This window comes from Orbicella faveolata, unplaced genomic scaffold, assembly GCF_042242905.1.
Source record: "Orbicella faveolata isolate gen_17 unplaced genomic scaffold, um_ofav_v1 contig_24, whole genome shotgun sequence".
Classification (NCBI taxonomy): Eukaryota; Metazoa; Cnidaria; class Anthozoa; order Scleractinia; family Merulinidae; genus Orbicella; species Orbicella faveolata.
This window is the reverse complement of record NW_028301552.1, coordinates 17,840,813-17,983,808: the sequence shown is the minus strand read 5'-3', so window position 1 is coordinate 17,983,808 and position 142,996 is coordinate 17,840,813. Positions and strand designations below refer to the sequence as shown.

The 142,996-nt window shown below is 39.2% G+C and overlaps 4 protein-coding genes and 1 long non-coding RNA gene across 7 annotated transcripts; 1 reads left to right on the top strand and 4 right to left on the bottom strand.

Annotated features, from left to right (window-relative positions):
* Positions 1-26,500: 26,500 nt before the first annotated feature.
* Positions 26,501-35,442, bottom strand: LOC149110698 (uncharacterized). 2 transcript variants are annotated; one of them, XR_016207897.1, is made up of 6 exons: positions 34,927-35,442; positions 32,591-32,675; positions 32,066-32,189; positions 29,316-29,448; positions 28,178-28,299; positions 26,501-27,850 (listed from the first exon to the last, which is right to left on the bottom strand). It is a non-coding gene; the product is annotated as an uncharacterized LOC149110698 (long non-coding RNA). The 2 variants fall into 2 exon arrangements; XR_016207896.1 differs by lacking the exon at positions 34,927-35,442 and having other exon boundaries at positions 32,591-33,510.
* Positions 35,443-47,752: 12,310 nt separating this feature from the next.
* Positions 47,753-110,340, bottom strand: LOC110043128 (uncharacterized). The gene is made up of 38 exons (XM_089291474.1): positions 110,334-110,340; positions 109,780-110,036; positions 108,724-108,943; positions 107,557-107,704; positions 89,759-89,940; positions 89,148-89,465; positions 88,151-88,435; positions 84,012-84,159; positions 82,653-82,819; positions 81,298-81,615; positions 77,619-77,909; positions 77,300-77,465; positions 75,802-75,983; positions 74,161-74,475; positions 73,149-73,439; positions 72,263-72,440; positions 71,771-71,955; positions 70,877-71,146; positions 67,195-67,239; positions 66,202-66,347; positions 65,052-65,393; positions 64,517-64,617; positions 62,589-62,681; positions 61,841-62,358; positions 61,203-61,421; positions 59,955-60,281; positions 59,223-59,477; positions 58,580-58,779; positions 57,725-58,061; positions 57,065-57,190; positions 56,605-56,727; positions 56,168-56,293; positions 54,694-54,816; positions 54,341-54,466; positions 53,832-53,950; positions 53,244-53,347; positions 52,211-52,591; positions 47,753-50,206 (listed from the first exon to the last, which is right to left on the bottom strand). The coding sequence occupies exons 1-36, from the start codon at positions 110,338-110,340 to the stop codon at positions 53,339-53,341; spliced, it is 7,263 nt and encodes a 2,420-aa protein (XP_089147600.1). The 3' UTR covers positions 47,753-50,206; positions 52,211-52,591; positions 53,244-53,338.
* LOC149110697 (uncharacterized) lies at positions 99,347-102,184 on the top strand. The gene has a single exon (XM_089292119.1). The coding sequence runs from the start codon at positions 99,463-99,465 to the stop codon at positions 100,537-100,539; it is 1,077 nt and encodes a 358-aa protein (XP_089148245.1). The 5' UTR covers positions 99,347-99,462; the 3' UTR covers positions 100,540-102,184.
* LOC149110696 (uncharacterized) lies at positions 101,828-104,463 on the bottom strand. 2 transcript variants are annotated; one of them, XM_089292120.1, is made up of 2 exons: positions 104,300-104,463; positions 101,828-102,921 (listed from the first exon to the last, which is right to left on the bottom strand). In XM_089292120.1, exon 2 carries the CDS (start codon positions 102,910-102,912, stop codon positions 102,211-102,213), a length of 702 nt encoding a protein of 233 aa, XP_089148246.1. In that variant the 5' UTR covers positions 102,913-102,921; positions 104,300-104,463; the 3' UTR covers positions 101,828-102,210. The 2 variants fall into 2 exon arrangements, with proteins under 2 accessions (XP_089148246.1, XP_089148247.1); XM_089292121.1 differs by having other exon boundaries at positions 101,828-102,916.
* On the bottom strand, positions 109,935-137,169 carry LOC149110695 (uncharacterized). Its single transcript, XM_089291647.1, has 6 exons — positions 136,938-137,169; positions 128,806-128,898; positions 119,836-119,961; positions 114,960-115,244; positions 110,334-110,515; positions 109,935-110,036 (listed from the first exon to the last, which is right to left on the bottom strand). Exons 1-5 carry the CDS (start codon positions 136,987-136,989, stop codon positions 110,373-110,375), a joined length of 699 nt encoding a protein of 232 aa, XP_089147773.1. The 5' UTR covers positions 136,990-137,169; the 3' UTR covers positions 109,935-110,036; positions 110,334-110,372.
* Between the last annotated feature and the right edge of the window lie 5,827 nt (positions 137,170-142,996).

Below are 142,996 nucleotides of genomic sequence, written 5' to 3'. Positions count from 1 at the left end.
AAGAATTATAAGCAAGCTAAGAGTAAGTTATATTATGTACATGTATTTTGTCTGCACTACACAACCAAATGCACTCAAAGGTTATGAGGCATAGGTACATTTGTCAGAAGAGCCCAGCATATCCAAGATATGTTTTGATTGACACATCAATTAAGATAACTTACAGCAAAATGGATAAACAATACATCAATATCCTACATGCACCAAACTGGACATAGGGGTTATGAGGCAATCATTTAAACAACAGATTGAAATAATTTATAAACAAGAGAACACTATTTGTACAACAGTAGGGAACAAATTAGCCTTATTGGACGTTGCAAATGGCAAGGCTGTCTGTCTCCATTTCGTGTTGGCAAAATATTAATTTATGCCATGTCCAATGCAGATTATCACAAAATTGATTTACAAACATGATAAATGTCATTTTAAAGCCTAAAAAGCAATTATTTAAATAAACCATGAGTAAATTATCTCTAAGAAAAACTGATTAATTTAACAGGCACCTTAAATAATTAGTTAATATATGTGTTTCTTAATAATGTAATACAGTGTATCTGTCACAGTGTTGCAGCCATGATATTACAACACACAGGATGGGTTGCAGAACTCAACTTCTAAGCCAGTTTATTCAATGACCAGAAATTATAATCCCATCAAGTTGTCTGTAAATACAGAGAAACCAAACAAATCATTGCAATCTTAAGTAATAAATTATTGAACTCTTTTGCATGTATGTACGGTGTATGTTCCATTAACATTGGGGATCTCTCAGAAGCTGCATCCATCATAAATTAATTTGTTCCTGCATGCATTTGTTTATAGAACTTTTCCCACTTTAATATCTCTGTCATACTTCTAGTGATCTCTGTGTTCTACAACAATTAGTACACAAGAAAAATACACTCAGTAAGATATTGTTTACAATAAAAATCAATGCCTATAAGCAATCATAAGGACTTTAAATTTATATTTCTTCAGAAATATCTCACCAGGCCATGGTTGCTTTGAAAATCTTTGATGTCTTAATACAGGCTGCCCATGTGTAAACTGTTCATATATTGAATGACAGGAACAGACATGTAATCATACTGTAGCTGCTACTTGAACACCACTGTTATTCAGATAAAAACACATCGATTATAATTTATTATAATCTTTACACACTAACAGATGACATTCCTTTCTTTGATATACAGTGTACTTCATTGTTAGTTGTTTACTGAGTGTTAGTGAATCAAATGCTAGGGGCTGGTACCCCCGGGGGGGCACTGCCATATATGGGCTATATAGGTATGTACCGCTGTGAAGGATATGGTTTTCAAGCAGTTTACTCTAGGATAAGGTATATAAATCAGAGTGTTTGAGAATAGGATATCATTTTTCACAAAATTGACTAGTTGGTTGAAGATTTTATTTAAACTAAGGAAATCAGGAATTGCCACTCAAAAATATAAAAAAATCAAATCAGCAAGTTTAAATTTAGGCAAATCAGCCTCAACAGTGTCGATAGATGGGGGGATTTGGGGAGTTTACTCTAGTATAGGGTAGCAAAATTCAGCTGAACTAGCTCTGGTATAGGCTAAGGGTTCCAGGGTCCAAGCGGCACATCCCCACCCAGAAATTCCCAAAGTACCTCCCCCGGGCTGGTACCCCAACTTTCACAGTGGCAGGCTCTGCCCTTAGATGCAGAGAAAACTTAATAACTGAAATGAACTTGGCGACTTGCTTTTGAGATCAAATACAATTTGCTTTAAACAAGAAACTGGAACATTGCAAGTTACAACAATGTGCCCAGTCCCAATCAAAGGGCCATTCAGGCTGTTTGGTTGTACATATAACTGTACAACTGCATATGAGTTCAGCTTCCAAAAGAAAATCAGAGTTTGTCAGGATAAATACTGATGTTCTTGCTTACTACATGTAAATCTGAATGTGCAGTACCAGAAGATATTCACACCCAACACCCATTCATGGCCAGTCTTCAAAAATTCCAAATTAAAGTATCAGGAAGATAGAGCTCTAATAGAGAAAAAAACCTCCATGTGGGGTATGAATCTTTTCTTGAAGAAAACAATGTCTGAGAAATCATTAATTACAAAATAATGTTTAAGAAATATCTTACCTGGTAATTCCAACTTTCAGAATATTTTGTAATCTAGACTGTCTGGCCACTTCATATATTTGACAAGTTGACACTGGGCATGTTTGTCAATTTGTGGGCTTCAACATCACATTACAATAGTAGCATTGGTCAACTAAAAACAGCATAATTTGGTTAATTAATATACACTGTACATTATTACGTTGAAATATTGGTGTAGATTGTTGCACACCAACAGATACAGAACCATCACAGATATGATATGATATTCTTAACCTCTCTGAAATTTCAGATTATTCAAGATTAACATGCACATACATCATTAAGGACAACCCTAAAAAACTGAATCCGGAAACCAGAATCCGGAACTGGAAACTAGAATCCTGAATCCAGATATTATGAATGATGATAGAAATAATTCACTTCAGCAATGTCTAATAAATAAATATGGGGAAAAACTATTTTGCTGTTATTTACTTTCTTGGCTTTACTTCAGCTACAAACTGTAATTGCTAAAACATTTTCGACTAGTTCTGAACAACCCTTAGCTATACATCTGGCCCAATTGTTCAAAAGCTGGATAAAGCTATCCATTGGGTAATCACTTTCCAGTCAGGGTTAGTGATTTTTCAGGTGGATAGTTACTCATAGCCTGCGAGCAGGCTCTACTATCTGTCTCTAGTGCCTGAGCAGGCTAAATAAGTGTCTAGTGTTTTTCTGCATGGGCATGTCAGCGAGTGCCTTCATGCAGCTTTACCGCTCATGTCCCTGGCCCAAACACAAGAGCCTGCTCAAAGGCTTAGTTACACATCTTTTGTTCAACCTGGCTCTGGTGAGAGTGCAGTTCTTGTCTAGATCAAATTGCTATGAGAAGACTGGTGAGTGGCACAATAACAACAAGCTATTGTGGTGAGTTTCTGGCAGTCTTTAAGCATCTTTTAACAACATGTGGTCCGATCTGTTAGCAAGTGAGAAGCAGACGGAGGTAATTAAAGTGTGCAACATTTCTATGAATTGTTTTAATATGATGGCTGCCAAGAATATGAAATGCTGATTTGTCACAGTATCGGTGTGGAAATAGTGTTGATCCGGAACTAGTTTGGTATCTGTTGGACAAATCAAATATTATATTAAGATGAGCCAGGTTAGCCTTTGAACTTCGAAAGTGGGGGGCGTGACCGTCAATGTACAGGGGGCTGCCACTGACAGACATCCTGTTCTCTATGACATTTTCTATCTTGTTCAGTATCTACTAGACATAAAGGGTAAATTTATACCTCTGGTAAATTGCAGATCACTTATTAAACAAAATGGCAAGAAGATCTTTTAAATCTGATAACCGCGCTTTTAAAATTTAACTGTTTTGTTAATACTACAGTCACAATGCAGTGCACATTCCAAAGCAGTCCTTGATGATTCACTGATTACTGTAAACACATCACTCGATCAACACAAACTGTGTCATATCTTATTGCACCATCAGTCTTAGCCTTTGCGAAATCTATGATGATGTAATGGTCTTAATCTGGAAGTTCCCTCGGGACATGCCCATGAATGATACAAAATGCTTTTGATAATGCTTTTAATAAACAGCTTTCTTCCTGAAATGTCAAAATTTAATTTGCTTGCGCTTTGAAGTGGTCATGCAAGTCACACAATCAGGGGGGTTTACGTTATCCACAGCTAATTTTGGAACGGTTGTGTTTTTTCTCCTAGCACTGACTTAAACATTGCAAGTTCTGGCAAGCTCTTGTTTACCTCGGCGAATACTTAATTTTTCTTCAAATCTCTTAACTCACTGCGATGAAACAGCCAAAGAATTCACTTCATTTGCCGAAACCCACAAGAAATACTCACAAAATTGCACATAAATTAATGACCATCGCTTCTGGCAAAATAAACTTGCAAAGTAAACATGATCTTACAGTGCATTTGTCATGTACCGAAAATGACAGATGCAACGTCAGCGCATTCCATGGCTGATGTAATACCCTTTTTTAGCGTTGTTAGCGTATTTATTATTTCCCTTTGAATCCAACGCTTCGATAAAACCAGAAGAAATATATATTATACACAAATAAAGAAAACAATATCCGTAACATTGTCCTTGTATTAACGTTTCAACAGCTTATGGCGAATAAACATCACAGGTTGCGTGATTCAAAATTTGGCTGAGAGGAAGTTTGGGTCTGGTCACCAACCACAAAAAAAAAAAAAAAAAAAAAAACACTGGTAGAACATGAACTGCGCTCGGCCCATGGCCATGCAGTTAATTGCCAGCAAGCTTATTTTAGACGCTCTCAGGGTGCTTGGAATTAAATTATGACGCACTTTACTAAGATTCTCATAATTATGGCCCTCACTAGAAATAACGGTTGCACGAGTTTCAACAGATGGGGAATTTTTGTGTCAGTCTGAGGCCCTTTTTACTTGGCCGCTTACTTTTTACAGGCAAAAACCTAAGCAAAACAATTTTCGAGTATTTGAAGAACTTGTTTTCTTCGATTTGTGGATTCTGGTTTGCGGTTACTGGATTCCAGTTTTTCGTTCTGGATTCTGGCTTCCAGTTTCTGGGTTTTAGGGTTGCCCCACCTTTAACAGAGTGTTTGCTTTACATTCAGTTTACACATGGCTGTTATCCAGCATAGGCAGACTTATAAGTTTGCCTTCAAAAATAAACTGCAACAACTATTGCATCTTTCAACACCTATTCTTGTGATGAAATGGCACAAAATCCAAGTACAAGAAGTCAAAAGCATAAAACAAACTTACCCGGTATTATGCTTACAGTTCCTCTTACTGTCTGCATTTGCCTTCCATAAACTGGTACTGCCTGGACATTGTACTCACTATTTTTGTGATCACACCTTAAAACATCACTGTTATATAATTTGTCCTGAAAAAGAAATGCATGAAATGTTATGCCTTTGGCACTCACCAAATACCTTTACATGATGTACAAAGTACACCACATCAACATTCACAATTCTCTTTACTTTCAATGTAACTTTTTTTGTGTCATTTTCCCTAACTTGAAGACAGGACTTCCATATAATTTGCCTCTGAAATCTCTATGAATTCACAGGGAGTGATAACAATTAAATCGTGACTAATTTTAGCAAAGGAGGCATTCAAATGTCAGATTTTAATGTTAAGTTTATAACTTTACATTACTCTTCGTATATATATATATATATATATATATATAACCTCCCAATAATTGCACCTGTAGACAGAAGGTGTGCTGGGGGAAGAGATGTTCTAAACTTTCTGAACTTTTCCCCCTTACCTGTAATAGGATGACTATTATGAACTACGATTCGCAACCAACACCAACATCAGGTTATGTATACACATGTATATTTTGTTGTCTCCTGTAATCATAAAAAAATAAAAATTTAAACCCTCCATAAAGTTCATACCCAATAACACTGCCACATGTAGCGCTGTTACTGGGAATTAATTTAAGTGAAACTGTTGAAACAGCTCTGTCAAAATTGTTTCTAGCAGTTAAGGCAGGATAAAAGAATATACACGTAGTACACAGCAAAGGCCAGAGATACACAAATGTTGGTTATTAGTTAGGATTTTGTGAGCTTCTGTGCTAGGTATGATGGAAAATAATGGACTATCAAAAATGAAGGTTCCTAAGACATTTTGACAGCAATGAGAGGAATGAATTTATAAATTTACAAAAGAAAGAGAAGTTCTTGCCCTGTTCAGTTCTCTGTCATAAAAATATCACTTACATACATTTATTACATATGGTTTGTGTTTAAAGCTGATACAATGCACCTTCTGATTGGCTAATTCTAGTGCATTATTTACATTTACATGGTATACGTCGGTAAAATCATAAAACATCACATGTGACTAAAATAAAAAATAAAAACTAAAAAGAAATGCCTACATGTAATTCATAATAATTTAAAAATACTTAACACTAAAACAGATCTAATTCTTTACTTTATTCAAAATTTTGCCCATGGGTCAATTATGAGCATGCTAAAAGGTCCTAACACAAAGTAAAAGGAAATTAAGAAAACTATTGCTTTTTTCCTGAAAATTGTAGCGACTGAAAACAATGATTGAACACTCTGAGAGTGCATTCTATCACCCTGACAAGATAAAATTTAAGGAGAATAGAGAATTCACAAAGTTATATTACAAAGGAATAGGTACTGGACAGGACAAAGGAAACAGCCAGGAAGAAACTGAAACTTTCTTTGACGAGCAAAAAAAGTATGCATGCACAACAAAGAAAACAGTGAGTGACATTCAGTTAATGAGTTACAATGTAGTTAACAACAAAATTAGTGTGAAGAAAAGAGCAGAGAGAGAGTGTGTGTGTGTATGGAGAGAGGAGAGCGCTCTCACCAACTAAATTGTGTATGTGTGTGTATGTAGGTGTGTGTGTGTGTGTGTGTGTGTGTGTGTGTGTGTGTGTGTGTGTGTGTGTGTGTGTGTGTGTGTGTGTGTATGTATGTAAAACTTATTTCTATTACCGAGAAATGGTCAGGGCAAGAACTTCTACTCCCTAAATTTTTTCTAAGTATGTAAATGTCATTTACACTGTTCAGTTTACCGAGTAAAGCTCTTCGCATTTTTTTTTTCCATTAGTACAATCTCACTCTTGAGGAACATTTCCATATTAAGTGTAAATACTGCATATTTGGGGAATAACCCATCTATCCCCAACCAAAAGCAGTGGCACTAATAAAATGAAATAGTAAATCAAAATGAAAGTAGAGCTTTATTTGCACACAGGATTTACATGCACAATCGTCTACTCGACATTTGGACTATATAAGCATTTCACCAAACCGAACTAATTGGACAGATAACAAAATAAAACGAGGAAATCTACATTATAAACACAATAATTATGCATATCACTTCATCTGAGTATCAAAAGCAAATCCTTCTCATTGAAAGGTAACCGAATGAAAGAGAGGATAAAGAAAATTCGTTTAACCTTGCAGTGTTAAAAGTTTAATAGTTATTCACGCTTAAATCTGAATATTACAGTGTGCATTTTTCCCGACGGCTTAATTTAGCTTTGCAGTCATTTTATCGGCGGTAGCTTTGCCAGTCTTCAGCCAAATTAACCTGGGAATTCACCCGAGCATTTCGCCAAACCGAATAAACTGAACTAACAAAACGAGGAAATCTCCATACTTTGTAATCACAATATGCAAATCTTCACGTAGGAACGTTGAAAGTAAATTTAGCAAATCCTGTTTGTACACCTTTCTTGGTTTTCAACAACAGAAGAAGAAATTTTAGCAGCCTACGAGGCGGCTGTGCCAACTAACACAGAGAAAACTTCAAAACTCGCCCGGCCGTGTTTACAAATACGGTTTTGGTTAAGCTTATTTTTAGACGTGAGGTTATAAGCTTAGGTTGACGACGAAAATCGACAGAAAGCTTAATTTGTTTACAACTTACAACAACCTCCACAAAGCGATTCACTTGCTATTGTTTAGAGATGAGACAAATTAAAACGATGCAATTTATAAATTGTCTCACAGCATGGCTTCAAATAAGGAAGACTTTCAAAGGATTCCAATTGAAAATAAGCTTATATCGCTGAGGCAACTTGTTAATTTTCATAGCAAACGCAACAACAAAAGTCACTTACCGCAAGTTGGCAACATCAGTTCGGCCAGTGTAAATCTTCCAGGCAGAAACTTGCAGCAAAAGTTGTGAAGACTGAACTGAACTAATCTTTTCGACAGATCAACGAATCAACCACTTTTTCCCGCAGTGTTTACTGTTTTGTAACACTCGGACATGTTTGATTTCTCTTGTTCATCACCTGACCAAATCATGTGACTTTTCTTGCACGGCTGCACAGCGTCACAACGCGCGAATTTTAAAAAACTTGGCACTGCAGTCTTCTGAGTACTTTCACATCCTATCTATGGCCCTCGTTAGCTTTGGTTAACGGCATTGTTCGGTATTATTTCACTTCCTTTCTCTAGCCCTTGACTCGCTATAATTCACGCCATTGTTCAGTACTGTTTCGCCTCCTTCCCCAGCGCTGGCTCGCTCTTTTTCGCGATCTTCTTCGCTACTTCTTTGCCCGTTAATTCTTGCTTTCTTTTTAATTCCTTCAGTGCAACCCTATCTTAAAAACATTAGATCAACCTCCGCTATCGTTTGTCGACATAACAAATAGAAATGCGTTTTCTTTTCTCTAAAAATCCCGCCAAGAAAAATGGCATTCTTCTGCTAGAGACCGAGGGTGCATGTCTCTGTCGACCTATTAATTGGAGTATGGCCGCCATGTTGGGCAACTCCGCCGTCGCCGTCGTCGTCGTCGTCGTGCGTACGCGCCCACGAGCAATACCGCTAGCCATGAAAACCATGAGAAAATTCATTCATGGATTTCTTTTCTTTCCCATATGAGTATGGGGCTCTGCTTGGCGGCCCTTCGGGCCGCCGGAGCTCCGCTATAAAAATTCAAAACTGCAATTCTTCACACAACTAATTTTTATTTACATCAATGATCTCCAATTGTTTACCAATATCCTGATTTCTATACCCTATTCCACAGTATACTTTTCCCTCCCATGGTTTTCCAGGGCTGCAGAGTTGTGTATTTTTCGGGGTATGGCTTAACTTTTGTCTCATTTATTAACATGGGCCTACTCTGGGACCTTAAGTCGCCGTAGCTTAATGCGACTTTGGGCGATTTAAGGCGACTTAAGGCGGCTTAAGCAAAACTGGCAGAAAAAACATCGCCATCATAGGCGATTTTAGGCGACTTGAGGCGACATTATTTCACTCGAGTGATATAAACCTAAACTTAGCAACAGTCTCTCCATGTACTTGAAAATTATCTACAGACAAATATTGTACTAATCATTTGTTTACTTTTATATTCACATAAGTCACCATAGTCTCAAAAATTCAAATTTCAAACCACTTTAGACTAAAAGACTGAAACAGAATTACCAAATCACTGAACAGTTATCGTCATGACAAAAGTAATAACAATAAATACCAGCAAGGTAGCATGAATATTAGTGAAGATATCACGATAAAAACCAAGATCAAGCAAAACTATAAACAAATATAAGACAGCGACAAGAATTTTGAATTTAAGAAAAGAGATATGATTTAGCTTGATTTATATAAAAATGTTTACCTATTTTTCATAATTCAAACCACCAATAATTCATTTATTAATTAAAATTGATCAAGCTTATTTACATGAATCTAATTTATAGTGCTTCCCACAGTATAGAAATGGTTTTCTTGGTAGACTTATCTGTCATATTTTTGGCGTCTCCACTATCAATTTTGGCACGGCAGTAAAGCAACTGGTATGCCTTCCTAAAGTGAGCTGTTGCTCAGTCCTTTTCAAGGAGCCAGTCGATTTGTTTCCCTCCTGCCTCAGTCAGACAAAGCATCCCAATACCATGATGAGTACCGCATGCTAAGGTCCTTCGTAAGAAAGTTTCTTTCAAATTTCACGAACTACATGTCTGGCTCCAGAAAAGTTTTATGTCCCAGTTGGGAGTTACAGTGAACCAAATCTTTTTAGACGGTTTTTTACCACCGGTGATTAGATTACCAGGAAATATGCCTTCCAAGCTTTCACTGGTTTGCACCTGGCACATTACAAAGACAAATGTCCAGAAATAATGAGTTACAACGAAATGCTAAAAATTGGTATATCGATACCAGCCACACCGGCCTCAACCATTTTGATTCTACTTCATCATCAGCCTGAGTCGTGAGGGACTTGTGCTAAAGAGCGTAGCGCAATGCATTAATGAAATCAACAGCAACTCAGGGCTCAGCCCCATTCCAATGACTTAGAGGTTTTAAAACTCAGGTGAGTAATTTTCTCAGTTATGTCAATGATAATCTGATACCTTATCTACGATTGAAAGTTCACTCCTTTAGAGCTGGCCAGGTATCTTTATTTTACGAGAATTGGATGCAATTGACCCTCATATCTTGCATACAATTGCAGGCGAAACAATTGAATTTTCTTCCCATCCTATTTAGCTATCATATCCTCCCAACTCTATCTGTAACGACCAAGTTGCCCTTGTGGTGGCAGAAATTTGCTAACTGAAAGAAAAGGAAGTTATTATCCAGTGTTATCACGCGTTAGGAGAATTTATAACTGCTATATTCTCAGTTCCTAAGAAAGATGGTATTGTGAGACTCATTCGTCTATTCATACAATTTTAAAATTTGTCACACCAACATATGGTATTGTGAGACTCATTCGTCTATTCATACAGTTTTAAAATTTGTCACACCAACATGACGGGACGCACGGAGCTTCTACTGTAAGGACCGCAGAGAAATGGTAGGAAATTTTTCTAGTATTCCTTACATACTCTCACTAGGGTTCTTCGTCTTGCGGCCAGGGAAGGCGTCATAATCTGTTGCAGTGACATGTCGATGATATTAAACACACGTGAAGAAAGACTTGGGCAGGAAAAAAACGTGAGCGGACAAAACTGGGGAATGCCGATAAATCAAGTAATCCCGCAGTAGTGAACGAATTACACAACATGAACCTTCCTCTGCTTGTCCCCCTGAACCAAGTTCAGATCTATGAACTGAACTTAAAGAATACAAAGTGCCTACAAATGGATTTCGAGTGCGGCGAGCAGACATAAATGTCTTGTTTATGCATCAGTCAATTCCAGCAGTGCCCATCCCCGCCCGGGCTAACCCCCGGGCATTAGCATTTTTTAAAAAGTTTGGCAAATTACCCGGGATGGGGACACCTAAGCTGTCTAAATGCCCCGGGGTGGGGACGAAGAAAGAGGGCAGATGCCTCGCCCCCGGGATCGTCGCCTTCCAACACCTCCACGGTTTTTTAATTAATCAGTGAATAAAACGGTCAACTGTTGAGTATTTTAATGCAACGGTAAGACTTCAAGGACAACAGTACGTGTTAGTTGATTCTGATAATATTTATTTCTTTATAGTTGTTTTTAACACTTTGCTAGAGGATAGCTGGGATTGCGGCGGATGTGTCCCCAGCCGCGAGCGATGATAGGCGCCTGTATTCGCAGGCTACTTTTTCTGTGAAGAATCAAGACATTTTAAATGATGATGCATTGCTTTTTAAGCTCGCAGGATCTGTCTTGAAAACCGCATCATTTGAATTCGCAAACCTTGAGTATTTTACCTCCACTTTCATGAATTTACAAAATGCTAGGCTAGTTTTGAATGCGAAATGCGAAATAGTCGTGTTCATGTCAGTGATTGTTTTGTGATGAACAAAACATAGTTCACCTCGTCGCCTATATTTATACGCTTACAAGTAATGAAGAAATATGTAAAATTGAGAAAACATACCTTTAAAAGCACCTGCAAGTTTCTCTAGTCCCTGACGGACAAGCCATTGTTCGACAAACGCCTCTTCTTTCCCGATGAACTCATCCATGGCACTTTCCAAAACACGTGTGTCGACTGCTCGGGGATCGCCCCGGGGTACGCAAATGCCCAGCCCCCGGGCCGCGATAAAATTGCGGATACCCCACCCCCGGGATTTACAACGTGAGCAAATGCCCCGCGGTTGCCCGGGTGGGATGGGCACTGCTGGAATTGGCTGATGCATTACCCATTGAAAGTCATCACAATAAGCTCTGAGCTTCCATCGAGATGCTAGTCTGGGCGTAAAGGAGCGTTTGATTAATCAATCTAAAACAGATCTTAAGGAATAGACACCCAGATGATCTGGAATACTTGTCTGAGTATATCGTTGGCAGTGGGAGCCACGTGTAGTATTATCATGCTCGGCAATTGAAGTTATTGTGTAGAAAATATCGCACAATTACACAGCCCGGGGAGCTAAGATAAATTGTCATTGCTTTAGGTGACCATGCATGGCTGCCAATGGCTTGCCCAATCGCTTGGCCAATGGCTCGTACACGCAACGAATCGTTAAGGTCCGTAAGTAACGACCTCCAAAAGAAGTGAGTCCATCCCCCACCCGCTGAAAATAGAAGAACTAGGGTTTAAAAGTATAATTATTTTTCCAATTAACAACCTGAATAACGTACGACAAACCGATGACGATTCAACTTGGGAAGGTATAGCTTATTCCAGCAGGCGTCATGGAGCGCCCTGGTAAAATAAACCCCGCAAAATTTTCATCAAGTAACAAGAAGGTACTAGCAGAGCCTTTTCTTCAAATTGAAATTACTAAAGTTGACAACTTTGCATCATATTTAACAGGAACGCATAAAAAGAACGTTTAATTATATTGAAATTAAAAACTCGACCAAAGCAGTTAAATATTTATAAAGCAGACTAACGTAGCAGTACTTCATAAACAGTAAATATAGTTTAAGGTATCTTACATCACGGTCTACATATAAAGTGCCCACCCATGTTCCAGCAACATAAGTTTGAACTGGAACGAAGAATTTCTAAACGATTTATAAGAACTTAAAGTTTTCACGAATTACACACAGAGCCTTAGAGGAATACAGTCCTGTTCTCATAAAATTTTTTTAAAAAACCAATGAAGAGATACTTACAGTAGAAGTCATTTGCGTCCCCTCATGGGGTTAGGGACTCTCGCCCATATCAACTTTCTTCTCGCTCCTAAGTTCTCGCGCGTTTAGAGATACGCGACACTCGCGTTTTAGGTGAGGGAATCCCAACCAATGCTTACACACGTGTATTTCACTTCTTAAAGTCTATGGATTTGGACAGTTTTTGTGTTGGAGGTTCTTGCTCATTTATATTTTCTTCTCTCGCGTGTTTTCGCGCGTTTAGAGATGCGCCACACTCGCGATTTCGGTGTCGACATCTCAAACTATGCTTAGTGCACTTTTTAATGATGCTAGGTTTCGCCCTTTCTCAAATCTACACACGTGTATTTCACTTGTGCAAGTGTATCGATTTCGACAGTGTTTACGTTGGATATTCTCGCCAATATCAACTTTCCTTTCTCTCGTAAGTTATCGCGCGTTTCGAGATGCGCCACACTCGCGTTTTAGGTGCGGGAATCCCAGTCAATGCTTACCTAACTTTTAAAAGATGCTACTTTTAGCCTTCCCCCAAATCTACACACGTGTATTTCACTTGTGAAAGTCTATGGATTTGGAAAGTGCTTGGGTGAGAGATTCTCGCCCCTATCAACATTCTTTTCTCTCGTAAGCTCAAGCGCATTTAGAGATGCGCCACACTCGCGTTTTAGGTGCGGGAGTCCCAGCCAATGCTTACCTAACTTTTTAAAGATGCTACTTTTGGCCCTCCCCCAAATCTACGTGCGTGTGTTTTACATCTGGAAGTCTATCAATTTGGACAGTGTTTGGGTTAGAGATTCTCGCCCATATCAACTTTCTTTTCTCTCGTAAGTTGCCACGCGTTTAGAGATGCGCCACACTCGCGTTTTATGTGCGGGAATCCCAACAAATGCTTACCTAACTTTTTAAAGATGCTGCTTTAGCCCTCCACCAAATCTAAACAGGTGTATTTAGCTTGTGGAAGTCTATCGATTTAACCAGTGCTTGGGTAAGAGATTCTTGCCAATATCAACTTTCTTCTCTCTAGTAAGTTCTCACGCGTTTAGACATGCACCACACTCGCGGTTTTGGAGTCAGGATCTCGAACTATGCTTACTAAGCTCTTTAAAGATGCTAGATTTGGCCCTTTCCCAAATCTACACACATGTATTGTACTTCTAGTAGTCTGTCGCTTTGGAAAATGCTTGGGCTGAAGATTTCCGCCCATTTATAAGTTTTTTTTTCTCTTGCGTGTTTTTGCGCGTTTAGAGATGCGCCACACTCGCGATTTCGGTGTCGCCATCTTAAACTATGCTTACTGGACTTTTTTTTGGGATGCTAGGTTTGGCCCTTTCTCAAATCTAAACACTTGTATTTCACTTGTGGAAGTCTATCGATTTGGACAGTGTTTAGGTTGGGAAGTCTCGCGCATTGATGCTTTTTTTTTCTCATGCATGTTTTCGCGCGTTAAGAGATGCGCCACACTCGCGTTTTACCTAACTTTTTAAAGATGTTCCTTTTAGCCCTTCCCTCAAATCTACACTCATGTGTTTTACTTCTGGAAGTCTACTGATTTGGACAGTCTTTGGGTTAAAGATTCTCGCACATATCAACTTTCTTTTCTCTCGCAAGTTCTCGCGCGTTTAGAGATGCGCCACACTCGTGCTTTAGGTGCGGGGATCCCAACCAATGCTTATCTAAGTTTATAAAGATGCTACTTTTAGCCCTCCCTCAAATCTACACACGTGTATTGCACTTGTGGAAGTCTCTCGATTTGGACAGTACTTGGGCATGGGTGAGAGATTCTCGGCCATATCAACTTTGTTTTCTCTAGCAAGTTCTCGCGCGTTTAGAGATGCGCCACACTCGCGATTTCAATCTCGTTATCTCAAAGTATGCTTACTGGACTTTTTAAAGATGCTAGATTTGGTCCTTTCTCAAATCCTGACACACGTGTATTTTACTTGTGGAAGTCTGTCGATTTAAACCGTGTTTAGGTTGGAGATTCTCGCCCATATCAACTTTCTTTTCTCTCGTAAGTTCTCGCGCGGTTAGAGATGTGCCACACTCGTCTTTTAGGTGCGGAGTTCCCAACCAATGCTTACCTAACTTTATAAAGATGCTACTTTTAGCCCTCATCCAAATCTACACAGGTGTATTTTACTTGTGGAGGTCTAGCGATTTGGACAGTGCTTGGGTTAGAGATTCCCGCCCATATCAACTTTCGTAAGTTCTCGCGCGCTTAGAGACGTGCCACTCTCGCGGTTTTTGGTGTCGGTATCTCAAACTATGCTTACTGGACTTTTTGCAGATGCTATATTTGGCACCTTCTCAAATCTACACACGTGTATTTCACTTGTGGAAGTCTATCGATTTGGCCAGTCTTTGGGTTGGAGATTCTCACTCGTGTCAACTTTCTTTTCTCTCGTAAGTAATCGTGCGTTTAGACATACACCACACTCTCGTTTTAGATGCGGAAATCCCAGCCAATGCTTACCTAACTTTTTAAAGATGCCAGTTTTAGCCGTCCCCCAAATCTACACACGTGTATTTCGCTTTTGGAAGTCCATCGATTTGGACAGTGCATGGGTAATAGATTCTTGCCCATGTCAAATTTGTTTTCCCTAGTAAGTTCTTGCGCGTTTAGCAATGCGCCACACTCGCGAGTTTGGTGTCGGGATCTTAAACTATGCTTACTGAACTTTTTGAAGATGCTAGATTTGGCCCGTTCTCAAATGTACACACGTATATTTCACTTCTAAAAGTCTATCGATTTGGACAGTGTTTGGGTTGGAGATACTCGCTCATTTAAATTTTTTTCTCGCGTGTTTTCGCGCGTTTAGAGATGCCCCACACTCGCGATTTCGGTGTCGGCATCTCAAACTATGCTAACTGGACTTTTTGAAAATGCTAGATTTGGCCCTTTCTCAAATCTACACACGTGTATTTCACTTGTGGAAGTGTATTGATTTGGACAGTGTTTAGGTTGGAGATTCTTGCCCATATTAACTTTCTTTTTACTGGTAATTTCTCGAGCGTTTAGAGTTGCGCCAAACTCGCTTTTTAGGTGCCGGGATCCCAACAAATGCTTAACCAACTTTTTAAAGATGCTATTTTTTGCCCTGTCCCAAATTTAGACAAATTTGTTGTACTTCTGGACGTCTATCAGTCTGGACAATGATTGGATTGGAGATTCTCACCCATATTAACTTTCTTATCTCTCGTATCTTCTCGTTGTTTCGATATGCGCCACACTCCCGTTTTAGGTGCCGGGCTTCCAACAAATGCTTACCTAACTTTTTAAAGAGGCTATTTTTAGCCCTCACTTAAATCTACACACTTGTATTTTACTTGTGGAGGTCTATTGATTTGGACAGTGTTTGGATATGAGATTCTTGACCACATCAACTCTCTTTTCTCTAGCAAGTTCTCGCGCGTTTAGAGATGCGCCACACTCACGGTTTTGGTGTCGCGATCTCAAACTATGCTTAATAAACTTTTTTAAGATGCTAGATTTAGTCCTTTCTCAAATCTACACACGTGTATTTCACTTGTGGAAGTGTATCGATTTGGACAGTGTTTAGGTTGGAGATTCTCGCCCATATTAACTTTCTTTTTTCTCGTAAGTTCTCGCGCGTTTAGAGATGCGCCTCACTCGCGTTTTAAGTGCGGGGATCCCAACCAATGCTTACCTAACTTTTAAAAGATTCTAGTTTTTTGCCCTCCCTTAAATCTGCACACATGTGTTGTACTTCTTGAAGTCTATCACTTTGGACAGTGTTTGGGTTGGAGATTCTCGCCCATATCAACTTTCTTTTCTGTCGCATGTTCTCGCGCGTTTCGATATGCGCCACACCCGCGTTTTAGGTGCGGGGCTTCCAACCAATGCTTATGTTACCTAACTTTTTAAAGAGGCTACTTTTAGCCCTCACTTAAATCTACACACATGTATTTCACTTGTGGAAGTCTATCGATTTGGACAGCGCTTAGATATGAGATTTTTGGCCGCATCAACTTTCTTTTCTCTAGCAAGTTCTCGCGCGTTTAGAGATGCGCCACACTCACGGTTTTGGTGTCGCGATCTCAAACTATGCTAACTAAACTTTTTTAAGATCCTAGATTTGGCCTTTTCTCAAATCTACACACGTGTATTTCACTTGTGGAAGTCTATTAGTTTGGACAGTGTTTGGGTTGACTATTCTCTCCCATATCAACTTTCTTTTCTCTCGTAAGTTGTCGCGCGTTAAGAGATGCGCCACTCTCGCGCTTTAGGTGTGGGGATCCCAACCAATGCTTATCTAACTTTTTAAAGATGCTACATTTAGCCTTCGCCAAATCTACGCACATGTGTTTTACTTCTGGAAGTCTATCGATTTGGACAGTGTTTGGGTTAGAGATTCTCGCACATATCAACTTTCTTTTCTCTTACAAGTTGTCGCGCGTTTAGAGATGCGCCACAATCGCGTTTTAGGTGCGGGATTCCCAACCAATGCTTACCTAACTTTATAAAGATGCTACTTTTAGCCCTCCGCCAAATCTACACAGGTGTAATTTACTTGTGGAGGTCTATCGATTTGGACAGTGCTTGGGTAAGAGATTCTCGCCAACATCAACTCTCGTTTCTCTAGTAAGTTCTCGCACGTTTAGAGATGTGCCACACTCGCGTTTTAGGTGCGGGGATCCCAACAAATGCTTATCTAACTTTTTAAAGATGCTATTTTTTGCCTTCTCCCAAATCTAGACAAATATGTTGTACTGCTGGAAGTCTATCAGTTTGGACAGTGTTTGGGTTACAGATTCTCGCCCATATCAACTTTCTTTTCTTTCGTATGTTCTCGCGCGTTTCGATATGCCCACACTCGCGTTTTAGGTGCGGGGCTTCCAACCAATGCTTACCTAACTTTTTAAAGAGGCTATTTTTAGCCCTCCCTTATATCTACACACATGTATTTTACTTGTTGAAGTCTATCGATTTACACAGTGCTTGGATATGAGATTCTTGGCCACATTAACTCTCTTTTCTCTAGCATGTTCTCGCGCGTCTAGAGATGCGCCACACTCACGGTTTTGGTGTCGCGATCTCAAACTATGTTGACTAAACTTTTTTAAGATGCTAGATTTGGCCTTTTCTCAAATCTACACACGTGTATTTCACTTATCGAAGTCTACTGATTTGGACAGTGTTTGGGTTAGAGATTCTCGCCCACATCAACTTTCTTTTCTCTCGTGAGTTCTTGCGCGTTTAGAGATGCGCCACACTCCCCTTTCAGGTGCAGGAATACCAATCAATGTTTACCTAACTTTATAAAGATGCTACTTTTAGCCCTCACCCAAGTCTACACACGTGTATTTCACTTGTGGAAGTCCATCGATTTGGACAGTGCTTGGGTAAGACATTCTCGCCCATATCAAGTTTGTTTTCTCTAGTAAGTTTTCGCGCGTTTAGAAATGCGCCACACTCGCGATTTCGGTGTCGGCATCTCAGACGATGCTTACTGGACTTTTTGAAGATGCTAGATTTGGCCCTTTCTTGAATCTACAAACGTGTATTTTACTTGCGTTAGCCTGTAGCTTTCGACAATGCTTGGGTTGGAGATTCTCGCCCATTTATCTTTTTTTTCTCTCGCGTGTTTTTGCCCATTTAGAGATGTGCCACACTCGCGATTTCGGTGTCGCCATCTCAAACTATGCTTACTAAACTTTTTGAACATGCTAGATTTGGCCCTCTCTAAAATCTAAATACGGGTATTTCACTTTTGGAAGTCTATTGATTTGGACACTGTTTGGGTTGGATATTCTCGCCCATATCAACTTTCTTTTCTCTCGTAAGGTCTCGTGCGTTCAGAGATGCGCTGCACTCGCGTTATGGAGTACTTACCTCCCTCAAATCTAGACACGTGCATTTCATTTCTGAAAGTCTATCGATTTGGACAGTACCTGGGTAAGAGATTCTTGCCAATATCAACTTTGTTTTCTCTAGTAAGTTCTCGCGCGTTTAGAGATGCGCCACACTCGCGGATTTAGTGTCGGGTTCTCAAACTATGCTTACTGGACTTTTTAAAGATGCTAGATTTGGCCTTTTCCCAAATCTGCACACGTGTATTTTTCTTGTGGTAGTCTGTCGCTTTGGACAATGCTTGGGCTGGAGATTTCCGCTTATTTATATTTTTTTTTCTCTCGCGTGTTTTCGCGCCTTTAGAGTTGCACCACATTCGCTATTTCGGTGTCTGCATCTCAAACTGTGCTTACTGAACTTATTGAAGATGCTAGATTTGGCTCTTTCTCAAATCTACACACGTGTATTTTACTTTTGGAAGTGCATCCATTTGCACAGTGTTTAGTTTGGAAATTCTCGCCCATATCAACTTTCCTTTTTCTGGTAAGTTCTCGCGCGTTTATAGATTCGCCACCCTCGCGGTTATAGTGTCAGGGTCTTAAACTATGCTTACTGGACTTTTGAAGGTGCTAGATTTGGCCCTTTCTCAAATCTACACCCGTTTATTTCACTTGTGGAAGTCTATCGCTTTGGTGAATGCCTGGATTAAAGATTTTCGCCCTTTTATATCTTTTTTCGCTCACGTGTTTTCGCGTGTTTAGCAGTGCGGCAAACTCGCGTTTTTGATGTATGTTTACGGGGCCGTTTGAAAATGCTATTGTTGGCCCTCCTTTAAATCTACACAAACGTTTTTCACTTGTGAAAGTCTATAGATTTGGACAGTGCTTAGGTTGAAGATTCTCGCCCACATCAACTATCTTTTCTCTCGTAAGTTCTCCCGCGTTTAGGGATGCGCCACACTCGCGTTTTAGGTGCGGGGATCCCAACCAAGTCCTGCCTAACTGTTTAAAGATGTTACTTTTAGCCCTCTCTTAAATCTACACACGTTTATTTCACTCGTGGAAGTCTATCAATTTGGACAGTGCTTAAAGTCGCCGAGACCGGGCTACGTGCTGCGTGATTTTAACCAACTTTGGGTTGATTTCCAGGAACTTGGGCAATATTTCCGAGTCCCAGGGACTCTAATATAATTTGAAAAGACTTTGGTTTTGAGTAAAATGGACAGAAGAAAAATTTTCGAACGCTAAGTTATGAGCAGCCTGGCCGAAGTATAACCATTTAGCGACTTGAAAGTCGCCGAGGCCGGGCTACGCGTAGCGTGATTTTGACCAACTTTAGTTCAATTTCCGGGAACTTGAGCGAAGACTTTGGTTTTTAGTGAATTCGACGGAGTTTTTGAACGCTTGGTTATGAGCAGTCTTCGTGAAATATAGCCACCTAGTGACTATAGAAAGTCGCCGAGTCTGGGCTACGCACAGCGTCATTTTGACCAACTTTGGGTCAATTTCCAGGAACTAGGGCAATATTGCCGAGTCCCAGGGACTCTAAACTAAAGCGAGAAGACTTTTGTTTTCATTGAAATGGGCAGAGGAAACATTTCTGAACGCTTGGTTATGAGCAGTCTAGTCTGGCCGAAATATAGCCCCTTATTAACTCACTTAGTGACTATAAAGTCGCCAAAACCGGGCTACGCGCAGCGTGATTTTGACAAATTTTAGGTCGATTTCCAGGAACTTGGAAGATATCTCCGAGTCCCAGGGACTCTAAACTAATTCGAGAAGACTTTGGTTTTGAGGGAGGGAGGGCTAAAAGTAGCATGTTTAAAAAGTTAGAAAAGCATAGTTTGGGGTCCCCACACCAAAAACGCAATTCTGCCGCATTGCTAAAGGCGCGAAAACACAAGAGTGAAAAAAAAGATATAAATGGGCGAAAATCTTTAACCCAAGCATTGTCCAAAACGAGAGTATTCCACAAATGAAATACGCGTGTGTAGAATTAAGAAAGGGTCAAATTTAGCGTCTTTAAAAAGTCCAGTAAGCATAGTTTGAGATGCCAACACCGACATCGCGAGAGTGGCGCATCTCTAAACGCGCGAAAACACGCGAGAGAAAAAATATAAATGAGCGAGAATCTCCAACCCAAGCATTGTCCAAAACGACAGACTGCCAAAAGTGAAATAGACGTGTTTAGATTTGAAAAAGCGCCAAATCTACATCTTTAAACAGTCCAGTAAGCATAGTCTGAGATCCCAACACCAAAACCGCGAGTGTGGCGCATATCAAAACGCGCGAGAACTTACTAGAGAAAAGAAAGTCGGATATGGGCGAGAATCTCTCACCCAAGCACTGTCCAAATCAATAGACTTCCACAAGTGAAATACACGTGTGTAGATTTTGAAGGGGGCTAAAAGTAGCATCGTTAAAAAGTTAGGTAAGCATTGGTTGGGATTCCCGCACGTAAAACGCGAGTGTGGCGCATCTCCAAACGCCTAGAACTTAAGAGAGAAAAGAAAGTTGATAGGGGCGAGAATCTCTCACCCAAGCACTGTCCAAATCGATAGACTTCCACAAGAAAAATACACGTGTGTAGATTTGGGGGAGGGCTAAAAGTCGCATCTTTAAAACGTTAGGTAAGCATTGGTTGAGATTCCCGTACCTAAAACGCGAGTGTGGCGCATCTCTAAACGCGCGATAACTTACGAGAGATAAGAAAGTTGATATGGGCGAGAATCTCCAACCCAAACGCTCTCCAGATCGATAGATTTCCACAAGTAAAATACACGTGTGTAGATTTGAGAAAAGGCCAAATCTAGCATCTTTGAAAAGCCCGGTAAGCATAGTTTGAGATGCCGACACCAAAATCGCGAGCGTGGCGCATTTCTAAACGCGCGAAAACATGCGAGAGAAAAAAATATAAATGGGCGAGAATATCCAACCCAAACATTCTCCAAATCGATAGATTTCCACAACTAAAATACACGTGTGTAGATTTGAGAAATGGCCAAATCTAGTATCTTTGAAAAGCCTAGTAAGCATAGTTTGAGATTCCGACACCGAAATCGCGAGTGTGGCGCATCTCTAAACGCGTGAAAACACGCGAGAGAGAAAAAATTTAAATGGGTGAGAATATCCAACCCAAACACTCTCCCAATCGATAGACTTCCACTGGTGTATAACACGCGTGTAGATTTGAGAAAGGGCCAAATCTAGCATCTTTGAAAAGCCCAGTAAGCATAGTTTGAGATTCCGACACGAAAAGCGCGAGTGTGACGTATCTCTAAACGCGCAAGAACTTGCTACAGAAAACAAAGTTGATTTGGCGAAGATCTGTCACCCAGACACTGTCCAAATCAATAGACTTCCACAAGTGAAATACACGTAGGTAGATTTGGGGGAGGGCCAAAAGTAGCATCTTTAAAAAGCTAGGTAAGCATTGATTCGGATTCCCGCACCTAAAACGCGAGTGCGGCGCATCTCTAAACGCGCGAAAACTCACGAGAGAAAAGAAAGTTGATATGGGCGAGAATCTCCAACCGAAACACTGTCCAAATAGATAGACTTCTAAAAGTTAAATACACGTGTGTAGATTTGGGGGAGGGCCAAAACTAGCATTTTTAAAAAGCCCCGTAAGCATAGTTTGGGATTCCCACACCAAAAACGCAAGTCTGCCGCATCGCTAAACGTGTGAAAGCACGCGAGTGAAAAAAAGATATAAATGAGCGAGAATCTTTAGCCCATGCATTCTTCAAATCGACAGACTTCCACAAGTGGAATACACTTGTTTAGATCTCAGAAAGGGCCAAGTGTATCATCTTTAAAAATTCAGTAAACATAGTTTGAGATCACGACACCAAAATTGCGAGTGTGGCGCATCTCTAACGCGCGAAAACACGCGAGAGGAAAAATATAAATGAGCGGGAGTCTCCATCCCAAGCATTGTCCAAAGTGACAGACTTCCATAAATGAAATACACGTGTGTAGATTTGGGGGAGGGCCAAATCTAACAATTTTAAAAACCCCGTAGCCTACTTTGGGATCCCCAGACCAAAAATGCGAGTATGGCGCATCTCTAAACGCGCGAGAACTTACGAGAGAAAAGAAATTTTGATATGGGCGAGAATCTCTTACCCAAGCACTGTCCAAATCGAAAGATTCCCACAAATAAAAGTACACATGGGTAAATTTAAGAGAGGGCCAAAAGTAGCATATTTAAAAAGCCCAGTGAGTTTAGTTTAAGATCCCGACACCAAAAGTTCGAGTGTGCCGCATAGCTAAACGCGCGAGAAAAGACAAGGGAAAAGTAAATTGACATGGTTAAAAATATCCACCCAAGCACTGTTCAAATCAATAGACTTCCAAAAGTTAAATACACGTTGGATATTTAATTTGGAACAGGGCTAAAACTAGCATCTTTAAAAAGCGAGGTAAGCAAACTTTGGGATCCCCACATCTAAAACGCAAGTGTGCTGCCTCGCTTAACGTGCGAGAACACACGGGAGAAAAGAAAATTGATATGGGAAATAATATCTAACCCAAGCACTGTCCAAATCGATAGACTTCCACAAGTGAAATACACTTGTGTAGATTTGGGGGAGGGCCGAATCTAGCATTTTTAAAGAGCCCTGTAAGCATAGTTTGAGATCGCCACACAAAAAAACACGAGTGAAACACGTGAAAAAAAGTGAAACGCAAGTGAAAAAAAGATCTGAATGGGCGAGTATCTTTAACCCAAGCATTGTCCAAAGCGACAGACTTCCACAAGTGAAATACACGTGTGTAGATTTGGGGAAGGGCTAAAAGTAGCATCTTTATAAAATTAGGTAAGCATTGGTTGGGATCCCCGCGCCTTAAACGCGAGTGTGGTGCATCTCTAAACGCGCGAGAACTTACGAGAAAAAACAAAGTTGATAGAGGCGAGAATCTCTAACCCAAGCATTGTCCAAATCGATAGACGTTTACAAGTGAAAGACACGTATGTAGATTTGGGGGAGGGCTAATAGTAGCATCTTTAAAATGTTAGGTAAGCATTGGTTGGGATTCCCGCACCTAAAACGCGAGTGTGGCGCATCTCTAAACGCGCGAGAACTTACGCGAGAAAAGAAAGTTGACATGGGTGAGAATCTCCAACCCAAACACTTTGCAAATGGATAGTTTTCCATAAGTGAAATACACGTGTGTGGATTTGGGGGGGGGGGGGGGGGACTAAAAGTAGCAATATGAGAACAGGGCTGTATTCCTCTAACGCTGTGGGTTTAGTTCGTAAAAACAGTGAGTTCTTATACATCGTTTAGAAATTCTTCGTTCCAGTTCAAATTTATGTTGCTGGCACATGGGTGGGCACTTTAAATGTAGATCGTGATGTAAGATAACTTAAACTATTTTTACTGTTTATGATGCACTGCTACGTTAGTCTGCTTTATAAATATTTAACTGCTCTGGTCGAGTTTTTAATTTCAATATAATTAAACGCTCTTTTTATGCGTTCCTGTTAAAAATGATGCAAAGTTGTCGATTTTAGTGATTTCAATTTGAAGAAAAGGTCCTGTTAGTACCTTCTTGTTACTTGATGAAAATTTTGCGGGGTTTGTTTTACTAGGGCGCTTCATGACGCCTGCTGGAATAAGCTATACCTTCTCTAGTTGAATCGTCATCAGTTTATCGTACGTTATTCAGGTTATTGATTGGAAAAATAATTATACTTTTGAGCCTTAGTTCCTCTATTTTCAGGGGATTGGGGGTGGGCTCACTTCTTTCGGAGGTCGTTACTTACGGACGTTTACGATTTGTGGCGTGTACGAGCCATTGGCCGAGCGATTGGCCAAGCCATTGGTAGCCATGCATGGTCACCTAAAGCAATGACAATCTATCTTAGCTCCACGTACTAAGTTTCTCCTGGCGCTTTTTTTTTCCCCTCGGCTGTGTAATTGTGCGATATTTTCTACGCGATAACTTCAATTGCCGAGCATGATTATACTGCACGTGGCTCCCACTGTCGACGACATACTCAGACAAATATTCCAGATCATCTGGATGTTTATTCCTCAAGATCTGTTTTAGATTGATTAAGGTTACTTCCCACCTTCAGAGGCCAAAAAAATCGTTTTTTCTTTTATTTGACAAAATTTAAGTTCGTCATTTTATCTAGTGTTTCCAAAAGAAAAACATTAAAAATCTCAAAAAGCGGCCGAGTTATTTAGAAAAAAACGTATTTTCAAATAAAGTTAATAAACTAGGAAGGTGTCACAATCTTGTCAACGGGCGAGAACCCTGGGGAAATTTTCGCGGCAAACGTTCATCGCTCGTATTTCATGTCATTTGCATATTTTTATTTACATCACGCACTTGACAAAAATTCCCACCTGGAAGCTCTTTACGCTAACTCCTATGGAAAAATCAAAAGCAGAAAAAAGGCCTTGGGTAAAGAAAACGAAAACAACCGGCCCAAAGAACAAAGAAAAAGCTCCATATTGTCAAGGAAAGAAAAAAAAAACCTTGCTGAAAGCGACAAAGGCCCTTGGTTTGACCAAACGCCTTCGACAATCTCGGCGTCTGCTGAAGATCCGGAGCGTTCGAATATCCTTGGAGCAAGTAGCTTAAAAATCAAAGTTAACGTCAGTACAGGCTGCGAACAAGATTCTTCGTCGGAATCTGGCGGAAGTGATGAAGAAAATGAAACCTACCCAGGGGAACTCATTTCAGCGATAAGGGTATTTCTTAAGCTGTCCGTCGATTCCTTAACGTCTTGTTTTTCAGCGGCACATTTTCTCCCTTTAACCTTTTTCGCGCGGGTTTTGCCTTTGCCTTTGCCTTTGGCGTCTTTGCCCATTATATTACGTCGCCGTCCTGAATTGAACTCCACTGAGTGTGATAAAAAAAACCATGTTGCAATGCGATGCTTTTCCCGAGAAATCTTGATCTATTGTCATAGGCACTAGGAGGTCCTGTTGTTCCATTGGCTTGCGGTTTTATTAGGCGTGATAATCTCCGGGCGTGGCGTGAGTTGTTTACGAACCTTTACAAGCTAAAATCTCGCATTTGATTTTTGGACGAATACATCCACTTTGAGCGAATTTATAGGGTATGCAGATTTGACGGTTTTTCGTGAAATTTTGCCAGAACATTCCAGAGATAATGACAAACCAAAGTGTGTCGGGAAATTTTGATATTTAACATATTTTTTCCGTGGCGTCCATTTACGCAACACGTCTCGCATATTTTTAGCTACTCCAACTTTAGAAGTGGATATCTAGACAACCAATCAGAATATCGAAAAAGCCCGACACAATTTCGTTGATTGATGCCTTATGAATAAGACTGTGCAGCCATTTTGCTCGTACTGCGGAATCCGATACCCGATAAATTCAATAGAAGAAGCCTCGGTCGTTTCACGCCTTACCGCCTCCTGACACTTCCTAAAAGAAAACATTGCTGAAATTGTATTTTTTTCGTAAAGTACATTTAGTAAGCTTTCTTATGATATATAGTTTGTTGGGGTTTTATTGAAACTGGCGCGCGTACGATTTTTTCCCGAGGGGCGCCTGCGAAGGTGGGAAGTAACCTTAATCAAACGCTCCTTTACGCCCAGACAAGCATCTCGATGCAAGCTCAGAGCTTATTGTGATGGCTTTCATTGGGTAAACAAGACATTTACGTCTGCTCGCCGCACTCAACATCCATTCATAGGCAGTTTGGTATCTAAGTTCAGTTCGAAGATCTGAACTTGGCTCACGGGGAGAAGTAGAGGAAGGCTCATGTTGTGTGATTCGTTCATTATTGCGGGTTACTTGATTTATCGGCACTCCCCGGTTTTGTCCGCTCACGTTTTTTTTCCTACCCAAGTCTTTCTTCACGTGTGTTTAGACATGATCCGATATATAATGACCTTGTTTTGTTCCAGATTATTGGCGTCGGTGGAGTCCGCCATCATTTGAAAGCATCGGGAATGACTCGAATGCACTATTTACTTTTCAAGCACTAATATATAGATTTAGCCGAGCCTAAAAGCGGAACTCCTCAGTTATTTTTTCGGAATGCTGTTACTAATGAAAATAATCGAACATGTATGTGAGGTAAATTGCGAACTATTTAATAGTTTCAGCTGGAAATAGGATCACATCAGCAGATCGAGGTGTAAGATGGTGTGATTGTGAAATATAGAGCCATGACTTCAAGGATTTCTGGGAAGCCACTAAAAATCTTGATCATATAACAGAACTGTCTTCTGTGCTTTTTGGTGGCATTTCGTGTTCTTTCCTACCTTATTCAGATAGACAAGACATTGTTATTAATCATTATATTCTTTCTTAGTTAACATGGGGACTCCCTGACACAAAAGAAGTTTAAACATTTTTTTGCTGTGGGGACTGATTGAAATGCAGTGGTTAAACTACTCAGTCCCTAAATCTCTACCAAATGAAATCTCGCAAAAATACCAAAATAGTATACATATGTGAAAAGTTGTAAAGTTTTGTTTTCTAACTCGTCCCCAAAGATACATTTAGCCATCTTCACTTTTGTCTGGAGTCTCCTCCTGCTGAAAGGGTTTGTAATAAGCAAAATCACTCTTGCATGAATGGTAATTATGATATTTTTTTTTGCTGATCATGAATACTTGCATAGGCTTCTAATAATAATTTTATTATTCAATTTCAATGTAATTTGTTCTTCTTCTTGACTGAGATTGTGGACTACAGGAGCTGTTATTGGGTTCCATTAATTAATTTTGCTATGATTAAATTATAACAAGAATTATAAGCAAGCTAAGAGTAAGTTATATTATGTACATGTATTTTGTCTGCACTACACAACCAAATGCACTCAAAGGTTATGAGGCATGGGTACATTTGTCAGAAGAGCCCAGCATATCCAAGATATGTTTTGATTGACACATCAATTAAGATAACTTACAGCAAAATGGATAAACAATACATCAATATCCTACATGCACCAAACTGGACATAGGGGTTATGAGGCAATCATTTAAACAACAGATTGAAATAATTTATAAACAAGAGAACACTATTTGTACAACAGTAGGGAACAAATTAGCCTTATTGGACGTTGCAAATGGCAAGGCTGTCTGTCTCCATTTCGTGTTGGCAAAATATTAATTTATGCCATGTCCAATGCAGATTATCACAAAATTGATTTACAAACACGATAAATATCATTTTAAAGCCTAAAAAGCAATTATTTAAATAAACCATGAGTAAATTATCTCTAAGAAAAACTGATTAATTTAACAGGCACCTTAAATAATTAGTTAATATATGTGTTTCTTAATAATGTAATACAGTGTATCTGTCACAGTGTTGCAGCCATGATATTACAACACACAGGATGGGTTGCAGAACTCAACTTCTAAGCCAGTTTATTCAATGACCTTGGTACAGAAATTATAATCCCATCAAGTTGTCTGTAAATACAGAGAAACCAAACAAATCATTGCAATCTTAAGTAATAAATTATTGAACTCTTTTGCATGTATGTACGGTGTATGTTCCATTAACATTGGGGATCTCTCAGAAGCTGCATCCATCATAAATTAATTTGTTCCTGCATGCATTTGTTTATAGAACTTTTCACACTTTAATATCTGTGTCATACTTATAGTGATCTCTGTGTTCTACAACAATTAGTACACAAGAAAAATACACTCAGTAAGATATTGTTTACAATAAAAATCAATGCCTATAAGCAATCATAAGGACTTTAAATTTATATTTCTTCAGAAATATCTCACCAGGCCATGGTTGCTTTGAAAATCTTTGATGTCTTAATACAGGCTGCCCATGTGTAAACTGTTCATATATTGAATGACAGGAACAGACATGTAATCATACTGTAGCTGCTACTTGAACACCACTGTTATCCAGATAAAAACACATCGATTATAATTTATTATAATCTTTACACACTAACAGATGACATTCCTTTCTTTGATATACAGTGTACTTCATTGCTAGTTGTTTACTGAGTGTTAGTGAATCAAATGCTAGGGGCTGGTACCCCCGGGGGGGCACTGCCATATATGGGCTATATAGGTATGTACCGCTGTGAAGGATATGGTTTTCAAGCAGTTTACTCTAGGATAGGGTATATAAATCAGAGCGTTTGGGTCTAGAATAGGATATCATTTTTCACAAAATTGACTAGTTGGTTGAAGATTTTATTTAGACTAAGGAAATCAGGAATTGCCACTCAAAAATATAAAAAAATCAAATCAGCAAGTTTAAATTTAGGCAAATCAGCCTCAACAGTGTCGATAGATGGGGGGATTTGGGGAGTTTACTCTAGTATAGGGTAGCAAAATTCAGCTGAACTAGCTCTGGTATAGGCTAAGGGTTCCAGGGTCCAAGCGGCACATCCCCACCCAGAAATTCCCAAAGTACCTCCCCCGGGCTGGTACCCCAACTTTCACAGTGGCAGGCTCTGCCCTGAGATGCAGAGAAAACTTAATAACTGAAATGAACTTGGCGACTTGCTTTTGAGATCAAATACAATTTGCTTTAAACAAGAAACTGGAACATTGCAAGTTACAACAATGTGCCCAGTCCCAATCAAAGGGCCATCCAGGCTGTTTGGTTGTACATATAACTGTACAACTGCATATGAGTTCAGCTTCCAAAAGAAAATCAGAGTTTGTCAGGATAAATACTGATGTTCTTGCTTACTACACGTAAATCTGAATGTGCAGTACCAGAAGATATTCACACCCAACACCCATTCATGGCCAGTCTTCAAAAATTCCAAATTAAAGTATCAGGAAGATAGAGCTCTAATAGAGAAAAAAACCTCCATGTGGGGTATGAATCTTTTCTTGAAGAAAACAATGTCTGAGAAATCATTAATTACAAAATAATGTTTAAGAAATATCTTACCTGGTAATTCCAACTTTCAGAATATTTTGTAATCTAGACTGTCTGGCCACTTCATATATTTGACAAGTTGACACTGGGCATGTTTGTCAATTTGTGGGCTTCAACATCACATTACAATAGTAGCATTGGTCAACTAAAAACAGCATAATTTGGTTAATTAATATACACTGTACATTATTACGTTGAAATATTGGTGTAGATCGTTGCACACCAACAGATACAGAACCATCACAGATATGATATGATATTCTTAACCTCTCTGAAATTTCAGATTATTCAAGATTAACATGCACATACATCATTAAGGACAACCCTAAAAAACTGAATCTGGAAACCAGAATCCGGAACTGGAAACTAGAATCCTGAATCCAGATATTATGAATGATGATAGAAATAATTCACTTCAGCAATGTCTAATAAATAAATATGGGGAAAAACTATTTTGCTGTTATTTACTTTCTTGGCTTTACTTCAGCTACAAACTGTAATTGCTAAAACATTTTTGACTAGTTCTGAACAACCCTTAGCTATACATCTGGCCCAATTGTTCAAAAGCTGGATAAAGCTATCCATTGGGTAATCACTTTCCAGTCAGGGTTAGTGATTTTTCAGGTGGATAGTTACTCATAGCCTGCGAGCAGGCTCTACTATCTGTCTCTAGTGCCTGAGCAGGCTAAATAAGTGTCTAGTGTTTTTCTGCATGGGCATGTCAGCGAGTGCCTTCATGCAGCTTTACCGCTCATGTCCCTGGCCCAAACACAAGAGCCTGCTCAAAGGCTTAGTTACACATCTTTTGTTCAACCTGGCTCTGGTGAGAGTGCAGTTCTTGTCTAGATCAAATTGCTATGAAAAGACTGGTGAGTGGCACAATAACAACAAGCTATTGTGGTGAGTTTCTGGCAGTCTTTAAGCATCTTTTAACAACATGTGGTCCGATCTGTTAGCAAGTGAGAAGCAGACGGAGGTAATTAAAGTGTGCAACATTTCTATGAATTGTTTTAATATGATGGCTGCCAAGAATATGAAATGCTGATTTGTCACAGTATCGGTGTGGAAATAGTGTTGATCCGGAACTAGTTTGGTATCTGTTGGAAAAATCAAATATTATATTAAGATGAGCCAGGTTAGCCTTTGAACTTCGAAAGTGGGGGGCGTGACCGTCAATGTACAGGGGGCTGCCACTGACAGACATCCTGTTCTCTATGACATTTTCTATCTTGTTCAGTATCTACTAGACATAAAGGGTAAATTTATACCTCTGGTAAATTGCAGATCATTAAACAAAATGGCAAGAACATCTTTTAAATCTGATAACCGTGCTTTTAAAATTTAACTGTTTTGTTAATACTACAGTCACAATGCAGTGCACATTCCAAAGCAGCCCTTGATGATTCACTGATTACTGTAAACACATCACTTGATCAACACAAACTGTGTCATATCTTATTGCACCATCAGTCTTAGCCTTTGCGAAATCTATGATGATGTAATGGTCTTAATCTGGAAGTTCGCTCGGGACATGCCCATGAATGATACAAAATGCTTTTGATAATGCTTTTAATAAACAGCTTTCTTCCTGAAATGTCAAAATTTAATTTGCTTGCGCTTTGAAGTGGTCACGCAAGTCACACAATCAGGGGGGTTTACGTTATCCACGGCTAATTTTGGAACGGTTGTGTTTTTTCTCCTAGCACTGACTTAAACATTGCAAGTTCTGGCAAGCTCTTGTTTACCTCGGCAAATACTTAATTTTTCTTCAAATCTCTTAACTCACTGCGATGAAACAGCCAAAGAATTCACTTCATTTGCCGAAACCCACAAGAAATACTCACAAAATTGCACATAAATTAATGACCATCGCTTCTGGCAAAATAAACTTGCAAAGTAAACATGATCTTACAGTGCATTTGTCATGTACCGAAAATGACAGATGCAACGTCAGCGCATTCCATGGCTGACGTAATACCCTTTTTTAGCGTTGTTAGCGTATTTATTATTTCCCTTTGAATCCAACGCTTCGATAAAACCAGAAGAAATATATATTATACACAAATAAAGAAAACAATATCCGTAACATTGTCCTTGTATTAACGTTTCAACAGCTTATGGCGAATAAACATCACAGGTTGCGTGATTCAAAATTTGGCTGAGAGGAAGTTTGGGTCTGGTCACCGACCACAAGAAAAAAAAATAAAAAAATAAAAACACTGGTAGAACATGAACTGCGCTTGGCCCATGGCCGTGCAGTTAATTGCCAGCAAGCTTATTTTAGACGTTCTCAGGGTGCTTGGAATTAAATTATGACGCACTTTACTAAGATTCTCATAATTATAGCCCTCACTAGAAATAACGGTTGCACGAGTTTCAACAGATGGGGAATTTTTGTGTCAGTTTGAGGTCCTTTTTACTTGGCCGCTTACTTTTTACAGGCAAAAACCTAAGCAAAACAATTTTCGAGTATTTGAAGAACTTGTTTTCTTCGATTTGTGGATTCTGGTTTGCGGTTACTGGATTCCAGTTTTTCGTTCTGGATTCCGGCTTCCAGTTTCTGGGTTTTAGGGTTGCCCCACCTTTAACAGAGTGTTTGCTTTACATTCAGTTTACTCATGGCTGTTATCCAGCATAGGCAGACTTATAAGTTTGCCTTCAAAAATAAACTGCAACAACTATTGCATCTTTCAACACCTATTCTTGTGATGAAATGGCACAAAATCCAAGTACAAGAAGTCAAAAGCATAAAACAAACTTACCCAGTATTATGCTTACAGTTCCTCTTACTGTCTGCATATGCCTTCCATAAACTGGTACTGCCTGGACATTGTACTCACTATTTTTGTGATCACACCTTAAAACATCACTGTTATATAATTTGTCCTGAAAAAGAAATGCATGAAATGTTATGCCTTTGGCACTCACCAAATACCTTTACATGATGTACAAAGTACACCACATCAACATTCACAATTCTCTTTACTTTCACTGTAACTTTTTTTGTGTCATTTTCCCTAACTTGAAGACAGGACTTCCACATTAGGTGATAATTTGCCTCTGAAATCTCTATGAATTCACAGGGAGTGATAACAATTAAATCGTGACTAATTTTAGCAAAGGAGGCATTCAAATGTCAGATTTTAATGTTAAGTTTATAACTTTACATTACTCTTCATATATATATATATATATATATATATATAACCTCCCAATAATTGCACCTGTAGACAGAAGGTGTGCTGGGGGAAGAGATGTTCTAAACTTTCTGAACTTTTCCCCCTTACCTGTAATAGGATGACTATTATGAACTACGATTCGCAACCAACACCAACATCAGGTTATGTATACACATATATATTTTGTTGTCTCCTGTAATCATAAAAAAATAAAAATTTAAACCCTCCATAAAGTTCATACCCAATAACACTGCCACATGTAGCGCTGTTACTGGGAACTAATTTAAGTGAAACTGTTGAAACAGCTCTGTCAAAATTGTTTCTAGCAGTTAAGGCAGGATAACAGAATATACACGTAGTACACAGCAAAGGCCAGAGATACACAAATGTTGGTTATTAGTTAGGATTTTGTGAGCTTCTGTGCTAGGTATGATGGAAAATAATGGACTATCAAAAATGAAGGTTCCTAAGACATTTTGACAGCAATGAGAGGAATGAATATATAAATTTACAAAAGAAAGAGAAGTTCTTGCCCTGTTCAGTTCTCTGTCATAAAAATATCACTTACATACATTTATTACATATGGTTTGTGTTTAAAGCTGATACAATGCACCTTCTGATTGGCTAATTCTAGTGCATTATTTACATTTACATGGTATACGTCGGTAAAATCATAAAACACCACATGTGACTAAAATAAAAAATAAAAACTAAAAAGAAATGCCTACATGTAATTCATAATAATTTAAAAATACTTAACACTAAAACAGATCTAATTCTTTACTTTATTCAAAATTTTGCCCATGGGTCAATTATGAGCATGCTAAAAGGTCCTAACACAAAGTAAAAGGAAATTAAGAAAACTATTGCTTTTTTCCTGAAAATTGTAGCGACTGAAAACAATGATTGAACACTCTGAGAGTGCATTCTATCACCCTGACAAGATAAAATTTAAGGAGAATAGAGAATTCACAAAGTTATATTACAAAGGAATAGGTACTGGACAGGACAAAGGAAACAGCCAGGAAGAAACTGAAACTTTCTTTCACGAGCAAAAAAAGTATCCATGCACAACAAAGAAAACAGTGAGTGACATTCAGTTAATGAGTTACAATGTAGTTAATAACAAAATTAGTGTGAAGAAAAGAGCAGAGAGAGTGTGTGTGTGTGTATGGAGAGAGGAGAGCGCTCTCACCAACTAAATTGTGTATGTATGTGTGTGTGTGTGTGTCTGTCTGTCTGTCTGTCTGTCTGTGTGTGTGTATGTATGTATGTATGTATGTATGTAAAACTTATTTCTATTACCGAGAAATGGTCAGGGCAAGAACTTCTACTCCCTAAATTTTTTCTAAGTATGTAAATGTCATTTACACTGTTCAGTTTACCGAGTAACGCTCTTCGCATTTTTTTTTTCCATTAGTACAATCTCACTTTTGAGGAACATTTCCATATTAAGTGTAAATACTGCATATTTGGGGAATAACCCATCTACCCCCAACCAAAAGCAGTGGCACTAATAAAATGAAATAGTAAATCAAAATGAAAGTAGAGCTTTATTTGCACACAGGATTTACATGCACAATCGTCTACTCGACATTTGGACTATATAAGCATTTCACCAAACCGAACTAATTGGACAGATAACAAAATAAAACGAGGAAATCTACATTATAAACACAATAATTATGCATATCACTTCATCTGAGTATCAAAAGCAAATCCTTCTCATTGAAAGGTAACCGAATGAAAGAGAGGATAAAGAAAATTCGTTTAACCTTGCAGTGTTAAAAGTTTAATAATTTAATTCACGCTTAAATCTGAATATTACAGTGTGCATTTTTCCCGACGGCTTAATTTAGCTTTGCAGTCATTTTATCGGCGGTAGCTTTGCCAGTCTTCAGCCAAATTAACCTGGGAATTCACCCGAGCATTTCGCCAAACCGAATAAACTGAACTAACAAAACGAGGAAATCTCCATACTTTGTAATCACAATATGCAAATCTTCACATAGGAACGTTGAAAGTAAATTTAGCAAATCCTGTTTGTACACCTTTCTTGGTTTTCAACAACAGAAGAAGAAATTTTAGCAGTCTACGAGGCGGCTGTGCCAACTAACACAGAGAAAACTTCAAAACTCGCCCGGCCGTGTTTACAAATACGGTTTTGGTTAAGCTTATTTTTAGACGTGAGGTTATAAGCTTAGGTTGACGACGAAAATCGACAGAAAGCTTAATTTGTTTACAACTTACAACAACCTCCACAAAGCGATTCACTTGCTATTGTTTAGAGATGAGACAAATTAAAACGATGCAATTTATAAATTGTCTCACAGCATGGCTTCAAATAAGGAAGACTTTCAAAGGATTCCAATTGAAAATAAGCTTATATCGCTGAGGCAACTTGTTAATTTTCATAGCAAACGCAACAACAAAAGTCACTTACCGCAAGTTGGCAACATCAGTTCGGCCAGTGTAAATCTTCCAGATAGAAACTTGCAGCAAAAGTTGTGAAGACTGAACTGAACTAATCTTTTCGACAGATCAACGAATCAACCACTTTTTCCCGCAGTGTTTACTGTTTTGTAACACTCGGACATGTTTGATTTCTCTTGTTCATCACCTGACCAAATCATGTGACTTTTCTTGCACGGCTGCACAGCGTCACAACGCGCGAATTTTAAAAAACTTGGCACTGCAGTCTTCTGAGTACTTTCACATCCTATCTATGGCCCTCGTTAGCTTTGGTTAACGGCATTGTTCGGTATTATTTCACTTCCTTTCTCTAGCCCTTGACTCGCTATAATTCACGCCATTGTTCAGTACTGTTTCGCCTCCTTCCCCAGCGCTGGCTCGCTCTTTTTCGCGATCTTCTTCGCTACTTCTTTGCCCGTTAATTCTTGCTTTCTTTTTAATTCCTTCAGTGCAACCCTATCTTAAAAACATTAGATCAACCTCCGCTATCGTTTGCCGACATAACAAATAGAAATGCGTTTTCTTTTCTTTAAAAATCCCGCCAAGAAAAATGGCATTCTTCTGCTAGAGACCGAGGGTGCATGTCTCTGTCGACCTATTAATTGGAGTATGGCCGCCATGTTGGGCAACTCCGCCGCCGTCGCCGTCGTCGTCGTCGTCGTCGTCGTGCGTACGCGCCCACGAGCAATACCGCTAGCCATGAAAACCATGAGAAAATTCATTCATGGATTTCTTTTCTTTCCCATATGAGTATGGGTCTCTGCTTGGCGGCCCTTCGGGCCGCCGGAGCTCCGCTATTAATATCGTAATTTCATTTTAAAGCTAGTCTCATATTCCATCGGCCCTTTCTGGTTTATTTTCTATTTAATATCATCGACATGTCACTGAAACAGATTATGACGCCTTCCCTGGCCGCAAGACGGAGAACCCTAGTGAGAGTATGTAAGAAATGCTAGAAAAATTTCCTACCATTTCTCTAAGGTACTTACAGTAGAAGCCCCGTGCGTCCAGTATCGCTGTTGTATGGCCAGTTTGGACTTAAAAGATGCATATTAATTAATTAATTTATTAATTAATTAATTTATTAATTTATTTATTTATTTATTTATTTATTTATTAATTCAAGACCCATCCTTATTTCCAAAAATTTTGCAACTTCTCTTACAAAGGCGCCCAGTTGGACAACTTCCCATAGTGTAGCGTTTTACGAAAAAGATTTATGAACTTCGCCTTCGTTACGTGTTTGTGGACTTTTTGTCATGTATTCGATGAGATAGCGTAGGGAGTAATAATCCATCCAAGCAGCACGAAAGCCCTGTGATACATCAGCAATTTAGGGAATCAAAGATTCAAGTTGTGATGCTACCACCGAAGGGCCGCAAGGCAAACCAAACAAAGTTATTTCAAGATCTTGTGGCGAGAAAATGCGAGAAAATGTCAAGCCTAAGCTGTATCACCCATAAATGTAATTAAAACCATAAATGTAATGCCAACCATAAATGTAATAAGAATTGACCATAAATGTAACACTGACCATAAATGTAACAACTTTTAACCACAAATGTAATAAAATTTGACCATAAATGTAATAAACTGAACAACCATAAATGTAATACGGCTTTTCCATAAATGTAATAAACCGCTGAAAATTCATTGATTATTTTCTATGGGTGTAGTCAAAACAGACAAATTTTTTTAAAACGTACAAAAAATTCCTTTTATTCCATTCTTCATGTTGTCTTGGTGTAATAAAAAGAGACCGTTCATTTTTTTTTTTTTTTTTTTTTCTTTTTTATCAAAGCAATTTAAATTGAACACTGTAATAGTCTGTTAATTTTCCATATATGTATCGGAGCGATTTCGCAAAAACACGCCCGCTAGGTTTTCGTCTAGATTCGGGCACAGCCCGAATCCAGGCTACGCTACCGATTTTAAACCCAGGGGAGCTCAGTCACGACCAGGCAGGGCACACGGCCCAGGCACGGGCCTATCTGCTGGTGGTTTGCTGGCGGCCACCTGCCAAAAGCAGGAGGGAGGGTAGGGTGTCTTGTACTGACACCCCCAGCTAGCCAGACTTTGAGTTTTCAGTGTTAAATAACCTTGATATTGACTGTGTTTCCGGGTATTTTATTCAGTTGTTTTACCTGGCTAAGCTAGCAACCTTAAACCAAGTGGGGGCTCCGTCAAGGCCAGGCCAGACACAGGGCCCAGGCACTGACCTATCTGCTGGTGGTTTGCTGGCGTCCACCTGCCCGTTGTGGTGCACTTGACGACGCTCCAGAATTTACTGCTGCTGTAATTGGGTCAATAATATTTCGTCTTTAGACTCGCTGAGCTGGTTTGTTGTTTCCTTCTTTTACACTATTTGGCTGGTTTACAAACAGCGCTATACAACACAAACAATGCTTTCGTCAGCAGCTGCACTGAACAGAAAAGAGCGCTAAAAGATCTGAGAAACACAAAGTCACAAATCAATCAAAATCGACTGTTCCCACCGTTAAAAGGACCATCGCTCGTGCATTTCCATGACAACGTACTTTAAATTTATTTAAAAGGTGAACGTCTTGCTTCTCTCTTAAACGTCCCGCGTGTGTTTCACGCGTGACCATCTCTCGAATTACACAGGAATGTAGGTTTGAGATTCTCCGCATTCTCTTTTATCCTCTCCTGTCGCGTCCTCGCACGTTAAACGAAGTGACCCACTCGTGTTACAGCACTCAAGAGCTCTGAGACATGTAGGAACTTATTACCCCTCTCTATAGATTTTTCAATCCCAAATATAATTAGGGTGTGTTTTACGTTCGTTTAGAACACGACGTTTGTTTTCTGCCTTTGTTGCTAAATTTCGGCGGTCTTTTCTGTGCATGAGGAAGCCCATAGAGGGCATGGAGCTTATTTAAAAGTCGCAAGTTTTGCCTTCCCTCAGACATGCGCGCGTTTGTTTTGTGCGTGACCACCCCGCGCATTAGGCCGGTTAAGATTCTCGCGCATATCCTTTGTTCCTCTCCTCTTGCGTTCTCGCGCGTTCAGCAATGAGACCCAGTCGTGTTTTCAGTCCTTTGGCTTAAAGCTTACTTGAAAGGTTCAAGTTTTTACCCTCTCTGTAAACGTCCGCGCGTGTGTTTCACTCGCGACCATTCTCGCATTAGACAGAGCATGGGTATAAGATTCTCGGGCGTTGTGTTTTTCCCTCTCATCGGGCGTCCTCGCCCGTTCAGCCAAGTGACCCACTCGTGTTTTCGGTCTCGTGATCTCTTAGACATGTAGGAGCTCATTTGCCACTTTTAAGGTTTTGCATTCCCAGCTATACCTAGTTCATTTAGAACATGACGTTTGTGTTGTGCCCTTTTTTGATAAATTTTGGCTATGTTTGTATCCAGAAAGCCCATATAGACGCTAAAGCTTTTTTTAAAAGGTGCAAGTTTTGGCTTACCCTTGTGTTTCACGCGTAACTATCTTTCAAATTACACAGAATGTAGCTTTGAGATTCTCGTGCGTTCTCTTTTATCATCTCCTGTCGGGTCCTCGGGCATTCAGCGAAGTTACCCACTTGTGTTTCAGCTCCCCAGAACTCTGAGACATGTAGGAAACTATTTCCCCTCTTTTCACATTTTGTAATCCCAGCTATAATTAGCGTGTATTTTACGTTCGTTTAGAACATGACGTTTGTTTCCTGACTTTGTTGATGAATTTTGGCGGTCTTTTCTGTCTAGGAAGCCCATAGAGGGCTTAAAGCTTATTTAAAAGTCGCAAGTTTTGCCTTCCCTCAAACATGAGCGCGTGTGTTTCACGCGTGACCACCTCGCGTATTATACAGGGCGTGGGGTTAAGATTCTCGCGCGTGCCACTTTTTCCTCTCCTCTTGCGTCCTCGCGCGTTCAGCAATGTGACCCAGTCGTATTTTCAGTTCTTTAGCTTCAACTAGCTTAAGTTCAAGTTTTGACCCTCTCTGAAACGTCCGCGCGTGTGTTTCAAGCGCGACCATTCTCGCACTAGACAGAGCTTGGGTACAAGAATCTCGGGCGTTGTGTTTTTCCCCCTCGTCGGGCGTCCTTGCGCGTTCAGCTAAGTGACCCACTCGTGTTTTCCGTCTCGTGATCTCTTAGACATATAGGAACTCATTTCCCACTTTTAAGACTTTGCAGTCCCAGCTATAGCTAGTTCATTTAGAACATGACGTTTGTGTTGTGCCCTTTTTGATAAATTTTGGCCGTCTTTTGTCTCCAGAAATTCCATATTGAGGCTAAAGCTTATTTAAACAGTGCAAGTTTTGGCTTACTCGCAGACATCCACGCGTGTGTTTCTCGCGTAACCATCTCTCGAATTACACAGAATGTAGGTTTAAGATTCTCATTCGTTCTGTTTTATCCTCTCCTGTCGGGTCCTTGTGCGTTCAGCTAATTGACAATGGCATAATAAGCTCAGTAAACATCACGTCACAATATTATTTTATCCAATTTTCGCGATGTAAACATGTCATTTGTTGAACAAACATGTTGCAGCATAGCCTAAATGCCGGACAAAACGTCCATTCCTTCCATATAGGCGGTGAATTGCTCGTAACCCAGATCTGCTTGTCTTGAATAGCTGCTAAAACCACTTTAACCTCACTGTAATTTTGTACCTTTGGACAACTAGGAAATAAATTTGGCAAGGTAAACCAACGTTTGTTTTCCCTTTATTAAGTTAATATTTGCGTTCAAAGGACTTCTCAACTGCAAAAGTATGCCTAGACAGTGTGAATTTGCATAAGCAGCTGCACAAGTCAAAGCAAAATCATTATCATACAAAACCAATAATTTGGGGTCTCTATGATATGGCACGCCGTTTGTTTGAAGATTATTTATTTCGGTAACTTACAATGATAATGCCGTCGTCGAAGAAATGCAACTGTGATGTAACGTTGATATCAACGAAGTAAATTCTAATGAATCTTCCTTGTTATCAACTGGCTGACGTGATTGAATAAATTAACTGGCGTGATTAAATATATTCCACCTTCCGGTAAATCCTACCGAAAAAACGCAAGAGAGGAAGACTTGAGAAACATGGCGTAGGACAGTGAAGAAAGAACTAATGGGGATGGGTTACTGTTCTTTGTTAGAGGCAGGGCTGACGGCGGCTGGCAGTGTCTTGGAGAAGAAACATTTCTGGCCTAACTCTCATACGGAGAAATGGAATTGACGATGACACCAATTTACTACCAATAGGCCCTTTGCAAGATCCGGTCACATGGTACGGAATTAATTATGCTGGGACGCAAGTTACACAGTGGGACATTCGAAACAAAGGAAAGTCGGGCAGGACTGACTGACTGATTCGTCAAGAACTCTGTTGAGCAACCGCCATGATCGCCATGATTACACAACGAGATTGCGTTACATAAAACACGCGCACATTCCGACGAGTAGGGGTTGGGGTTCCCGACACCGCGGAAATACGTTTTTTGGGGCGCGATACAGTATTTTGCTGGTCAGCGGTACACCTTAACAAAACTACAAAATGCCTGCAACTTTTACATTGTTATCGTAGCGAGTCTTGTCGACAGTCAAAAAGATACAAAACTTAGAGCGCACACTGTAAACTTAGCTTTTAAACTCCGCTCATTTGTTGGATAGTTCTCAGTTAATATTATATATTGTGCCAAAGCCAAACTGAACTCGCACACGGTGTGAAATTGGTGTTGTTTTGTGAAAGTTCATGCTCGCAAGCGGCGAGCCAGTGGCAATTTACGTTACGATGTGCGCTAAGGCTAAAACTAAGAAGCAGCAGTGTTCTGAGGACATCAACTTCTCAAGTTTGTTGAATTGATGGGCTTGAACCGTGTGAATCGGTATGCCAACGGCATTTCGATCAAATTCGTCGGGAAGACAAGCTCGTGTTCGTCCACTTGTTCGATTGGGGGCACTCGCGTAAGTAAACACGGTCATCCTGTCTCCACTCGGTATCACCGAATTATGGACCAAGTTGGCCGAAATCGAAGCAGTGCTTCGTATAAATCTTGGACACGTTGGTGTAACAAGTGTAGGACTGAATCCCTAAAAGGGTTCAAAATCTTGCCTCAACTCGGGGAAGAATTCACCGAGGTATGTTTTATCATAAAATATCCAATTTTAATTATACTGTGCTTCAGTAAGCTTGAGGCTGGCGAAAATAAAATTTTAAATTTTCATGTTTATTATTGTTTCTTTGTTTCTTGTCATAATTTCGAATTGTTGTAGTTCTGTATTTTGCTTTTAGCGCCTCTAAAGTGTGAAAATTATTTTAAACTAGTTGCATAGCTATTAGAGTTTAGAAAAAAAGCTATTTAGCTATTAGAAAAAGCCACAAGAAGTACATGACATCTGATTATCTTAAGATGGCAGAAGACATGGAATACAAAGCTGTTAAAAGGGTAATTAAAAATACATGCATATGTTATTGCAAGACAATAAAAATACCATAAAATCTGGGTAATAACAACTTCCAATTAAAACTCAATAAATGGATTTCATTTTTAGTTATAAATAGGCTATCCCCCCTGTATTCACACAGCAATCTTCTGATTGTAAGGCCACCCAGATAATTTCTGACCACATTACCTTAGAGCCTGAGACTCTGTATAACTTTCTAAGATTAATATTTGTTTACATATTACTATTATCTGGATTTCCCAATAGAAAACTTCTTCTATTGTACATTTTTTTCTATTTTGGCTCAGCAAAAATCCTTTTAGATACTGTCCATGGATGATTTCCACAACACCAATGCTGTAAAAACACCAACAGAGAGAACACTGACCAATGCTCTCCATATGGCAACTCCTCTCCTGGACATTCAGCCATCTGTTGATGGTGGGGAGAGGCAGGGGGCAGGAGCTCGGGAGAATAGGGGGCAGGAATCCAGAGAGAAATGCAAAATGCTAATTTTTGTCATTCATTAAGGCCTCAAATACTTTCAAAAACAAGAACTGAAAATGTTACTTGACTTTCATTTAGTGTCTTTAGAGACTTCTAGGCCGACGGGCAAAGAAAAATTCACCCTTGGGCTCAAAATGACGCCCAAAATGAAACCCTTTGACAGTGGTTATGTCATAGGTCATTCACTTGAAAGACATGGGTAAGAGTAACAAGGCTGAAAACGAAAGAAAAGGAAATGCCCGAGGGGTATGCAGCTAAATGACTAAGATGTGTTTTGAGTCTCTTAATTTACAGGGGACAGGAGCAGGACGAACAAGGGTGGGAATCAAGAGATAGAGGTATGGGAAGTGGGAAAACAGGGTATGGGAAGTGGGAGGTTCTGACTCCGCTGTCTCTTCCCCCACTTGATGCAGTACCTTGTCCCTAAGTAAAAGGTAAAGTCTGCATAGAGCCAAGTGGCCCATCAGGCCAGGCTTATCTCGGGTTCTGTAGCATGAACCGACTAGGAGTATTTCTACTACCCCCTGCCAGATAGCATGCTAGTTGATCACAGGGTTACCCCCAGCATTAAATTCACCAGTACCAATATACACCTTTGTGGAGAGAGGCACCGTGAGAGTAAAAGTGTCTTGCCCAAAAACACAACACAATATCCTTGACAAGGGCTCAAACATGGACCGCTCGATCCATTGCTGAGCGCACTAACCACAAGGCCACCGCACCTTCCACCTTGTCCCTTAGGCCTAACCTTAACCCTAAACCTAAAAAAAGGAGTCTGTAGATTTCAGTCAAGTTTATATCTTTTATCACTCGTGTATTTGAGACAATTTCTAATTTCCTTGCTTTCTGCCATTCAGTTTACAGTACCAAAGCCTGATTTTAAGTGATTCGCAACTACTGACGGAACTTGTTTTTGCAACTTACAACTTCAGACTTTGCACAAAATTTCTCACTGGAGAAAAGCAATGTTGTAGAACTTAAGTGATGAACTAAATGCAATAAATATTAATTTGTAAGAAATGTATCTGTTCTTTAATACACGCTTTTGTGTCTGGTATCTGAGTTGGATGTAGCGAAGATATATTACCAATGGTCTGTAGACGACAGTAAGCCAATTCAGAGACACAGTGGCATAAACAAACCCACTTGTTAGCTAAATATCACAGGAAAAAAAATAAGTACATATAATTATATAATTTATTGCCATCAGGTGCTATAATGTCTTGTAATAAAGTGGTTACAAGTTAAGTAAGAATCTTACAGAAGGGAGGATGATACAATATTATGACTAAGGGGATCATAATAAATATTTCATACTGATTCAAAGCACGTGATATGTACATGTCTAATTCATTAAGCACATACAATGTAAAAATTATTTTGTAGTGATTGAGCAAAGCTCATCTGAATTAAATTAAATGAAAGGAAAAACAACAACAGTCAATTATTTACATCAGTTGATAGACTGCACATGTAAGATAGGGAAATAGAAATCGAAAAGCTTCAAATGACTGAGTAAACAAAATAAACTAGTGGGTTTCATTGAAGAGTTGATTTACTGCCTCTCTGAAATGTTGAATGTCTTTTCAGCATTAAAAGATGTGAAACTTGACCACATCCCATAAGTGGAAGCGGTTTCGTGTAAACAAATTCAGGTGTTTGGGCATTTTGAAATATTTAGTTACCTGTACATACATGTACAAGGAAACGGTCTTGAAAATTTCCATGTACTATCAACATGTAATCGATGTAAACAAAAAAGACCTCAAGCGAGGAAAAATTGTCTACGAACCGAACATATTGAGCGGTCTTGACTGTTTTCAGTATTTCCAGCGTTCGCTTCGGCCAACAAATCACAATATTTTCGATTTCTACTCCCTTCGCAAATGCCACCATTATATATAAATGTAGGCTTAAACAATCTTTAATGATAGAGAAATATCTTGTGAATGAAATGAGCAAATGTTTTATTGACAGCAAACGGCAGGTACAAAAAAATTATTTCATCTGTTCCAAAAGGCGCAGAAAGTCAGAAAGGTGATAGAAACGCCAAACAAGCCAGTCTTTAAAGACAAATTCTTATCAAAGTTTCTTTGACGCGTTGCGAAATATAATCTAAATGAACAAGCACCACATGTCGGCGCAAAGTGAGTGTGAATAAAACGGTCCCGACTTACATGTACCTTAACCACTTCATGCAAATTACACTTTTAATCCAACTAGTCTTCAAAATTCTTGCAAAAGCTTCATACAGAACCAATCTTCTGCTTTGCTGGATACCCATCGTTGTTTTCGACAATTCTGAGGCGAGGGCGACTGAAGCAACACGATCCAGGCTCGAGTCAGCAAACTACACATTACTCCACACAAAATGACTCCCCTGTACCCCTATTCATTACCGGAACATTGTTTGAGTATTAAAAACCCATTTAAGGACGTCAAACTCACCAATAACGAGAAGTATCAAGGATATTTTCGACCTTAAACCGAACCAAAATACTGATCTCGGAGAACTGATCGATCGAAGGACAGCACAGCCTGATGGTGATGACCACTGACCAGTTACGGTGACGTCAAAAAACGTATTTCCGCGGTGTCGGGGTTCCCTGTATTGTTCATTTATTTTTCCCGCCGTTTAGTTCCCGCGTTTAAGTCACGTGATCTTTTCGAGTGTGCATGTAATGGCGAACGTCGGCAAACGTTGTAGTGTGTACGCGATTCACTCGAAGTAACGACGGATAAGACGGATAAAGAGGCGGACGATTGATGGAATTATGTACAAGCAAGCAGGAGAGTCTTATTGGAGTGTTAGTCGAATTAAAGTCAGTGAACTAGAGTGAATCTTGCCTATTGAAACCGAGGGAATTGGAAATTGGCCCTTACAAATGTAACTAGCGGAGACTTTCCAGGAATAATTTGAATATGAGGAAATATTGCTTGGAAATTTGTGTCATTCAGTAAGTTATTTTTTTGAGGGGATGGGGGTGGGGGATCCGGTGGGTATTGTAAATAAGATATATAACGAAAAAGATGTATTTGCGTTTCATTGTGTGAAAACTATATGAAGTTAGTAAAGAGAAGACTTATTTTTTTTAATTAATTAACTTACAAGTTTAACTGCTTGGCCAGCCTAGAATAATGCACCCGTCAGTTGAAACCTCCCTCAAGCTCGTCCCTTGGTTAAGATTCCCTGCGAAGTTTAAACCTTTTCCCTTTAGAAACAACATTGTTTTTCCTCAGGAAGACCAAACGTAATTTAGTGTCCTTATATCACTGGGAGCCGCGGTGGCCTCATGGTTAGTGCGCTTGTCTCCGGATCGAGCGGTCCGGGTTCGAGCCCTGGCCGAAAACATTGTGTTGTGTTCTTGGGCAAGACACTTTACTCTCACAGTACCTCTCTCAACCCAGGTGTATAAATGGGTACCGGCGAACTTAATGCTGGGGGTAACCCTACGATGGACTAGCATCCCATCCGGGGGGGGGGGGTAGAAATACTCCTAGTCGCTTCATGCTACAGAAACCGGGACAAGCTACGGCCTGATGGGCCACTTGGCTCGCATGCAGACTTTACCTATATCGCTGAAGATTTTCATATTGTGGTCACGTGTCTAATGACGTCATAATCTTGACGATAGTAAAAATTCAAATGGGGTGAGAATGGTTAACTTAATCCAAGTATCAGATATCAGCTATTCTTTGCCATAACTCAAGAAACTATCCGTGGCATGAATAGTGAAATTTTTATTCTCTTGAAATAATGCACCAGTAGACTGCAGAATCCCCAGAACTCCCTTCCCCCGTCGGGCATGAACGGGGTATTCACTTTTATGCAAGTAGAAGCAATTGAAGACCCCGCTCCCCGGGCTCGGAAGTGACGTCCGATATGGGTGTCTCGCCACAAGTACGCAAAAGGAATAACACTCCCTACTTTCTTCCCTTCCTATTTCGAAGGAGGTATTTTTATCTCAGCCTCCTTCCCTTCCAATCTCTCCCTAAGGTTTTCCATTCCATGATGTTTTAGGTTATATTAGCCTGAGTTAAGCTTAAGTGAGGATTGGTCAAACCGCTAGCTGGTGTTTGGGTTGTTTTGCTTTTTCGCGTTCTATCATTTTAAAACGGTTATTAACGCCTTCAATCAATTTAAAATTTGAGCAACAACCAGAATATTCATAACCATCGTTTTGAACGTTTTGTCAACAAACCTTAACATATCCCCCGATGCACTAACACCCTTGCTAAACCCGTCATATGTTTATTGTCAGTTGGTATGTAACATCTAAAAGGTCTATAAACAGACAAAGGAGGAACCAGTACGCACACAATAGCTTGGCATGAAAAAGAGGATCGAGAACGGCTAGTAATGACTATTGTAGTGCAGCCAAATGTTTTAAAGAAAGTTTAATTTGACAAGCCAAGGTTAACTTACATATGTGAAACACTCAATCCTTGAACGCCTCTTCCGTTTGAAGTCCAAACGTTTCATTCTTAAACTTTGTGTTTGGACGTTTACCAGTGTACACTGTTTGTGTCATTCTTGCGACCATAGCTTCTACCTCCCACAGATAGATCCAAGATTAGCTGTTGCTTTAGATTACTCTATTTTTCTAGTTTTTAATTGGTTAATCTCTGCTTGCCTATCAAATCAGCTGCGTTCGTGTAGGATTTACATCAGCGTGCTTTGTTTTGTACCTCCTGTTTTCCCTTGGCTTGAGTCCCAGACGTAGGCAGAGTTAACATAACAGTGAGTGCATTGTAAAGATGCATAACGAGTAGAGAATATAGAAGTAGTGGACAACGTAAAAGTCCAGAATATTAAAGATTAAGTCTCAGAGTCTCGATACTCCTTGTTGGTGACCAGTTAGCCCCCTTCAATCGTCGTGGAGAGCCCAGCGTTTGAACCGAAGACTTGTGATTGAACAGTGACTTTGTTCTAGGTGGCCTCCCCTTGCAAGCTCGGCTCGAAAATGTAGTTCGTGTAGTTTATTTCATGGTTAAGTAACTAGGTCGCTATTTAAGCTGTGGTTTTCCGAAAAATTTTGTAAGAGTTCGGTACTTTTACATTACAGTGGTCACTAGTGGCATTTGGTTCTTTTAAGTAAATTTTATTTTATTTTAAGCTGGTGATTGCTACGCACTGATTACTTCGCACATTCAAGTTAAATCGAAAAGTCGTTTCGATTCTGTAAAATTTGTATATATGGCATGACCTGTAGTTTCGTGCTTTGTGAAAAACCACTTATACACCACAGACAAAAACGAAACGCTCGATCCAGTGCCACAAAGCGTGCAGGCTTTTTACATCTCGAATAGCTCAAAATGTCCTTCCCCGGGTGTGTCGTCGATCAAAGCTACAGCCTTCATTCGAAAAACGGCGGCATCTGTGAAGTGATCTAACCTAATGAAGAAAAACGCTGGGCATGGTTGCAAAAACGAACTTAGCAAGAAATTCGGGAAATAACGAGTAAGGTTCAAGAGGATAAGAAAAATCCAAAACAAAATTGACATTCGGCGTTAAAACTGCTTTTAAAAAAACACACAATGACAACCACACTGAATGGTCCATTTTCTCCGTTGCTCCACGCAGCAGAGCAGTTAAGGACTACAAATAATTTACAATCCACTTGGTCCACGACGAAACTGTTAGTTCACTTTCCAGTGTTTACAGGCTTGGAGCGTGAAGATGTACATGAGTTTATAGAAAATGATGAACGTGCCTCACTTTTTAATGAAATAAGTGGATCCAATTTAGTTTTGGGACTTCCATTGTATCTCAAAGGGCATGCTAGCGATTGGTTTAGAACTTTGGAAGGTCGAGACGAAATGCCTTTCGATGAATTGTCTTTCACGCTAATTCCTCATTCGTCATTTCCTGGTTAATAAGAACGAACTTCTCACCAGTTTATCTTTTCTTTCTTTTTTAATAAAGCATCCAAAATGTTTACAATGATATTACCTGCCTACCCGCTATGAAAACTTGAAGCATAAAATACCTGGTATTATTTATTCATAAAAACAAATAAAAGGCTATTGCAAATGCGTAAAGACTACATGGCTCCAAAATCGTTTATTAAAGCTATCTAAGAATTTGATTAAAAGCGATGGTTACAATAGCTTTTAAGTATCTGTAGGTAAAATTACGTCGTTTACGTCATTTAACGTACCTCAATTCGCAATTAGCAAATTCAGAATCCTTGTCGTTTGCTCTGATATCCCGTGATATCAAGCCACTGACCTGGTATGGCTACTTTCATGGTGGAATTTGGAGTACGGTAAATATCTAATTGTACCTAAATGGTTTGGTCGGCAAAATAGAGGCTCATTTAGTCTCTCCTTAGCTCAAATTCTTCTCGCCAAACTATAAACATGGCTGCCCCAAATTCGTCTGATATACTTTCTTACCAAAAAGATACGATAGGGTACAAAGATCGAAGTGTTATCCTACAGTCACTCCTGTCGAGAGCTACCTTAACTCATTATTTATTTAAATCTACATTTGTCCTATATAGGGTCTCTGACGAGACCGTATCAAAACTGAAAGTTAGCTGTCAAGTTTTTGAACCATAGCAACACAGAAAAAAAAACAAAAACTATCAAAATTCTAAGACCGTTCAATCAACCCATGAAAGATGAAATATATTTGAAACTGAAGAAGGCAACTTAAGCCAACTACCTGCACGCGTTAACAAGCAAGAATAAACGTAAACCTCGGTTCGCTAATATGTAAAGCAAATCGCAAACACAAATTAATATATGTGAACTATTTAGAAGTTCAATCGTAAGGCAAGGACGAACATAGGTAAATCTCTGTCTCACCCGCTGCCTTCTTGAACAAGTACTTCCGTGTCAATGACGCTGGTTTGCAGTACAATTTCTTCAAAACTCTGCGTCCTCTCTAACGCAGGTATCTTGACTAACTCAGCGGGTACAGTTTAAAATCATCACAATCATCCTATCTATCGACCGCAATCACCGACCAGCTGAACTTACTTTAATGCAAACCCGCAGAGAGATTTTCATAGCTGTGAAAAAACTTCATTTGCAAATTTTGGGCCGCCTCTCTTGAGTTTCACGAAGGTTTCTAGTTATTTATAGATATCAAAGGGAATCATATTCCAGTTACTTAGCAACAAGTTTAGTACTGTTGAAAATTTGCGACACCAAACGGTCAAGGATCGCACTTGTGAACAGGTTTTCTCATATTTCCTTCCTTTTTCAAGGAAATCATTGAATAGAGTTGTCAGCCGAGACATCATCGGCTTGAGGAGAAACAAAAAGCGACAAAAGCTGATATTTACTAGTACAATAACTTTGCGTGTGCTACTGGCGTAAACGTGCATTTCTTAGCCGTTTTGCGCAAAGCAAGAAATTCTGGGTTTTGGTATGAACAGCTGTCGATCACAATCACAAAAATCTAAAAAGTTATTCATAAGGTTCCCACAGCCTTCGTGCATTACCACAGCAGATTCACGAGAACAATCAACCATTGTAAAACAATTTATGTCTTCTCACTGCACTTTCAGGAGAAAAGTAATCCAAATCTTGTTAGCTTTAGCTTTAAAACATCCTTCCTTAGTGCTGGAGTTGCGCTAATTCCCATATAAAACAAAATGAGCAATCGCGCGAGGACGGCCCTTTTTGAAGTTTTGTTCGGCGAAATTTGTCACAATTTTTTTACTGAAGATAACACAATGCATCACAGAGTGTGATGAGGACCGATCATAGGAAATCTGCTTCTAGTTATTTATCTTTAAAAAATTGTAAGGCGCACTTGTGTTTGCACCAAGTGATGCAGTGATCAGCTGAGAAAACCCACCAAATGTACCAGACTTGTCCGCAAGTACGATCCGGCCCTAACAAAAAGTTAACTAAAACACGTTGTATTTAGTTACTATAAATGTGTACGTTATTATATCAGGAATCTGTACGTTTCGGATTACGGTCACGAGAAAGATGAATTAAAGCTTGCTGATCAGGTAGCGATTTGAGGATAGCTGATAGCTCGAAATAAACTGAAATAAAGCGATAGCTCGCCATTGACACGTCATGTTGTCTTGTTCGTCTCAAACACTCTAAGATTTAAAGCAACAACTTCTAGGGCATGAATTCTAACTTAGCCGCGCGACTCTAACTACAATACAAACAACTTAAAGAAAAAAAAACAATCCAAACTTCTTTAGAAGATGCTACTCGTTGTTAGCATCTTCATCATTGTTAAGGACTTGCTCGTTGGTATAACCTAGATCTCCTTCAACCTGGTGTTTGTACATGTAGCATTCATCCAACTCTACCGCCTCACCATCCTTATGAGCAGCCTTTCCTTCTTTCGGAAAAACTTATCTTGGAAAGCAACACCTAAAAAATGCAAATGATATGGCGAAGACAATAATTTAAGAAATAGCACTTCACTACAACATTCCAAACAGGTTAATTAATACAATATTCCAATCTAAAAATATTTTTGGCGAATCTGTTTTACTAGGAAAAATGAAAAATGAGTCATTTTTTAGTTGTGAGGGCCATCTTTTAAGGTACATTTGGGCCTCTCTGCAGTCGTTGTAGGGGGGTGGTTAGGACCGATTTTATGACTAAAAAGAACAGAAAGATAAACAACTGGTAAAAGAGTTTTAATTTTCTCGCACGCGATGCCTGGCGTCACATGAGCGCGCACTTAAATAAAGGACATGCGCTATTCAATTCCCGCACAAGGCTGTAAAAACAATTAACCAATTGAAAACCTGCCGTAAAAGCTATGGTGAAATTTTCACAGTTAAGTTTTTCGAGTGTATCGCGTTCAGAGCCATTTTTTTTAAAAAGTCTTTGTTTTCAAATAATCTGCTTTATCGATTTTTCTTTCACTTTTGACGAATGTTTAACTAGAGCCAATTGCTAACTTTAAGGTAGGATCATACCGGTTGATTTTGAGAAAAACGTCATTAAACCTACTAGTGCCCAGTCTATCCTAACCACTCGGCATTTTGGCTGTTTATTAAGTTGTAAATTTGTTCAAGTACAACATGCAATGGTAAAAGAATTAAGAAAGCAGTATTTAGAGAAAGGGAAAACACCTGGGAACTATTTTCAAAAGAGTTTTAAAAACGTTGGGCTTTTATGGTTCATCAAAACTGCACTAAAACACCTTGAGACTGCAAAAGCTCTTTTAAGGTGGCTCGTACCAGTTTTCAGGATTTTGACGGCTCATAACTTTTCAAGAATAGAACAAAAAGGCAGACCAGGGCCACTGAAATATTTTTGTAGGTTTGGATTATATAATTTATACTTGACCTAAAACAGCTGTTATTTTGTCGTCAGCAGTTACCATGGCAACATTCCAAAAGGATTTTCCAGACCTGATTTTTCACTTATGTCACTAATAACTAAAAAATTAACCTGGAGACCCCGAGTTTTTCTTAATCAATAGCTTGTGTCATCTGAAAATGAAAATGCACAACAATTTTAAAATAATTTTACAGAGCCGATTTCTTGTAAACTTGGAAAAACGACAATTTGCACAAAGTGCAAATTTCCTTCCGTAGAATTTTTTTTATTTTTTTTTTGTGACGTTTCCTCTCAATAATAATATTATATTGAAACAATAAAAAGGGCTTGTTTTCATATAAAAGCCTTAGCGGGTTCCGTTATTCCCACGCTCGTAGACACGCATTCAAAAATCCAGACTTTGTAAGATCAGCAGTTGCTCATGAGCTGTTTTGACTACCGCTGACTGCTTCGAGTGCCCGCGCGGGCGAGCGGGCTCCGAACAGGCGTTTTGTTTTGTTTGCTGCTAAAACATCATTTACAGTTGCAGTTGTCGTTAAATACAACTTCCTGTGCTTACTCTGTAGGATTTTTACACAAATTCTGGGTAGATTTGTTATGTTTTGCGAGTCCTTTATACGCTCCCGGTGGCTGTCACGATCGATCGAGCTGCCTTTGCTATTTGGGAAACATTGAATTCCCGAAACAATTTTTCTTAAATACACAGAATTGACTAAAGTTGTTCTAGCAATTATGCGAATTTCGCCTCCAACACTACAAAAGTGACCTTGCGCGAAAAAAGCCGCGCGACGCCATATTTGTTTGGTTTTTCCGGTTTTAAATCTCGCGCCCCTATCGTGCGTGTTACTCACACGTGACGCACGATGGTGATCTACTCCCCGCGCGAGAAAACTGGTACCAGCCACCTTAAGTGTAACGTAGCTCGTGTAAACCAGACGTTTTAGGCTTGGGCCTTCTTCGGTATGTTCAAAATACTGAAGAACGGTTACGCCGGAAACGTCTAATTTACGTGACCTATTTGACATGACATGACATGACGCTGTTTGTCCTTTAAGGTTATAAAACTGTGAAGGGACGTACTTGCGCAAGATTAAAACAGAGAGTACGACAACAAAAAGGAATCCAACTACTGCGCCTCCAATAATGAAATAGTCCTTCATCGTTTTCTCACGATAGACGGGTGGAGTCACTGTGGAACTGCCCTCCGTGGAAGCGTCAAAGAAAGCAGCTGTTATGTTTATTATGGTCACGTTCAGTGCCTTCTCCAGCTTTTCACGAGATTCACTGATGACAGTAAGCAATGTGTTCTTGGTCAGGGTGGTACTGGAGTCTTGAGCCACTCCTGGAGGAAACTGGACATAAATCGCGAGGCGAATCCGTAGAGGATGAACATCTTGTTCTGGAAATCCTGGAAGAAGGTGGACTTGATCAGACGTAAAAATGATGTAGTCCAACGCTCTCCTAAAAACCAAACAAAAAGATTTTTTTTAGTCAGTGGTCGGTATTGTCATTTGAGATACAACGTTAATAAGTGTCCCTAGAAAGTGGGGAGCCTCTTGGTTAGTGCACTGGACTCCAAATCGAGCTGTCAGGGTTCCGGAACATGCCAGGGTCACTGCGTTGCGCTCTTTAACAAACGCTTCTCACCACTTAAGTGTATAAATGGGTACCTGCAGAAACTTGAGTGGACTCTATGATGGACTTACGTAGAAATCCACTTTGTTGCTTTATGCTACGGACACCCGAAAAAACTCGACGGCTTGAGACTCTTTTTTCTCGAGTAGACATTATTAGCCTGCATAGTCGTCTGTGTCAGTGCATTAGCCCAGACAGCATAGGTTCGTATAGAAATTTATGATTGGCCTTACCGACTGAACATTTGCTTTTCACGGTCCAGAAAAAAGGGCCGTCAGTAATTGATGCACTGTGCAAAACCTTTACCAAACCGAATCATTTAATTTTATTACTAAAGCCCGGTAAATCTCCATATAGCTAGGTTACTTTGTAGTTTTACTTATTACGAGACTGTACTGAATAAGGATAAAATATTCAAATCAGTTCCGGCATTACGCAATGAAAACGCACATAGACTAAATCACGATTGTATAAAAACCTTTGTCGGTTCCTTTCAGTTATGCAATCCCCAACATTTGCACAGAAAGTAGTAACGGAATCTGCAACAGCTCCCTTGAAATCTTCCTCTTTAGGTCAGTTCCACTAAAAGAATTGGTAAAGGCGAGAAAATCACTGAATATCAACTGCAAACTTAATGACTCGTCTATCTCTAAGCTCCTTGCTTATTCCTTATTACCGACTTACTTCAGTCCTTGCGCTTACTAGTTGCGATATTTATATATGATTACATAAATGAGAGATAACTCCAAATACTCTGCAGAAATTTCTGGTTATTATTCAGCTCAGAAATTACAGACTTGGCTTTGCCGGAATAGAACGTGAATCATGATTCTTCTTTTAGACTTCTTTTTTAAGGCCTTGGAGGTTTTGAATCACGTTGAAGCCTGAAAAGGTCTCTAGTTAGAGCTTTCTGTGCGACCTTTACCAAATTCCTGACGATTTGATTTTTTTCAGTTATTTTAAAAATACATCGTCGTCCATTCCACACATCCCTATGAAGTAATAAATTTATCACAATTTCAAATAAACCATATTATATATGTTATTGGGGATTAAAAGAAAGCACCTGACTAGCACTAAGCCCCTCCAAAGTGATGATAACTGATTGAAGTGTTTCCTCAAGAGATGGCTTTCTTGGAGTCGGTGCTGGTGGTGGAGGCGGTGGTTCTTCACCTTTACCGAGACCTTCAGAAAGAAAGAACCGAAAACGCCTATAAGCTTTCAAAAATAGTTAATAGTATTAAGTATTTAATTACTGTATGACCCGAGAAGAGACACCGATTAGCGAGAAAAATCAATTTCGCACTAGGAATTTTAGTTCATCGTTGACTTCGGTTTAAGATTTTCTGAACTATACAGGGCATTCTAGTCATTGGCTTGGTATAGAATTTTTAACGTCCGACTTTTCCAATTCTTATGCTATATGTACTTAAGGCATAAGTCGGTCGACTATCGGCCGACGATATCGGTCAACATGCGGTCCGCGTGTCGGTCGATACATCGGCCGACATTCGATCGATGGGTCGACCGAAGTTGTCGGTCTTTAGACCAAAACTTCAGAGCCAAAGCTCTCACCTTTGCAAGTCTCGTTAATCCAGTAAAGTCCATCTTCGCATTTACATTTGTAAGAACCTTGGGTGTTCACGCAGCGCTGCGAGGCGTCCGAACACTGAAATGTCCATTCCAAGCACTCATCGATGTCTAAACCAAAACAAAAGATTTCATGAAAAGTGAACGGCATCATTCTTCCTTTAGTATTTACAGGCAATTGTGACGCTAATTGTTACTTCTTGATGTGGAAGTTAGTGTTAATTCTTACATATTGCAGCAACGTTCAGCTGGAACGTTCCGTTAATAGCAAACATGTCTATTTACCACGCTTTTATTGTCGGCAGCACCATTTTTCTTTTCTTTGCTCTAATCCCTACCTATGCATGTGACGTTGTCAGTGTCCAGTCTAAAGCCGTTTACACATGAACACAAGTAGCTTCCCTCTGTGTTGTTGCATTTTTGGTTACACCTGTTTTCATCCGTTGCGCATTCATCATTATCTAAAGGGAGCAAAAAGAACAAAGGAACAAATAAAATACTGGAAAAAAATTTGTTATTGTTTTATAATGATTATAACCAGAAGCTTATTGTAACATAGCGCGCGAGCTGGTCCTCTCTAATACCTATTGAGCCATCATGGTAAAATCCTCTATTTACGCACGGCCCTGAGTAAATAATGTGACGCGCGCAGTTTTATTTTAGCTGCAAAGTTCCTTCGAGTTAAGCTGAAGGTTCCTTTTGTTAAATCAGTAGAGCAAACATCATTCTGAACAATTCAAACCTTTGAGCCTTTGACTTTTGCCAAGTTAAGATGCTTACTAAAAACTTGAGTGTTTTGACTTTGTTCGTCTACATTGTAATTGAGTATTTTTGACTTTGTTTGCCTACATTTTCATTAATTCGAAGAAGCGAGTTTTCCATTGACAATTTTAGAAACCAGATGAAGCGCTTTCGTTCAACTGTTGCTCAAATGATTGTGAAATGTTTTTAACCGACCAATAGGATCCTTTGTCTCACATTGTGAGAACAACTAAAAATCTGTTAGCGCAAAAGTTGCTGTCGCTATGTTATAAAAGAATTGGTTCGTGCTTTTAGCTGTGCGTATATCGAGTTATGGATGCACTTGGGAACTTTGTAGAACACTCAAGAAGCTAGAGTTGTTCTCGGCTGGGCCTCGAGCAACTCTTACGCTTCTCTCATGCTCTCCAAACTTCACGCGTGCATCCATAACTCGATATACGCACGCAAAGCATGAACCGATTCTTTATTTAAATTTTCAGTGGGAGTCGTCAAAGATGTAAAGAGATATATAGGGTAAAATTCCTTAACCAGAGACTTGTTTCTGGGCCGGCAAAATAGTGGGCTTGACCGCCATTTTAAATCCAAAGTTCGTTGCTAATCCAAATGTTGAAGCTTGGTAGGTTAAACTTTGAGATCAAACTTCCTAATAAACTTTATCCTCCTGACGAGTCGATTAAATAACAATGTACATGGTTTTTTCACATACTTACTTGGGCAGAACATTCTGTGAAGGAAGTGGAGCTGAAAGGTTAGGGCGTCGGACTTGAAATCCGGAGGTCGCGGGTTCAAGTCCCTATCTGACCATGTACCACTAGCTGGTGTTGTTCTCAGTAGTTCCTAGTTCAGCCCCTGGATAACGATTGCAAATAGCCAACGGGCCTGCATCCTGCCAGTTGTGATCTTTAACCACGTTTTTTTTTAATTGCATTACTTTTTCAACATTTGTTTCCATTGGCCATAAAAAACCTCATTGGTGAAGTGGTCAATAAAAAATATTTATTTTATTCATTGAGTTATTAGCAAGGAAAACTCTTATTCGCTTATTCGCACCTTTACACGTTTTTCCATCATCGGCGAGAAGATATCCCCGTCTACAAGCGCAGTTCTGAATATTGTTTAAGCTGAGAAAGCAGATGTGCTGACAGTCATGATTCCCGTCCTGACATGGAGACTCCGCTGTAATAATAGAAATCATTGATTAGTATGATTATTTAAAGTTTGTTCCCAAACCTTTAACCCAAATGTGCATGTGTTGCTCTGGAACTGCTGCCTCGGCTTGATAGATTCCAGTTGTATCCATACAAGAGGAATACATTCCGTTGAAGAAAAACGTATAATGCAGTAAAACGTTCTGTGTAACACTCATTGTTTTTTTCCCCATAACGTTTCGTAGACGTCTACCTATTAATTTGTTGTCGTAATGCGTTAAGGAATATACCTCCCATCGAAAGTGTAGTATTTTAAAAACTAGATTAAAATATACGTACGTATGCAGTTCTTGGAATTTACAGGATCCACCTTGAAGAAATCATCACAACTACAGTTGTATCCACCATCAAAGTTTTTACACTTGTGCATACAGTCACTAGCAGGGACGCACTCGTTTATATCTAAAAGTTGGGAAACAAACGTAATTATCAATGCTGTGACAGTGCACTGTCGACAGGACAGGGTTGGGTGTGTTGTACGAGGTCGAAGCCATTGATTGCCTGTCATAGATTCTTTTGTTGTTGGCAGGGGAAAGAACTGAAAAAGAATTCTGCGTGAGGAAAAATTAACGAACAAGGAAAGAAAGTATTGAGCGTACGTTTCGTTTCTTTTCCTTTCTGCTTCTAAAATTATTTCGACAAAGCCGTTTATTACATACACAGAGACACACGATGTGAAACAGATTGCTGATCAAGTACTTCTGATGGCAAAATATCTAAGATATTGGATAACACCAACCGTCACAAGTGCGTTGGTCGATATTGAGTAGATACCCTTTGTAACAATCACATACGAACGAGCCTGGTGTGTTGATACAGATTTGTTTGCATTCACTCGGACCACTGTTTAAACACTCATCAAAATCTGCAACGAAAGGTATAGCACAATTAGAAAGCAATATCTTAAAACTAACGGCAACATTTCTAATATTGGTATCATTTTTCCCCTCTTGCATATAGTACCCACAGGGTAGAAAAGTTATACTAAGCCAATGGTGATTTCTATATGGCAAACAACGAATATCATAAATAGAACAAGTTCTTACGTTAGGATAGCATTGATCGTTAAAGTGTTGCTCAAGTGAACGCCTACAGGGAAAAGTTTCAAATAATTACAAGCTCTGAGTGGTCGCCGTTGCGTGTGAGAGGTGGTCGCCTGCAAGAGGTTCCGACTGCAAAGACTAGAGTAACTGATAAAAATAGGGAAAATGCAAACTAGCTAACCGAGCAACCAATTGCCAGGCTGCACTGAAAGGATATATTCAATGAACATTAGAAAGAGGTCGAACTCCATGAGTCTGTAAATTTACTTCCATTCTCCCGGAAAAGAACTATATTGATTTTGTCTCAAGAAACCAAACGCAAGAGGGATATTTGGATTAAATACGATGAGGCTAACCTTCACATTTGGATCCATCTCCTGTGAAACCGCTCGGACAAGGTCCACATTTATAGCCGGATATGTTTGCTGGAGGAGGAAGATCAGCACATGATACGCCAGGGTAGCACGGATTAAGATTTGCTTCACACGCGTCAAGATCACTTTCACAGGATGTTCCTGTATACCCATTTAAACATTCACATTGAAGCACGTTCATCTCATTGTTTTGTGTTGAATTTCTGTTGTCGGTAGACTGATAGCAAAGACCGTTGTTAAGGCAAGCGCAAAGGTTGATGATTGGCCTCAAAAATGCTATTGCCCCCTGGCTGTCTTTTACCACAAATTCGATGTGAATCTGCAAAAACAATATTTATCTTAGGCAAGGTTCGTATAAATCCAAATCCGTTCTCACGTGGCACATAATTAGGGAGTTTAAGAAAACCACGACGGCAACGGCAAAGGGAATGCCGCTAAACAAAAGGTTTAATGAGCAGAACTGGCAATGGCTGTGCGCGTGCGTTATAATTCTTGGTACATTTCTTTGCCATCCTCTACAAAACAACAACGTGAAATGACCAAATTCTGCGTTGTCCAGAAAACATGAACCATGACGGCTAATTATTTTTTTTTTCCATTTCAAATGCTTCGCCCTGTCCTAGATCCAATTTCGTGATGGTTTTGTCACTAAGAAACAAAGGAAAATGACTTAATAGCATCGCGAGCTTCGTAGGTAAAATACAAAATCACTTTTTAATCGACGTTGTCCTCGGCGTCGCGTCCTGGTTTCTTAAACTCCTTTACAACGATGAACATCAAACATAGAATAAATACATTTACACTTTTTGAAACAAAAGCAGTTTTTGTTAATCTTGCCTGCTCCATAGTTCCATTCCACGTTATTGTTATAGAGTTGGAACTGTTTAGCAAAACAGCGTCAGACGGCAGAACACCAATGATGGAGAAGCTCAAGGTGTCGTTATTAGGGTCTTCTGCAACCACAGTTACACTAACACTCTGATTTACGGTAACGTTGATTTGTGATAGATCTGTCATAATCCGTGGAGGATAGTTTTCTGTAAAGAGTAAAATGGATAAATTTTTCTAAACCACGAAGCATTGAATAACGTAGTTAGATAGGTAGGTAGGAAGGAAAGTAGTTAGGTAGGTAGGTAGGTAGGTAGGTAGGTAAGTAAGTAGGTAGGTAGCAAGATGGCCAGGTAGGAAGGTGAGTAGGTTGGTAGCGGAAAGGTAGGTGCAGTTGTATGTAACTACGAGCGCGAGTTGGTGGGTACGTTAGAACGAATGTGATACACAGATGAAAACTCACAGTAAAGGAATTTTACCAATGCAAGATCAAATTTCCGATACCATTAGATTTATTTGACAATTCGCAGTCATGGCGTATTTACTAAGAAGTTATGACTAAACTTTTAATAGCGCTTGAAAAGATCAATAACGAAGGATGTACAGCGTTATAGCGCAGGTTGTCACAAGAGATTCAAAAGTAAATGCTTACTAAGAGTAGACGATTTCTCTTCAAGTGTCGAAGATAGTGCCTTGGTACTTGCTCCTATGGAAACATCATTTGTTGAGGCGGAGTCGAAAAGGCAATTTATGTCTTCTTGACAGGCCTCCTCTGCCTGTTTGTGCAATGTGTCGTTTGCAAAGTACAGGTCCTCCAGAAACATGGGGACAAAAGAAGCATTTGTAAAAGTTTCCACGTTTTCCCCTGGTTTGTACGTGAAAAGTGTGCTCATGTTGTCCACTTGCCCTTAATTAAGGAGAGGAACATCGATGTAAATACTGTTCTAGTCATAACTACCTCATTTCATGCATGCATGGAATCTTACGTGTACTTCATCCTGTAACAAAATTACTTCATATTCAGACTGGAACACCTCGAACTACAAAAATTTAGTACAATTTTGATTGGGTATGTACACCGAGTAGTGCTTCTTTATTTCGAGTGGGTACCCATAGCTATGGTTGTTGTTTTTTTTTTATGGGTATTGGTAACTGTTTCTTTCGTATCGATACCATTGACTCAGTTTGTCTTCAAGGGGTACTCCCCATCCCGCCCTCCTGTTGAAACACTTTGAATAAGTACCAAAGGTTATGGTTGCTAAGACCGGCATTGAGCTGAAAGTAACTAACACATAAGAATGATAACTGAAGCATACATTGTTAAGTGGTTCAGAAACATTACTGACAACAGTGGCAACTATTAGAAGTAGTGAAATTAACTTACAGAGAAGACCAAAATCATGATGTATGTCTTTGCCGTTCGCGTTTGAAGGCAAAATCGTGCCATTAGGCGTCAAGAAGTCGTCCTCAGGATCGTCGTTCCATGTTCCCAAGAGACCTTTCGTTTGGTTTTTGAAACTTCTCGGCGCTGCGAACACAATTGAAAGTGCCCCTGATACCACCTTCACTGTAACTGATATTCCAGATGGGAAAGCCATTACAAAGGAATCGTTCTCTGGTCTGGCGATAGCAACTGAGCCATTAAGTGTGACAGATTCATTTGTGAGACTTGTGTAATTAAAGTTCTTTCCGTCAATCAAAAGGCTTAACCCTGTTAACAAAAGAACACAAGCACATAATACAACACAGTAATTCATGGATATTAATCTCTGAATAACATGTTTATTGTTTATATATTCCGTTTTTAACACCGTGTCTTTCTATAAATAGCATTTTTTGTTAGTCAATATTTTATATTAAAACGCCTTTGGGAGACCAAAGTATTTATGAGTCCAATAAGTCCATGAGCATGTCATGAGCTACTCAGTAAGACAATGAGCCTTTCAAGTTGATATTGTGTTAGCATTAGCATTATTCAAAGCCAACCACAAACAAGCTAATATAACTTCAGGTTTCTAGAGTCTTTTCTGAATGAAATTCAGGTTAACCATAGCGCTATTCCGGCTAAATGGAGCGCTATTAAGGCTAATCGGAGTACTATTAAAGCTGTCCATAGCGCTGTTCCGGCTAACCTGGTGCCAGTCAGGTTACTAGAGCCACTATCCAGCCTAAACAAAGTGCTACTTAGGCTAATAAGAATGCTATTTAGTCTCATCGAGGTGTGATGTAGACTAGCTAGAGTGCAATTTAACCAGTGACCCTTTAAGTCACGACTCATTCACTCATCAATCAGGGGACTTCCGCCATTAAACACTGGATTTAGGCACTATAAAAATGTACCACATTGTTGTTAACAACCAGCGTACGCTCTGCATATAGAATTTGAGAGAAGAACTCCTAGCTGATTAACAAAAGGAACATACCGAGCGTGTAAAAAGTGTAAGATGACACTTGTTCCAAAAGCTAGTATAATATCATTGAAACTAGTTTATCACTTTCGATATGGGTATAGATGAATGCCTAAGAAAACCTCCTTTCGGAGAACACAATCTGTCTTCAGAATTACTTTTAACGTCAACTACAATAAACTGTTCTTCAAGTACAATTTGAAAGAAAATAAAGAACAACTGACCTCCATCTTCTAAATCCACCTGGACAACACTTGTATTGTTTTCCTTCGCAGCTGCAGCAGAAAAGACCGTAGCTGTTCCATCACCTTTGGCTAGCTTCGTTCGAGCCTGTAACTTAAAAAACCCGTTCCGTGCATCTACCATGACGTATTCGCCAAGACCATTAAAGGTGTAGTTCTTGCCGTCAAGAGTGACAAAATGAGGATCGCCCCAAAGCCAACCTGCAAATAAAACGATGGAGGAGAGAAAAAAAAAACTTGTAAATGGTTATAAATACAGCACAGCAAGACAAAGGGGCAAATACTCAATTACACAAAAACTCTCTGAATTACTAATATAAAGACATATTATTATACTGATGCTTTGGGGGAGATTCAAAGTAAATCTTTGTCCGAGTTTTAAAACCTTTCCTTATTTTCAAATTTTCATAAAATTAAAATGAAAAACTACCGAATAAAGATTTGGTTGGCAAGACATGCGGCTATTATGAACTTTTGCACGCTGGAGTTTGAAAACAAGATTATGGTTAGGCTTACAGGTACTATTAGCCGTTCTATTATTTATCTTCAATAAGTGACTGGAATCGCCCTCTTTTATAAAATATACTAATCCGCCCAAGATACGGAGAAACAATTCTTACTCCATTCTGGTACCACATAATTTCCACAGTCATCAGAGGGACGTCTTTTATAATACAAATCACACATGTCTGTGTTGACGCAACACTTTTGATAACCCAGAACATCACTCGAGTCGTGTTTGGCCCTCCATTTCCGTGTTAGCTTGTGATATCTATGCGCAGAACCTCCTCCTGGATTTCCCACAAGCAGTGCACCCCAGCTTTCCCAGTGAGAAGAATAACAACACTCTTGGCCCCACCCATCCGTTGAAGGAAACTGAGAGTAGCCACACAATCTTGGCCAGTCTCTCCAGTTCACGGTGAACCTCTCATCCCACCAGGCTTGTCGGAAGCTGCAAGGACAAGGCTCAAGGAATTCAGTGAAAAAACGAGGATCCGGTTGCGTTTTAAACCACTTTATACATTCCTGCCTTTCGCTACGTTCCCCACGAGAGTCTTCAAGTCTAAAGAACCATTTTCCAACCATGTCAGTGTTGCCTCTTATACCATCGATGGTATCTATGTTGACAGTGCCAGACCTTTAGTCGAAAAAAACAGCATGTAAAATATTAAAAACAAATTGGCTAGAGGTTTATGATAATTGATAACAATACAGGAGAATCTCTCTCACGTGACTATGGCTGTCATTGGGCCACTACATCTAGCCGACCGATCGGACGTCTGACTAAACTACGATAAATTGTACAATAAATTGTAGCTCTTCTTAAAGAAGAAGCAAAGCCTTCGATGTCGTTCAGCATAAGCTTACCGTTGCACGTTATATTTGTTTTCTTGCTTGTCACCAGCATTCCAGCCAACCACAGGTAAACCACGTGAATTGTAGTAATATCTATAGTACAATCTGCAAGACATTTGCAATCTTAAAACAACTTGAGCGATAAGACGCATGCTTGATACGTACGGCTATTAACAATTTATTGCACCACTTTGTTAGTGCCCGTATTTTGGTTAGTCAATTTTAGGAGCTTTATTATACGTAATGTAAGTCTCGTTTCCTGTGTAGGTAACATGAAATGCATGCTTGTACTTGAAGACACCGATATCTGTTTTCTCTGTGGATATATGGCCTGCACCCTTCGCGTTTGAGGCACAAGCCGACGGAAAAAAATCGGTCCAAATTTCTGATGACTTCGACGTCGATGGGAAGTTTACCTTACAAAATACATATATCAGTTTAAGGGAACTATAATAATAGAAAAATGATTATGTGAATAGGTATTATCAAATATTTCTGAGCAAACAAAAAACCTTTTAAGCTCTTCTTCAGAGGCTAAATTTTTCACTGCTTAAATGTTAACTGATTTTAGTTTGTATTGTGTTAGTCTCTTGCTCATCCATGGCTGTCCAGCATCAGGGTTAGCTTGCATGTATCATTTCTTGAACTTATTTATGTTATTCGTTCTGTCTAGGTTCTCTAGCTGTTTCAGTTTTCGTGGATATTTCAACCAGTCACCAAGGCTGCCAAAAAATGTTTTGGTTGAAAGCTCTAAGATCGTTTAAGTTACGTCCATATTTCGTTTAAGAATCATCTTTCCCATCTTTTTCCCCGGCACATAGCTTTTATTTTTCCTCTTCCTATTGGTCTCTGTTTCTGTATTGGTTTGTTCCTGATACACGCAAGCCAGGGAAGTCTTTTTAGTTCTCACGGACAGTAAACCCAAACATGTTCAACTGGAAACTTTTTCATTACTTTTTTTAATTCGCGCATAATTTTTACTGAAATGCAGGTTTACCTGATGGTTTCTTGTGTTTAAGAAATCATCTGGGACTTTTAAATAATCATTCGAGAATTCGTCGGGTATTTCGATTTCGAAGTCAACATATGCTAGCCGCACAAAAGCAATATTTTTGCGCACTAAATTATCATTTATGCCACGTAGGTTTGCCTTACAATCGAATTGCAAAACAAGAACCATGTACACTTTCTCTTACAATCGAAAAATGCGAGTCCACTTTTGAACCTAACGTCCTGGTGTAATTAGTCGATGAATCTGTGTACAGGCCTTTATTCATCATCCACTGAACAACATCGAATTGGTTTACCACTGTGAGCTTAGAGTCACAAAACAAAGTCGACCATGTAAACGATACACGAATAAGAAACATTGCAACTAAAGCGAATCATAATGTGAATAAATGGTATCGTGCGGTAATCAGCTACACTTCACATCAATATCAACGTCTCCGCGAGCGACCGTGAACGCTTTATCTACTGGTCAGTGGTTTTAAAAAAGAGTCTACTAAGAAACACTGGAGAGAAGAAGGAGTGAAATTCAATGTGCTACCTAAAAACACTTAAAATGACTTCATTTAGTTTGTTCACGACAGCTTAGCACAGCTCATTGAGGAATTTTTAGCAAGCGTGCAATCTGGCTTCACGGTGGCTCTCTAACGATAGACAGACAGCAGCTGAAGCTGATAAATCCTTGAATGTGGCATTAATTTCACGTGTATAGCACGCCAACCAATTGATGACGATGAACAATTAGGATATTGCTATCCCTTGCATCATGTATTGGAAAGCGTCTTAAATTATGAGCAAACCTCCAAATGATGTGATTCGTTTCCATAACGAGCGCTCACGATGTTGTCCTTAATTTCCTGCACATAATTAAGAATCTAATTTGCTAATGCCATTTGCCCTATTAACTGCCTGCTACATTAACAGTCACATACCTTTGTGTGGGAGCCGACCACTGCAAGCCATTGCTGGGGTAATTATACATCGCAAAGGAATAAACACCGTCCGTGATCAACACCAGCTGAAATGTGTTTCCCTGAAAATACAACGAGACGACATTTTTTATGCATTTAACCGACCGTTGTCAGTCTACTATAACGTTCTGCCTCCACCGCCTGAAATTCCACACGATAATGCTTTCATACTTATGACATGGCCCTAAAACGACTCTTACAGTCTTTATAATTGCGTGGGCTCGATGCTCATAATTCATATGAGGATAACAGCCAATCTACCGCGTCAGTTTGCAATTCAGCTTCAGGTTGAATCTTTGAGGTCTTTTCAACGAAAGCGGAATAGACTACATTTTTTCTAAAATTATATATGCTAATAGCCAATAGAAGAAGTTGAAAGGAACGATTAAAAAATAAACATCACAAGCGCTTGAACAAATGTCGTTACAAATGGATCAGGCTACAAATAAAATGATATTTCGTTGTTCGAGAGTGTGATACTCTTTTTTACTCTTACAGTGTCTGCCATGCTTGCTGGATAGCGATAGGGCCGTAAATTTTCCCACGTTGTCACCAGCACCCAAGATGCTTGGAAGTCTGTCGGCAAAGGTTCCATTAAGAGCCTTTTGACATCTGATGTGGCTGTATTCAGCATGTGAAAGGAACCCGGATCAGAATCTGAATACTTATGGTAGTAGACTCTGGACACACCGTGTCCCGCGAAAGAGTAATATGTATCAGTCAAACTCCAATAAGGTGCCAGCATAGCCCTTTTTTTCAACCACCAGCGTTCTCCAAAGTTATATGGCCACCAAGGAAGCCATTTTGAATCGAAGAGCAACAATCCATTGCGGCAGATCTGAAAGAGTTCATGCTCAATATTTGAAACCTGTGGAGTAACTGGTGTCATAAAACAGTTTGGATTTTGATTGACCAAAAAACGTATAAAGCAAAAAAACAATCGTGATTTATTGTTTGCCCTTTAAATTAATTTTATAAGACGGTTAAGAGAAATATTTAGAGTAGAAAATACATATATATATATACATATACAACCTTTATTTACTCTCGGCAATGTTTATAGCACAAGTACTAGTGGGGCCTAGCAAATAACTGAAACAAATAATTCAAATCGAACATAACATTGTTAAGAATCCCAACTTGTCGGAGGCAAACCAGTCGGCTCTTTACAAGCGTGCTCGATGATTTGAACTCAGGGCTACCGAGAAACAAATCCAGGTAGTGGTCAGAGCGAGACTAGAACCCAGAACCGCTGGATTGCGAGTCCAACACGCTGATCACTTGGCCACGCTGCCCCCACACAGAGTAGTACAGAAAACGGTTATACACGGCTTCGTCTTCTTTATTCGTTAATTAATCTTCCTTGCAAGGTAACCTTTGGGTCCATGTCTATGAAACAACTATTTCAATTTAAAAATAATTTATGGTATAAAAACTGACAGGAAGCTGGTCACTTCTTTATTTATACGCCAAAGCCAAGGGGTTAAATTTGGGACTATGAGGAACAAATCCAACTTGGAGACGTGGTGGTGGGCTTGCACTTTTAGAGAGCCAGCTACCTAGTGTCTGTTTGTGTCATGCAGGTACATTTTTCATTTGAATCGTCATCATTTCCGGCTACTTTAACTGCATATCTGTATACATACGTAAGCATGGTAGTGACGTTTTCCGAAGAATTGCATGCCGTCGTCCGGGACATCGATCTTAAAACATCGCCACGAATATTCAGAAGTGTTGGGAACTTCAGAATCCCCAGAACCAGGACCGTAGGGATACATCCGTTTTATTGGAGCTGTGGCAAGAAAGAAAAGGTTAACTACCAAGGTTATTGATCTCGACAATGAGGTCGTTTCTAGTGTCATTGAAAGAAATTCCTGACTGATTTCGTAGAAATGGTGCATGATGAGAGCTACATATAAATGCATTCTTAAGCTAGATACACGAAGAGCGGATTACTGATTTAGTATTCAATGAATGTGCTGGGCTGCCATAAATAAGAAAGTTTTAATTTTCAATGGTTTTTGCCTTTTTTTATTTTTAAAATATCTGCCTCGGGTTGCAGTCCTGATATAGCAACCTGAGTCTACCTCCAAGTCTGAAGAATGATGATTACTTCACGAAAAATGTTCTTTTCGCCAACAGATACATACCTACTATACAGACATTCCTTCCCTTCATAAATATCGATTTCGGAAATTCTACACAAATATTATTAATCATGAAAGTAAACGGCAATACAATAATACCATTTATTTCTTTCTCAGTTTGTGGCGGGCGGAATTTAACAAACACTACAATTTCATTGGTTCCGGTAGCGGATATAATTTTCCCATCCTTCCGGCCCCCTCACGGCGGGCGGAATCGTCGTGTTGATCTATTTTCGTGAACGAATAATCTTCAATCTTTTAGGATCTTTTATACGGACCTCCCAGCCGGCAAATAACATACATAAATGAGACAGTTTTATTTTTCAATCGTTTCTACGTTTTGTTACTGTAAAATATCCGTGTTTCATGCTGTCTAGATGAAGCAACCAGAGGCTAACTCCAAGTCTGAGGAACGATACACCTTTACTTTAAAGGTAAACGGCAATGTACTAACCGCGAAGAAAAGGAAGTTCAATAAAATGGTCCGGTTACCTGCAGTAGTGGAGCTTGATGCATTCATTGGCTCCTGGGTCGGTTCTGTGAGGAAATGGAAACGTATTGCTCTATCAATATAACCGGAAAATAAAAAAGCATAAACGCATTTTTTTTTTTTTTTTTTTTCACTTAAGACCATATGAAGCTCGGTACGAGGGGAGAAAGTCCATACATGTATTTTAGTTTGTAAAGTTGTTGTAAAGTAAACACGAAGCCCCTTAGTTAATAATCATTTTTGTTATACCTCCCAACCCAAATACGTTTTCCGATTAGAGGAGAACGTGTCACGTGTCGTGGGTCAAAACTCACTAACTCCCTAGGGCGAACAAAATTCAGTAACTCCGAAGGGAAACAACGACTTGAACTTTCGACTCGCACGTGATCAGGTCGTGCTCCTTGAAACCGCGGCAAACTTGTGAGCCAGCCGCCGTCAAGCAAACGATTTCTTCGCATTTTTTCTTTTTTTTTTCTTTTTTTGAGTTGGGAAGTATAACAAGACACTTAACGACTGGTCCCGCGGGAAATAGTGAGTTTTGTTTCCCCTCGACCTCAATGTTGAGGGTCTCGGGGAAACAAAATTCACTGTTTCCCTTGGGGCCAGTCATTAAGTGCTTAATTTCTCTCCCTCGTTTATATTACTGAAACCTGGGGTACTGCATTGGCTGAGCTCTGTCAACGTCCTTTCCCCCTGAAGAATGACACATAACTCCGCGCCCCCATGTGATCGTAATGCGCTTTATAGAGGGCTACAAATAATTGCCCCAAGCATTCACCCTGTCCAGGGGCCATAATCGGGGAAGGAGACCGTAAGCGCGCGCCATTTCTAGTATTGGGGTTGTCCCCATGATATGGGGCAATAATTCTATTTTTAGAACAAATTGCGCCATCGCCTGCGGCACACGCGCGTACATGCCGCGAGGATTTTTGCGGATGTCGCGCGGGGGAAATGGCGTCCAAAATTCCCGAAGTTTTTCATGTTTTTGGCCCACAACTCAACGCGTTTACGTCTGTTGGAATTTTGCTTAAGTATTTTCGTCGTAAGCTGTTCCAGTCTGAGTGAAGTAAGACTGTGTCGAATTCAAGTATGTTCCACTTTAAGCTTATATATATCGCTGACCAGGTTGTGTTCCGACGGATGCTTCTTTTACATGAGCTGTACATTACTCCACTTTAAATTTCACATATGTTGAAGATTAACAGCTTTTCCATTACACAGCAAAAAACTAGCTGGATATATTTAGATATAGCAGAGCCTTAGGACTTCATAGTTTCCCAGCTCCTCTTGCCACACGCTTGCGAGGAATTTGCCAGTCTATCGCGATTGAAAAGTAAAACAAAATAATTGCTAGTTTGGTCAGTTTGAGTTTCGCCTGAATTGTAAGCAACGCTTGATGTTTCATCAAGGCCCGAAAACTTTACGTCCGTAGATACTGCTCAGTTTTATTCGTGTAAAAATCCAGTAAATTCTCTGTTGTCGATGAACGAGGGCGCCCGCCGATGCGTGTTTTTTTACAGTCCAAGTAAACATGGCAAATTGTACTTCCGCCTCACTTTCGTGTGAAAGCGTACATCGAACTCAAACAATAACTCTATAGTTTTTAAATATGTTTAAGATTGATAAATGTTTGAGAACATATTAAAAGCTAAGCTGAAAATATGTGAATAAAGCAGAAATAATCAGTAAAGTTACGATGACGCTTTCTTCAATCAGCTTCGAATAACGATTTCGATTTTGTTGATCGAGTTATCAAAACTCCTTGTCTATTTTCATTTTCGCAGTGTAAAACTTCACCATGCTTATGTTGAAGAACTCCCCCACATGATGTTACTAGCCTTTTTTGCGTTCGTGAAATTTGTTGCAGCATCTCAGCACAAAAGATAAAGAAAGAAATCTTTATCAAGATTTGTTGACAATTGAAAACACCGACTCGGACGTGAAAGTGCACGAGCTGCACTATGCAAATGAGCTCATTGTACGCGTCAGACTTTCCTTTCAAAAACTTTTGCAAACTCACCAAACGAGCAGAAACAATAAAAAACCATCAAAACAGGTTTTGGTTATGATGAACCATTGTCTGAGAAACTCACAAATTAACTCGATACCAGCGTAGAGAGGTTTCTTGCTATATTCTTAAGTCAGAACAAACGCAAAAACATACGCGTACATGTAAGCTTAAAACTAGCGCGATCAGATCTTATTATTCATTCCCAGCGCGAGATTCAAGTCTTGTTTTCGACCCTGAAAAACCCACCTTTTCCATTAGCTCAGAGCATAAAACTATATATAAGCGCCCTGGTTCGTATTCCCTGCCTTATTCCCTGCCATCGCTGTGAAAAATACGCAAGATAATCTCTCAAGGTCTCTCAACTCTCCATTTGATCACGCAACGTAACAACATCCCCGCGAGAGCCCCCGACATGTGCGTGGATCCGCGCGGATATATGACGTCAGGATGGCGCAATTTGTTCTAAAAATAGAAAAATTGTCCCATATCATAGGTGCGCGCGGATCCCAAGGCTTACGGTCTCCGTCCCCGATTATGGCTCCTGCCCTGTCCTGAATTGATTACTCGTACATGTGCAAAACGCATATTAATTAACTGATTAACAACCCTTCTCGTATAAGGACATAAAAATTCTATTTTTAAACAAATATGTGCAATTATCCTTCGCGAAATTATAAGTGATATCAAATCGTGTGAGCAAATCAGTGATTAAACTACTTCATTTTCAGTTTCATGTGGTTCATACTTCACTCTCCACTATTGTAGTGCAACCATCCTACACGATGTTCTTTCCAGTGACAGTGTTAATGGCTTAAAAAAAGTCCTTTGAAAAGAAATATTTAATCATGATGTGCAATTTTATAGCTAAGCCAAAGGAGATTTCACGAAACCGATTTATTTTGAGGTCAGTTTTCTTCAAACAACCTATAACTTGTGCTGTGTGTCCGGCCCGCGTCAAGTATTTCTCCGCAGATTTCTAGGTTAAATACTGTTACTGGCAGCTGCATCATGTAAATCCCACGGTACATAGCGATTTAATGGTAAGATGCGATGAATAACTTAAAAATCTTGCTGCGTTTTACTCTTGTTACCGTTGAATTCCAACACGATCGATACCTCTTTCAAATTTACAGTCAAATTGACTGTTCACCGTTTCATATGATAAGTTGTTTTCTCCAGCGTCGTCGTCGTCGTGGTCACGTTTTCCCTCTAAATAGAGCAGCATATTTTGCCCTTGTTACCTTTGCTCACTCTTTGTCTAGATATAATAAAGAACCTTTGTGTCTCTTAGACTTGATTTTCCCTCATCTCAAACCTAGTAATTCACGCAGGTACCGTCCTTACTTCTCACTGGTTACATCGGTGTAAAGTGACTACGATTACTAGTATTGACCTCTTGGACTGGATTGAATTTCATCCCAGGTGAGATCCTGTGTCAGCAATTTGTTGGATTCTTCTGCCAACTTTCCGGTTACGTTGAAACCACTAGGTCATGAGAGACACTGTAAAAGTAGTCTTGTCCAAGCAGGTAGCACAAGAACACGTGTCAACTTTCAGGGAGACTAACATGCCAACAATAAGACAATGGTGCCATCCTTAGACGTTAAGTACAATGGCCTTAAACCAATATCGAAATTTACTTAATCGGAAGATAAAATTGTGCATTGACGTACCTGTGCCAGTTTCTAAGGTAAACGTTTGGCTCTCGTAGGTGATGTTAGAGGTGGTGAGGACGAGCACTCTAACGGTATATTCTGACTCGGGTTCAATGTCCCTCAGGGATACTTGAGTATCGTTGGTTTTCGCGACATTCCAATACTTTGAGGGTTGAGACAGCTTGTACAACACAATGTAATTCTTTGCAATACCAGCACTAAGCGACGGCTCTTGCCACTCTAATGCAACAGTCGCTGAAATGGTATTCTCATCTTTTATTGCAATATCTGAAGTAAAAATGATAATCAGTAATGACGGAAAATAATGTTCAGAGAAAGTCCAAGATTTCCACCTGTGTTGTTTGCTTGTTTGTTTGTTTGTTTGTTTGTTTTGTTTTTTTTCCCATCAGTGATTCAGAATCAAGTCTTAAAGACTTCCACAAGGTTTCAACAATTTTGTGGCCGCGTTACGAACTTGGCTTGCTTGTCATTTGTCAAAGCTAAGTTGCATGCTTCACTACCTTGTGAATAGAGCTTGGTAGAGATAACGTTTAGCTTTGCCATTTTAGTATTTGCCTCGTCCCTAGTCTCCTTAATTATGTGGTCAGTAAATTAACTGAACTTTCATTCGCGATTTCTCACTTCTAAGTTTATAAGGAGGAGATCTTTGATTGGACTCACTCAGCATTAACAGTCACTGTCAGTTTATTCCACACTGGGTGGCTACTAAATTGTTGAACCTGTCTCGACAGGCGAACTCAGATACCTTTTGAGGTATCTGAACTCTTTGAGGTATCTGAGCTCTAATTACACTGACTTTTAAAGCATAAGAATGATTGCCTTAACGCACTATATGCACTAGAAGGCTTGTTATGCGGTAGCATTTATTACTATCAAACCTAGATTTCGTACCCAGATTAACTGCATTCCTTACAACAAAGTAACGAGCATGGAAACCATTTTCCTCTATTCCATTGTCTGAATTCAGGCGTACGGTGACATAACTTTGACTGACGCTAACTGCAAACGGTGAGATCTTCCCACAGAATGTCCAGTTTAAACTTTGGGAGCTGTCACTTACTTGAACGAAATCAGAACTGCAAAATTGGACGAAAATAAGAACTTTAATACCATTGCTAACAACAGAAAACAATGGCACAATGATTTGAACAAAATTCCTGCATTAATTCGCCGTAGTTGTGTAGCAAAACTGCCTTCTTCTTAGATCCGTGCGCAAAATGTGACTTTACATTAACTGTCGATGAAATTTTATAACATCTGCATCGCCGAAGTAATCATGATTATGCTTTTGGTAAATGCCTCTACTGAATAGTTTAACATTCTTGCGCTCCTCATTGAACTTGAAAAATTCTTTAGTACGTTAGCCACTGACCGAAACTTTACCTGCAAGGAGTGCCAAGGCCCTCTGTATGAAAGTAGTCAAACAGGACTATGATCTTTGCTTCTGTTAAATCCATCCCTCGACCTATTATCCAGGTGCAGTTTGAATTACTCGGATACTTGTTCGGGTAGTTTGGACTGGTTAACTTTGTTACCTCGTTGGGTACGGAAAACAAACAACCTGAAAACATCATAGAACAGGGTTTAGAGATGCGAACAAACCCATTATGCTTGTTATGCGACTTTCTCCATTAAATTACGGCGGATGCTGAGATGCTCGTGTATTAGAGTAACTAATACTTAGGCCAGTAAAGAGATCTAACTCGAAATAACGTGTATATTAAGTAAACAGATGGTGACTTTTTTACGCTCGGTAATGAAATGAGTGTGAAAGGTGAAATTTTTTTTCTTTGTCCCACGCTCGTGTCCTGTTGATCAATTCACATTTCACAACATCTACATTAAATTTACGATTTTGACATACCTCGGCTATTGGGTGAAGGAAGAATTTTGAGAATCATTGAGGTAACAGAGCGTTTGGAAAGAGTAGGCTGAGGGCGTCATTTGCATTGGATTCATCGCCATATATTTACTTCGTGCGTGTCTTCATCATATATGGGTGTATTACGAACTAAAAAATTGACCAGCTCTCAGTTAACTCGATAGATCAGTTTGTGGAGCAATGCATCAGTATTACAAAGGTCATAGGTTCGAATCCCAAATTCCGTTTAAGCCTTAACACTCTCTGAGTTGCGTTCACAACTGCGATGATGTGCCTACTAAAAATTCCACAGGCCTATAATTTTCGAATGTATAACTCGGTGAAATTAAACCTAAATTTCCAGACTTGACATTGAATAAATAAGCTTCCTTGCAAATTAAATAGTACCTGTTTTTGCATACTGTGGCCTACTTTGAACTCCAACGCCAGCACTAGTAAAACCAGCAATCTGGATCCTGTACAATGTTAACACTTTCAGCCCTTTAATCACCGCAGATACAGCTGTCGGCTGGAGAGAAATGTTGTTATAGCTTTCCGGTGTCCATGCTTCCTTATACTGCACCAGGTATCCCAAGAGTTTTCCCGTTGCGTCTTTTTCACTTATGGGAGACCATGAAATCATAATACTAGTAGCACTAGTGCTGTAAGCAGTTATGTTATCAGGAGGTTTAGAAGGAACTGTGGATGGATAAAAGAGCAGCTATTAATCATTGGGCTACAATCAAAATTTAATTTTTTTTTTTTTCGAGAACCTTTTGTACATTTCGTAAAGATACTGTAAAAAGAACTGAATTCAACTTTTTTTGTCTTTGCATGTAGTGTTGAACACTGGATTACTGCAATGTTTGTTAGCGTCTCGGAGGGTAATCCCCAAAGTTTTTGTTAGGGGTGGGCGACTCGAACCTTGAAACCTGTACCCTATTTGAGACCAAAATCTGTGATTAACCCTACTATTTTTCAGACCTGAGCGAAACATCGATACCCTATCTTGGACCTCTAAAATTAGTACACGGTTCTAATATATGACTGCAGCCATCAAGAAATGGCTTCCACTTGCGTAAACATTTGAAAAGGGCTGGAAATTTGCCAATGTTGATGTGGAAAAAAATAGTTTCTTATAGACAAAATACCCAATGCATTGCCAGGAGCCCACCCGCAATGCCAAGCAAGAGTGAAAAACATACCGTTTTTTGGACCAAAACCGCTCAAAAACCATACTCTTTCGAGGCCGCACATACTCATATAGTCCATCTAAGGGAGTACTTCCCTTCCCCGGGGGTGGGGGGTTGCGTTATCCGTCTCAGCCTTAGCTGTTGTTTGTTTTTAAGCTATATTAAATACATACCTTTTGAAAGGAAAATCATAGAATTTATGGCAACCTTAATAGTGAAAAACTCACCATCTTCCTTTGTTCGAAGCAGAACAACACTGCTGCTTCTCATTGCAATTGTACGATTGGTCTGCCCTTTGACCAGGGCCACGACTTGAACCTGATACTCTGTATAAGGCTTAAGCGTTCCCACCAGTACATTTGAAGAGGAAACATTAGCTGTAGCTAGACGCGATGTGTCGTTTATTCCAGTAGCAGTACAAACAGCCACGAAAACAAGCAAATCCTGAACCGATATGGCATGTGTCACGCTGGACCATTTTACTGATATTGTTGTTGAGGTAATGCTATCGACAGTAATGTTCCAGCCATTTAACTGAGGGGCTGTAGTACAAGAAAATCAAATGGACGAGATTTAGTCCACTCGTGTTACAAAGATATCTTAACAGTATTACTATTTCTAGATATGATGCTTTCATTGTCTATAATATTATCTTTCTCTTGACACGGCAATTTACCATTGTGTAAGACTAACGTTTCACAGTCGTTTGGAAGATTCCCAGAAGATCTAGCTTCTCGAAATATTCTAGCAAGCCCTCTGTTACCGTATCGAGTATACCTCTTCGACATTAATTTACTTCCCGTTACCTTGACAAATGAAGAAAATGCTCTCTTACGTATAATTTTTAATTACTTGATGTGCTTATCTCGAAGAGTTTGAACACTTTTAATTAAATGACATCACAGCTTCACTATTAACCGTTTTCTTTAGCAAGCCTTTTTGTCGTCGTGTCTCTACAACTAAAATACGGCCAAGGGCTGTCTTAGGCAGAAGATGATTATGCGGGTAGAGTTCAATCCCTTCCACTGGTAACAGTAAAAACGTTAATAATTCTGGTCATCAACATTGTATCTTATGGAGACGTGATTGACCATCGCAGTTAAATACGAAGTTTGAGCAGCTGTGAATAGAACAACTGTGTCGCAGCTGCTCAAGCTGTGTATATAACTGTGACGATCAATCATGTCTTCATATCTTTCTCGGCGGCTCAAATATATGATCTTTCATATATCCCTTGTATCTTCGCCATCACGGGTATATTACGAAGTCACAAGCTGACCAGCTACTAGTAGGATTGGAAGTTCAGTTGGTAGAGCACTGCAACGGTATCACAGAGGTCTCGGGTTCGAATCCCGTTCAAGCCTGAATTATTTCTGTTTAGGCTTTAATTTTACAGCTGCCCAAGCTATGTATACATGTATAACTGCGATGATCAATCATGTCTTCATTTATTTCTCTGCAGTCCAAATGTATGATCTTTCATACATTCACTTTTATTATATCTCCTGCTGAAAAAGGCTTCCCACATAACTTACTTAAAATACTCCCTAACGTTTAAAATACCCTTGTATCTGCTTTTCTAAATGCCTTGTCGCCGATATCCTCCACCATAATTTACACCCATTCGGTTGCGTTTAACAACAATGTGATAGAAAGGAGGTTATAAATACTGCAAATGATTTCATGCCCCGAATAAAGGGTAATAAAAAGAATCAATCAGTGTTACCCAGTCCGTCATTCTTTTTGTCTCCATTTAGGCAATAACAGTTTGAAACGCTAACAATTCGGCAGGCAGATCTCTGATATTGCAATGAAAGCGATTAATTACTTATTTTCTACTCAGGTTATCAGAAATTTGGAGGACTGACCTTTGGTTAATGAGCCGTTAAGCATGTAATATTGGGCTTGGAAGCCGGGTGCCATATTTGTAAAACGATCCGAGTGGTAACGTAGCAACAAAGACGAACCATCCGATAGAATTGATGATCCCGTCCTTGAGCCACATATCCTATCTACTTCCTGTCCTTTCTTGATGTCAAGATAAAAACGACTGTGGGAACAAAACAAATAGTTTCAACTTCACCACATAAAAAAATAGGACAGGCTTATATTCACTCAAAATATAGTAATTACTGTGGCTATGAGCCAATCAACTTTGAAATGGATTGTCGGTAAACAGTGGTTTTTAATTCGTCGGTCGTACATCATTTAATTATCGAAGCATTGTTAAGAAGTAGTGCAAAACGTAACAGTAAGAGAATACATAAGGAGATGCGGCACCGTTAAAAACATTCATGAAGTTATCGGTAACCCTCATCCGAGACGTTAACACAAAGAAATTACGACTTCTTATCCGCCGATCACCAAAGCCAAGTTAGCTATTCTTAGCTAATGATTGGTCAGTTTAGCGGGTCGTATTCTACTTTACGGCCCGCTAAAATTTAAAGCTACTTTTGTTGCCAAAATGTTTTGTAGAATTGTGCATTAAAATATGCTAACGACTTACGAGTCACTTAACGATTTCAAATCGACTCGTTTTGCTTTCGAGGTGCGTAGAGATATATATGTTATTGACCAGCTGGAAGGTCCGTATAGTGAAAAACTGTGACTGAGGTTTTGAAAATGCTGCCCCAGGCCGTAAATCGATAGGAAAATACTCGGTCCGTAACTTACAGTACGGCCCTCGAGGTCGGTTTGTAAGAGGTATGTATGAGTTGCGACATCCACCATAATATAATATTGCAATTCCATTTTCATAATTTAATTAGAAACATCTAAACCTGAGGAAGGCTGGCCTGGCGTTTGAAATATATAACTTTGTGTCAGCCTTGCAGTAGTCTTTGACTTATCATCGTTCAGTTACTTTTCAAGTTTGGCTAATTAGATCTACTGTGAGGTCCAACGTTCAATCAAGCACGATCTTCGTTCACGGCTTTGCACTTTATTTAGTTTGTTAACAGGAAGCGAAGGAGTGAAGAAAGTATCCAGTGAATTTTCCATTCATACCGACAACTTTCCGAGTTTCCAAGCTAAAGCTGAGAGCCATGTAACATCGATTATCTGAACGAAAAAGATTCTAGGAAACATTAAAATTTAGATAATGTATTTTTTTTTTAATTTGGAAGAAACTAGGCCCCTCTGCCACCTTGCTGAAAATGAGTACAGTGGATCTATTCCTGTTCAAACAAGGAGCAGCAAATGAATGGTTTCATTGAAACAGGTGAACTGTTTGCATGCATATATAAGATTTTACCCTCCAAGACAATATTTAAACTTCCAACTTGCTCGCTTCAATTCATACCACATGCTTTGGTTCGTTTCAACAAGAAGACAATCGAAATTTACAAGAATGGAAAATTTCCTTACCTGCAGTTCCACGAAGAAGGTAAATTAAAACTTGTGAACGTGATCAGAAGTATCGTGGAGTTGTCGGGAGCAGAGTAACTCCACGCGCAGTCACTAGCTTCAACGTGGTAAGGGAATCCAGGAGAAACAATTTCGCCAGACCGGTTAGAAACTGACCATCCACACACTTAAACCACAAGAAATATATCTCAAAAACAAAACAAAGCCATCTTGGTCCTCAAAAAATAATAAGAACTACCAGCCATTTTCTATGAACACGTCAGAAATTAAACCGAAAATCGAAGAAAAATGTACAAAAAACTGGCTGGACTTCACTTACAAGTTTTGATCCAATAGCTATTCGACCATGGACCTTCTCCCATAGTTGTAAATGCGGCTATCCATATGCGATACCAAGTGCCTGGATCTAAGTCAGTCAATTCAACCTTATGCTGGTCTGGGCGCACTGTGACATTTCTAGTTTGATAGTTTGTGTAAGGTAAGTAATACACTCTGTAACCTCGAAGAAATAATGCCCCGAAATCATCTTGTGGCAATGTAAACCAGCTTACAAAAGCTCTCTGATTATACAAGGCCACAACGGTTTCAAGCCGAGGTGCTGCTGCGGGAACTGCAAAAGAATTATAAGCGGTGCAATTAGTTAGAAAAGTACTGACATGAAAACCTTCAGTCATACAATATTAATATTCGATTAACTTGGAATAAACTATAGATTTAGCCAAGCCTAAAAACGGAACTCCTGATTACAAAAAGTTAACGTGACTTGAGTCTACGATCCAATCCAATCGAAAACCAGTACCAACTTTAAAAAAAACACGTGACCTCGATGAGCTCTAAACCTGAGCCCGCAATATGGACAAATGATACTCTTCAGCAGATACCTTGTTTTGATAGGTGTCAATTGACTATAACATGGCACTGATGTCATGATATACCCTTTAAACCGAGGCTGCATGTTCCAGTCGACCTATTAACTGAAATGTGGCCGCCATGTTGCGTGCGTACGCGCGCGTGAGCAATACCGCTGGCTATGATGACCGTGAGAAAAGCAATTTATGTGTTCTCATGAGTTTGGTGCTCCGGTTGGTGGCCCTCTCGGGACCTGGAGCTCCTCAAATTTCATTGGTTTTTGGAATGTCCTGGCGCAAAAAACCGTAAGCTAAGGAATGCAAAACCAAGTCAAAAATACCAAGTTTTTAACAGTAGTGAGACCAGGAAAAATTTCCGCTATAAAAGGGGTTCTGCCTGCTACAGTTAAACGTAGTTCTAGACTTTTTAATAAGGGACAGTGTCCTGGCTGATACGTCACGTTTTGAAATATGTATGACCCCTAGCTTGCTATAAACTTGCTTCATTAAGAAGAAATGAAAAAAGTGGGGAAGGAAAATAGATTGAACTGTAATCCACTTCTATCCTTTCAATAATGTACTTCTAATTGTAATATATTTGCTCTGCGAATTATTTACGCAATTTATTTGTATATTTGATGGTATCTTCATTTAACAATATACTCCAGAAATAAGGAAAGAGATATTCAGCTGGGACAATGTTTGTAAACGCGCTTTACGATTTATTGAAATAAAACATTTATGAGGGTAAATTAAATTACATTTTTTCAATCAAATCAAATTTGGATCAATTTTGACACAATAAGCTTTATCATATCCATGCAAAAATGATCGTACGTGGGCATTTCAGAATAATGACGGTGACAGTTTCTGAGTACACCAAAGATTTTTCGAGATTCCATTGCCATAACGGTGGGGGATTTAACCCATCGTTAACGGGCGAAGAATAGACAAACTCTCCCACTGGGGTGGCTGATACGGCGAACGGTTTCCGGCTTTCATAAAGCAAAAGCTGTCGCTTACAAGTATAATATTTCCTGCATTCATTTCTTTCATATTCTAAAAGTTCAAAAAGTAATGACTTCCAGAAAGTAATGCCTGCCAGAAAGCACGTGTAGCGAAAAAAATTTTCCTCTTGTTAGCGAATCCCGAAAGTGGCGACCCTTGGCAACGACGCTACGAAAGTAGCGAAGTAGCGACGTGAAACGTAACTTGAATTAGGAAACAATAACAACAACAATAACTGGCGCACTGAATTGATTTGTCTAAATATCCCTTATTCCACAGGCAATATATTAAGGACCTTTAGGTACGAGATTAAGAACGGAGTACGAGTTTTCAAACTATTAGACATGGATCGACCTACATACAGGTATATAGCTACCCGAAAGGAGTACGTCCCCGAAAGTCGCTACCCTCCAAAAATGGCACCAGCAAAAGTTCCTGAGTGGGAAAGTAACGAGCACCGTAGCTTTTGGGACTTATGTGAAATGTCTTGCAGCTTTAAACAGGTAAAACATATCTCTCGTGATCAAAACTAACGCTGTAAAAGAACGACGTGTCGACCGATCAACAGTCATTTTCAAGTTCGGTAGAAGAATAAAATGATTAATGACTGGAGGTTGGGAGCGTTTTTATACGGTATCTCCGCGCTTCACGGCTTCGTCGCTCAAAAATCTGTCTACCAATTAAATTCGCGAGCATACGAATGCTGCTTTCTATAATTAAAGTGGCTGTGAGCCGCTGAAATCAGAAAATGAATTATAAAAAGTCAAGTTTAAAAAAAACACACAAACACAAAACATACTTTCTGTACCGTCTAAACAATTTACGTATCAAAGTGGCTGTGAGCCACTGAAGTCGGATAAAGATTTATGAAAGGCTGAGAATGGAGTTTTTGTATCAATTAAAAAACTGGATCGGAGTCCATTCAGAGCTTATGTCCGAACGTAGTCGTTCGAAATTAAGCTTACATCGAAATGTACAGTCTCCCGCTACTCCAGCTCCATTGAGTGACGAATGACGCCATTGTTAAACATCCAAACAGATCCACGAATCAGCACGGATGAGAAACATTACCAGAAAGACAGTAATTCAACTCCGCTTGAACGAGCTCAGCAACGACTTAATTGAATGATAACCCATCGACTCGTAGGACTTTCGCACGACTCTTGCGCTTGCTGTTCTAACAACCAGCGTTTTTGTAGAAAGCAATATAATGCATACGTTTTACCGATATTCCGCGGATGTCGATGTGGCGCACTGGAGTAGGTGATCGCCCGACTAGCGAGAGGATAGTAGTTCGATCCCTACCGCGCTTAGCCAATCTTTTTTTTGCTAAAAAAAAGTTTACCGAAACACGGCCTTTGCCTTTCCAATGCTTAAACAAAACATTTACCAAAACACAGCCGGTTTGCTTTCCGAAAAAAAATTAACGGAAGCGGCGCTACTTCCATTGAACAGCATTGAATAGGTTTAACAGCGAGAACTTCAAGCTAAAAAAGATACGCTGTCGAACGTGTAGAAATGATCTACGAATAAGAAACATTACCACAGAAACAAATCACTTAGTGAATAAATCTTTCCCGATCTGGGGGCAACCGACGGCCAACGCTTTATATACTGGTCAGCGGAGTTACTAAAAGGTTAACAGGAATCGAGGGACGGAATGAAGGAGTGAGCGAAGGAGTGAAAGTCAATGTCCTACCTATACTCAGAAAATGACATTTTCTGGGTAAAACGACTAAACTTGTTCTCATTCTGAAATCTTCGTGATTCATCTCAATTTACAAAATGGTAAAACTACTGTCAATCTAGTGTCATCGGATTGAAAGATGAAATACTTGCCAGGGAAGTTCACGGATTCTCCGTTCAGTACTTTTTATAATTAGTCGTGTTTCAAGCATATTATATTAGTCCTGATAGCGTAGTGGTGATCCCATCCAACTGATTAATAGGGCCTGGAACGTGTGTTCAAATCCCTTTCAGGACATAAATAGCATTTCTCTCAGTTCAGTACAGTATAATATTTTTGCTCATTGCACCTTTTTTTTTTCCCGTGTTCTTCACTTACCGTTCTTCAGAGGAAAATAGGGATTTCTTGTACCCGCAATTTAAATACAATAACTTGGCAATATTAAAATTACGTACCGCCCTCTTTGGTACGAATGTCAGCTTCCTCGCTGCTTTTCGGTGTTATTACACCAGTCACTCGATCTTTGAGGAGAGCAACGACCTTGACTTTGTACTTCTTGTAGGATTTCAGATTGCGCACCACGGTATCGGAAGATGAAGCATTTTCTACACTCAACAGAAGAATGTCATTGCTACCTCTGCCTAAGCAAACAGCTACATAGCCATATATGTCAGTGGAATTTAACCCGCTGGTATTCAAAGGCAACCAGCTGACACTGACTGTTGTAGAACTTATATTGCTGATTGTGACGTTCCAGCTGTGTTCATATGAAACTGAAAAGTTAACAAATAGAGTAAGGAGGTAAATTTGACCGAAACATTTTACTTCTAAAGCGTTACCCGTCAGCTGATACATACACAGTTTTATAACAAAGGTAAATTTTAACACACTGGCAAACAGTTATTTTGTGAAGATTTTCTTGTCACAGCTGTCATAAAGCTGATGACGTAACGATCACTTCTTTAAAGAGATGCTGTTCTCCTTGTTGTAGAACAACTAACCCATTTTTTTTCCCTTTTATTCTCTGATATATCTGCTTTAGTAAATCTTCACTGCTTGTCTCATTAACATTCATAATTTCTGAAATCAGTCCCAAAACCATATTTTCTTTTCTGTTGTTTGATCTTATAATAAGGCATTCTGTCGCCTCTAAGTAACGGTAAATTAATGGCTGAAGACAGAAATGCCAGGCGTTCTCCTGCCTTACAATACTGCCATCCCAAATAGTCCCTCCTGATTGGTCGAAAGCACATCATTTAAACGCTAATTGTATCGTCAATTTAATCTTATGCATTTTGTGTAGCCCTGAAACAAGCAAGTGAGACAGGAAACATTAAGTTTTAATACTCCTGGTAAAAACAAAGTTGAGCAGCAAAAAGAGAATAAATAGCTTTAAGAGCGAAAGCCTGGAAGTTTTGTAACTCATTCTGTATTTCCAGGTGATAAAATGCGGAAGGCGAAGAACAAACTGCCGCAGACATTTTCAGGTCTGTTAACAATCAGGATAAACAAAAAGTTATTTATCAATACTTTTTCTCATTGTGCTGTTTTTCCGTTCTGTTATACCTTTTACTTAAACCCAGTGAAGAGTAGGGTTATTAAAAGGAAATCGATCTTTTTTGTTGAAACGATTAGCGCTAATTGAACTTGTGAGTTAATGGGACGTTTCCTAGTTTGTATTATTGGCGCCCCTCGTTGAAGTTGATCCAAACTGTTTCTCGAGCAGGCCCGTTTCCTTACAAAATAGTATTGTGCTTTCTATTAACCGAGATGTCTTAACACTATTCTATTAGTCTAACGGTTAACTTACCATTGTTCATCACAACATAGAAAGCCTTCAATGTCGTCCGATAATGATAGTAATAATAACTGTAGAGTCTGACAAGGGCATAGCTTCCCGAAACCAGAAATGCAAATGGTTCCTTTTGACCACAAAAGTACGTACTTTGGCCATTACCAGTTGCAACTGAACCAAAACTAAAATACGACAGGAAGAAACAAAAGTAACCAATTGTATTTGACTATTGAATTCAACTCAGCCTACAGCATCGTCCACCGCCTTAAAGCCCTGACCAAACGGACTCGCAAATACTGAGAAGCAGGTTGAAAACTTGGGTCTACTTGCGACTCCGTTTGACCAGGCCTTGCGTGGACTTGCATTGACTTGGGGTGACCAGCGGTCACTTTGGTCGATATCAAATTTGCACGCAAGTCGACGCAACTTTTTCACCGTTTGGCCACCCAACCCAAATCAACGTAAGTTGACTTATCATCAGCCAATGAAACACAGGTTATGTCTGCCTTGAAATGGGGTTTTTGCGACTTGGGTGTACTAGCGAGGAACCTTGCGAATCCGTTTGGCCACCCACCGCAAGTATCTTCGCAAGTTCAACTTGCGGCTACTTGCGACCACTTACGAGTCCGTTTGGGCAGGGCTTAAAGGGCAATGGAACTTTCAAGAGCAACGAATATACGATAGTGGTTTAACAGTGGATAGGTGAAGAGGCAGAAATCAAACACTCGTGAGTTCGCAATAGAACGCAATGCTTGTCTGCCGCTAGAAATCAATGGACTTTCATTTTTTGGTTTTGATAAAAAAAACCATCCAGGGAAAAAATAACTCTTGTCGATTCCGACACATTAGAATGACGCAGAATCTTGCTAATTAAGTAGGTAACCATACTGGTGTATGGTGAGATTGAAAGAATGTTATGATTGTTGGTCTGGAGTGTATACAACAATTTTGAAACAAAGGGCTAAACTTCTCATAAAAAAACTAGTGCGAGAAGTACCTAATAAGTCGTTATTGGGTTTTCATACTCTTCATGGTTTGTACGTTTTTGCATTTGTACGAAGCGTTTATATTTTGGTAGCATAGGTGAATTTAGGTCAGTTCTTTTAGTATTGCTTCCGATCACATGTTAGTCTAGCTTAGTGGTAGGTTTGTGTTCTTATAGAGAAGTAAAACAATTTCGTGAACCCAAATCTTGCTGATATTAATGTCTCAGGGGAGATTCTGGAGACATGATGCACGACAGACCTTAAAGACAAAACATAAGATTTTCGCGTTCGCCGGGTATTTTTGGATTCATATCACGATTGGCTAAAACTAGTGCTAACGCGTGGGAGTAGGATCATGACAACAATGACAACAATCAAAGGTTCTTACCTGCAATACCGAGTTTGGAAATGTTCAACAATTAGAAGTATACTTGAGTTCATTAACGGTGACTGGATTTCCCAATAGCAATATCCTGAATAGTATGTGCCCATTGCATTGATTTCACCTGTAGTACCATTGAAGGTCCCTCCACAAGCTGTAAAATGAAATACGCAACAATTAAAAATTTTTTTCCCTCGTCTTGGAAGCCTTTACAACGCCGAAGGGCAGAAGACCGCGCTATTTTCCATTAACAATGTCTTTATGCACCCGTTTAAATTATAATACTAGATCTAAGCATAATATTCGGAAACCATCAGCTCATAGAAGATGGCGGCATTTTACCACTCTAAAGTTTGTTGCAGATATATGGAACTCCTTAGGCCTTACGCTTAGAGAATCGCCAACCATAGAGACATTTAAGAGTGGCATTTTCAAAGCCGAACTTTGATTTTTCGTTTAATGTAGTAAGTACAATGCATAGTTTTTTAATATTGTCTCTTTTTGTTCTTATATTTTTAGTTCCGTATAGTTATATATTAGTTTATTAAAATTCGGTTCATTTTTCCTAGATTTGCTTTTGTTTAATCCTAATAGAGGACCACTCTGTAAATAACTTTGTGATGTAGGCCTCCTCTTTAAAGATTATTTATTATTAAGAGCCATGTATATTTGCATGTTTTGTTGTTATTAAAAAAGCAAACGAAAGCACCAATATATAATACTATAAATTGTATAAGCTAATCACGAGAGACCTAACTTAAGTATCTGATACAAAAAGTTCAGACGCGAAAGATAAAAAAGGCGGACATCAAAACAGAAATAACGTGAGCAGGCGGCGGGAGGGGGGGGGGGGACTGCGAGCGCAGCTTCTAAGGCCTGGTTACATTGATTTCACTTTTGAAGGTCCTTCCACAAGCTCCAAAATTAGATGTACAAAAATTACAAAAAATGTTTCCCTCGTAGTGCTTGCTGGTAAAACAGTTCTATTTAATTTGCACATCAATTTTCGTACACTTTGTAAAATTCACCGAGTCTTTACGCATCTTTAATAACGTGGCCAAATTTTTCAAAAGATGATTCCCTTGGTTATAAATTTGAGAAATCTATCCTAAGCAAGCCCAAAAACGCCAAGAATTCCGCAAAAATTTCGATTTAAGGTTTTTTTGTTTATACAAAGTTAGTATTATCATTTATTCTTATCAACTTTTTCACTAGCTGTTAAAAAGAAGTGATACCATCGATACTCAAAAAACGTAGTGAAGTACACATGTAAACCAAGCTACAGATAAATGTCGAAACAATGTATTGCAGGTACTCCAACTTAGACTTAGACAATTATTTAAGTGCAACTAACCACAAAAACTTTTTTTCCTTTAATGAAACCTACTAGTTTTCCCATCAGTCAGCTAAAAAATTATCTCGATTGATAAAATCCCCGCGTTTCTACAGGCGTTTAAAGTTGTGCTTTCTGCTGCCATGAATGAGCATAGTGGGATCTGGGTCGGGCTTCTAGTGACGTCATTGAAGGACATAGCTGAAAACAATCAAGACAACTTTCACACTGGGTTTCGAGCGCTGCCAAAACATTTTGCGGTATTTGTGCTTCATACTTTGGACGAAACTTTTAACTGAAAGTGTAATATATAAATTTAGGCCAGCCTAAAAGCGTAGCTCCTGGGCCGGGTTGTTCAGAGCTCGATTACGCTAACCCAGGAAAAGGTAGAATTTTGATTTGAGTTTTGTGACTTTGCAGTGAGGTCTTCTGTATACTGTTTGGCCTTCTGTTTTGAGTTTTAATAATCACCAAATACACAAAACAAAGCAGCAAAAAACATTTGTATAAAAGAAAAAGTTATAATTCGGTTAACTTTAATCCTGGGTTAGCGTTAACCGGTTTCCGAACAATCCTGCCCTGTTTTCAACAGGTTAACCTGACATGAGCCCGCGATCCAATCGAAAACCAGCACTTGTCAGCAGTCAACTTCAAAAAACACGTGACCTTGATGAGCTGTAAACTTGAGCCTGCGATATGGTCACGTGATACTGGTCAGCGGATACCTTGTTTTGACAGGTGTCAATTGATCATAACATGGATGTCCAATATCAAAGAAGTACAGGTAAATCAAGGCTGCATGTCTCTGTCAACCTATTATTTGGAGTGTGGCCGCCATGTTGCGCGACTCGGTCGTCGTCGTCGCCGTCGTGCGTACGCGCCCACGAGCATTACCACTAGCCATGATAACCATGAGAAAATCAACTCATGGGTTTCCTTTCCTTACCTATATGAGTATGGGGCTCCGCTTGGCGGCCCTTCGGACCGCCGGAGCTCCGCTAAAATGGGGTTGACTAGCCTACACGACTCATACGGTTCGTGACATTTGTCGTTCTCTGTTCGGTCACTCGACCTTTTTGTTGCGTCACTCCTGTTTATGAAGGGCACCTTACGTTGTGTTACAAGGAATAATTTTTAAGTAGAGTTGAGCCGTTAGACCGTCGTATGTCAAACTTGTAGATGTCATAGGTCTGCATGATTTCCGCTGTCATCTGCATGTCGCTTCGTCGAGTTTGACACCTCTGTAATTTGCCATGTGCTTATGCATTGTGCTAATCCTTTTATGTCACATCTGGTTCATCCAAAATTCATGTGTTATCCATTTTCATATGTTTTTAAAATTATTGTTTCCATGGAAATATCGATTGCCATGAAATATATCATCACCAAATTTCAATCTATTTTCAATCTTTATATTGATCCGGGACAACTGGTAAAAAGCTCATCGAAAATGTTTGGAATGGTCCAGTAAAAAATGTATCCAGACAATTTAATTAAATCCAGCCCTTTAGGTGAGGCTATAAATTAATACGACATTGAACATTTTAAGTGTCTGTTCTCACAGGATTGTTGTGCTTAACTGGTTGAGTATTGTTTTAAAAGGGGGAGGGAGAGGAGAGTTCAAGCTACAGAAAACTGTGGTGTTTTACCCCAAATCTCGACGAGAAATCCCACAAAATGGGCTAACATCATAACGTGACAAAACATAGGCACGCAAGTACCAGCATTGTGATTAGGCTAATCCAACAAGTTTAGTTGTGATATTCGGCAAAAAAAGAATGTTTCACCTTAAAAAGTGTAATATTAAGCCTAGTTTTATCAAGGTTTGATTTGAACAATTTGATAAGTAGCTTTGTTTATAAGAACTTCAATGGACCTTTTCCCGTAAGACAGCTAAATTATGCCGTCTGTCATAGTACCTAACGGTGAAAGCAGATTGGTGAGTAGTTTTTTTATGGACCTTTATAGACTCATTTCATAACAAGAACTAATATAATTCTATAACACGGTCTTATTCTGTTGCCAGCACTGATCAGATTAATTATAGTTTCTTCGGTTTTGACATTCCAAGTAATATCGATTTTAAAGCCATCTAAACGAGAAGACACTTTTGAAGGTGAAACAACCAGACATCAAAAAGAAAGTATAAATTTTATAAGAGGTCTCGAAATCTGCAGATTTTGGGAAATGTTCTTGTCACATAACCCTTCCCAAGACCTGAGAGCCTTTTTGGTGACAAAAGAAAAGTTACAGAAAAAGTAACTTTCTGAGAGACGTAAAATTTACCTCCCTTAACTGTGTAATCTGTTTAAACAACGTACCGTCCCATTTCGTAAACGACAATTCGATTGGTTCTTTAAGAAAACCCCTAATGTGATTGGTTTTCGATCGCCCTGGAAACATTCCCCCTTCCTCCCAAACTGTGTTGATTTTCTTATTTTTTAAGGCTACACAGATCACGGCACATAAAACACTCAGCTACACCTAGCTAATTCTCAGGTATGCCACTTAAACTAAAAGAAACAATATACGAGCGACACATAATAAGCTTACAAATCCTGACAGGTGGAAGGCAGACCAGTTGGCTGTTTACAATCGTGACCGAGAGGCAGAACTTGAGTTTACCGAGAAATAACTCAAGCTAAGTGGTACTAAGTGGTAAGAGCGGGACGTAGCCCGTGAACTCCGTATGTCTGGGCTAACTTTGGCTATATATTGCACAGGCATAGTTGATCACGAAACCAATACAACACAAACTGAAATTAAGAAATAAGTAATGGGCAAATTAAGCATGTCCATACAGCCTACCAACCTGTGCTCTCATATGTTGTACGCAAAGGACCCTCTCCAACAGATGTTCGACCTGCAACTTTGATTTCATAAGTCGTGGCCTCCGACAGACCTGTAATCCTCAATACACGGGTACTTGCGTTCACTTTGACAGTGGTGAAGTTCTCGTAGGAGCCATAACGTCTATAATACACGACGTAGCCAAGAAGAACTCCATGAGTATCTTCTTCAGGTATAGGAGACCAGTTAACCTCGAGAGAGTTGAAACCAAGATCGTATCCATACACCCATGGAACATAACCGGGAACTAAACGATAAAGAAAAATTCCGTTTGATACAATTGTAAACACAAGCTCTCTTAATAAAAAAAAGAAAGAAAGAAAAGCAATAGTTTGTAATTAGGGGAGCGATGAGCGCTTAGCCACAAACTTCTCAATAGACACCATGGATTAATTAAGGCAAGTGGTCAAATAAGCAACACTTGTAGGTTGATTGATCGATACATATACTACCAGCCTATATCAGTTGGTGTTGAAATAACATTTTAAAGCGAAGCAACAGTGTAATCTACCTATCCTTGATTTTAACTGATTTGATTTTAAGACTGAGATCCCATTTTATTAATTATCTTCAGTATGCTAAGACCTAGTTCTTAGGAAAAATTAAAGAATTTTAGAACCAGCTTAACAGAAAACAAATGTTTAAGTGGTTTTTAATTTCTCAGGAGGTAATTAAAGTGGTTAGGACGTGGGCTTTCGAAGGTGCCAAGGCGGGGGAAGTCTGCAACTCCGTTCAAAACCCAATAACAAGCTTACAAGTTTTTCTCGTGTTCTGCCAACATCATGCGTGGGTTTATTACGCCGGTAAACTCAGAGAAATAGTGGTCTATTGCTTAAATATTTTTTCCGATTGCCCCCTTTATCTTCAGTTTTTCTCACTTCGTGCTCACCGCTTTTACAAGAAAACAGGATCTACTCGCAGTTTAAAGATAATAAGTTACAAATACCAAAATTACATACCGCCCTCTTTCGTGCGTATGTCAGTTTTCTCGCTGCTTTTCAGTGTTGTTACATTAGTTACTCGATCTTTAAGGAGAGCAACAACCTTGACTTCGTAATTGCTGTAGGGTTTCAGATTGCGCACCATGGCATTGGAAGACGAAGCATTTTCTACACTCAGCAGAAGAATGTCACTGCTACCTCTCCGTATGCAAACAGCTACATAACCATATATGTCTGTGGAATTTAAGCTGCTAGTATTCAAAGGCAACCAACTGACATTGACTGCTGTAGAACTGATGTTGCCGACTGTGACATTCCAGTCATGTTGATAGGAAGCTAGAAAATCAACAAATATGAAACACGTTGTTTATGTAAGGAAGTAATTTGACCACAACTTTTTAGTTCAAAACACTATAACCTTCAGCTGATACATGCACAGTGCAAACAATTAGGGCTTAATTTAACTTGTGAATTAATCGGACCTTTTCCAGTTTGCACTTATGACGCCTCCCGTGGAAATTGAACCCTAATTGCTTCTGGAATAGGCTCGTTTCCTTACAAATATTGGTGTTACCTATCTACCGACATGTCCTACCACTATTATATTATCAGCCTTACGGTTAACTTACCCTCTATGCCTGTGTTGTTCTTGACAAAATACAAAGCCTTCAATGTTGTGTGATAATAATGATGATAATGGTACACGTAAAGTCTGACTTGTGCATAGCCTCCCTGAGTAAGAATTGCAAATGGTTCATTTTGACCACAAATGTTCCTACTTTGGCCATTTCGAGTGCTAACTGAACCAGACCTAAATACAGCAGAGAGACACAAAAAAAGTCCTCTGAAATTGATGAATAAATTCAATAAATTCCTACAGCCTTGTAGAATAGGTCACGTTCGATATATCAATATTCTAATATCGATCCGAGGCTTTTGGGTCAAAATTGCAAATTTTTTAAGTTTCCTTTGTCTTTCAATACCCAACAGAGACTTGGATACAAAGAAAACACCACCAAACGTAGAAGTTTGCCCTAAAAGCCTCGTAGCCATGTTAGAATGTTAATATATTGAACGTGGCCTATTTTGACAGGATTTATGACAAGTTACGTCTTTACAGCGAGGACACTCGAACACACGGTGTATTCCGTATTTGCCTGAGACAACGATTCTTTGGGTACTTGGGAAACCTTTTCCTTTGTCATTCTGCAGTCTCCCGGCTGCACTTTTTTATTGCAGACTGTGAAGGTAAATGACCAGGGGGAGAAATTCCATCTAATAACAAACACTGCTGAAGCTCACTTGTATACATACTTGGTTGACATAATTTCTCTGACTCCAAATATTCAACAACATCTGCCGACGTTGTAATTCGAACCGGTGTTTTCCGTGGTCAAGCTACAGACGAATTGCTCTCGTCATAGAATTGAATAACTTTATCGCCCCCGCAGGGTTTTGGCCCAGAGGCCAAAACCCGATCTGGACCAAAACCCGAGGAGGCACCCTAAGATTCCCCGCGTGTATACATACAAGGAATCTCAAAAAAAAAATAAGAAATGTATTGGTAGTATACGAAGCGTTCTCGATTTGATGAAACTAGGCGCGCACGGTGGTCTCGGGTAATGTAGGGCAAGGAACGCGGGCTCACAAAACGGCTGGAAATCGAGCCTACACCTGATTCCCAGGTTCTTGCAACCACGAGTTCCCGTTTCGCCGTCTTCTAGCAGCATTTCAAGGTTCTTGTAACCACGAGTTCGCGTTTCGCCATCTTCAAGCAGCATTTCAAGGTCTCCCAACCACGAGTTCGGATTTCGCCATCTTCGAGCAGCATTTCAAGGTCAAAAATACACTCCAATTACAATATGCAATATGGCCTGCATTATGACGATTTTAGCGCGATCAAATAAAGTCGCTTCGAAATGGTCGAGGTTCTCATCTAGGACAAACTGAAAACGATTTCAAAGATCCTGAAGATGGATTTTGGGAGAAAAATAACTCAGAAGGTATCGTAAGAAATTCTGAAGTATACTAGAAATTCGAGGTCAGTGTGGCATGGTTCAATTGCAACTAAATAGCTAAATACCCTTCCGCTCGCCAGTTTTACCTTTGACATCTCGTTTATTCGGAACGCTTATTTGTATTGAGTAATCTTACGTGGCGTAGGGCTCATGCGTGGGCTGGGTGACTTTGCAGGGATCCAAATGTAAATGTAAATGTTTTGCAGCATTTTCGTTGAGGTAAAAAAGCTTGACTCTAATTTGCATATATAGTGACTGTAACGCGATACTTCTGTTTACGTCTCAGAAAAAAAAAAACGACTTCCGTTCTGCTTTCGAGATACGTTTGCTCATATATCAAGACAAATGGTTTGTTTCAGCATCAGATTGGAAAAGCAGAGTAGTTTGACTTAATTTTTTGTTTCGCTATAATTTTTTAACCTTTTTTTTTCCTACAAAGTTCTACTGAGTGAAATTTTTATAAAAGAAATATTAGTTGCCATGAAGGGAACCTATTTTTTTTTCCCAGAAAAGTACTTTTTGCGTCCTTTCTAACGAGATATGGTAAACTGCTCTGCTGTAAATGCTTTGTGAGAGTATTATGTAAAGAATATCATGTGATAGAATGTGTTGGTTTAGTTAACTTAGTTGATTGTTTGGATCATATTCATGGTAAGATGCCTGAGTTACTGGATCAGTATGAGTGATAAAGTTTACAAAAATAAAATTTTTAGTCCATACAAAAATGTTCAATATTATTGCCAGGTTTTCAATCAAGACAAATAAAAGAAAGCGGGGGCAGATTTAGTGATAACTATTACTAGTTTACATATCCGATACTAACTGACACATTTTGTGCAATTTCTCTCGCGAAAACCCTTAAGAGTGCCTGCCTGTAAAAATCAGACAAATTCTTAATTTCGCGGCAAGGGTCGAAAATTCGATTTCGCTTATATTTTTATGGTAGATAGGCTAGGGCATGACGAAAACCACTGGATAGTTTTTTTGGCAAAATATCCTTTTATTTCAAAGAAATATGCAAATTGCCAAATTCCGCTAAAATCGTCATTTGACGCACCATTTTATTAACCAAGTTTGAGAGGCTCGCATGCAAAACCACATCATTCTTCCGTCTTTAAAACACTCAAATATTTTTGTGCGATGTTTAAATGTGTACTGGGTTGATTTTAGGGAATGTTGCGTTGTCTTTTTGGGTGCAAAATAATTAAATTTCGAAGGCATGCATTTCATTCACTTCAAAGTACTTCGTGAATATAATTAATTTTCACCATGTGCGAAACCCTCAAATGGATTAAGCTTCTGGTGGTTGAATCGCAGAAGGATGGTCTACAGATTCCTGTAAAAATTTCTTTGGGTGAATGATCGTGAGCGACGCAAGAGTTTTTGTTTCGCTCCCTCAGAAACGAAACGGTATTGTTTGCAGTTCAGGGGTGAACTATTTACATAGTGATTTGTAATATCCAATCGGCAGAGTAAAGTTCGTAATTGTTAATGTAAACACGGAGGCAAAATTTCAGCCAAAACTCGGTGCATGTCGTGCATCACAACAAAATGTGTTATTTGCAACATTTCAGTGAAACTCTCGTTTCACGGTATTATCTTACACAAGAAAACTGCGAACTGGACTTGATAGCGACAGTGAAAAAGAAATAAATTTTCGAAGTAGAGACAACGCCACACCACGCGATTTGTCCACCAATGCGATATTTTAAGCCGATCCAAGCAGTTAGTTTTGTTTAGTTCAACAAAGATGGTACTGTTTTCCGTTTCAGAGTGATTTATTGACATAGTGAGTATGAATGCGCTTGTAATTGACAACGTAAACATGTTCAGCAAAAATAACTTCTCGACAATAAATTTTATTTCGTGACACGGAAAGAAAAGGAAATTAAAATGTCATGCAGGTAGAAATAATTGGCGACTTAAATGTTCCCAAGTCTTACTGAAACGATGTATTCTAGAAAAACGAAGATATCTGTTTCCGTGCTTGATTTAAATTTGATTAGGATCACAACTACGGCGACATAACTTTGGCCAATCAGAACACTCGTCAAGGATAACAATCCCGCCCCTTTTCTGTGGCTTTTCACGGGAAAAGAACACGCGCTTCGTGCGTTTGGACGATACTACAGATACGATATATTGTGGAAGGTAACTAATTCATCATATAGTAATTTAATTAACGTTGGTATATTGCAAAATAGGCACAATATGGCTTTTTATGAGGTTTTCTTCATATCGTAGGTGTCGACATTTTCCAGATTTAGTTGAATTTCTCGAATTTTCCGCCACAATTCCAGTAGCTTTACTTAAAAATATGAAAATTTGTATTTCGACATACCGCGGCATTTCAAGAGCTGGTTGCCATGAAAACGCCCATAGCATTTGTATTTTAGCTTCATAATATTCAAACGAAAGTGGAGGAATAATTGCACAACTGTCGTCACACATGAGTCGTCCCTTTTGAAAAGAAAAATATACTGCGTCACTGACAACGAAACGTAGAGCGCCGCATCCATTCGAATCAAGGACTGCCCGGCACAGAAATGGAAAAATTATGCTTCAAATGCTTTTGCCTCTTGGCTTTATTTAGCCTCACACACAATACTTTGAATTTCTGAAAAATTTGGCGGGGCTGTGCGGCCCGCTTCCCAAAGCACTTACCCTATTTAAGACCAAAGTCTGAGATTTTTCTAATCTATTTATGGCCTGACCCTTAAATTAATACCCTGTTTCAGACCTGCCGTAGTTCTCTAGTTCAGAATGATGTTAAAGGTATTGTGAGTGGCTTTAGTTGCTGGTCTTATTGCTAGTGATGGAAAAAGTAGCTTCTGCTAAAAATCATACCTAATTCAAGTCTAGAGTGCAAAAACCATACCCAGTTTGAGACCAAAATGACCAAAATCGATACTCTACTTCTGACTAAAATATCTTAAAAAAACATGTCCCTTTGACGCTGGACATACTTATATAGCCGATATAAGGGAGCACTCCCCCTCCCCTAGGGCAGAGTCAAAGTGAGGTATCACAAGTAAATACATTTCGAAGTGCGTTGACTGTAATAACTGATACATGTGTAGTCAACTTAAATTAATTAGCCCTTGCTCTCTTACAATAGGTTAAGTACTAAACCTCACCTGGACGAAAAACCCCAGGCTCTGGCAACTGAGCAAATCAGTGCGGTGCAAAGCGGCACATTAGCACACATCCTTCTCACCCCAGGACTTCTCATGCACAAGATATCAAAACTCCAGCCTTTCTCAGACTTTGAATATCTCTCCGGAAACGAAACTCTATTTCTTTCTGAGAAATAGCTTCTTGTTCAAAGTACGTTAAAAATGCAAATATTTGACCATCCGTCGTCAAATTTCAATTTACGGGTTAGACGTATATTTTAGCATGCGCCGCATTACTTGACCCATATTAAGTTGAAATAGACACAGAGCTGATAATTAATCACACGGTCATGGGCCGAGCGCGGTTCATGGTTTACCCGTGGTTTTTTAGTTGTTTTTTTTTTTGGTTTTGTCGGTGAGCAGACCCAAACTTCCACTGGGCCAAATTTTGAATGACGCAACCTGCGATGTTTACTCGCCAAAAGCTGTTGAAACATTAATACAAGGACAATGTTACGGATATTGTTTTCTTAACTTTGGGTAAAATATATTTTCTTTTGGTTTTATCGAAGCGTTGGATTCAAAGGGAACATTAAATACGTGTAAAGAAGGTATTACGTCAGCCATGGAATGCGCTGAGGTTGCATCTTTCACTTTCGCTACGTGGCAAATAAGATCGTGTTTACTTTCCAAGTTTATTTCGCCAGAAGCGACGGTCATTAATTTATTTGCAATTTTGCGATTATTTCTTGTGGTTTTAGGCAAATGAAATAAATTCTTTGGCTGTTTCATAGGAGCGAGCTCGGTGATCAGAAGGAAAATTATATATTTGCGAGCCAAGCAAAGAACATGTCAGAACGTGCAAGGATTACGTCATTGGAAGGGAAATAACCACCGTACTAAAGATAGCCGTGGATAACGGAAGTCTTGAATTATGTGACTCGTGTGACTACTTTGCTAGCCCTTTACTCGTAGAAAACACCAATTAAATTTAATCATGACTTTTAAGAAAGAAAGCTGTTGTTAATAGTGTTATTATTGTATCGTTCATATCGTTCCTCCCCATACATATCCCGAAGAATGTTCCAGATTAAGACCATTACGTCATCCGAGATTTCACAACGGCTACGACTGATGGTGCAATAATACACTTTCTGTGGATCAAGTGATGTGATGTGTACGGTAACAAAAGAATCATCAAGGACTGCTTTGGAATGTGCACTGCGTTGCGACTGTAGTGGTAAGCAAACAGTTAAATTTTAAAAGCGCGGTTACAAGATCTAACAGATCTTCTTGTTTCGAAATGTTCTAGCCTCATTTGTTGTAAAAGGCAGGTCCAAAGCCGATTGGACGTGTTTCTAACCGATCTCTCACTATTCGTCGCATATAAAGCAGAAGTTTGCTTTTCTTTACACAACGTTAACGTCCGATGTACATCGCCTACTGCCAACCTATTATTGGTCGAATACCATGAATCTGTGACCATCTTTCGGCGCATATGATCATCACTGCATCTACGTCAAAAACGGATGAGTCATTTGTAGATGGTTGCTTGCTTTGCACTGCGCCAAAAATTACGTGTGATCGATTGCTGACCATTCCTGATAAACGTGTCGGCGCAGCACCATCTTACAGCTGTATTTGTTCGTCACGCAATGCTGTCACGACATACGCTGTACATCTTGATCTATTTTCGTATAGAGCACTCTCAGGATAAGTGAAACAATTTAATCATTGTTCATCTGTTCAGATATATATAATAATATGTGTATATTTATATAATCGTATTCTATAGTGTACGTGGCCTCGGTCCAAATCACCTTTGTTGTATGTTCTGATGTTTCAGACAACAGCTGATAAAGCTAGCGCCTGTACTCACTGCAATTTTAAAAAAAATCGCCATAAACAAATTATAGATCAATAAAGCAAGAACTAGCTGAGAGAAAAATAGGAAATCACATCGTGTCTAATTCGTGAGAAAAACAGACTAAATTTAATTAGTAATTACGCGAGTAAACAACCCTGGCCATGCCATTTTATTTGGCGTATTTTGTTTGCTTAGTCGTGAGGCATTGATATGTTTGTAACAGAAAATAGAGGACTGTTGTCAATACAGTCCAAAATTATTGTCAATAAAATACTGTAAATAAAACCCCTATTAAGCGTCCGCGGCCACCATTTGGTCGTTCCGATAAGGGTTTCTCTATTGTCTTTACCCCTATTAAGCGGCCCCTCAAAATTTAAAAACTTTGTTTCTGAAAGGTCGATGCAGATAAGAGTCTGAAATTGAAGGTGACGAGTAACAATTCAAACACACGTCTATCATGATTGTCTTGAATTGACTCAATGTTCACCTAGAAATTTAAAACCCGAGAGTGAAAAATTAAATATTCAAGGTACACCAAGCTCTACTAAGCGACCAGCCCCTATTAAGCGGTCACCACCCATTTCCCCGAGGGTAGCCCACTGTATTATATGTAAACCAAAAATAATTGTACAGCGCGAAAAGACCTAGGTACAAGTTTAGCGTTACGGTATTACGCATAGGTAGCGGTGGTCGAGTAAAAGATGACAACAGGGGCAATGGTAAACTATTCATTCTTTTCATTTCTTAATTTAATCTCTTCCTACTCAACAAGATTGTGTGCTCCCAGTGGTTCCAAGCTTTACGGTGCCTTACGTATTAGGGATAGAAATTGTCCTACCCCTACCCCCTAAAATGGGATAACAGCATTGCGTGACGAAGAAACAAGGAACCGCTGCAAGCAAGGATTGAAGCCATCAAACCATGATGATCAAACGTAAGATTTTAGTGTAGTGCAAAGCAATCAACTGTCTACAAATGATTCAGCCGTTTTTGACGTAGATGCAGTGGTGATCATATGTGTCGAAAGAGGGTCACAGATTCATGGTATTCGACCATTAAAATAAGTTGACAGTTGGCGCTGTACATCGGACGTAAACATTGTGTAAACAAAAGCAAACTTCTGCTTTATGCGCGACAAATGGTGAAAGAAACACGTCAAATCGGCTTTGGACCTGCCTTTTACAGCAAATGAGGTTAGAACATTTCGAAATTATCAGCTCTGTGTCTATTTCAACTTAATATAGGTCAAGTAGTGCGGCGCATGATAAAATATACGTCTAACCCGTAAATTGAAATTTGACGACGGATGGTCAAATATTTGTATTTTTAATGTACTTTGAAAAACTCTCGCGTCGCTCACAATCATTTACCCAAAGAAATTTTTACAGGGATCTGTAGACCATCTTTCTGCGATTCAACCACCAGAAGCTTAATCCATTTGAGGGTTTCACACATGGTGAAAATTAATTATATCCAAGAAGTACTTTTAAGTGAATGAAATTACATGCCTTCCAAATTTGATTATTTTGCACCCAAAAAGACAACGCAACATTCCCTAAAATCAACTCAGTACACATTTAAACATTGCACAAAAATATTTGAGTGTTTTAAAGACGGAAGAATGATGTGGTTTTGCATGCGAGCCTCTCAAACTTGGTTAATGAAATGGTGCGTCAAATGACGATTTTAGCGGAATTTGGCAATTTGCATATTTCTTTGAAACAAAAGGATATTTTTCCAAAAAGACAATTTAGTAGTCTTTGTCATGCCCTAGCCTATCTACCATAAAAATATAAGCGAAATCGAATTTTCGACCCTTGCCGAGTTATTTCCATATTTATGGACAGGGACTCTTAATAGTGTAGCTCAAGCACTCTTCCCCGATACACTTGTGGAAGAAATTTACCACTGTCGGATATCCCTTGCTGTATTTTGACAGCCAATTTACATTCACCTTCGCCGAACAAGGATGGAAAATAGGTGCTCGATGAGAACGTGAATCCACGGCCGTAGGTAAGTGGATTAGGAATCTCTGCAGGACCTGGGTTTAATTCAATGTCTCCAGATAACAAAAGCTTCTTTTCTGACAAGAGATAGTTCTTATTATCAAACTGAACTCGGACAAATACTCTGGATAACATTTATAATTCCTACCAGAAGACCAACACTTTTCTTTTTCAAATTTTGTTTAAAAAAAGTCGAGTACAAAAAGACTCTTTTCCATGAGCAAGCTTGACAATCCATAGTTCACAACTGGTAGCCACAGTGAATAAAACAGATGAAACGGGAACGTTTTCTTCAAGAAATGTTGAATTCTGCCTCTTACTTTTCTTCTGCGTTTAACTGATTTTAAAACTTCACGTGGTAATCTAGATGTCTCTTAACTACTTGCAACTTCAGGTAGTTCTCACTACAAGGTGTTACACGATAATACAGATAGACAGGTGGTTACCATGGTTATTTAACTTTCCCTTGACTGCTAACTGTTGGCTTTTTTATGGTTATGAATATCGGCAAATTCTCCCCTCACATTCCTCCAACCTTAGCTTGAAACTCTCCTGAGTCAAGCAATTAAAAATGAATATCCAGGAACGAAACAGTCGCTTAGTACCTGATTTAACATGTAGAACCAAGTCTAGCATAAATACAGGTGTTTTGTAAATTCTTCTTCGGTTACGCCCCCGGTGGTGGGACGCCGGATACCACTATCCCGTATTGGTTACATTCTGGTTCCGTTCTGAGGTTCGTTAGTGGATTAAACCCTTTTGTTGGACCCAAGTACTGCGTATTCTCTGTCTTCCCGTTGGATTGTTTTGCTGTAACAGATCCCGAAACCTCTAGGAGTCTGACAAACTCCGTCGCTGCAAGCGTGTTTCCCTCTGGATTTTTGTAACAAGGATAACAACTTAAGCGGCACAAAAACTTGTTATCACAGAGGAATGAATTACCGCGAACAGTGAATTCGTGATTTCTGTGCCATTTGAGTCGCCTAGTGATGTAACCGGCTTGATTGCAGATTCTTTTCTACATTGCGAAATACTGTTTTAAAATTTGAGTGCATGGCATTAATGTCCTCTGCATCACAAGCAACATTAGGCACCCTTATACGAATTGCAAGGACTGGAAGGTCAAGACGGGAACGGCAGTGGACGCGGGAAACTTTCGCGTGTCGTGTCGTCAATAGAGACCTTACGCAACAGGACGGGTCGATGTGGACGGCGACCTCAGATCGCGCGAGGACTGGGCTGAGCACGCGAGCAATGATGTTGCCGTCCTAAACGTAAACAAACCTTACGCAACACAACACGACATGGAGACGACTTGAAGCTAAAATGGCTACATTTAGGGAAGCAAGAGAAGCACTTTTACTCGCTAATGACCTGAATTTGATTGATGACGAAGAACTACTGTTGCTTTACGATGTGAACACTTCGAAGAACCTCGAAATCCCGTACTGGAAATACGACAAATTTGATCTTGACAGTCTTTCCGACGACGAGTGCAAAAGCGAATTTCGCTTTTTGAAACATGACATATACGCTTTAGTCGATGTGTTTAATCTTCCGGACAAAATCACTTGCCCAAATCGTTTTTCCGTGTACAGCGATGAAGCACTGTGTATGCTTTTACGTCGATTTGCGTATCCGTGTAGATACGAAGACCTTGTACCGCGTTTCGGAAGACCTGTTCCCCAGTTGAGCATGGTGGTGGGAGAAGCGATGGATTTGCTTCATGTGCAGTTTGGACGTTTACTCTCACGTCTGAACCAACCGTGGCTGTCTCAAGCACAACTGGCTCAATTCTCTGAAGCAATCTACCGGAAAGGAGCGGCCCTTGACAACTGTTGGGGATTTATAGATGGGACGGTTCGACCAGTCTGTAGGCCTGGCGAAAATCAAAGAGTACTTAACAATGGGCACAAAAGAGTCCACGCAATTAAGTTTCAGAGTGTTGTTGCGCCCAATGGACTTATCGCAAACCTTTTTGGTCCCGTCGAGGGAAGAAGACACGACAGTGGGATGTTGGCGATGTCTGGCCTTCTACCGATGTTAGAAAACCACTGTGTTTCCCCAACTGGCCAACCACTCTGTGTGTATGGGGACCCTGCATACCCACTGAGAGTCCACCTTCAGGGACCATTTAAAGGCAATGCCTTAACACCGCAGCAGCAACAATATAATTTGTCCATGAGTAAAGTAAGAACAGCTGTGGAGTGGGTATTTGGAGACATTTTGCAATACTTTACTTTTTTAGATTTCAAAAGGGATCTCAAAGTTGGACTCAGTGCCGTAGGCAAAATGTATATTATTTGTGCCTTATTAAGAAATGCCCACTCATGTCTTTATGGGTCAAATACTTCCTCGTTCTTTGGTGTCGAACCGCCTTCATTACAGGGTTACTTTATTTAAGATATTATTTCTAATCAATCAGTACCTGGGGACTCCCATATGAAATTGATTGGAATGCTTGTCATCTCACTTGCATGTACAGTAGGGTGCAAGTCTTGGATGTTGTCTCAATTGGTGATAAACCACAAATATTTTCAGCTATTTTTTAGGATTGCAAACAAAGATCAAATTAAGTTCAAGCAACATCCGGATTTGTCTTCTTTAAGGGCATGGTTTATTACAGACAAGCAGCCTTATTCCTTTCATATGGGAGTTACCCAGGAGAGTTACCCCCTGGTCATCAGTAAAAAAGAAAGTCTGTATACGAGCCTAGTGGCCCATCAGGCCGGAGCTGATCTCGGTTTCTGTAGCATGAAGGGACTAGGAGTATTTCTACTCCCCCCTGGATGGGATGCTAGTCCATTGCAGGGTTACCCCCAAGCAGTAAATTCGCCGATACCCATTTATACACCTGGGTGGAGAGAGACTCTACGAGAGTAAAGTATCTTTTCCAAGAACACAACACAGTGCCCCAGCCAGGGCTTCAACCCGGACTGCCCAATCTGGAGTCCAGCACACTAACCATTAGGCCACTGCGCCTCCCACCCTGGCCATTAGTTAAGCTTAATACATGTCAGTTTGAAGAATTTTTAAGCCATGCTGATTGTAGGCTTTACAAAATGAAGCATCCATTCTATTTGTTTTGAGGAAGTTTATGGACTGGGGACACAACTGAGTTATGTCAAAAACTTAAATGTTCTCAGGTTTTCCTGTAATTTAATTGCAAAACATTGGTGTTTCATTTTTTTTGCTGTCAGATTTGTGGGTTTAGTCTTTTCAAGAAATAACAAATGTAACAAACTGGAATTTCAAATCGTTTACCAGGCATTTCTTTTCTTATTTCATTGTTTGAGGAAAAGTTGTACAAGGTTGCTGCTGTGGGAGTTAAGTTTTTGCACCCCCCCCCCCTTCCCCCTTCTGATAATGTTCATATGAAGTAATGGCATAATTAATTGCAGAGTGTTCTTAGAACCATAGTTGATTATGAAATGGCTTTGCTGTTTCGTTAAATGCTGCGATGTAACAGTGAAATGAGCATCAAAAAAGTTTGATATTCAACTTGTCTTAAATTTCAGTGTGGCAAGACTATGGTTTGCCAGATTGAGAGTACCCCAGACACTCAGCCCCTTCCCCTGTACGTAGAGAAGGTTTTTCTGAACCTAAATTCTTACTTAAAGGGTATTTAATTCCCTTAGTTTTTTTTAACTTTTCCCCTATTGGAAAAGTTTAATTGACAACATGATGAAGGTTTTTATAAGGAAATATATATTTTATTGTATAAATATGTGTTAAATAATGATCACAATGTTCAGAAGCCTTTTATGTGTATGAATGGCTAAAAATTATGAAGGTGAACTTGTTCTTAAAGAATATTTGAAGTTTAAAGAAAACACCAGTCTAATGTCTAAATCCGTAAAAAAAATTGTTACAATAGAGGATGAAGACACATTCAAAGCATTGTACAATATTACTTTTTAAACCTTCAAATTATTAATATTAATTAAATAACTGATTCACATTTCAACAGACATTCATGTTTGTGGTTCAATCAAATCATAAAACAATTGCATGATATGAACCAATAAAAATGTGTACCCAAAACAAACCTTATCCATGTCTTAAATTATACACTTATTTATTAATTTTTTCAATAAGTGTCATGAGAAGTTGATTTTGAAGCTGCTGCTGCTGCTGTTGTAATTGCATTTGCTGCTGCTGCTGTTGTTGCTGTTGCTGTAGTTGTTGTTGCATGAACTGAAACATCTGTAGTTGTGCAGATTGTTCATCTTTCTTAACTTCCAGTTCTCCTTTCCTCAGGTCAAATTCCTTTTCAGCCTTTTCTCTCAAGTACACAAGGGTTTCCGACCCTGATGCTCTCTTTCTGGGTGTTACTTCACCGTCCTCAGCCTTTCTTTTCTTGGTCTCTCCAAGTTTCTCCATGGAACGCTTCCTCATCTCTTCTGCTTTTTTTCTGTCATTTTCTTTATTTTTCTCGCCCTGTTCTGAATTCTCACAAGCCTCCCTGTCGCTCTCCTCAAATCTCTCAATAATCTGGTCAAGCAGCTTGTCCGTTTCTGACATCTCGGGTGAAATTCCACTCGCACTTTCCTCTTCTGCCATTCTCTTCTTAAATTTCTTGGCCAACAGGGCATACCTGTCTCTCACAGCTCTTTTGTGTCCAAGTTGATTTCCAAATGCTTCAGTGGCATTCAACCTTTCTGTGATATCTTCCCATATCTTTCCTCTCTCCCTTGTTGAAGCCTTGTACTGGTAAGGTTCGGACACAACTATTTCTTGCAATAGAAGTAGATCACATTCTGTTTTCCACTCCATCTTTCTGTTCTAGGTTATGAAGAAACAAACATGTTGAAATTCTTGGTTTTTAATTATATAAAATGAAGATAAGAGGTTGATTACTTCACATGCAATGGTCTTTGGGATCAGAATTTCTTTTGCGAAAGGCACACTGCATTATTTTTGAAGAGGATTGAAGTACAGCATGTTGGCCTTATAATTCCGGACACTTTTTGCAATAACCACAATATCTTACCTCAACAGAGCATTAACAGAGTTATAGCAAGGGGGGTCCTGGGATGCCCATGACCCCCTTTTGTGAGATATTTTTTTCAGTAAACAACAAGCAAACCTTTTTATCCAGGTGGCGAAAAGTGCGAATCCGAAGAATCAACATGCCATAAATTTTTTCTAGTGCTAGGTAATTATATACTCCATTTTCAGGAGTGAACATCTGCAGTGGACTATGTAAGTACCCTGGGCGTGACATATTGTGACCCCAAATCCTAGCATTACGCCCCTGATTAACGAGCGGAAATTTACTCACAATGTAGCTTTCACTGCTGGTAAGTAAGTCATGAAGTTTTATCGCCTAAACCTGCTTGGTTTCTTAGTAATTACGGAAAAAGTTGGCCAAATTCGGTGCCCTAATATTTCTGACGATCGATTCGCTTCGATATAAATACTCCCTTTTTCTTGGAATTATTCTTTTCGATCATTGCAAAATACGTCTAATAAAGTCAAATGAAAAAAGATTCACTTAAAAAGTTACCTATTTTCCGAAGCTTAAAGCATTTTCTTTCGATTTTAGCGAAGAAGTCATCAGTGTAATTCGACGTGCGATACGAATCACAGAAAACTTTTACATACCTCGACAAAAAGTTGAATCTTTCTGTCTAAACGGAGCCCAACTCAGCCACGAAACGAAATAACGAAAGCAGACTAATCAACAAGTCTTCGAAACGTATCGTTCAGATTTCTTTTTATCTTTACTACGAAATACAGTATCGTAAGAGTGGAAGTGTCCGTAAATAGGGCAACATACTGTACAAATGTAATTTATATTTCAAAGTTGGTTTACAACAAATAAAAATATATCCCGCACTTACACTGCTGAAAACAACTCTCAAAGGCAGAAAAAGATTACTTTACACCAGAATTGTAATTCGGACGATAAAGATGAAACAGAAACTGCCATAAAACTGTAAAATTACAGAGAAATAACTTAGAAAGAAGGAGAATTAAATTTTCACAAATAAGCCAGTCTGAGCACTTCGTCATGCGTTTACAAGTAGGCTTCATTTTCGTTTTAAAAAAAGTTATTTCCATATGTACAAAGGCTGGTAACTAAACAGGTAGACTGTTTCTATCGTTCAATCCAAAAAATTAAAGGTTAAGATGAAAATAAATGGATAAAAATACTCACGTTTTCCTCAGAACTTCAAACTCCTTGTTTTCACGTCGTGAACGCTAAGAGGACGGCAGTGATAAACCGGAAATGGCGTCAAATAGCTTACGAAGCAAGCAGTCACGCACGTCACACAATGAAATTTTGCCGTCCTCTCCTTGAGCCGTCCTGTTGCGTAAGGTCTCTAATTTTCGTATAGGACGGCGACGTCAATGACTTTAGCTTCATAAAAGTTTTTCATAAAACCAATGACATCCCTTTGAGATAGTAGAGAAATATTATCCAGTTAAGTTTAAACGATGGTGAACAGACAACAAGGAACTTACTCTTGTTTATATATGTAAAGCAAACCTTCCTGATCTGTCGGTATTTAATATTGAAAGAATCCAGAATTTCCATGTGAAGAATTTATGTGAACGATCTATGTATTGACCTGGTTCAGATAGCTTTTTGTCAGCAGAGCGTTTTAAAATCGATCCTGCCTGTACCTTAAACAAATATTTATAATAAAACAAACATTACGTTGAGTTCCGGGTTGTATGAAAAAATGAAATAAACATCAATTTGCAAATGTGCATTTTATTTGCTCGATAGCTGTTTTGAAGGCTCGTAACAATCGTATTTCCAATCAAAACCTTTCGGAAACCACTCAAAAGCATGCAAGATCATTTGAGAACAATGTTTTGGCACATTCGCTGATAGCTGTACCTGGTAATATCAGAGAAAAATAGAAATCTTTGTCTACTCAACAATTCGCGTCACTTCGAAGAACTGCAATGTCACACGTACGGTCAGCGATCACAGATCATAGTCATTGATAATGCTCCGTAACGCTGTGCTTCTGCTAGTAAATTCGCAATTTTTCCTCCGTTTTGACAAGCAACTCCCTCTTACGAGCATTGACAGGTTTGACTAACCGAAAGTCTACCGACAAATCAATCGTGACTAATCTTCACATATTTTGTGCCTCTCAATCGTATAGTCGGCCATTCGGGCATCAAAAACTTGACAGATTACTTGAAGTTAGGGATAAAAATTGTTCTTACCAGCATAATTAGCAGGCCCGTAGGCATTTTACGTTCGAAAAATAATGTAGTCGAGACGCGCCATAAAACACTTATAGAATATTTTCCCGCCACCGTTGTGATTGGACAGCGCCTGAAAAACGAACAAAGAATTCTCATGTAAACTCTTGGTCTTCGGCCATCGCAGCTTCATTAAAAATATAATCAAGCGAACACTCCACGATCGGAAAACGAAACATTTCCAGGCCCCTTCGAAACATGATCACTCTTCTGCTATTGCTGATCACCTTAAAACAACTGGTCACAACATCAAATGGGACCATTTTGACATTTTGACGTCCGGCAAAACTGACTACCATTGTAAGATTAAGGAGACCTTATTTATTCAGGAGTTGCAGCCAGCGTTGAATGCCAATGTCAGCAGTGAAAAGCTTTTACTTTATTATGAAAGCTTTTCCATTGTTTACTTTACAGACAGTTTTCGTTTGAAACGTCTTAAATGTCTACTGCAGATGTTTTTAATTCTGTCTAGGTTCCAGACCCCCATTGATACAGTATAAATAGCTTTCCAAAAATTTTAACGGTTATATTTTTGAAAATGTATGTTGACAAACATACGAAACGTCAAGTTCATAAAATGCATGTTTTTAAAATGTTTATCACCGCTGTTTGTTTTATATTTTTAAGAGCTCTCATTGGATGAGGAAAAAATGCACCAAAAAGTCTACGTGTTCATGGTTCGAGTGTCCTCACTGTAATTTTCAACGATAATCACATGGCTTTTGCTTGTGGCTGATATAACGCCCGCTCTGATTGGCTAAGAGCGAGATCTGAACGGTCATTATGCAGCCGTAATGTCCACGGGCCGATTACGGATTACGCAAATTAGGAAGAGCCCGGCTCTGAAAATTCAAGCGCATTGAGACGATGAAAGCCGATTAAAAACAGTAAAAGAAAGTAAGTGGCTAAAAGTTTAGAGATTTTACCTTAATAAAATTTATATAGAAGTCGTTTTTGACTTACCAGCCGGTAACCTTGGCGGGCACTAGTGAAAGACAATCAAAGTTTGCCCAGTCTTAAGTAAAGCTAAGAGCGCTAGGTGAAAAACAACATCGGCAAAACTGTCATGTATCCCGAGCAGAACACCACGAAGAAAACTTTTGAGTCATCATCTTAGTCACAACAATTACCGAAATATTGAACTCCGTCACAGTTCTCGTCAAATAAATTCTCTCGCTTTAACACAAGCAAGTGTAAATCAGCTTCCAGGATCATTAGATGTAACCAATCGGGCGGTTTCTGTCAGTAGCAGTGTTTCTGATAACTGCAGGAAGCCTAGGACGTTCACAAGGATTGAAAAGTTCTTCCATAAATCCCGGAATGAAGAAGGCCAAAATATGTTGTCGAAAGTGAATGCGAAGATCGAGTTATTCTGAGCAGTGCATTTTGAAGCATGAGTATTTTCTTTCATGCACCGAAAGACCGTTGGTTTGGACTATTTTGAAGCACTTTGTCTTTTTTATATGCATTGACCTTTCGCCACAAAACTCGGAACCCCCCCCCCCCCCCCCCCCCCATCAACTTGTGGCACCACGATACTAAAATACCTTTTTGAAGCTGTGACAATCACTTTTCCCGTAAAGAAATGTGTGTTTTTTACGGAATACGTAATACAGTGGTGAGGTTCATTGACTGTGTAGTTTTGCCCTGGGTTTAAGACAATAAATGAATCGGTAAACGCGCGCATCGCCGGATGTAAATTGACGACCTCCGCTCGAATAATTTTTTTCCGTTCTTTAATTCATGAGCCATATAATAAACAACTTAATAACCTCGACCGTTCGGTCGTTACGGGAAAATCTCAAACCTCGGCATACCGTATTGACCGAGCGATAGCTCGGTCAATACGGCAAGACCTCAGTTTGAGATTTTCCCGTAACGACCTCACTCTCGGTTATTAAGTAGTTAATAATGAACGACGGCAGAGAATTCTGTGAAAGTGAGGCACAGACAGTCTGCAGGTAGCAAAGCGAAAAACAATTTAAACCCGCAATCATATTGGTTTATCACGAATTGTACGTCTAGAGTAAAAGCAAAATCCCAAGGTTTATGACCAGATGCAAAAAAACATGATCATATCTCGGGAGTGAAAAAGACAGCCTGTGAAAAAAGAGCTGCTCTTCTTGTTTGAGTGACACTACAGCGTGGAAGTAGGTTCACAAAAATAATGGAATAATTGAAAATTCTTACCAGCAATACTGCATTTGGAAACGTTGAACAACTAGAAGTATGCTTGAGTCCACTGACGGTGAATGGATTTTCAAGTAACAATCTCCTGAATAGTATCTGCTTGTTATATTGATTTCACCTGTAGTACCATTGAACGTCCCTACACAAGCTTTAATGGAATGCACAGAAATTAAAAGAACGTTTCTCCCGTCTTCCTTGCCGGTAAAAAAAATTCTTTAAAATTTGTAGATCAATGTGTGCACACTTTGCGAAACGCACTGAGTCTTTGATACACGCGTTTAATGCAAATTTAGTATTGTAAGTTGATATTACTTACCTTTTCACTAGCTGCTAAGAGAGAAAACGTTGTCAAACCAAGCTACAGATAAATGTCAAAGGAAAGTATTGCTGGTATTTTCACAACAGCTATGTTTGAAAACGAAATAAAATTATCACTTAGACAATTATTAAAGTAACGATTTAGTACACAACAGCTGACAGATATTACTCTTAAATCACTAAAGAAAAGCTACTAAAGAATCAATCACAGTAAGTTTGCCATACACCATTGTTAATATATTCACCCAAAATTCCTGTGTTACTTATTTTCATTTTTTTCTTATATTATTGTTTCCATGGAAATATCGATCGCCATAAAAATGTATTATACCAAAGTTCAATCTATTTCCAATACGTGGCCAAATTTTTTTATCGATCCGACCCAGGGACGACAGGTACAAAGCTCATCGATAATGCTTGGAATGGTCCAGTAAAAACTGTATCCAAACACCTTAATTGAATCAAACCTTTGGTTGAGACTATAAATTAATACTAAATTGAACATTTGAAGTAAGTGCTTGTTCTCACAGGATTGTTTTGTCTAATTGATTGATTAATTTCTTAAAAGACACATCAGGTGATACAAAACAGCGGTGTTTTATCACAAATTTCGGCGAGAAATCCCCCAAAGACTATAGCCCGCCAAAAAATGCACCAAATTTGCCTGATTAACTAAACCTGTACTTTACTATTACGCAATAGCCAAGCTAATTAACCTGTGACAGTCAGTATCAACACATCAAGTCTCTACCTTTTCATTAGATATATAAGAAAAAGAAACCGTTTAAGTGCTTCAACACTGCTTATTAAGAAATCGTTCATTATTAAACACAGCAATTAGCTACCAACCTGTCCTCACGTATGTGGTACGCAAAGGACCCTCTCCAGAAGCTGTACGACCAGCAACTTTGATTTCATACGTCGTGGTCCCTAAGAGACCTGTAAACCTTAATACTCGGGTACTTGCGTCCACTTTGACAGTGGTGAAGTTCTCGTAGGAACCATAACGTCTATAATACACGACGTAGCCAAGAAGAACTCCATGAGTATCTTCTTCAGGTATAGGAGACTAGCTAATCTCAAGAGAGTTGGGACCACGATCGTATCCAGACACCCATGGAACATAACCAGGAACTAAACGACAAAGAAAAATTCCGTTTGATGTAATTGTGAAACACGAAGCTCTCTTATTGGGAAAAAAAAAACACTAGTTTGTAACTAGGGAAGCGGTTAGCGTTTCGCCACAAAATTCTCAATAGACACCATGGATTAATTAAGGTAAGTGGTCAAATAAGCAACACTTGTAGGTTGATTGATCGTTACATGCACTACCAGCCTATATCAGTTGGTGTTGAAATAATATTTTAAAGCGAAGCAACAGTGAAACCTATCTAACCTTGATTTTAACTGATTTGATTTTAAGACTGAGATCCCATTTTATTAATTATCTTCAGTATGCTAAGACCTAGTTCTTAGAAAAAAAAATTAAAGAATTTTAGAACCAGCATAAAAGAAAACAAATGTTTAAGTGGTTTTTAATTTCTCACGAGGTAATTAACGTGGTTAGGACGTGCGCTTTCGAACTTGCCAAGGCGAGGGAAGTCTGCAACTCCGTTCAAAACCCAATAGCAAGCTTACAAGCTTTTCTCGTGTTCTCCCAACATCATGCGTGGGTTTATTACGCCGGAAAAACTCATAGAAATAGTGGTCTATTGCTTAAATATTTTTTTCCGATTGCCCTCTTTATCTTCAGTTTTTCTCACTTCGTGCTCACCGCTTTTACAAGAAAACAGGATCTACTCGCAGTTTAAAGATAATAAGTTACAAATACCAAAATTACATACCGCCCTCTTTCGTGCGTATGTCAGTTTTCTCGCTGCTTTTCAGTGTTGTTACATTAGTTACTCGATCTTTAAGGAGAGCAACAACCTTGACTTCGTAATTGCTGTAGGGTTTCAGATTGCCCACCATGGTATTGGAAGACGAAGCATTTTCTACACTCAGCAGAAGAATGTCACTGCTACCTCTGCGTATGCAAACAGCTACATAACCATATATGTCTGTGGAATTTAAGCTGCTAGTATTCAAAGGCAACCAACTGACATTGACTGTTGTAGAACTGATGTTGCCGACTGTGGCATTCCAGTCATGCTGATAGGAAGCTAGAAAATCAACAAATATGAAACACGTTGTTTATGTAAGGAAGTAATTTGACCACAACTTTTTAGTTCAAAACACAGGTTATAAGCTTCACCTGATATATGCACAGTTCAAACAGTTAGGGCCTAATTTAACTTGTGAATTAATCGGACCTTTTCCAGTTTGCACTTATGACGCTTCCCGGGAAAACTGATCCTTAATTGCTTCTGGAACAGGCTCGTTTCCTTACAGATGTTGGTGTTACCTATCAACCGACATGCCCTACCACTATTATATTATCAGCGTAACGATTAACTTACCATCCATGCCTGTGTTGTTCTTGACAAAATACAAAGCCTTCAATGTTGTGTGATAATAATGATGATAATGGTACACGTAAAGTCTGACTTGTGCATAGCCTCCCTGAGTAAGAATTGCAAATGGTTCCTTTTGACCACAAATGTCCCTACTTTGGCCATTTCGAGTGCTAACTGAACCAGACCTAAATACAGCAGAGAGACACAAAAAAAGTCCTCTGAAATTGATGAATAAATTCATTAAATTCCTACAGCCTTGTAGAATAGGCCACGTTCGATATATCACTATTCTAATATCGATCCGAGGCTTTTGGGTCAAAATTGCAAATTTTTTAAGTTTCCTTTGTCTTTCAATACCCAACAGAGACTTAGATACAAAGAAAACACCAACGAACATAGAAGTTTGCGCTGAAAGCCTCGTAGCCATGTTAGAATGTTGATATATTGAACGTGGCCTATTTTGACAGGATTTATGACACGTTTGTTCTTTACAGCGAGGACACTCGAACCATGAACACCTAGACCTTTCTCCCGCTTTTTTGGCATCTTCCAACCACGAGGTCGGAGTCAGAAGTCAGAGTAAACACTAAGCTATCATGGCTGACAAAAGTGAAGTGTACGTCTGGCTGAAATCGTTATCTTCCAGGAATGAAATTAGAGAGACTGTCCCTGCGGTTCGAAAGCAGGGGTTTTAGCTCACGAGGATCACTGGTATACGTCAAATCAGAGGATTTGGACTCGTTCCTTTCGTCTCCCGATAAGTTTTTACTGGTGAAAAGACTTGTTTTGGGGGGCTGAACTAAGTTGCATAAAAACAGAGAGTGGCCTTCAGTTCAACTTGAACCACCTTGAGCCAAAGCGACTGAATATGACTCCAAGTACAAGCAGTGCGCCCCAGCAACGGTCGATTCAAAGTCCATTGGACCGAAGAGCTGCAGAACTGTTAGAAAATCTAAAGCTACTAGAAGTGCAAGTTGAAAGCGCCAAGAGTCATCTACAGGGGAAACAAAAAACGCCGTGGAACATTGACCAAATGTTCATGAGAGGCGCGGAAAAGTGTGTGCTATTTGCCATACGTCTGGCGACAACAGAACAAATTGTAAGAAAATTCCTTGTAACGATGTCAACACTTGTAAGCTAAAGGACAAGTACCCAGAACTGTTGGCCGATATTCGCATTTTACAGTGTGAACTAAAAGAACTTGAACAAAAGTTTACAAAAGCTAAAAGTGGCCACGAAGTATTTGCCGCTTCCCGCCAACGAGCTAAATCAAGTTTCTTTGCTATCATTCGTGCGCGTCTTAGATCACAAAACCCCGCTAGGTACGTAGATCGTTCTTCCTTTGATAGAGACTTAATGATTCTCCAGCGAGCGCTGAAAAATAAAGTTCATTGGAGAAAACTTGCGATTGGAGATAGCCAAATGTTATCATGTTAAACATGGAATTGTTGACCCTCTCCGAGTGCAGTGCACTGAAACGAACGATTACATGCAAATGTTGATCACACTGTATCTAAGTTGTACTTTTCTCCTCTTATGCTGCAGTACATTGATATGTTTATGTTGTGTTTTTATTTTTATTGCGTGTGTTTAGTTTCATTCCGACTTCAAATGACATATTACAAGTGCAGATCTTCTTGCGCTGATTTTATGTGTTGACAAATGATTAAGTTTCACCCTTGTTCTAAAGCAACAATTTCACAGTAGGACAGTTTCAAAGTATTTATCCAGCAAAGAAGAGAGGGGGTAAGTTTTTTTGAAAGAAACTATGGTGCTGCTTCGGTGGAGAGTATCACAAGATAATTTAGTTTTATCAACTGGGTTGATAATGTGAATATTGGCCACCGTAAAGAGGTGCGAAGGCTGACGTTTCGAGCGTTAGCCCTTCGTCGGAGCGAATCATTCGCAGTCAAAGATGTGTTTTGTTTGAAGTAGCACTTTATTTTGTGATAATAGAATTCTCAAATATTCGAGTGGGGTGAGTAAATGGGCTGGAAAATGAGGTCAACGTCATGTTCTTGAAGAATATGTCGAAATACAGCCTCCGCGAATTGTCCGTGGTGAGATCCGCAGTTCTACATAATGAAAACGTCGCCTTTCTCGACAATTGTTGAACCATCTAACCTATTTACTGAAAGAGTTTAATTGAAGAAATTCAGCAACTCCATACAATTAGAAGGGTCCCTCAAGATATCAAAGTAATCTACTCCGTCTACGGAATGAAGTAAGTTCAGCGTATAGTTAGCGTTTGAGGCATAGCGCTGAGTTCGCCGATGTAGGAATTGCCAAAGACCCGATTTCCTGACGTAACGATAACCGTGACACTACATTCGTCAAAAAACTGAAGTTTCGTATAGTCACGTTGTCCAATTTGGTCAAGAAAATAATCGGTGTATTCCGTATTTGCTTGAGACAACGATTCTTTGGGTACTTGGGAAACCTTTGTCCTTTGTCATTCTGCAGTCTTCCCGGATGCACTTTTTTATTGCAGGCTGTGATGGTAAAAGACCAGGGGGAAAAATTCCTAATAGCAAACGCTGTTGAAGCTCACTTGTATACATACTTGGTTGACATAATTTCTCTGACTCCAAATATTCAACGTCTGCCGACGTTGTAATTCGAACCGGTGTTTCCCGTGGTCCAGCTACAGACGAATTGCTCTCTTCATAGAATTGAATAACTTTATTTACATACCCGATACTAACTGACACATTTTGTGTAATTTGTCTCGCGAAAACCCTTGATAGTGTAGCTCAAGCACTCTTCCCCGATACACTTGTGGAGGAAATTTACCATTGTCGGCTATCCCTTGCTGTCTTTTGACAACGAATTTACATTCACCTTCGCCGAACAAGGATACAAAAAAGGTAAGCACCATTAAAACTTGACAGATCACTTGAAGTTAGGGATAAAAATTGTTCTTACCAGAATAATTAGCAGGCAGGCACATAGGCATTTTACGTTCGAAAATGTAGGCGATACGCCGCCATGAAAAAAACACTTACATTATATTTTTTCGCCACCGCTGTGATTGGACAGCGCCTGAAGAACGCTAATCCTTTTGTCTAAATAAAGAGCTCTCAAAAGATGATTAAAAAAAAAGGCACCAAAAAAGTCTACGTGTTCATGGTCCGAGTGTCCTCACTGAAATTTTCAACGATAAATAATGAACGACGGCAGAGAATTCTGTGAAAGTGAGGCAGAGACAGTCCGCAGGTAACGAGGCGAAAAAGAAATTTTCAACATTCGTTGCCCCGCAAAAAAATTGCAAAAATCTCGCTAAACCAGCAACCGTATTCGTTCTTAATGAATTGTACGTCTAGAGTAAAAGCAACATCCCAAGGTTTAAGACCAGATGCAAAAAAACATGATCATATGTCGGGAGTGAAAAAGACAGCCTTTGAAAAAACAGCTGCTCTTCTTGTTTGAGTGACACTACAGCGTGGAAGTAGGTTCATAAAAATAATGGAATAATTGGAAATTCTTACCAGCAATACTGCATTTGGAAACGTTGAACAACCAGAAGAATGCTTGAGTCCACTAACGGTGAATGGATTTCCAAGTAACAATCTCCTGAATAGTATGGGGTGCTTGTTATATTGATTTCACCTGTAGTACCACTGAACGTCCCTACACAAGCTTTAATTGAATGTACAGAAATTAAAAGAACGTTTCTCACGTCGTCCTTGCTGGTAAAACAATTTTTTAAAAAATTTGTAGATCAATGTGTGCACACTTTGCGAAACGCACTGAGTCTTTGATACACGCGTTTAATGCAAATTTAGTATTGTAAGTTGATATTATCTACCTTTTCACTAGCTGCTAAGAGAGAAAACGTTGTCAAACCAAGCTACAGATAAATGTCAAAGGAAAGTATTGCCGGTATTTTCACAACAGCTATATTTGAAAACGAAATAAAATTATCACTTAGACAATTATTAACGTAACGATTTAGTACACAACAGCTGACAGATATTAATCTTATATCACTAAGGAAAAGCTACTAAAGAATCAATCAGTAAGTTTCCCATACACCATTGTTAATATATTCACCCAAAATTCCTGTGTTACTTATTTTCATTTTTTTCTTATATTATTGTTTCCATGGAAATATCGATTGCCATAAAAATGTATTACACCAAACTTCAATCTATTTCCAATACGTGGCGTGATTTTTGTATCGATCCGACCTAGGGACGACAGGTACAAAGCTCATCGTTAATGCTTGGAATGGTCCAGTAAGAATTGTATCCAGGCACCTTGATTAAATCAAGCCTTTTGGGTGAGACTATAACTTAATACGACATTAAACATTTCAAGTAAGTGTTTTTCTCACAGGATTGTTGTGCCCAATTGATTGAATAATTTCTTATCACAAATTTCGTCGAGAAATCCCACAAAATGGGCTAAGATCATAGCGCGCCAAAAAATGCACCAAATTTGCCTGATTAACTAAACCTGTAGTGGGGTATTGTGCAATAGCTAAGCTAATAAACTTGTGACAATCAGTATCAACACATCAAGTCTCTACCTTTCCATTAGATATACAAGAAAAACAAACCGTTTAAGTGCTTCAAGACTACTTATTAAGAAATCGTTCATTATTACACACAGCAGTTAGCTACCAACCTGTGCTTTCATATGTGGTACTCAAAGGACCCTCTCCAACAGATGTACGATCTGCAACTTTGATTTCATATCTCGTGGCCTCCATAAGACCTGTAATCCTCAATATTTGGGTACTTGCGTCCACTTTGACAGTGGTGAAGTTCTCGTAAGAACCATAACGTCTATAATACACGACGTAGCCAAGGAGAACTCCATGAGTATCTTCTTCAGGTATAGGAGACCACCTAATCTCGAGAGAGTTGGAACCACGATTGTATCCATACACCCATGGAACATAACCAGGAACTAAACGACAAAAAAACATCAGTTTCGTGGTTTCATTCGTGTAAACATGACCCGCCTAGATGAGCTCAGCTATCCGCGAGCATGTTATAATTGCAATTTTAATTTGAAAACAAAATAAAATGTATGTATGTATGTAATGTATGTATGGTATTGTGATATTTAATGCTACCATAAAAATTATAAAATAATTGAGGTACTACGCTTGCCTTGATCGCTCAACAGAGTTGCCAAATCTGTTTTCTATTGTATTGGTAAAGGGCAGCACTACGCGAGAACTAAAAGCTCTCAACGCTAGCGAGAACGCAATAACAGTTTCTTCTTTCACTGGCTGACAATAATATCAAGAACGTGAAGATAAATTAATCAACATGACACGAGCGTGGGACAAAGAAAAAATTCTGAGTCCCCGACAGGAATCGAACCCATGACCTCCCGAACACCGGGCGGGCGCTCTATCCACTGAGCCACGAGAACTCATGGAGAGCAAGGTCATTCAACTAAGTTCATATATGACAGGTGTCCTGCATACTGCTAGGATCAACACTATCGAAGTCATCGTGAGTAGTGATAAGTTAATAAAGATGGTGAATTTTAAGTTCGGTAATGAAATGTGAAGATGAATTAATCAACATGACACGAGCGTGGGACAAAGAAAAAATTCTGAGTCCCCGACAGGAATCGAACCCGTGACCTCCCGAACACCGGGCGGGCGCTCTATCCACTGAGCCACGAGAACTCATGGAGAGCAAGGTCATTCAACTGATTTCATATATGACAGGTGTCCTGCATACTGCTAGGATCAACGCTATTGAAGTCATCGTGAGTAGCGATAAGTTAATAAAGATGGTGAATTTTAAGCTCGGTAATGAAATGTGAAGATGAATCAATCAACATGACACGAGCGTGGGACAAAGAAAAAATTCTGAGTCCCCGACAGGAATCGAACCCATGACCTCCCGACCTCACTACTCACGATGACTTCGATAGTGTTGATCCTAGCAGTATGCAGGACACCTGTCATATATGAACTCAGTTGAATGACCTTGCTCTCCATGAGTTCTCGTGGCTCAGTGGATAGAGCGCCCGCCCGGTGTTCGGGAGGTTATGGGTTCGATTCCTGTCGGGAACTCAGAACTTTTTCTTTGTCCCACGCTGGTGTCATGTTGATTAATTCATCTTCACATTTCATTACCGAGCTTAAAATTCACCATCTTTATTAACTTATCACAATATCAAGAACATTAATATTTTTTAATGAACATTTACATGGAGATTTGCAAGGAAAAACAACACCAGAAATTGGTCGCGCTATACAATACGTGATCTTTTTTTATGGCAAAAATTTTACACACATTCCGTTTACGCTTCAGTTTAGAAGAAAGTCTTAAGCACTTTCTGTGTTTGGCAAATTCTGTGGACGACAAAGTGGACGTTCTTGCCATAGCTGGGAATAGCTGCTGACTTACAAACTTTCCTCGTGTTCTCCCAACTACCCGTGTGGTTTTATTACGCTGGTAAACTCATAGAAAGAGAGGTCTGTTGGTTAAAGAAAAAGTATATAGGAAGCGTTTAGGTCAAAACATTCGTTATAGGTAGGTTCCACTTGTAGGTTGGTACATCGAAATCACCAGCCTATACCTGTTGGTGCTAAGCTAATATTATACGGCAAATATCTAATTATTGGTGCAAAGTAATTTTCCTTTTCTAGACCATAGCAACTCTCTATCCTTTCAAACGCATCCTCGATTTTAGCGTAAAATTCTTATAACTCAACAGTGGTATGGGGAAACCCAATGTTAACTTGCTAAATAGTATTTTGTTCTTTGCATTTCTAACGTAAGTACTTAATATCTCACCGCAGAAATAATCTTCATTGAGAGGATTTTGGCGCGAATGTCTCCATATTTCAATACAGTAAAACCCGCATAACAGATCACGTGTTTTGGGGTTTCAGGCTGATTTTTTTTCTTATATATCGAGTGTTTTCTGCAAAATCAGCCCGAAAGTGTTCTTATGGTGTTCTTAAAATTGTTTCTAAAAATTAAATACAGCATAGATGAAATCAATGTGCAAGCACAACATTTTAATTAATTAATGGATAAGACATACAGTATACAGTGTTGATCTACTCAGTACTGTACTTAGTACTGTACCCTAGTAGGTTATTCTAATCTAACTGGCAGCCAATTTTTTTTTTATGTAAGAACAATTTTCATCTTTCAGGCTGAATATGTTCTTATATATATGGTACTTTTTTGCCCAAATTTCAGCCTGAGTGTTCTTAATCCACTTGTTCTTTTATGCGGGTTTTTACTGTAGCGCATTTCCCGAAGGTTTCCGCTTAATACACGTTTGACTGTACTCGATCGCCGAAAAAGAAGATACAAAAAAATCAAAAAATTGATGAGTTGTATTAATTTTAGAATGATGAAAGCCATAATTAAAATTTTTAGACGGGAAACACACTGGAGAATTGAGGAGAAATGGGGCAATCAATTTGGTTACAATTTATACGGTACTGTAAATAATTAGAGCATTTTTACTCAAGTGGCCAGCACCCATGCAAAATAATTGGGAGAAATGGACGTGTTTTTATGAGAGGAGATTTCAACTCCCCCAGGATTGGTGCGGTACACCAACCTGGCCGCCTTTTCACTGTTTTGAAAAATCAATATGGCTGCCGTGACGTCATGTGAAAACGCTACCTATGGACATGGAGAAATGATATGTAAAAATGGTTGATGAAAGAAGAAAAGACCTTACACAGGGTTGCGAGTTTTGCACAACCACAGATTTCCTTTCCTTCTTCTTATGTTTTTGCTTGTGGCATCTATCAAAATTTTTAAAATCCGAGTTTTGGCTGCATTTTTTTCTAGTTCATAACAAATAGACCTTGATTTTTCTTTCCGATCACCTTTCGTCCAGTAGGAAAAAACTGCGTAAACTTTAAAGATTTTCAGTTTGGCTGCGCACGTTGATAATATTAATTTTTTAACGAGTGATAACGTAGCTAGAATGAATTATAACAGTTAGTTAGGAAGAAATAATTCACTCGCCTGGTCACTCGGTCAATCAGTTGAGTATTTGCTGGGTTCGAAACAATTATTTAGTGGTGATTCCGCTGACCAAGGTATTTCGCGAGAGGGCCGACCATCGTGAACTGAATGGCTGCCAAAGTGATGAACTGATTGGAGTCGAATAAGCAGTCGAATTAACAAATTGACGTCAGTTTTTTATGCCTCTGTCCTCTTATTGATGATAAATTGCGTCATAACATTGTCAAAGTGACTGTGGAACCACGAGCCGCAGGCGAGTGGTTCCGCAGTAAACTTTGACAATGTTATGACGAAATTTATCATCAATGAGAGGACAGACGCATAAAAACCTGACGTCAATTTGTTTTTTACAATAACAAGACCCCAAAATGGTCAAATGCCAGGAATAAATGAGGGGAAAAGACACCGTAAACTTGCCGTAAACAAAGATAAGTGAATTTTATTCAAACTGACGCGAACATTGTCAATAGCTTTTCTCGCTTTTTGATTGGCTACTTAAAGAAGTCCATAAAATCTCATTGGTTAAAAAGTTGACAGTTTGACAGCTGAAAATTGAACTTGAAAGCTTGCATAAATAAAAATTTTATCCGTCTGTACTCTTATTGATAATAAAAATGAGCCAATCAGCGCGCGAGAAATTAGACAGTCATTGTAAAACAAGTGCTTCCAAATTAAAGACTATTAGATATACAACAAAGATGGGTATATAATTCGATCCATCGACTTCTTTGACAGCGACTTTTAACAGAAACTTTCACGCTCGAGAAGTATTTTTCCTTTATAATTACATTACTTTATGGCTTGAACATTTTTATTTTTCAATACTTATATAAGCGTAAAGCATCGGCTAGTAGCTCCAAGGAAAGCAAAAGCCCTCTAAGAGGACATGTGGTTACTGGACAGTGTGTAACCATAATGGTGCAAAAAAAGAGTTGCGGAGTTTTAGTTTTATCACAAATTATTGTTTCAAAATTTGAGCGCTTGATATATATGTTCTCTGCATCATTGTGAGCAACATTAGGGACATTACGATGCGAGGACGAGAACGACACTGGACTGGGAAACTTTCGCGATTCCCGTCTTTTAGCCAAAGCCAAAATGCTTCAGACGTGCCAGATTTTTCGTATACGACGGCTATGTCAATACCTTGAGCTTGACAAAAGCTTTCCAAAAAACCAATTGCTTTAGACATGGTAGAAATCTTATCCTGTTAAACTTAAACGATGGTTAACAGGGCATGAAACGACGCTGAATTTCTTCTTCTTTACACATAGGAAGAAAACATCTCTGATCTGTCAGTATTTAAATGGCATTTGACAACCTTCTACGCATGTGCGGCAATTTGATTTCTTATCCGGCGGAACAGTTTTCAAAGTTGTGAGGCGTGTGAAAATAGTAATACTGATATTGAAGATTTGTTTAGTCATCTATGAAAGATTAATATTTTTTGAAACGGCATATTCTTTGTTTTGAGTTAAATACCGTCGAAAATACGATGACGAGCTTACCGAATCGCCTAGAAAGGACAAGCTTACCTGATGCAGAAGAAGAAGATGCAGCGACAGACGTTGGCGAGGGCCGAATGGCTGACGACGATGGCCAGTGTTTCGAGACGACTGTTAGATGGGATTCTCCCAAGGAACTTGTTCCATTTATGGACTCTGAATTAGCAAATGAAAAGATAATAGTAACCATGGGTTATATCTTTCTTTAAAACAGACACATCAAGGCAACCATGATATTTTTAAGAAAACATCCATTTTCTTCAGGACCCTAATTAGCGTTTTCTATTAGCTCAGTCTTCCCTCAGTCGAATCAGTATCAAAATAACACCCCAGTTATTCGGAATAGATTAATTAAAGGTTGTTATTGTGTTTTTAGGGATATAGATATTTCCATGGAAACGGTACATGAAAGAATTTAAAATCGGTAAAGCTTGAACATTGTGAAATCCAGGGATTTGCAATAAAAGAGCCAATACCAAAATCTAAAACTATGGTCTTAGCAAGTGAAATACACAAGAGTAAAAAATCTGTTCGTTTGATTTGGCGTAAAGTTCAAAACACTTTAAACCATACTTATTGCGTATTAAGTGGCAGTCCCGCTAAAAGCGGTCCACTCGACTTCGGGACCAAAAATAATTTTCCTTCATTTTTTGTCAGTGAAAAGGGTTTGAAACGTATATATAAAAAAGCAATTTATTATTTTCCAATTCCTTATTTTTGCTTTGCTACGAGCCAAAATTGAATTTTGGCCGAATTGAGGTTGCCGACCGTGATCACAAAGGGAAAATTCACCGATTTTGTGAAGCGTGCTACGTCGCCTAAACTGCAGCTCACGGAATGTCGTTTTCATACGAATTTTAAGGTACATTCATTACTTTGACTGACGAAATATGGAAACTTTTCGAAAAATTCTAAGCTTACCAGCGAGGCTGGAAGACACCCTTCTCCGAGGCCTTTGATCACCTACTAAAATTTAGCCAAATTTGACGGGGAAAATCTCAAAAGTTGGGTCTAAATGAAGCCTAAAAAGCACATCACAGTAAATTTCATACCTTAATAAACCGTTCTATAAGTTCAAACCGGTGGGGATCTCCTTGGATTGCACGCGAGAACAGATTAAAATCTGCCACAGTCAGTGTGTTTACATAGCTATCGCTCGTGTCAAAGCTCATTTGCATAACCCTAGCACCCGGCGAAAACACATCTTCAAGTCCGTTCAGGTTCGTTTGTTGACCTTCTGAATAGTGGCAAATAGCTTCCTTTAATACTTGTGTACACTCTAGATCCAGTGTTGAGGTGTAGGTTGCGTTAAAGTTGATCGATTCTCAAGGCTTGCGAGACTCCAAAAGTAAATAATGGCACCGGTCTGCAGAAATTGACCGTAACCGTCGTCCTGACCCTTCAATAAATTCTGCCGCAGAGGTAGCACTAGGAGAAGAAGAAAATCGTAAGTTTTCATTTACCGTTTAATGGCAACTGAATCCTGTACTACCGCCAAGACTACTAGGAGCTTGGGGGCTATATCCCCGAATTTGAAAAACAACAACAACGAACACTTGCCGGTCGCATCGCTGGGAAATGAACGTGAATGAACACGACACGCTTGAATGGAACTATGTTTTGCGATGAATGATGGGCTTTACTTCTGTTTTATGCTTGATGCTTGTCTTTTAGTATCCTGCACAGCGCATAAAATAAACTTCGGGATCCGTTTATCGGGCCGTTTATACAACGAAAGCTGCACCAGCTTCGTCAAAATGTCACACAAGTTCATGTAACGTGACCAATTACCCGGGAGGGGGGTACCCCCTTATATGGGCTATATAGGTATCTGTAGGTGAGGCCCCAAAGGGTAGGGTTTTTCAGCCGTTTGGGTCATAAATAGGGTATCGATTTTGGCTATTTTGGTTATAAATTGGGTATGGTTTTAGCACTCTAGTCTTGAATTGGGTATGTTTCTTAGCAGAAGCTACTTTTTCATCATTATCAATAAGACCTTCAACAAAAGCCCTTCATAACGTATGTTTAGGGCAACTGTGCCAACCGCAACGGTCATAAATAGGCTATCGAATTTTTGGTGTGGTCGTAAATTGGGTAGCAAAAAACGCAGATTTTGGTCCTAAAGAGGGTAAGGGTTTTGGGAAGCGGGCCGCACACCCCCACTCAACTTTTCTGGAAGTACCCCCCCCCCCCGGGTCAATTACCAGGTGCAGAGGGCAAACCCCTACCCCGCGAGCGCCGATCATTAGATTTGGCAAGATTTTCTCATTTCAATATTGATAATGAAAAAGCCACCCATTAATTTTTTGGACTAGTGCAATCTTTTCAGTATGACCGAACGACGACAATCATGGCACCTTTTCAATTTTTATCTACCCTTTCTCGGAAATATAAGGAGTTGCTAATACATGAGGGCGGAGGAAGCAGACATGGACCTAAAATTCACTTTTCCTTTCCCGTTATTAGCCGTTCGTATTTCATAGAAAACACAATGGAAGAAAATCAAAAGATGGGACCAAGAAACCCTCCAAAAAACGTCCATATCGAAGCGCGTGTAGATGTTGAGAGGCCGATTTCTCACTTTGTGTTTATAGGACTACTATCATTCCCATTTTTTCTGACGACACCAGAATTATTGGCCATAAAAATAGTTTCTCTTTGATTTCTCCACCTCGCGAAACATGTATTTAAGTAATGGGACATGCACTCTTATTGGTATGGGACTCAAGCGAGGATGTGGACTTTGAACGTAATTGTCCTAAAATGCGATAAGCTTTTTATTGAAGGTGTTATATCGCATCCGGCATATTACAAAAAAGAGCGTGCTGCTTTGTATGTGACTGCCTTAATGGAACTACATGCTTTCCATTTAAAGACTATTTTCACCGATTACATCATAACGCTTTAAACACTCGCAAAAATGGGAAAACTGCAAAACTACCAAAAGTCAGACTGGATTTTGCACGCCGTAGCTTTTATTTTTTAGGCGCCTCGATTTTTAATATATTGCCTTTAAGTTTAAGAAACATTAATTCTAGAGTTTTATTTAGGAAAGCCTTAGACGATTATTACTTGTAATTTCTATTGTATTTTTAACGGTTTTTAATATTTATCTTATTTTATATATCTTAATAATTCTTGTTTATTAGTTTTTACTTCTTGGCAGGACCCCGTTGATAACAGTACTTTGAACTGAAGGGTTATCCTGAGGAAATATTCGATTATTATTATTACTATTATTATTATTATTATTATTATTCAGAGTTACATCCTCATGGTGTCTGTAAAAATCATAATAGCCGAGAGAAAATACATATTTGATAACATTTCTACATATATTATGTATCGCGAGCATTGACATATTCGAATTAAAAGTAGTGTTAATACAGACTTATATTCATAACCATCACTGAATAGGACCTAGCAGCAATTAAACAAAAGATGCAATTGAACCCTTTCGCCCGTAGTTCAGCACACACCACTGGCCGTACGTTTTTTCTGTTTTTTTTTTTTTTTTTTTTCCTTGATTTTACAACAGAAAAGACTTGGTGACAGTTACACTGTGACTTGTCGACGCTGCACTGGGATTGACGAGCTACTGAATCTATTTATAGCATTCTTTCACCATGTCCTTTAGCTTACAAGTTCATAAAGAAGACTTTCGCTCTCTGGCTTTGAGGGCAATTTCAAAATGATCTCACATGGCCTTGAGCATCGTGATATTGAATTCCATGGTCGGAGCTTATCGTTTAAAATCAAGGGGCCCTACTCAGAGATGGAGGAGGGTATTTTGAATTGGGGGGGAGGGGCTTACAAGAGAGCGCCATAGGCACTTACTTGTAAGGGGTCTGGAGATTTTGTAAAATTATTATTTCAAGTATTTTTTGCTTGAAATTGGGGTGGATAAAGCCCCCTCCCAGCTCTCCCGGCTCCGCTGTCCCTTCTGCTGTTGAAAGAAGTTGATAGTTATACCCCATTTATGACAAAAACGGCTCAAAAACCAAACCCTTTGGGACCGCCCATACCTACATAGCCCATATAAGGGAGTACTTCCCCGGCACCAACGCTTGATTACCATACCAATAAAAGTGCATGTCCCATTACTTAAATACATGTTTCGCGAGGTGGAGAAATCAAAGAGAAACTATTTTTATGGCCAATAATTCTGGTGTCGTCAGAAAAAATGGGAAGGGTAGTAGTCCTATAAACACAAAGTGAGAAATCGGCCTCTCAACATCTACACGCACTTCGATATGGACGTTTTTTGGAGGGTTTCTTGGTCCCATCTTTTGATTTTCTTCCATTGTGTTTTCTATGAAATACGAACGGCTAATAACGGGAAAGGAAAAGTGAATTTTAGGTCCATGTCTGCTTCCTCCGCCCTCATGTATTAGCAACTCCTTATATTTTCCGAGAAAGGGTAGATAAAAATTGAAAAGGTGCCATGATTGTCGTCGTTCGGTCATACTGAAAAGATTGCACTAGTCCAAAAAATTAATGGGTGGCTTTTTCATTATCAATATTGAAATGAGAAAATCTTGCCAAATCTAATGATCGGCGCTCGCGGGGTAGGGGTTTGCCCTCTGCACCTGGTAATTGACCCGGGGGGGGGGGTACTTCCAGAAAAGTTGAGTGGGGGTGTGCGGCCCGCTTCCCAAAACCCTTACCCTCTTTAGGACCAAAATCTGCGTTTTTTGCTACCCAATTTACGACCACACCAAAAATTCGATAGCCTATTTATGACCGTTGCGGTTGGCACAGTTGCCCTAAACATACGTTATGAAGGGCTTTTGTTGAAGGTCTTATTGATAATGATGAAAAAGTAGCTTCTGCTAAGAAACATACCCAATTCAAGACTAGAGTGCTAAAACCATACCCAATTTATAACCAAAATAGCCAAAATCGATACCCTATTTATGACCCAAACGGCTGAAAAACCCTACCCTTTGGGGCCTCACATGCAGATACCTATATAGCCCATATAAGGGGGTATCCCCCTCCCGGGTAATTGGTCACGTTACATGAACTTGTGTGACATTTTGACGAAGCTGGTGCAGCTTTCGTTGTATAAACGGCCCGATAAACGGATCCCGAAGTTTATTTTATGCGCTGTGCAAGATACTAAAAGACAAGCATCAAGCATAAAACAGAAGTAAAGCCCATCATTCATCGCAAAACATAGTTCCATTCAAGCGTGTCGTGTTCATTCACGTTCATTTCCCAGCGATGCAACCGGCAAGTGTTCGTTGTTGTTGTTTTTCAAATTCGGGGATATAGCCCCCAAGCTCCTAGTAGTCTTGGCGGTAGTACAGGATTCAGTTGCCATTAAACGGTAAATGAAAACTTACGATTTTCTTCTTCTCCTAGTGCTACCTCTGCGGCAGAATTTATTGAAGGGCCAGGACGACGGTTACGGTCAATTTCTGCAGACCGGTGCCATTATTTACTTTTGGAGTCTCGCAAGCCTTGAGAATCGATCAACTTTAACGCAACCTACACCTCAACACTGGATCTAGAGTGTACACAAGTATTAAAGGAAGCTATTTGCCACTATTCAGAAGGTCAACAAACGAACCTGAACGGACTTGAAGATGTGTTTTCGCCGGGTGCTAGGGTTATGCAAATGAGCTTTGACACGAGCGATAGCTATGTAAACACACTGACTGTGGCAGATTTTAATCTGTTCTCGCGTGCAATCCAAGGAGATCCCCACCGGTTTGAACTTATAGAACGGTTTATTAAGGTATGAAATTTACTGTGATGTGCTTTTTAGGCTTCATTTAGACCCAACTTTTGAGATTTTCCCCGTCAAATTTGGCTAAATTTTAGTAGGTGATCAAAGGCCTCGGAGAAGGGTGTCTTCCAGCCTCGCTGGTAAGCTTAGAATTTTTCGAAAAGTTTCCATATTTCGTCAGTCAAAGTAATGAATGTACCTTAAAATTCGTATGAAAACGACATTCCGTAAGCTGCAGTTTAGGCGACGTAGCACGCTTCACAAAATCGGTGAATTTTCCCTTTGTGATCACGGTCGGCAACCTCAGTTCGGCCAAAATTCAATTTTGGCTCGTAGCAAAGCAAAAATAAGGAATTGGAAAATAATAAATTGCTTTTTTATATATACGTTTCAAACCCTTTTTACTGACAAAAAATGAAGGAAAATTATTTTTGGTCCCGAAGTCGAGTGGACCGCTTTTAGTGGGACTGCCACTTAATGGTGAATAGTCCAAATGGTAAACGCTATTTTGGTCACAGTTTTTTTCAAAATACCAGAAATGTGTCATGTAGCTATTTCTTGATTTCCGATCCAGAAAAAGAGAGTTTTTATTAAGGTAGCTGCCTATAGTTTTACGATTGCACGCGCGCATAGGATGAAAGCTCAAGTAATCTGCGCACGCTCAAAGGAAAACGTCTTTTCGATATTTTATGACGTCAACATAAGCACAAAAAGCAAAACGCACAGCGAATTTTCTCGCGTTTTCTCCGGTGAATTTGTTTAAAATATGGCTAAGTTGTAACCACATACAATTCCTATAAAATACCCTATTTTTGTTAAAATCTGTCAGAGCTAATCTAATATATTTAGAAGAATGACAAATTACAGAGTATTGGAAAAACCGTTCGAACAACCTTGAATTTTTACCAATTCAAAATGCCAGGCAATATCATTTCCGTGATGTGGCAGTGTACGAAAAAATTTCACCAAAGGAAAGTAAAAATATTAAGGAGTTTAGGCCAAACTGAGGAATATATCAGCCTGTCATTAGATGAGATGTTGCCATGGTAACGGTCTTAAACCAAAATTGACAATCAACAAAAAGGCCTTATTATAACAATACCCATACTGGTAAATCTCTACAGGGAATACTTTAAGAGAGATTAACTAAGTTTCCCTTTCTAACTCGCGCTCTATAGGGAGGGTGTTCGTAAATACTCCAGGGAGCCACCTTAAGTAGACCAGTATTGATTTTCAACAGGATAACATCACGACTCTCCCTCGATCCTGCGTGACTGTCGGCACGTAACCCGCAGAAATTAACAAAATTTAGAAAACAAAAAAAGAAAAAAAAAGTACATAGAGATAGCCATGTTTGCGTTCCAACTTATAACGGGAATAGTGAATATTTCTTACAGGAAACAGTAAGTTTCAAACCAAACACTTCTACTTTTTTTTTTTTTTTTTTTTTTTTCTTTTTTTCACACCGCCTGGATTAGTTAATTATTAAATCTGCCTCGTGGCGGGGCCTTCGCGCCAGTTTTCAATTTTCGTTCACTCACATTTCGAGACCAGACATGGCGGTTCAATCGGTTCGACCTTCACGTGCTTTTTACGTGTTGACTTTTTACGTGCCGACAGTCACGCAACGCACATAAAGTCAAAAAGCAGATTGCGATCAAACGAGTATGTTTCAGAGAACAACATATTTTTTTGCTGCATACCATTGCATAAAAAAGGTCTGTTTTGAAAAACAGTGTCGGCTGCTGTTCTAAACCTTGTTAGTTCTTCACTGTTTGACCGACGCGACAGCGATAAACCTGAGAAGTTAAATATTTGTTTTTCACCGTTTGATCGACGCGACAACATAAACCGGAGAAGATAAACATCTCGCCCCATTGTGGCCATAGAGCAATTTAGGTGATAACAATTGAGTTTTTAATTTCGAGGGGTCTGAGTTTTCGGGGTCTGAGGTTTCGGGGTCTGAGTTTTCGTGACACCCGTTTTTCCCGGCTTTCCCTAGACTACCTCCAAATTGTATGGTCCCTTGCGAAGACTGGTGACGATCATATCGAAGAAAGCACCGAATATAATGAAGTAATCACCGAACAAGGAAGTACCGAATATAATGGCCTTTGCACCGAATATAAGGAAGAGAGCACCGAATATAATAGTGTTAGCACCCTTAATAATGAAGAAAACACCAACAAAGTTAGAACCGAATATAACGAAGAAAGCACCGAATATAATAAAAACAGCACCGAATATGATGAAAAAATCATCTAATATAACGAAGAAAGCATCGAATATAACGAGGGAAGCCCGAATATAATGGAATAAGCACCGAATATAATGAAGACAGCACCGCATATAAAGACATAAGCACCGAGTATAATGGAATAAGCACCGAGTATAATGAGTTAATCACCGAATATAATAACATAAGTACTAAATATAATGACATAACCACCCAATATAATAAAAAAAAAAAGTATCATAAGACAGTTCTGGCGTTCCATAAACGTGGCCCTGTTTACAACAAGTTAACCCGACAGGAGCCCGCTATCCAATCGAAAAACCAGTACTTGGTCAGCGGTCAACTTCAAAAAAACACGTGGCCTCGATGAGTTCTAAACTTGAGCCAGCGATATAGTCACGTGATACTGGTCGACAGATAACTTGTTTAGACAGGTATCAATCGACCATAACATGGATGTCCAATATCAAAAAAGGACGGTATAAACGAAGAGTGCATGTCTCTGTCAACCTATTAGCTGGAGTATGGCCGCCATCTTGCGCAACCCTGTCACCGTCGCGGGTACTCCCCACGAGCAATGCCGCTAGCCATGAAAACCATGAGAAAATCAATTTATGGGTTTCCTTTTCTCTCCTATATAGGTATGGGGCTCCGCATGACCGCACTTTTGGCCGCCGGAGCTCCGCTATTATAATTTTCATGCATGTAATGAGTCTCTAATGTATGCATTAGAATCTGCACATGTCAACTTCAACGTCTGAATCGAAGTCGAACGTTGGCCGTCCTATTCGACTGGCGCAATCGAATAGAACAACAAGGTCGACCCAAATACAAATGTGTCGATCGTATCTGATTCAGATTTCGAACTTTACATGTACCTAACAGCTACATTAGGCTCCGTAAAGGTAAAGTTCAAAGTTTGAACTGGGCCTTAGAGACCTTTCTTCGACTTTTCTGCCTGGATAATAGGTAAGCGAGAGAAAATAGAAATAGCTTATGCATAGACAAAAGAAAGACAAGACAAATTTACCTGATACAGCTGTCGGTGTGGGCACAATGGCTGACGCTTCGGTGGTACTTGCTTGTTCTAATGTCCCCAAAGAACTTGTTACGCTGATGGGGCCTGAATAAGCACATGACAAGTGAGCAGTAACTACGGCTTTTATCTTATTTTGTACCTCTAAGCCAGAATCTCTTGTTTTTTCAGATTTGCTTTGGACTTAGTAAACTGCTATCCACAGCATACAGCATGACCGGATTATTAAGGTTGGAAATTTGTTCTGTTTTTCACTTTGTTTCAATCAGTCTCGCTTCGTGCCTTGTCGCAATGTGAATACCTGCGTCTCAGGTACCAACTGTGTCTATGCAACGCACAATGTACACTGGAGATTAATTTGTCGAGAAATCAGGTCAAGTTTATATATCGGTGCAAGGAGACTTCGTATTAAGATTATATGTGGTTCCGGATAAACGTATTTTTTCCAGAGATTAGGGAGTTTACGAAACTACGACGGCGACGCCGAGGACAACGTCGATTAAAAGATGAATTTGTATTTTCCCTACGAATTTCGCGATACTTTTACTTTGTTTATCGCATTTACTTTGTTTACTATCGCAAAACTAAATCCGGAACACAGCGAAAAAATTTGAAATAAAAATTTAAAAAATTAGTCGTCGTGGTTCACGTTCTTCAGACAACGCAAAATTTGGTCATTTCACGTTTTCGTCTAAGTGGACGGCAAAAATTGTACGAAGAATTATAACGCACGTGCACAGCCATTGTTCTGCTTATTAATTCTTTTGTTAAGTGACGTTCCAGTTGACGTTGCTCTGTCCTTTTAGACTAGACTGCAAGTTTTTAGATTACACTTTATCAAAATACAGAGGTGGTTGCTAAACAATTAAGAAAAACGACACAACTTTTGAGAATAGGTTTACACCAGAGGAAATTGCTCCGAATTCATGACGAATCCGGAACGTTTTAGCACTGGATTGATTTTGTCGTTTACACACAAGTGGACGAATCCGAAATAACAACTTCCCAGTTTGGTTGTGTCTCCGGAGATTTTGGATGGAGAATTTAAAGTGGGAACTGTGAATCCGAAAAACTCTTCAATCCGGAGGGTTTTGCCTTTTAAAAGATTTTCTTTCGAATCCGTATATTTTTCTGCCTGTGATCTTTTGAGCTTGCGGTAGAAACAAAGCGGTAAACTTAGTCTGAGTTTAAAAACATGTTTTGGACTGAACAGTTCAAGGGTGTTGACAATATGTGATTAAAACAGTAGATAACAAAGAAAAATCGAACAAACGTGATAATACTGAAGAGTAATACTGAAGAAGTGAACGAAAAAGCGAATTACAATAGACGTGAATAGGAAAGGAAACCGACTGAGAAAATATAATGTAATGACCAGAGGTTGCAAGACTAAACAAGAAAGACTAAATAATGAGATATAAATTAACATGTTTAAGTTGTTTGTTCAGAGCTGAGCGTTCCCATTCGACATGGACGGATTCTTTCTTTTTAAGTTGGAAGCTGGCTAGTGGATGCCGAGTCCAAGATGAAAAAACATAGACGCTAACAATACTCTGAATCCTGCAAATGTTTGTAAATATGAGAATTGCGATTCAAAATATAGAAAAAACAGGACAAAAAGCAAAACAGACAGGATCACAGGAAAGGTAAATATACTTTGCAAGATATTGTTTAGTGCAGCTACGTGACCTGATGTGCATTTCCCTGAATGCAGTGCAATGCAGTGTACAGACTGTTCCCGTCCAAAAACAGATTCTCTTCGCCTTCCTTTAAAACTTTAAAAAGTAAAATCCTAAGTTATTGAAATTAGTGCAGGTGTAACTATCTTCAGGGATGAAAACCATTCCGCCATCAATACCCCCAACAAAAAGCAATATTTTTATAGGGTTTTAAGGTCAGTGACTCTGGCAAAACTTTTCGATTTGTTTAATTCATGTTTGATGCTGAGATAACTGCTAACGATGCCAAACGGGCCTTTCTATAAAAAACCTGTTTCCAATATTTACTGATATTTCATTATTTTTCACGAAATAGTTTAACAAAAAATGTACATGTACCGTAAATTGAGGTAACATTAGGCGGACAGTAGAGCAAATGCTACTGTGTTTCGAAAAAGGAAACACTTGATTGATCATCCGGCTAGTAAACTCAAAATTTCCAAAACCCTACATTTTGCAAAATACTATCTTTTCAAAAATAAAAGTCTTTTAAATTTGCCCAGAAATGATTTTCTTTCTGTTTTATATGCCTCGTAGTCTGAATCCTCTGTCTACACTTTTTTAACCTTGTAAGCCCTTATATTAGCAGGTAATACTCCCTCTCTATTTTCATAACGTGTCAAATATAGCAAGAAAACAATAGCTTCTGAGCACTAATACCTCACGTTCAAACCATAATCGATACGGATCATGTGTCATAAAAATAACTCGGAAGATTGCGTTAGCCATTGGAAGCAAATGCTCTCCTTTTTTCTAAAGATTACAGTGCCAAGTTTCTCTTGCATTGCAGTTTTAGTGCTACCCACCTGTCGTCTCAATTTCTATAGAAAAAGTGCGTTAAATCCGTTTTGTCCAGCAAAAATTAAGCCTGGTAGCCTCAAATTTTGGACTGTTCTGAAGGTAGATGGGCTACATGTTAATTTTTATTAGTTACTGCTAGTTCCTTTTTTTTTTTCATTCAAGTAGAAAAAGCTCATCAACTACAAAGATGATTCTTACACACTTCATTTAACTCTCGGTATACTAAGCCTAACTACACTCTATATTTAAGGTGGCTGAACACAGTTTTTGATACCTGTGTTCATTCACCTTTTTCTCTAAAACCCTTGATCCCTCGGTCGCCAAAAATGGCAGCAAGCACGTTAACAACACAAACTTTGGTTTTTCGATGGTTAAGCTAACGTATGCGCCGTTGCCATGGCAATATGAATAAATATAAACAGGCCTTTAAAATCGGTTTTGTTTATTTATAGAAAATCTAGTCATTAGATTTTCTTTATAATTTGCATGCAACAAGCTTGTAACGATTCTCACAAGTTAACTCCATTTTGCTAATAATTTAACAGAGAAATCTTTAATTATCCTTTGTTGAAGGTTCACTGGAATATCTAGAATTTCCTTTGTTAAAGTTCAATTATTTTCAATACTCCAGTTACTTATTTCCTTAAGTATTTTCGTGCCAAATTTCGTGAAATTCTAATGAGTGGTTTTCGAGTAATAGGCGTATTTCCGAGAGTGCAATTTTCATTCAATCGCAGTTTTTTGACTAACTACGCATGCGCTGCATTTAAGTGGGTTCTTTCGGTAACAAAGAAAAAGCTGAGAATTGCTGGGTTCTTTGCATCGTTACCTTTTCTAGCATATCTTTGTAATAAAAGACTAAAGCCATCAATTGCTGGTTTTCAGTGCCACGCAATTCAAAATAGATCAAAATAAAAATCAAAACCGGTCAATAGATGAAGTCCAGAATCTGAGAAATGAAAGAAGGTAAATATGCAAAGACTCTCGCCAAAATTCTGGTCACAGCAATTTTTCTTATGCGAGATATGCAGAGAAATTTTTTACCCAAATTTATAGAGATTTGTATGGAGACGCCATGCTGGTGCCCATCCGTATGGGCACCAACATGGCGGCCGGAAACCAACAGAAACATCTGTCACTAAGTTTTGCTACAAAAGCGTGAATTTATCCCTCGAGGAACTCTAAAATATTAAAACAATACTTTTTCTAAGACATGAACTGTTGAGATAGCCAAGTTCCCCTAAATAAGTCACTTTTTTAACCATCATGACAGCTCTCTAGACCGTCATGTAAATGCCGCGTCACTCAAGAGCTTAGAAATTTAAACGTAGTGTATCACAAAACCAAGAACCCATTCGGAGCGAAAATTTGTATGAATATTAGTTTTCAGCAGCTCTTATACATCATTTAAGTAAAATCTCAGGAAGATCAATAGTTTTGTAGTTCGAATTTTAGTGACGTCATGTGAAAACCAGCTATATACTGGGTTCGATTATAGAGAAAAATATCGCAGATAGTGCGGGTGTTGAGTAAATAAAATGATCGCTGTATTGACGGCATGTTTGTTTTTTGCAATCCTTGTGCGCGCGCTGAATTGCATCAGCAAAAGCGCGCGCGAAAACTGTGTTCGGCCACCTTAAAGGATGATACTCTTCCTATTGATTCAATTGACTCCTCGATATTGTATTGCAAACGTATAGAGATTGTTCAGGTCTATCCTTCAACAGGTCACAAATATGTAACTTTGTTTCAGAATGGTGGTGATCTTCATTGGGGAGTGATCTATAAAATTCCGCATTTGTCATAATGGACATTAAAAGAATAATTTTTTAGAATTTACTAAATTGAATAATGTACGCCAATAAATCAATATACCAAATAAAAGTGATCGAATCAACCATCTGCACTTTGCAAAATCTCAGATGAATCTCTTTAGTACCCCTGTCGAAGTGCATACCCTTCTGGAAGCCTGTTGTTTATTCAATCCTTACACATTGCTACTGATTCTCAAAATGACTGCGACATAGTTTTGGATTGACGCAAAAAGTCAAACTGGCTGCTTTTAAATCACAATATCATTGCTAGAAAACAAGTTATCTACCACAGGCATGTAAAGAATTCTTTACCATCATTGCCTTATATCACAATCAAATTGAATCACATAAAGTTCATTGAAACAATCAACAGACATGAAAAACAACCGACTTTAATTCTACGAAGGAAAGTGGAAGTCTCTCAATAATTTTAGAGACTCGTAAAAATCTTGTTTTTGTTTTCTGTATGTTTCTTGTATAGTAGATATCACTGGTTAGTATGGTGTACAGCATTTTAAGGGAGTATTTAGCTAATGAAAGCTAATAAATTTATTAATTTGTTTTCTATTTTTTCAATTATTTAAATTTAAATACCAGTGAATTAATAATTTGTAACATTGCTGCTAAAAAGCCCATTCTAGGGAGCAACGATAAATGTACTATTTATAAAATTGACGTCAGTTTTTTATGCGTCTGTCCTCATATTGATGATAAATTACGTCACAACATTGTCAAAGTGGCTGTGGAACCACGAGCCGCAAGGATTAGTGATTTTATTCAAAATGACGCGAACTTTGTTAATAGCTTTTCTCGCTTTTTGATTGGCTACTTAAAAAAGTCAATAAAATCTCATTGTTTAAAAAGTTGACAGTTTGACAGCTGAAAGCTGATTTCGCATAAATTAAAATTTCATCCGTCTACAATCTTACTGATAATAAAAATGAGCCAATTAGACAGTTATTGTAAAAATATGTATGTGTGTATGTATGTACAGTCGAGTAGTAAATAATTAGGAAAAAAGATAGTATGTAATTTGGACGTACCTTTTTATACAATTTGCAATACGTATGTTAAGGAGCTTCTTTTAAAATATGTTAAAAGTAATTTTAAAAGAAATTAACAAAAACGTCAATATTACACTCGCCCTACGGGTCTATGCCTTTTTTAGATATTATTTTGACTATTTTGAAGCATTTCTAGCGGTATTTATCATAAGATTCCACAAAAGAACCAGACGATTAATTTAACCGAAACATTATTTCTTTGAGTTTCAAAGGGTAAATAGACGTATTCGGCTAACGTATTTACACTCTTGTTGCCGCCCAATTCATATCGTATAATCATTCACTTTAGATGTTGTTTATACTCCCATGCAATCAGTTGCGTGTGACAAATTGCACCGCTGTAACCGCCCAAATGCATCATTACGTGGTCTGAATTGGGTGGCAACATTACGATGTAAACACGTTAGCCTAATCTGTCTATAAAACATCTTTGTTGAAAGAAAAAGATCGTTCCGCAGAAAACGTTTACCAGAAAATGCTTTTCATATCATCTTGAAAGCGAACTCACACTGCATTAATGAAGAAAACAATCTTGAAATGAACACTTCGAACAGCGCCCGGAAGAGCCGCTTTGAAATAAGAGTATTTGATCTCTACCGAGTCGTAAAAACGAAACACACCACAGAATTGAGAACTGACTGAAAATATTAATGAAACTAATAAAAGAAAAAAGTTGTCTTTCAGCTCTTCTGCATCATTCAAATATTTTAACGGACTTTTGATTTTTATATTAGTTTACCCTTACTAAAGGTCAGCTCTTTATTCAATGGACACGAATATAAAATTAGGCGCACGGTGAGCTAGACGGCGCCAGCCGATCTATTAGTCTTATTTCTGGTTACGCATGAGGGGTATGCGATTCATTATTCACAAAGGGCTGCGAACTAATTAAGTGCTATTTTTGCTTGCTTTGTTCGTCGTTGATTAATCACCCAAACGAGAGACGAATTGTCGGGCTATTATATTCTTCTAACAAAAGAACAGTATTAGTGCTGAAGCAGTATTTGCAATTTTCCCTTCTATTACTTAAAATTTGAAACTTGAAAAAACAGGACCTTGCCTGTTGAAGTTAGTGAATCCAAAAAAGTTACACCCCATTAAAACAGTGGTCTACCTTGCAAAAATTTCGATAAGAGACAAACAAGAAAATGCAAAAGAGCAGTCGAGAAACACCGAATTAACAACATATTTGTGAAGTGAAAACCTCAGAGCATGCTTATTACCATTTTCTTTGGATATCAACTCTATCAATAAAGCTTTATACAAATCCATGTAGTATGGCGCGCCACTTTGACCGAGTGGTCACATGCTGAGCATTAGCATGGACCACGTGATTTATCCAATTTCAAACTTGAAATTTGCTATCAAAAACTCTGGCCTAAGTCTAAATCCATTCCGTTGTTCCGAAAGTATAGCACGTCTCATGGCCAAATTACTCACCGAGAACAACGAAAGAAATCACTTCCTATGTGTTCCAAAGCAATACAGCACTTAAGCAACAGAATTGACTCACTCTGCCACCGATTGATATTTCTTTGAGCACTATATGGTTTACATGTAACAAATATTCTACTGCAAGAATGGTTGTACCCATGTTCGATTCAGTGCTATAACCACTAAACAGAAATCGAGAAAATGACGCTGATGAAACAAACGCACGGTTAGTGAGCTTCTCCGTCATTTTTATTTTATTTGCTTGAAAATGACCTTCAAAATGGTGTCTTTGTAATGGTTGGTAACTTAAAGCACTGTTCTCGTTTTTTCCAAAAGTGGCATCCTCCCGTACTGTTAGGTCTTGTGCAGAAGCAGTTGCCTATCAAAAACTAACTTAACGTTTACCTGATACAAAAAAATTTAGACTGTTGTGAGTGCAATTGTATTAAAGTAAGTTGCGGCCGGTAAGCAAGAACAACGCCTAAACAGCGCTTGCGACCAGTAAATAATCTTATGGCCATTTAGTGCTCTATTTTCGTTTTAACGTTAAACATCGAGCATACCTTTTTCGAAAAAGTTTAAAACACTGGACCTGGACCTGGAATTTGATATTCTTAAGTTATGTAATCGATCAAATGAACTAGAGACAAGCTTTGCACTCCTGCTCTTCACCCGGTTTTTATAGCAACGTGGCTTCAGTTGAGGCGGAAGTGAAATTGCAGGTTTTTATTTTAGCAAACAGACATAAAACTTAACATGTTTTTACAGTGAAAACAAAGGGAGCAGTCAAAAACAGCAGGCCTGAAAATCGGCGCACGTCGGTCGCAAATGATTATTCTTGCAACGTTGTCATCGACCTACAGCCAAAAAAGACAATGAAATGTTTTCTATCGGAAGGAACTAAAGAGGAAGTAATATTATAGCTGTGAACTGGCGAGTTAACTCAGTCAGACCCAGGTGAAACAGGAATAAAAAATTGATCGACATTACTCGATTAAGATAACTTTCGTGCTAATCCAGTGATATTGACCACATTAAACAGATCACTCTTCATCAATAAACTTTTTGTACCGAAGGATGAAATCGGAACAAATACTGTTTTTTTTGGCATATAAAATGACAAAATCCAGAATTTCCTAGAACCATATTAATTCTTGGTTAGTCCTTAAAATAAACTTCCTCCGAGACCGAGATACATCTCTGGAATGTAGACGCCGACTAATTCTTGTGTTGCAAAACAGATACGCACAATTTTAGATCGGAGAAAAACAAACTGAAAGAAAATTAGTACTTACTTTGAGCCCAGCAGCAGATAACCGGAAACAAAAATAACTTAGACCACAGCATTTTCAGGTATCCACTGGCAATTCGCCTTCCCTAGCAAGCATTACGCAAACTTACAATTTCCGACGAGCAGTCTGCCCAATATATTGTCCTGAAATGAGCAAATTGCAAAATCCAGAAAAGGAAGTTCAAAGGTCACACGCCCTAAATAGAAGAGTTGACAACTCTCTTGCTCGACACTTAGCGATTGACTCCGAAAGAAGGACTATAGAATCCCCGCAGCTCGAAATGGGAAGTATTCCACTTCAATCTCACCAGGTGAAGTGGTGCAATCGAGGTTAAAGTGAAACAAACGATCAAAATATACTATTTAGGATATAAGCAATTCAGTGAAATTGTAATGGGAAATCACACGGTAAAAAATGCAACGTTCGTCGAACACGGTTGTTTGAATAAGTTATAAACTAGGCTCGACTACGATATAACATGACATATCACAATGCTGCGTTTCGCTTTCACAATTTTTCGAGAAAAGGAGGAAGGACTAATCCCCTATGAATTGCCTGAGTTCCAGCCTTTGTGTGAAGTATGGTAGGAAAGGAACTCGCCTAAACTACAGAATACAGGGCCACTTTTGATCATCCACCAAAAGAGCCCGCTCGTTTGGCCCGTCTGCTCCTTTGTCATCCACTGCCGAGCCGAACGAGCCATTAAATACATGGACCTAGAACATAAAGATTATTCCTCGTTCTTTCATCCACTGCGGAGCCAAACGAGCCACTACATAAATAGATATATATATATTACTCCTTTTTTTATCCACTGCCGGGCCAAACGAGCCAGACGAGCCATTAAATATAGGCACCTTCAAAAGTGGCCCTAAATTGTTAAGTTGCTCCAGGAACTCAATGCCAAGAATACGTCAGGAATGTGTTTTCGCAACGCCTCCAAGAAAATCGGGTATTAAAGCCTAGTATACGCGACAGTCCTTTTAAGCTTGGGCGGTTTGTTGCCACATTTCAAACCACGTGATGATGCTCGTGAGAATTCGTGCTTTCAAATTTTGAAATAGTCGCTTGTATGTAAAAAAATAAGTTTTAGAGGCTATAACGTTGCCTTAAGGGGAAATAAACCGCCTCAGCTGAAAAGGGCTATTAATTTTCTATCGTGATTGAAAAGGTCTTTTTTTAAGAAAAGAAAATTAACATAATCCGTACTCGCGACGAATAAAATACAAATTCTTACTACTCGCTTACGATTGCGCACGAATTCCTATTCCTAAGTACAAAAATTTTGTTGGTTTTACTATGAGGTACTTGATGTGAATTCAGCTTTCTTAAGAATGGCAAATAATGTTGACACTAATTTCCAGGTCATAAAGAACGAGTCAATGTTTTTACTTGACACAGCAACATTTAATGACAAGCAAGAAATAATTAATGAAACGACGTTTGGCTGTCATCTTGATGTAATTTTCAAGGTAGTTAATCAAAATTCCGCGGTGTCAGATATAGTCCTAAAATTTGCATAAAGACAAAGCGAAGCTAGATGAAACAAATATCTTAGTCCCTGTCGAGTCTGATCACTCGTTCAAAGTGGATCTCAGTTGCTTTAATATTTCGTTCTCCAAATGCTTTATATTACATTTGCTAAACCATTAAAAGACTCGGTAGGGTTTCAGGCTGCTTCCTGCGCTTGTCAGGCAGTTAAACGAACCCAAGCAGAAATAATCATCGGTCTATAACCATTTTGCACGGTAAGCACCCAGAGCTGAGTTATTTCCATAATTCAAGCTTCGTTTTATCCTTATGCAAATTTTAGTAGGCTATGTCTGATACTGCAGAATTGTTGACAGTTTACTGGGATGGTTTCACGGCTCAGCAACTGTGCAAACTGTAATATTGCCCGACCTGATTACTTTTGCAGGAGATTTTTCTTTGAAATCGCTGCGAAATCGCTGCGATAGACGTGATATTTCTCTGTAGCATTCCTTTTTTAAAAAGTTCCGACTCCCGTAAAGCACTGAATTTAGGCCCAGTCAGCACTACGCGAGAGAAATTTGAGAACGCAGCTTTATTTCTACAATTAGGTCTTCCGTCCACACTAATTCGGATAGAAAACGAAACGAAACGCTCTTCAAACCGGAGGAATTTGAAAAAGCCGCTTTGCGTTGTAATGTGGACGGAAAACATTTTGAAAACGGAGGTTTTCGAAAACGATGACGTTTTGATAATTATGTGATTAACCCTATTTCTCAAGGGTGCACTCGAGCCTTTCTACCGCCGGTGATTGTTGCGTTTTCAAATTTCTCCGGCGAAGTATGGACGGGGCCTTAATTGTTTATGAACCAATCAGATGCGAGTAGATAACCAGTGTTTGTGTCCAGAATAAATCCTTTTGCGCGAATAACAAATTCGATGTTTAGTACTAAATTCGATATTTCCTATGTAAAATCCGTCGATGATTTTCACAAAATTTGGACATCGGTCATTCTGCTTTCACAAATCATAGTCTATGACTGCTGATCTGGATGCTACTCAGCATGAAAGCGAAATTACTTCAGCTCACCCAAAAGTTTGCGTATCTGCCCAGCCGTGAAACTCTCCCTTGGCCTTCCTTGACAATGGCATCAAGATTACACAGCAACGTTGTTTTTTTTGTCATCAGTTTTTACTTCTCATTCAGCTTCCAAACCTTAATAGGCAGCAACATTCGAGTTCGATATTTCGTGAGAATGGATGCCGTATTTACGCTAGTAATTAAGCGCCACACCCGATTAGGCGCCGAGCCCGCATAAGCCGGGCTCGTGCGAGCAAAAATTTTAAAGAGCGCTGTACTCGAATAAGCACCGCATTCATTCAAAACAATGTGGCGGTGCTTAATCGAAGAATCATCAGACTGAATTATTCGTGGAGTCAAACTAATAAGCCCTGATTTCCATAACAACATAAATTACATAACTTGATGACAAAACGAGACAATCGCTCATGTCGGACAATTAATTGAGAGTTATGGTATTGTAAAGTGCCACGGACAATTGGCGGAGTATGGCGCTATATAAATGCATTTATTTAATAAAGAAGCCTGAGCCGTGTATCACACTGTGATAAAACACGAGGAGCATTTGAGAACAAGACATTTCTGAGTGTTCTCAAATGTCCGGAGTGTTTTATCGCAGCGTAATACACTGCTTAGGCTTCTTCATTTACTTTATGATATAGATTTTACACGCGCAAAACAATAAAACACGCTTTTTCTATGTTTTATACTCTGATAAACCATGAGTTTTTGACCAATCAGAGCGTGCGCAGGGCCCTATCTATATTATAGTTATTTATAAAGACGTGTGGTTAGGTGAAAAGAAGACTTTTAAAATGGATTAAGAAATACTTCCTGCATTTGCGAGAGGAGACATCTCCCGTTCTGGCCTGTGCCACGAAAATTCGAGCTCTCCCGCCAAGTGCTCGCTATTGTAGATTTATTTCAAATCACCCAATTCAACTTTCAGAGAGAATTACTTTGGATATTTGTTTTCTTTTTGCCCAGATAAATAAGTTATTTCTCTGTAATGGTCTGTAAAGGCATAGGTTACAACGTATCTAACTTTGCAGACTGAATCGCAAAATTACGGAAAATCGAGCGATTTTTTTAAAAAAATAGTCATGTGTTTCATCGACATCGTAATAGCCCAGTGTTGTTGTGTGAAGAACATCGTTACGTGTTTGTGGAATTTTTGTCGTGTATTCGATGAGATAGCATGGGCAGCAATGATCCATCCAAACTGCACAATAATCCTTTGATACATCAGTAACTTAGGGAATCAAAGATTCAAGTTGTGGTGCTACCACCGAGTAGCTTGCCACAAGGCAAACCAAACAAAGTTATTTCAAGCTCTTATGGCGAGAAAATGCGAGAAAATGGCAAGCTCCAGCTGTATCACCCATAAATGTAATAAAAACCATAAATGTAATAAGAATTTACCATAAATGTAACACTGACCATAAATGTAACAACCTTTTAACCACAAATGTAATAAATCCACCAACCATAAATGTAACAAAATTTGACGATAAATGTAATAAACTGAACAACCACAAATGTGATACGGCTTAACCATAAATGTAATGAACTGTTTATTAGCGTATCAAGAAATGGTCTATTGTAGTGGGTCCGTTTTGGTGATTTAACATAAACAATAGCCCTTTTGTTAAACCTGAACAATAGCCCTTTTGTTATTAGCAGCGCCGAGTTCTTTTCCGAAGCTTAGCGAGAAAACTTGTGCTTATCGGAAAAATTGTCGGCATGACAAATTAACTACCTTAGAGGAGTGAGAAGTGTAATTTTTGTTATCACAAGATCAATTTCCACCGTTGGAGCCCAAAGGGACACTTGACCGGCTGTATGAGTATCGGCCAGACTCTCATCCCTGAATAAAGTAACAGCTTTAGGCCTATTCCAAACGTCGTACCACTGCCCTGCCGAACTAAATTCAAGAACTTAATTTGACTTAAGCACGACAGTTGCACAACGTATATTTTTGTAATCCGCTATTAAAGCATGGTCCGCCTAGATTAGCCTTTGCTAGTTGCGGGCATGCCCTTTTTTTGTAAAATATAAATTGAAAATAATAAAGTGTGTGTGTGACGTTTGAAACCATTCAGTTCGGCAAGCTGAATTACTTAGCACAGCAGGCCTTGCCGTGTCGCGACTTGGCTTCAAACGACGTGCTCTTGCAGGGCCGAACTGAATTCGTAGCCTGTACCAGCTGCCGTTGCTTTCTATCATTTAAAATGGTCTTAAGCAAGGCAAACTTCGTCTCATCCTCGGCGACTGAATTAAATTCGACGTTTGAAACCACTGCCGTTCTTAAGTTGTCATACCACTACTGGGCCAAATTCATTTGAGTTCGTCACTGCAGTAGCACGACGTTTGGAATAAGCATTAGCTTACAAGTTTGATTGGCAATGTTCGCTTTTATATCGCTTTAACTTGGCAAAAGATAAAATGATTTATTTACTTGTACTAGCATGACAAAGTATTATTAAACTTAAACTTAAACTTAAACTTAAACTTAAACTTAAACTTAAACTTAAACTTAAACGGCCGGGACAAGAACGGAAGTTGAGGAGGAGTGATTGATGTAATATATTTCTATGTGTTAATAAATTTGGCCTTCATAAATTTTTTGACTTAGTTTATCGTTGTGATAATATCAGGCAAGAGAAAAAGCGGTCACTGTGCACGACGCTTCGTTTCTTTGTTTGTCGCGTCCAAAGCAGGCGGCGTAAGTCAAAAGAAAAGAAACAAGCGCGATTTCTAAAAGTCGATTAACGGTTTTGTTTTTACCTAATTAAAAAGTGAAAAAAACAGCGGCCTCCGAAAGAGCAAAAGTTTACGCAACTCAGTTATCATTAGTGCAAGCAAAATATTACCAAGTGATCGTAGAGTTTCTTGGGATTTTTTTTCGTTGCCTGTGGAAAGCGGACATGATCGTACACAACAAGTTCAACATTAAGCTTACTTTGCACACTTCTGTAAACACGCATCCAGTTTCTTTGTGCCTCCTATTTTTCAAGCTCCTATGCCTTTCTGTTTGCCTCACTACTGAAAAAGCGTGAACAGTGCTAAGAGTTGTTTTTCGCTCGGTAGTTTTCACTGCGTGAAATGAGTAATTTCGTTGAATTTACGTGGCCGTGAAATTCCTCGACACTCGGCGAGTCCGAGATCAGAACGTGATGTGTCAAGAAACGTGACGTGTCGGAGAGTGCCATGTTCCTGATACGTACGTTGCGGCGTGTCAGGAAAAACCATGGCCTGGGTACGTCATGTGCGGCGTATCAAGGGAAGCCAGGACTCTGATACTTAACGGCACGCGGTTTTAGTTTAATCAGCCAAATTAAGTGACGGAGCTTATTTCTCGTTACGCGGAAAGTAAAATTTTCGGACGTGCGTTTCGCCGGTTTGTTCGTTTCAGAATGTTCAAATACATACAAACAACAAAAATAACAGCAACAATAACAGAATGCTAAATAGCATTTTCATCACGTCCGACTGCAATTTTATATTCTAG

What these genes read in the sequence shown, in the direction of transcription:
- LOC149110696 (XM_089292120.1), bottom strand. Translation starts at nt 102,912, where the DNA reads ATGGAGTGGAAAACAGAATGTGATCTACTTCTATTGCAAGAAATAGTT.
- LOC149110695 (XM_089291647.1), bottom strand. Translation starts at nt 136,989, where the DNA reads ATGCTGTGGTCTAAGTTATTTTTGTTTCCGGTTATCTGCTGCTGGGCT. An exon ending in TATCTGCTGCTGGGCTCAAA is followed by an intron (nt 128,899 to 136,937) that starts GTAAGTACTAAT and finishes GTGCTTATTCAG; the next exon opens with GCCCCATCAGCGTAACAAGT. An exon ending in ATCTTCTTCTTCTGCATCAG is followed by an intron (nt 115,245 to 119,835) that starts GTAAGCTTGTCC and finishes TTTGTCGTTTAG; the next exon opens with TTCCTGGTTATGTTCCATGG.
- LOC149110697 (XM_089292119.1), top strand. Translation starts at nt 99,463, where the DNA reads ATGGCTACATTTAGGGAAGCAAGAGAAGCACTTTTACTCGCTAATGAC.
- LOC110043128 (XM_089291474.1), bottom strand. An exon ending in TAACGGCTCATTAACCAAAG is followed by an intron (nt 74,476 to 75,801) that starts GTCAGTCCTCCA and finishes CTTGTACTACAG; the next exon opens with CCCCTCAGTTAAATGGCTGG. An exon ending in GATTAACGAGACTTGCAAAG is followed by an intron (nt 53,951 to 54,340) that starts GTGAGAGCTTTG and finishes TTCTTTCTGAAG; the next exon opens with GTCTCGGTAAAGGTGAAGAA.